The sequence below is a fragment of the Hevea brasiliensis genome, chromosome 4, assembly GCF_030052815.1.
Source record: "Hevea brasiliensis isolate MT/VB/25A 57/8 chromosome 4, ASM3005281v1, whole genome shotgun sequence".
NCBI classification, from domain to species: Eukaryota; Viridiplantae; Streptophyta; class Magnoliopsida; order Malpighiales; family Euphorbiaceae; genus Hevea; species Hevea brasiliensis.
Genome location: NC_079496.1, coordinates 12,207,783 through 12,337,700, shown reverse-complemented (window position 1 = coordinate 12,337,700; position 129,918 = coordinate 12,207,783). Strand labels below are relative to the sequence as shown.

Sequence of the window (129,918 nt, the reverse complement as noted above, 5' to 3'; positions counted from 1 at the left end):
AAATATAATTTAATCCTTAAATTTTATCATTATTTACTTTTAGATTTTTATATTTTAAAATTAAATTATTTAATCTCTCAATTTTATTTTTATCAAAGTCAAGGCCTCTTTGTATAATTTAAAATAAAATTCAGTTAATTAAGAGTAAAAGATTAAAATACATTTATTTACTTAGAATGAATAATTGAAAAAATAAATTCAAAATCTCCATCTCTTTTTTCTAATTTATAACAATAACAAAAGGAATAAAAATAACCAATAACAAACTTAGAATAATCCAAATCTAACAATTATATAAAGAAGAACAAGAACAAATTTCAATAATTATCTAATAAATTTAATAATTATAGCAAATCTAGCAATCTCAATTATAGTTATTCAATCTAAATTGAATTGATCGTTCAATTAAATGAACTAGTAAATTAATTTTTAAATTAATTTGAGTTTATAATTGAATCAGACAATAAATTGACCGATTGATTCATTTATTAAACTGATGTGATCTAATTAGTTTAATAATTTTAATATAATTTTTTTTTAAGTGTTGATATAGAAAATTAAATTAAAATCAAAATCAATTTAACTAGTATGAGTGTTATGTATTTTTTTTAAATATTAATTTTTAATATATATTTAATATTTTATAAATATTTTAAAAAATTATGCATTTATAAAAAAATTTATGCATTATTTTTTTTCTTAAATATCCATATGTGAAACTTTTATGTACAAATTTTTTGTATTTAAAATAATAAATGCATCTCTCTAACTCAGATTTTCATTTTGCCTCTTTTATTTAAAAAAAAAAAAAAAAAAAAAAAAAAAAAAAAAAACCACGATGAAGGAAAACCACAAATGGTTAATGATGTCTTAATGCTGACGAGGTCTTGTCCATGCATGCCCGCCATACCCATTTCAAAACCCTAGTCTTCTCTACCGTCCTCTTCCCTCCCTTATTTTCCCGCCTTCCAAACGCTACTTAATAATGAACACCCTCTCACTCTTCCTCTATCTGCACTTCCACCACACTCCTTCCCTTCTCTTTCCCTCCTTTTCTTCCTCCAGAATTTTCATCACAAATATGAAACCCATTTCAAGATCACTAGCCACCGCGAAAGGAAACGAATGCTTCTATAGATATTTAAAGCCTGGAGCACTTGCCCAACTCAGAAACTCCAAAATTAGTGCCAGATCTCACAAACCCATCTAGGTAACTCATTTCTCTACCCACCCAGTTGATTTTCTCCACACCCACTCTCAGATCTCCATCATTGATCAAGTTCCTTGCCTCCTCAGCAAGATCTATGGTCCCCGATGTCTGAAAAGAAAGAAGCTCATGGCTGCTAGATCTGTGTTCTTTCTTAATCTCGGTCCTTCTAGCCCAGTTCTAGACTCTAATAGTAGTAATAACAATAATAATGATTCTTTAATTACTGTGTTAAATAATGATGCTTTGGTTGCTCATTGAATAAAGCGATAGATAATCAGAACAGGGTTTCAATTTTCTTAATGTAAATTTGCTTCTTTTTGCTGCAATTGCTCATAATTGAGTATTTTGTTCGCATGATAAATGCTGATTAAGGCTTAAAATTACTATAGTATATTTGATCAACTGAGAAATAGAGCAGGGTTTTGTACTGATGATATTAATTAGTGATAGAATTGAGCAAGCAAACAATAATTCTTTGTGTTATTTTTCAAGATTTGTTTCCAATTTGTCTGAATTAAACTATAAAGGATAATAGCGTGATTTGCATTTTGACTTCGTTTGGATAATAATTACCACTTCTGCAGAGCCAGATGGGGAGAAATGACTAGGCTAACAGACTGAACTCCTTTTGGTAACTCAGCGTGTGAAAAATGACTTGTAAATTTCTTATCTTTGTGAATTATGGTGATTGATCTTCATTGGCTATTTTTCCTGCACTAGATTGCAAAAATTTACAAAGGTGGAGTTAGTAATGTATTTTTTGATGTTCAGATTCCAAATTAACTTGTATTTGGTTTGTTTTGATGCAAATATGTTGGGTTAATTATGGCAGGGTTGTGAAACCTTTTGAAGTCATTGGTTTAATTCTCTAATGTCTATATTAAAATGCTTTAATTTCCCCAACCCCACCACCACCCCCCCCCCCCCCCCCCTCCACCTCCTTTTTTAGTACATCAGAAAGTTTTAAATTGGATGAAAGGTTCAAAACTGAATCCTATACTTGTATGAGATGGGTATCTCAGCAGTGCTTAAAATTTTTGTCTTTTTTTTTTTCATCAGTAGTTAAATGGTTGGAATTTATGAAGTATTAGCTTACAATGGATGGGATGAGAGTAATTAGTAGTAGAAACTCACTGGTCTCTGAGTTTCCAATGTAATCTTGAGGATAAAGTTGATAATCTTTCAATGTAAGTTGATCTTGCCATCTGATTCTCTTTCGATTATTGATGTATAGCAAATTTTTTCTGTGTTATTTGCTCTATCCATCTTCTTGAATCGAACTGAATTCAAAATTTGTGGTTAAATTTAGCCCATCGATTATGGCATTTTCTCAAAACAGAACTACAGAAGGCAAAATTTCTCAATCCCCTTGAATAATCCATTGCAATTCTTTGATTAAAAAAAATCATTGCAATTTGCAAACAAGTCATCAACAATCTTATGAATTAAATGAAATTCTCATTTGGAAACAATCTATGAACAATGACACAAAAAATGCAAAAAGAAAAAGAAAAAGGAATTAAAATTAAAATGGAAAGGCAAATCAAAAGCAAACCCAGATAGCATCTATCGGAGCAAAACCCAACACCCATGGAAGCAACAAACACCAGGACATGCAATGCAACACTAGACATAAAGGAATTTGAGAGGTATTGTGAGCATATTGCAAGAACTAATGGAACTTGAGGTGCAAAATTACAGCTACAGTCCTTGTGGATGAGAGGCGTTTGGTTTGAGAAGAAGAAAAATCCAACAACTAATGCTATGTTTGGATATCAAAATTTGAGATCAAGGGACTTTGACTTAATTTTAATATAAATTATTGATAAATTGTATATTTGAAATATACCACTTTATTTGTTAAGAACATTTAAAGTAAATTTGAAATAATACCATTTTATAAATATTTTAAAACCCATACTCAAATAAGTTATTCTCCACATTTGTAAGCTTAATATATATTATGACTCTAATCAATTGAATAAATGTATATTTTTATCAAATTCAAATCTCATATTTTAAATTCTTCCATCCAAAGAAGAAGTTATAAAATTTAAGAGGTACCATGTGTCATTTCAGTTGGACCGATAAGAATAAGGGAACTAAGGCGCAAAAATACTGTTGCAGTACTTGTGGATAAGAGGCGCTTGGTTTGGGAAGAAAAAGAAGAAACTAAGGGTGAGGGACGAAGCTAAAGCATGTTTGATTTCAGAAGAAAAAGAAGAAGGAGAACAAGTGTGTGAAAGAAACTGATGGTGAGAGAGAAGAAAGGAATTGGGCCTTTGCCCTGTGGTGGAATTATAAATTGATTTTAAGGGGTCAAAATTCTGTAAATTTTTTTCCAAGTAATCACAATCGATTAGAGTTAAAATATAATACCTTCTAAACTATGAGAACTCATGCTCATAAAATACTCAAAAAATAATTGATTTTTACTTATAACTCAAAATTTTATCAGTTCGCATTTCAAATATGTACATAATTACAAATAACTTAAAAATTATGAAAAATTTTATAAATTCACAATTTGTACATGCATATAATTACAAAAATAACACAACAATAGTTAAAAAATAATAAAAATTTTCATTAAATTTTCATCCATCTATACTAAACATAAGAACTTAATAAATATCCGATAAAGAGAAATTATCATTTTTAATTATGGCAAAGAATGAAAATAAAAATCAATTTTAATAAGTTGACATGTTTATTTAATTATGAATTTAAATAAAGAAATGAGTCAAAATAAAATTATAAATAACAATTAGATTTAAATATTAAAAATAACCCAATCTAAGTGATAGCCGCTACTGGATCGAGTTAATCACAAAGTTTCTTTATATGAGAAACAAGCATCCATCCACCAAGGAAAATGTCTATTTTTAATTAAATTTAAGATATAATTAATTGTTTTTTAAATAATTGGTGTATTATTTTTTAATGTATCAAATATATCTAATAATTAATGTCATTTTGAGCTTCAATTTTATTTGCAGTCAATTGAACTCTCAATTTTTAATTAAAAAAGATTGAACCCTTACTTTCATTTGCAGCCAAAGGCAATGGTGGATTTAAGGGTCGCAAGCAAGGGCTACTGTCTCACCTAATTCAAAAATATTATCAAAGACTATTGTTTTTCGTGTTGTTCCCCTTAAATGCTGCCCCTAATTGGATTAGTGTTCCCTAACCATAGCCTGAGTCTACATCTGACTTTAACGGGAAATTAATGAGAGAACAAAATGCGTACAATGGGTTATACATTTTGGTTCCTTCTCCTGGTATGGTATCCCCAACCCTCTCCCTCCATCTCTGTGTGTAGAGTTTCAAGAAATGAGCGTTCTACATATGCTTAAAAGTTAAAACCAGTTGCTCTTTGCTCATGGACTCTACAATCAAGGCCAGATTTCACAACTCAACTCACTTATGCATATGGGTTAACTGCAACTTTGATGACTTTGGATGCTGTGTAATCACTTGTTTTTGTTATCAAACATGTTATACAATTAATATATATCATTATGATCTTTGTTTGTCCTTTTCATTCAAATGCTATCTTGATGATTTGTCTGATAACTTCATTGAATATGTTGCTTTTCATCTTTTTTCACCAAAATATAGTATTCCAAACTGAATGATGACTCTTGTTTTGATGGAAAACTGAACTAGGAAATTGCTTGTGTTTATGCCATATTTAGCAAGATATCTTATCATAGAACGTTAGTTTATAACGTTTCGGCTCAAAATTATGAGAATTCATATGGTACAATTGTTGTATATATAATAAAAACACTTTAACTGTTAATTATGATGGAATTCATATAGAATTCATCATAACCAATCATCATATAAAACCATTGTACACATAATATTTAGGGTTGTGCATGGTTTTGGAGGGTCTTGAACTGAATCAAAAAACTGTACTAAACTGAATCGAAATTATTTTGATACTTTAATTTGGTTCTAATTATTCACTAAGAATCATACCAAATAAATAATCAAATTTATATATATGTTTTTATATGTTTTCTTTTAATGTATTTTACACTTTCAATATATATATATATATATATATATATATATATATATATATATATATATATATATATATATATATATATATATATATGTATATAATTATGAATTAAATATAACATAATATTATATTTCATTTTTTTTATATTTTGTTAATAATAAACACATTAAATTACCTTATAATTCTTAATTATAAATACAATATATATATACATATATATATATATATATCTATCTTATAGTTAAATATTACATAATTAATAAATAGTTAAAATATATACTATATGATAAATTTATTATATTATATTATATTATATATTTAATCTTTATATTTTATATAATTTAAAATTAGTTAAAAGATATATTATATGATATATTATGTACTAATAACTCAGTTTAAAACTTAAATACTAATTCAAATATGACTTTTAAGGAAATAATTTATTTCAAGAATCAAGAACTGAACAAAATCGAAATCAAAGAATCTAGAACCGCACTAAATTGGAATTGAAATAATGAAGAATCAAACTGGAACTGTATCAAAATTTCAATTCGGTTTTAGTTTCTGGGCAGACCCAAAATCGAACCGAAACTGTATACTCCTTAATAACAATTGCATTCTAAAATTTTTCTGAAAGTACCGATTCTAATTTAACTTAAATGATAAATCAAAATCACCAATTTCAGCTCAGAACCAAATCAGGACCGGCTCATGCAGCGACTACTTTCTCCTCTTGATTTGGAATGTGTTGATCACTTAAGTAAAGGACAAATGACAGAGTCACATATGAAGACAATTTATCGTTTCATTAGCAAGCTGCTAAATAAGCATGATACATTGCACGGAATCTGTAGCGTTCCTGTGCAAATTGCCACCACCTTAAATGCGTGCGTCGAAGAAAGCTCCATTTACGGTAATTAGACATTAACAGAAAAGCATGTGACTAATATTGCTGCTCCTTCATGATTTTCTATCTCCATCCCTATCTGATTAGACGAAAGAATCATATCATCTCCACCGCCACCTCCATAAAGTATAATATAGATCTGCAAGATGAGGAATCTATTAACTGTTACAAGGTGTCATTTTGAAATTAGGGCATTCTAATTTAATGAAAGATATCTGTTGCTGGGTTATCACGGTGATGCAGCTGGGGCCCTTCGTTCTTTGGGACTTGAAACTCCATATCTTGTCAGGCTTCCTGGTCTCGAGTGAATAATAATACACGGTGATGGTGGCAAACTGGCAATGGCTCATTCTTTTCTTGGGTACCACATGTGCAATGTAATTTCTTTAAGAAAAGGAGGATTATGTGCCTTTTCATACAAGGATTGTTGCTCACATTTCACTTGGACAAGATTTCACGAAGGCATCATGTCTAAGAATTGATTAGGTGCAAGTAAAGCTGAAGTTTGTTGATAGGTTGGCTGCTGAAATTCAATAAATTTGGGGGAGACTCTGATACTATCTTAAGAAAATGAATCGGGATTAAATCACTTTCAATTTCAAGAGGGAAAAGAGTATTGAATGCTATATAAGTGGCACATTATCCTTTCTCAAATTAACATGGGATCTTAAACATTAAGAGAATGATGACTTGAATCTAAATCTACTAAGTGAGTAATATATTTGTAGCTGCTAAATCAAGTTAGACTAACCATTTATAGCAATCAAAATTACTTGTGAGTTGAAATCAAAATTAATTACTTCTAGTTAAAAATGCAAAACGTTTTTCACAACCTAGGAGATGAATATTGGCTGATTTGTCCTCTCACATAATTAGAGAGACCCACTGGTGAGTAGCAGTTGCAGGAATTGAACAAATTCTGAAGAAAGTAGGGCCTTTTTCTATGTCTTATTCAATCATCACAGCAATTAAATCGATAACGATGAATCATCAAATAATGATCACAAAAATTTCCAGAATTTGTCTTTGCCCTAGATATTGCACTTGCTCATTCTCCCTAGTCTTCACTTGACTGCATGTGATCTTTTGCAGGATCAGTATCAATGCAAGTAAACATTCTTAGCATTATAAAACAGTTAGGAAAAAAAATTATTTTAATATTTTAATAGTTTTATAATTAAAATGTATTAAATTTATTTTTAATTAATTATTAATACTCTTTAATTAAAATATATATTTTATGAAGTTGAAAGAGATTATATCCAAAACTCACAATTTTAAGATTAATTTTGCAGCAAATTGCATTGACTATAAATTTTTTTTTTTTGTTATCAATTACTGCTCTAGATGGAAAAAATTTAAAATTTTATAAATTAATTTTGACATTTTGACTATAATTACTTTTAGTTTTAAATTGAGGTATACAATCTAAAATTAAAATGTTTAAATATAATTAACAATTATTATAAACGTTTGCTATTTTATGTCCAATAAATTTTATATAGTAAGTGCTCGAGTAAATCTTTTATAAAAAAATATATATTTATTTAGTTGGCAAGATTTATTATAAAAATTGAAATGTAAAAGCCAAATTATATATAAATATATATCTTATTAATCAAAATATAGTCCGTACAATAATTAGACCCTACATCACATGCTTAATCATACACTTTTTAATTTCCTAAGTTCCATATAATACAAAAAATATACAGCATTATACAATTTACGTGTAAGAATTAAACTATTTTATTAACTAAACTATCAGCCTCGCATAAGCTTATATATAGAGGGAGAGAATAAGAAAGATATTTTATTAATTAATAATAGAGTATATAAAATTAAAATATAAAGTAATATATTATATTACTTTAGGATTAGTGGTAAGGAAGATACAGGTTTTCCAGAAGACAAGAATTTAGGATTAGTGGTCATATGAATACAACATGCAGAGTCAAAAAGTCAATAAAAATTACCCGGAATGGCAGACATGGCAGTAGGAGAATTAGAAGAATATGACCATAACCATTCTTGAATTTAGAATGCCCTCCTTTTAGTCTTGGAGGGCGTGTGGGACAATGTTCAAGAATATGACCGTAACCATGACAATATTTGCATTCTATAGTAGGACAATATGCAAAAGCATGACTAATTTAATTACAATTCTTGCAGAGTTGATTACCAGATTTTTGATGTGAGGATCGAGTAGTTGCAAGAGTAGTTTCAAATTGAGGAGTTTTATCCAAACTGAGACGAGTCTCTTCAAAAATAATCTCTTAAATAGCAGTATCCAATGATGGGAGTGGATTTCGATGTAGCAGGGACGCTCGAATGGTCTCATATTCTGATCGAAGATCCATTAGAACTTGAATGAGATGAAGATGATCTTCACTGATTTTGGCCTGAGATATTTGATTCCAAATGGGTTGGACTTGGGCAAGAAAATCATTCACAGATTGACCTGCTTCTTGTTTCAGATTATGAAGAGTAGTCCACAACTGATAATAGTGGGCAAGTCCAGTAGTCTGATATCGATTAGCAAAAAAATCCCAGATTTCTTTTGCAGAGTCATAATTAGCAAATTGGATGTGGATGGACGAGACAGAAGTATTGCGAAACCAGGTGATGATCTGATAATTTTTACTATCCCAATTCTCAAGACGGTCAGCAAATTTTGCATCAGTTTCATCGTTATCTCTTGTCGGCGTAGTGATATCTCCGGTAACAATACGCCAAAGCTTGCGACCTATAAAAAAAAAACTTCATCCCTTGAACCAAAAAATTATAGTTAGAACCAGTTAGAACTGTTGCAATAGGTTTTGAAATATCAGATTTCTCCATTGATAACAAGATGAGGAGAAAAAAAAATAGTATAATAACAGGAATGAAAGAATGAACCGGAACAGGTTGTAGAGAGAGAAGAGAGACCCCAAAAATTAGAAATAAAAGCTTTGCGGCTCTGATACCATGTTAGAAGTTATAATACAAGTAATAAAGGAAAAGATTGAATATTTGTCTGTGTATTATTTACAGAGATATTACATCTATTTATACATGAGAATATGAGCTAATTTAGACAAGAATAATAATTGCTGTAATTATGCTACACAAATCTCCTATAATCATGCTAATTGTTGTAATTATGCTAACAACTGATTCACATACCACAATCAATCAAATTTTTATGTAGCGCATTAAGTTAAGAAGACATGGTCAATTTGCTTATAATATTAAACCCATCAAGGAACAAGAATTGAAAATTTGTCACAATGTGTTATTCCATTTCTCTGACTTGATTATCATCCATAACTAAAATTCCTTTGCATATTCTAAATTATCAAGCAAGCAGGAGATATAAACACAACTCCATTACCATCAAACCTACCAACATAAAACATAAATTAAATATGGACAACTTAATCTCCTTTCACAACATTTCTAATCAAAGAAGTACTACCTAATGAAGGAGACAAAAAGAGCATGGGAGCACAGTTCAATGATCCATAAAAACTACTAATAACAAATACTCAACTAGAATCCATGATATCATGAAATAAATATTCACAACTGAGCCTGTTTTCCACCATTCCATCAGCAGCCAAATGAAACATGTTATATTAACAACAATCAACTACCATCAAAATCATCATTAAGAAAAAAAAGAGGAAAACTTGATTAAAAAAAAGACACAAAATAATGAACAGAATTTAAATCCATTTTCTACTATTTTCTTGAAACAACAAAAGGGGAAAACGCAGTATCATCACACTAAAACCAACAATTCAATTCAATGCTTTCTTCACAATTTCCTAACTAACCAAACAGTAAGCAAATTAAAAGTGCCTTGTTCTTCTATTTACGAAGATTTATGATATCACCAACCGAAACGTAACAACAACAATAACAATGAACAAAACCGAAATTCAAAGGCATATACCGGTAGTAGAAAGGTTTCGTACGAGGCGCTCGATAACCGGCGCAGTGGCTCTGGTCTGAGCTCGAAGGCTCATCGGGGAGCAGCAATCAACTCCAAGGCTCCAGCGTGAAGCAAAGCACCGCAAAGGCCGTAACGCCGAGGAGAAGCTCAAAGAACGAAACTTGTGATTGCCAAACGTGACTGAAGAAGAAGAATGCGAAGCAAACAAAGCCCGAGGGAAGGGTCTAGAAAGAGAAGGCGAAAGAGAGGAGAGAGAGGAGGAGATTCTAGAAACGAAGCGTGACCTGCTAAGCATTCAAGGAGGAGGAGAAGTGGATATGTACATAGTGAGACTATGGCAGAAAACACAGAAACTGTGGTTTTAGAAGCTGCGAGATAGAGACAGAAAGACACAACGACAGAGAGAGCTTCCGCGCATAGGAAATGGAAGCTTTGCTGGTGCAGTGTTCTACGTGGAGTTTATAAATGGAGAGAGAATGAGTGGGGTTTTATGTTGGCCGTTGGATGTGGTTTTGATTGGCGGATCAGACGGTGTGGCGGAGGGTTTAAGACTTTGTTCCGAATTTTTTTTAGTGCCCTGGTGGAGTATGCAATAATTGCCACAGTCTCAATTGGCGTGGTTAACACTTGCATGAATTGCATCACTGAGGAAGTGGATATACGAGCGCAAGGGAAAAGCCAGAAATGATAGGGACTAGGGATCAGGGAGCTCATGCAAACGCGGCGTGGCATCTCCTTCCAAGTGCAAGCTCCTTTATTCTTCTCGCTTCGAGCGACCTCCGTGTCACTAGTTCAACTCCTACTCTCTAAGATGGAGCGTGTATTGCAGTGGAAAGTAAAAATATTTTTATTTATTAACATTAAAGATATCTTTTTAAGAAATTGGGGAATAAAGTCTCAATTCTAAACCCTATCAAGAAGGTGTTCTTTTCGAGATAAATTATTATTTAGATTTAATTTATTATTAATTTAAAATATAATTTTATTATATTACATAAAATTTATATATTTAATAAATAAATTTTATATTTATAATAAATTAAATCTTAATAAAAATAAAATCTATATCTTCGATTGCTAAGTCAAGTTAGGCAAATAAGTGTGCATGCTCTTACTAATAATATTAAAAATATTAATAAAAAGTTTTTAAGTACATCAATTTTATATTAAAAAATACCAACAAAGTATGCTTTCAAATACACAAATTAACTGAAAAAAATATCTCCAACCGTAAATATTTAATTTTAGGCCAATCATTTAGATCAATTCACATTTATGTTAATAATTTTTAATTTTATATAAAAAAATCACACTTTTAAGATTTATCACAATTGTATTCAATGTAATAAAATTAAATCTAAAAAATTAGCAATAAATTATAATATAGTACTTAAAATTTTATTTAATTAATAAATAAAAATTTTAGTGTAACACCCCAAATTTTATTATTTATGAGTATTTTTGGTATTTTAATTTTATTTGAATTTTAGGAATTTTTTTGAGATTTTTCGGATTTTAAAAATCGGGTTCAATTTTCCGAAAATATAAACTTTGATGATTTTTAAAAATTAATTTAAAGACCACGTGGCAAAACTAAAAATATATTTGGAGTCTACGTATTTTTCTGAGTTTTCGGGAATTTTTTCAGAATTTTTGGACCTCGTTTTCGGTCCCGAGGCAGAGTAAAAATTCAAAATTTTGTATTTCGAATCGAACCGGCCGAATCGAACCGGATCGGATCGGACCGGTCGAATCGAACCGGCTCCCTTTCCTTTTTCTTCTCCCGCGCGCGTCGTCCCTCTCTTTTCTCTTTCTTTTCTCTCTCCTCCCCTCGCGCTGCCGCTCCAGATTTCTCGGCCAATCCGCCGATCCGCCACCGATTGGACCGGTCTTGTGTCTAAAATCATCTACTCGTGAGAGCTTTCCATAGACACCAAGAACGCCAAAATCCATTGAGCGGTTTGTCCGATTTTTGCTCGGGAAGATTTTAGCCCATTTCGACTTTTGGGCTAGATTTCTAAACCGTGAATCCCACGAGGAAACCGAGGCCACCAAAGACGCTCCATTCGCCGAGAGCTTCGCAACGACATAAATTTCGAATTTTTCCGACACCGCTTTTGGTGGGTCCCACGGAACCGCAGGTGTAATTTCGAGCATTAAATGAGCTTAGAAAATTCGAAAAATTTATGTGCTAACCCCGTGTTATGGGCTTCGTGTAGGTATCCTCGATTCGCGGAAATTCGACGATTGACCAGTTCGCAAATTTCGCCGCATGCACTGTGGACCGAAAAGTCTCCGAATTGGGCCGAGGTTTTGGCTAGCCCCATTGTCGACGCCCCGAAGTCGGAATCGGCAAAGGTAAACCCGAACCTAGTTTTTACGTAATTTTCTAGTGCTTAAATAGGATTAAAAATCCATAAAATATTCGTGGTAGCTTAGAAAATTACGATTCTTTTTGCAATAGCTTAGTAATATTGCTAAGGACCGCGGGGCAAAGTTTTATAATTTTTAGAGCTTGTTTGGACAGTTTTTGCAAAAATGATCAATAATAAGGACTAAATTGAAATTTTGCGTATTGTGATGGATGACTGATTTGATGGGCCCAGGAGGGGCTGTGTGATATGATTGTCAGGTGAGCCGGGACAGCCTTCTTCCTCCGCCCAGCCGCCACAGTGATTGTCGTCAAGTCTGTGAGTAGAATATTAATTTTAATTGTAATTTCGATATTATTATATGTTCAGCATGCCCATGCATCACTTATATGCATATATTTATTTAGTTAAACTCTAGGCACGAATTATATTGCATTCATAATCATTAATGTGCCATGAATGTTGTTGTGGTAATTTGGAGCGGTGCGTGCGTTGGCGTGCGTGTGATGTGGTGTGGACTATGGATAGGGCCAGGCGATCACGGCTTGAGTAATTGGGGACCCGATCCTTCGAGGGGTAGTCACGGCTTGAGTAATTCAGGGACCCTCGATTTGGTTATTAAGTGGAAGTCCGAGCTTGAGTAATTCGGCCGCACCAGTTGGATTTAAGAGAGTGTATAGGGATCACCCCATATGTTATGATTGATACTACAGGGTGTGTGAGTGCTCCAAATTACCTTTTTGATGTTATGATGTGAAAATGTTGTGTATGTTGCATTTCACTCTACAAGTTGCATTAGTTTCAGATAGTTATAGAGATTATAGTTAAGATTGATATTTTACTCTGAGTCGAACGCTCACTGTTCAAAAATTTTACAGCCACAGGAGGATATTTTGTTCAGGTTAACTCGCCTTTTTACCTCGCAGGTTGTTTATCAATATTGTGTAATTTTAATTACTCCTAGAATTTCCGCATGTGTTAGCAGTAATTATTTGAAATTGGTCTGTAATATTATATTCATGTTGGACCTGTAAACTTAATATTTTAAGTCTGTTTGATGGATTGGATGAGGGAGCTGAGCTCCCATTTATTATTATGTTGATGAGTATGTGGAGGGTGAGCTGAGCTCCCCAATGGATTGTTTATTGTGTTTACAGGTCGGGTGAGTCGAAAACTCCCCGTCGAAAAGTCCATTTTATGGCCGGACTCTGTCCGTTTGTTTTCTTGATATTGGGCCCAAATGGGCCTTAGAGTTGGGTTAATGAACAGTTAGGCTTACTACGGGCCTCGGGGGCTTTAGGTCGCCTGTGTCCTAGTGCGGTCCGCCCATAGGTTGGGTCGTGACAAATGTGGTATCAGAGCTTAGGCTCCAGATTCTTAGGGAATGTTGTCTAAAGTGTTGGGAAGAGTCTACTAGGAGTCACATGCGAAAATATAGGGTCCATATTCGTCTTGCATTGTCATCTTTGCTTCTAGTTTCTGCTCCATATGTTATGTATAAATATGAGTCTATAGAGTCATGTAATGAGCGCTTTGAATTTTTGTGGGCTAATCTTGCTGAATTTCGTGAAAATGCGTAGAAGGTGAGAGCCGCCATCGCACTGTAACTGCATGTGCCTGACGAGGTGTCAAGACAGATGAGGCGCCCGCCAGGAGGCGGGTAGGAGGCCTAGATCTGCTCAAGAAGAAGAGACGCTACCCACAGTCAACAGTCTTTCATGGCACAGGGTCCCATGGACCCCATGGCAGCTACTCTAGCTGGTCTGCAGAGAACCATCGACATGATGGCGCAGTATATGGTCCACCCTCCACAGCAGCAGCAGTCCACCGCACCAAGAGGGGAACCGTACAAACAGATCATAAATTTTAAGAAGTTGGTGCCTGGTACTTATGATGTGTCAGACGATGCATATCGGTTTCTGGATTCCTGCAGACAGGCAGGAACAGAATTACAGTTGACTGATAGAAGATTGATAGAGTGTATGCAGCATGTCATGGGGCCCATGCCTAGACAATGGATGAATGACTACGTGTTACCCCGGATGGAGGGTTTGACATGGGCTCAGTTTGTGGAACTTTTTATCAATCGGTTTGTGCCAGAAAGCTTCAGAGATCAGAAGCAGTGGGCCTTTGAGGCCTTAAGACAGAATGGCAGGTCTGTAGATGAATATGCTACAGAATTTCTGGAATTGAGCAGATATGCCCCTACAGCAGTATCTACAGAGACTATGAAGGTGAAAAGATTCCTAAAGGGGCTTGACAGGAGGTATGCGAACCTGGCCATGATGTCGGATCGATCTTTTGATGTGGTGGTTGATCGAGCATGATTGAGATTAGCTATGTTGTGGATGACAATGAAGAGCAAAGAAAAACAGAGCAGAGGGTTCCTCAGGTGTCCCTTCCATGGGTACTCCGGACAGTGGTGGCCAGGGTAATTACAGAGGAAAGGGTAGGAGCAAGAGGAGTGGTTTTAGACACCGACCACGAGGATCTGCACTGTGGTACGGATCCAGCAAGGGTAACCTGGGTACAGAGTTCTGGTCCAGTTCAGATCCTCCTTGGCACCTTGTGCTCAGTGTGGAAGAGGACATTCGTGACCTTGTTTGATGGGATCAGAGTATGCTTGTGTGGCCAACCGGTCACTTTGCTAGAGAATGCCCCATGTTGGCCAAGAGCCACGATGGGGTCACGGGGTTCTCATTGCGAATGTTCCTCGACAGCTTGTATCCGGTGCTTCCAACATGGCGGTGCGATTCGATACAACAGGCCGAGGACAAGGGGGACGTGGATTTGGAGGCGGTCGGGAGGTAGAAGTCGATGTCGTGGTTCGCCACTCGGTAGGGGTCAAGCTCGGTTTTCACCCCGACCCACCGGGATGCTCAAGCTTCAAATGCACGGTGGCGTGTATTCTTCCAGTCCATTCTTATGAGGCTCGTGTTTTGATAGATCCGGGTGCTACGCACTCATTTGTCTCCCCTGTGTTTGCCATGAGGTTGGGTAGAAACCCTACAACCTTAGAATGCCCTTTGTCGGTAGCTACCCCACTTAGTGACAACATAGATGTAGACATGGTATTTCCGGGCAGCCCAGTGGTAGTGGATGGAAAGATCCTCCCAGCAGACTTGGTTCCTCAAACAGAACAGGAATTCGATGTAATCCTGGGGATGGACTGGTTGGCAACTCATTATGCCACCTTAGACTGCAGGAACAAAAAGGTATACTTCCACATACCTGGTGTGGAAGAGTTTAGCTTTGATGGTGACAGGAGCGTGGCTCCATATAATTTGGTGTCAGCAATTAGTGCCAGAAAAATGTTGAGGCGTGGATGCCAAGGGTATTTGGCATTGGTGAGAGATACATCTGTAGAAGGTGTCAGCATGGAAAATGTTCCTGTTGTCAGAGAATTCATGGATGTCTTCCCTGAAGAGCTTCCAGGGTTGCCACCAGAAAGGGGAATAGAGTTCTGCATTGATGTTATTCCGGGTACAAACCCCATATCGATGCCACCTTACAGGATGGCACCAGCAGAATTGAAAGAGCTGAAGGAGCAACTACAGGAGCTCTTGGACAAGGGTTTCATACGTCCGAGCACTTCACCCTGGGGTGCTCCTGTTCTATTTGTGAGAAAGAAGGATGGGTCATTGAGGTTGTGTATCGACTACAGACAGCTGAACAAGGTGACTGTGAAGAACAAGTATCCACTTCCTCGGATCGATGATTTGTTTGATCAGCTCCAAGGAGCTAGATTCTTTTCCAAGATAGACCTGCGGTCAGGCTACCATCAATTGAGAATCAGGAATGAGGACGTGTCCAAAACGGCTTTCAGGACAAGATATGGTCATTATGAGTTCTTGGTGATGTCTTTTGGACTCACTAATGCACCAGCAGCCTTCATGGACTTGATGAACAGGGTGTTCAAGCCATTTTTGGACCGTTTTGTCATCGTATTCATAGATGACATTCTGGTATACTCTCGGACCGAGGAAGAACACGTGTGGCACTTGAGGATGGTGTTGCAGACTTTGAGGGAGCACCAGCTATACGCCAAATTTTCAAAATGTGAATTTTGGCTAGAAAGCATCTCATTCTTGGGACACGTGGTTTCAAGTGACGGTATTCAAGTGGATCCCAAGAAAATTGAAGCTGTAACTGATTGGCTTAGGCCTACAACAGTCACTGAGGTGCGAAGTTTTCTGGGTTTAGCTGGCTACTACAGGCGTTTTGTACAAGATTTCTCCAGGATAGCGGCTCCCCTAACTAAGTTGACCAGGAAGAATGTTCCATTCATTTGGACAGATGACTGCGAGGTGAGTTTCCAAAAGCTTAAGGAGTGTCTAACCACTGCCCCTGTGTTGACACTACCTGTGAGTGGTGAAGGATACACCGTGTATTGTGACGCCTCCAGAGTTGGCCTAGGGTGTGTTTTGATGCAGAATGGAAAGGTAGTGGCTTATGCTTCAAGGCAACTGAAGAGGCATGAGCAGAACTACCCCACCCATGATTTGGAAATGGCGGCTGTAGTCTTTGCACTAAAAATCTGGAGACACTACCTGTATGGTGAAGCGTGCGAGATATACACCGACCATAAGAGTTTGAAGTACATCTTCCAACAGAGGGACTTGAACTTGAGACAGAGGAGATGGATGGAGCTTCTGAAAAACTATGATTGCACCATCCAGTACCACCCAGGAAAGGCCAATGTTGTGGCAGATGCTCGAGCGTAAAATCTTCAGCGGTTTGGCACATTTCAAGAGAGAAGAGACCGTTGATTCGGGAGGTACATGAGTTGATGGATCAAGGTTTAATCCTAGATCATCGGATGAGGGGTATTGTTGGCTCACTTTACAGTGAGGCCAGACTTGAGGGACAGAGTTAGAGTTTCCCAGCACAGAGACCAACAATTGATGAAGATCATAGAAAGAGTACAGCAAGGCGAAGGTGGTGAGTTTGGATTTGCCAATGATGGTGCCCTAGTACAAGGTTCTAGGATATGTGTGCCCGATGTGGACAACCTCATGAATGAAATCATGCGAGAGGCACACTACACACTGTACAGTGTCCACCCAGGTTCCACCAAGATGTACCATGATGTGAAAGATAGCTATTGGTGGAATGGCATGAAGAGAGACATAGCAGACTTTGTGTCCAAGTGCTTGACTTGTCAGAAGGTGAAGTTTGAACACCAGAGACCGTCAGGGAAGCTGCAAGAGCTCCTTATCCCAGAATGGAAGTGGGAAATGATCACTATGGATTTTGTGACTGGGTTGCCTCGTACCACGCGAGGATATGATTCGATATGGGTAATTGTAGACCGCTTGACCAAATCAGCTCACTTCTTACCTGTGAAGACTACATATTCTGTGGCACAGTATGCCCGGCTCTATATTCGAGAAATAGTCAGATTGCATGGAGTTCCGGCTTCCATAATATCTGACAGAGGGCCCCAGTTCACTTCTCGATTTTGGAGAAAGTTGCAGGAGGCACTTGGCACACCATTGAACTTCAGATGCCTTTCCACCCTCGCATGCGGACAAATTGAAAGGACAATCCAAACATCGAAGACTTGCTTCGCTTGAGTGTATTGGATTTTGGAGGTCAATGGGATGAGCACTAGCTTTGGTGGAGTTTGCCTACAACAACGATTATCACTCCAAAGATAGGGATGGCACCCTATGAGGCATTATATGGAAGAAAGTGTAGGTCTCTCTGTGTTGGACAGAAATGGGGAAGCAAGGGTGCATGATGTAGACACAGTGCGAGACACTGTAGATGGTTCCCTTTAATCGTGGAACGAGCAAAACAATTTCGATGGCGTAAGAGTTATGCAGACCCCAGACGAAGGGATGTGGAGTTTGCAGTGGGCGACTATGTATTCCTGAAGGTATCTCCAATGAAGGGAGTCATGAGATTCGGAAAGAAGGGCAAGTTGGCACCTCGGTATATCGGACCTTTTGAGGTTACTGATAGAGTTGGAGCAGTTGCCTACCGGTTGGAGCTACCACCCAACCTTTCTCACGTTCATCCCGTGTTTCACATCTCCATGCTCAGGAAATACATTCCCGATCCTTCTCATGTACTGCAGCCGGATGTGATAGAGATAAAAGAGAACTTGACATTTGAGGAGCAACCTGTAGCCATAGTGGACTACCAAGTAAGACAGCTAAGATCCAAACAGATCCCTATGGTTAAGGTTTTGTGGAGGAGTCAGTCAGTGGAAGAGTGCACCTGGGAGTCAGAGCGGGACATGCGTAGCAAGTACCCTTACTTGTTCAATGTATAATCATGTACTTTATTCTGCCTTGTGTAAAAATTCGAGGACGAATTTTCTGTAAGGGGGGAAGAATGTAACACCCCAAATTTTATTATTTATGAGTATTTTTGGTATTTTAATTTTATTTGAATTTTAGGAATTTTTTTGAGATTTTTCGGATTTTAAAAATCGGGTTCGATTTTCCGAAAATATAAACTTTGATGATTTTTAAAAATTAATTTAAAGACCACGTGGCAAAACTAAAAATATATTTGGAGTCTACGTATTTTTCTGAGTTTTCGAAAATTTTTTATGAATTTTTGGACCTCGTTTTCGGTCCCGAGGCAGAGTAAAAATTCAAAATTTTATATTTCGAATCGAATCGACCGAATCGAACCGGACCGGATCGGACCGATCGAATCGAACCGGCTCCCTTTCCTTTTTATTCTCCCACGCGCGTCGTCCCTCTCTTTTCTCTTTCTTTTCTCTCTCCTCCTCCTCTCGCGCTGCCGCTTCCAGCTCGGCCAAATCCGGCCGATCCGGCCACCGATTGGACCGGGTCTTGTGTCTAAAATCATCTACTCGGCGAGAGCTTTCCATAGACACCAAGAACGCCAAAATCCATTGAGCGGTTTGTCCGATTTTTGCTCGGGAAGATTTTAGCCCATTTCGACTTTTGGGCTAGATTTCTCGAAAACCGTGAATCCCACGAGGAAACCGAGGCCACCAGCACGCTCCATTCGTCGAGAGCTTCGCAACGACATAAATTTCGAATTTTTCCGACACCGTTTTTCGGTGGGTCCCACGGAACTTCGCAGTGTAATTTCGAGCATTAAATGAGCTTAGAAAATTCTGAAAAATTTATGTGCTAACCCCCGTGTTATGGGCTTCGTGTAGGTATCCTCGATTCGCGGAAATTCGACAGTTGACCAGGTCTGCAAATTTCGGGCCAGACAAACCCGTGACCGGAAAAGTCTCCAAATTGGGCCGAGGTTTTGGCTAGCCCCCCATTGTCAGACGTCCCGAGCGCGTCCCCAAAGTCGGAATCGGCAAAGATAAACCCGAACCTAGTTTTTACGTAATTTTCTAGTGCTTAAATAGGATTAAAAATCCATAAAATATTCGTGGTAGCTTAGAAAATTACGATTCTTTTTCCAATAGCTTAGTAATATTGCTAAGGACCGCGGGGCAAAGTTTTATAATTTTTAGAGCTTGTTTGGGCAGTTTTTGCAAAAATGATCAATAATAAGGACTAAATTGAAATTTTGCGTATTGTGATGGATGATTGATTTGATGGGCCCAGGAGGGGCTGTGTGATATGATTGTCACTTCCTCCGCCCAGCCGCCACAGTAATTTGTCGTCAAGTCTGTGAGTAAAATATTAATTTTAATTGTAATTTCGATATTATTATATGTTCAGCATGCCCATGCATCACTTATATGCATATATTTATTTAGTTAAACTCTAGGCACGAATTATGTTGCATTCATAACTGTTAATGTGCCATGAATGTTGTTGTGGTAATTTGGAGCAGTTGGCGTGCGTGTGATGTGGTGTGGACTATGGATAGGACCAGGCGATCCACGCTTGAGTAATTTGTCGACCCGATCCTTCGAGGGGTAGTCACGGCTTGAGTAATTCATTTGGGACCTCGATTTGGTTATTAAGTGGAAGTCCAAGCTTGAGTAATTTGGCACCAGTTGGATTTAAGAGAGTCAGATAGGGATCGCTCCCATATGTTATGATTGATACTACAGGTGTGTGAGTGCTCCAAATTACCTTTTGATGTTATGATGTGAAAATGTTGTGTATGTTGCATTTCACTCTACAAAGTTGCATTAGTTTCAGATAGTTATAGAGATTATAGTTAAGATTGATATTTTACTCTCTGAGTCGAACGCTCACTCTGTTCAAAAATTTTTACAGGCCACAGGAGGATATTTTGTTCAGGTTAACTCGCTTTTTACCTCGCAGTTGTTTATCAATATTGTGTAATTTTAATTACTCCTAGAATTTCCGCATGTGTTAGCAGTAATTATTTGAAATTGGTCTGTAATATTATATTCATGTTGGACCTGTAAACTTAATATTTTAAGTCTGTTTGATGGATTGGATGAGGGAGCTGAGCTCCCATTTATTATTATGTTGATGAGTATGTGGAGGGTGAGCTGAGCTCCCCAATGGATTGTTTATTGTGTTTACAGGTCGGGTGAGTCGAAAACTCCCCGTTGGAAAGTCCATTTTATGGCCGGACTCTGTCCGTTTGTTTTCTTGATATTGGGCCCAAATGGGCCTTAGAGTTGGGTTAATGAACAGTTAGGCTTACTACGGGCCTCGGGGGCTTTAGGCTGGCCCAGGTCCTAGTGCCGGTCCGGCCCATAGGTTGGGTCGTGACATTTAGATATAATTGTGATTTAATATAAATGTTTGATATTTTTTACCCATTAATTAAATTTTATATTTAAAAATAAATTTTATTTTATATTTATTTTTAATTAAAACTTTATACTAAAAATATTTTATTAATTTGAATTAATATAATAGTCTTTTAAATCAAGCTAGACAAATCTATGTTAAAAAAAATCTTACATTTTTACAAAATAATTTTGAAAACAATATATAATTTAAAAAATATATCCTATATAAATTATAGCATTCATTAAATAAAATGCATATTTTGTGTATAGTTTATTTTAATTAGCATGTATATTTTATATAATGGGTACTATAATTCATAATAAATCGTTTTAAATATAAATTTATGCACTAATTTGTTTTCCTTTCTTTTTTTTTAATTACTAAAAGAAGTATAAAACTATTAATGTTATTGCATTGAGTTTTTTTCTCTTTAATTAGAATTCGAACTGTGAGTTTTTCAAAAAATTAGTGAGTAATAATTAAAAAAATTATATGTGGACTCAATATATCTTGTGTGTAATAACCTAAATTTTAAAATATGAATTTGATAATTTTTTATAGCATTTAAATATTATTTTAATATTATCTAACTAATTTATAATTTTGTAATACTTTCATTATATATTTTTAATGTTATTTCTAAATATATTTTATAAATTATTTAATAGTCCAATTTTAATTTAAATGATTAGTTTTAAATATTAATATTAAATCAATTAACAAAATATATTATTTAGTTATTGTTAGCCTTGGTTCTAAGATTTGATTTTAGTTGTTATTAATTTGATTATTATTATTATTATTATTATTATTATTATTGTTGTTGTTGTTATTTATTCTATTTTCTTTATTATTTAATTATACATATATTTGTATTTTGGGACCCAATTGAAAATAATTTTAGACTTATTTGAATATATCCAAAAAGTTCAAGGACTAAAAGGGTAATTAAAAGTAAAAAAAAAAAAAAGTAGCTCTCTCTCTCCCTTTCCCTCTTTCCCTCCTCTCTCTCCTGTCACCTTATTTCCCCCTCCCTTCTTTTTCTAGCAGGCGAGCCACCAGCCACTAGTAAAGGCCGGCGAGACGCACCACTACCCAGGCGATGCCGGCGAGGTGTCTGCAGGTCGGAGCAACAGCAGCAACGGCACAAAGGGGCGGGGCGGGGCGCTATTTTCCAGGCTTAATTTTGGCTTCATCTGAAGTCCGATTGGGACATTTTTTGTGGAGTTGGAAAGTTTATTCCATGAGCTTTTTTTTATACTAATTTTTCAGCGTGTGGTGGTCAGATGAGTGAGATCAAGGGAAGAAAAGTTTTAGTTTTTACGACTTTCTGGCTAGATCCCAGCCAACCAACGGCCAGTTTGAATGATTGGACCAAGGGATTATGATCTACACTCCTTAGCTTCGTTTTAACACCTATTACGTCTTGATCAGAGATCGAACGGAAAAGATGTTCATCTAATAGTCTAAACTAAATCAGCTGATATCCGGCGATCGGAGTAGAGTTTTAATAAACCATTAGCGGATTCGTCACCAGTAGCTCATGGGCCTGGATACACACTCGAATCGATGATAGCTCACCGGCACTCGAGACTGAGTTTTCAGTCTGATCCAGCTGTTCGACAGCCTATTCTAAAACATAGTCAATATTATAGTCAATCCCAACATTTTCAAATATCCTGAACGTATTTCAAGTAGCAGAATTTGTAAAGGTAGTCCCTAACTCAAGTTGGGTAATTTGTGCTTTGATTAAATTAGCTTGTTAAATCTATAAAATATTTCTAACTTAGTAAAATTAAGCAAAATGACTTTAATTAACACAAAAATGATGTAAAGGACCTCTATAAATATTTTTATAATTTTTGAAGTGCTAAAAATAATTATTTAGACTGTAGAGGAGTAAGAGACCTAAGCTAGAGTTTGGCTGATTGGACCTAGACTAGGTTTCTTATATTATAGTGGGTCTAAGGCTCTGTATGTTGTTATTACTGAGTTTTCTTGCAGGGAGTTAAGTCTAGTTATAAGGAAGACTCTGTCGAAATTTCAGTACGACTTTAGGAATTATTTTTGCTTATTTAATTAAATTAATTAGTTAATTTTGTTGTTTTTTTATAAAGGTCAGTGTACATGTTTAGGTGATTAGCGCTGGCCGTCTTCTCTTTCCAGTTGAACTAGTTGCAGTCAAGTCGATCAGTTTATAAGGTAGATATTGATTATTTTTGTAATTTCAATATTAATGTCACGACCTAACCTATGGGCCGGACCGGCACTAGGACCTGGGCCAGCCTAAAGCCCCCGAGGCCCATAGTAAGCCTAACTGTTCATTAACCCAACTCTAAGGCCCATTTGGGCCCAATTTCAAGAAATCAACCGGACAGAGTCCGGCTATAAAGTGGACCTTTCAACGAGGAGTTTTTGACTCACCCGACCTGTAAACAAAATATATCATCAATTGGGGAGCTCAGCTCACCCTCCACATACTCAAATCAATATAAAGATAAATGGGAGCTCAGCTCCCTCATCTAGTCCATCAAACATGCATATAATAATTTTACAAGTCCACATAACAATTTATATTACAGACCCAAATCATTTAAATATTTCTAACACATGCGGAAATTCTAGGAGTAAATAAAATTACAAAACTGTCACGACCCAACCTATGGGCCGGACCGGCACTAGGACCTGGGCCAGCCTAAAGCCCCCGAGGCCCGTAGTAAGCCTAACTGTTCATTAACCCAACTCTAAGGCCCATTGGGCCCAAATTCAAGAAAACAAACGGACAGAGTCCAGCCATAAAATGGACTTTCCAACGGGGAGTTTTCGACTCACCCGACCTGTAAACACAATAAACAATCCATTTGGGGAGCTCAGCTCACCCTCCACATACTCATCAATATGATAATAAATGGGAGCTCAGCTCCCTCATCCAATCCATCAAAACAGACTTAAAATATTAAGTTTACAGGTCCAACATGAATATAATATTACAGACCAAATTCAAATAATTACTGCTAACACATGCGAAAATTCTAGGAGTAAATAAAATTACACAAATATTGATAAACAACCTGCGAAGTAGAAAAGCAGGTTAACCCAGAATAAAATATCCTCCTGTGGCCTGTAAAAATTTTTGAACAGGAGTGAGCGTTCGACTCAGAGAGTAAAATATCAATTTTAACCATAATCTCTTTAACTATCTATAACTAATGCACCCTGTAGAGTGAAATGCAACATCAACATCATATTCACATCATAGCATCAAAAAGGTAATTTGGAGCACTCACGCACCCTGTAGCATCAATCATAATATATTGAGAGCTGATCCCCTATACAGCTCTCTTAAATCTAACACAGTGCCAAGAACTCAAGCCGGACTTTCGCTTAATAAACCAAATCGAGGGTCCCAGCGAAGAACTCAAGCCGTGACTACCCCTCGAAGGAACGGGTCCCAGCGAAGAACTCAAGCCGTGACTACCCCGTCCTATCCATAGTCCACACCATATCACACGCACGCCAACGCACGGACACTGCTCGAAATTACCACAACAACACTCATGGCACTTCAACAGTTATCAATGCAACATAAATCGTGCCTAGAGTTTAACTACATAAATATATGCATATAAGTGATGCATGGGCATGCTGAACATATAATAATATCGAAATTACAATTAAAATTAATATTTTACTCACAGACTTGACGATGGTCACTGAGGCGGCTGGGCGGAGGAAGAAGGCTGTCCCGGCTCACCTGACAATTTTATTACAATCATTTAATAAATTTGACTCAATACAAATAAAGAAAAAGATCAAGTACGTCCTAAGTCGTGCCGAAAATCCGGCAGAGTCTCCTCTATACCTAGGACCTACCCAACCTGCAAAAGGGCTAAAAACGCACTTCTATATTCACAATTCATATATCAACAGTTCAATCATATCACACAGCCCCTCCTGGGCCCATCAAATCAATCATCCATCACAATACGTAAAATTTCAATTTAGTCCTTATTATTGATCATTTTTGCAAAAACTGCCCAAACAAGCTCTAAAAATTATAAAACTTTGCCCCGCGGTCCTTAGCAATATTACTAAGCTATTGCAAAAAGAATCGTAATTTTCTAAGCTACCACGAATATTTTATGGATTTTTAATCCTATTTAAGCACTAGAAAATTACGAAAAAGCAAGGTTCGGGTTTACCTTTGCCGATTCCGACTTTGGGAACGCGCCGACGCCCGACAATGGGGCTAGCCAAAACCTCGGTCCAATTCGAGACTTTTCCAGAACGGTCCGTTCGACCAAATTTGCAAACCCGGTCAACTGTCGAATTTCCGCGAATCGAGGATACCTACACGAAGCCCATAACACGGGGGTTAGTACATAAATTTTTCAGAATTTTCTAAGCTCATTTAATGGTCGAAAATACACTGCGAAGTTTCGTGGGACCCACCGAAAAACGGTGTCGGAAAAATTTGAAATTTATGTCGTTGCGAAGCTCTCGACGAATGGAGCGTGCTGGTGGCCTCGGTTTCCTCGTGGGATTCACGGTTTTCGAGAAATCTAGCCCAAAAGTCGAAATGGGCTAAAATCTTCCCGAGCAAAAATCGGACAATCCTCTCGATGGATTTCTGCGTTCTTGGTGTCTATGGAAAGCTCTCGCCGAGTAGATAATTTTGGACACAAGACCCGGTCCAATCGGTGGCCGGATAGGCCGGATTTGGCCGGGGAAGCTGGAGCGGCGCGTGCGCGCGCAGGGGGCGTTTCGCGCCCGTGCTCGTGGCGGCCACTGGTTGGCTGGCGCGACGCCGGTCACTGGCCGGTCTGGCGCTACCGGCCGCTGGGGGTGGGGAGGAGAGAGAAACGAGAGAGAGAAGGCAGAGGGACGACGCGTGCGGGGAAGAAAAAGGGAAGAAGGAAAAGGGCCGGTCCGATTCGACCGGCCCGATCCGGTCCGGTTCGATTTGGCCGGTTCGATTCAGAATACAAAATTTTGAATTTTTACTCTGCCTCGGGACCAAAAACGAGGTCCAAAAATTCCGAAAAAATTCCATAAAACTCAGAAAAATACGTAGACTCCAAATATATTTTTAGTTTTGTCACGTGGTCGTTAAATTAATTTTTAAAAATCATCAAAGTTTATATTTTCGGAAAATCGAACCCGATTTTTAAAATCCGAAAAATCTCAAAAAAATTCCTAAAATTCAAATAAAATTAAAATACCAAAAATACTCATAAATAATAAAATTTTGGGGTGTTACATTCTTCCCCCCTTACAGAAAATTCGTCCTCGAATTTTTACATAAGGCAGAATAAAGCACATGATTATACATTGAACAAATAAGGGTACTTGCTACGCATGTCCCGCTCGACTCAGTGCACTCTTCCACCGACTGACTCCTCCACAAAACCTTAACCATAGGGATCTGTTTTGATCTCAGCTGTCTCACTTGGTAGTCCACTATGGCTACAGGCTGCTCCTCAAATGTCAAATTTTCTTTTAGCTCTATCACATCCGTCATTACATGAGAAGGATCGGGAATGTATTTCCTGAGCATGGAGATGTGAAACACGGGATGAACGTGAGAAAGGTTGGGTGGTAGCTCCAACCGGTAAGCAACTGCTCCAACTCTATCCGTGACCTCAAAAGGTCCAATATACCGATGTGCTAACTTGCCCTTCTTTCCAAATCTCATGACTCCCTTCATTGGAGAAACCTTCAGGAATACATAGTCGCCATCGCAAACTCCACATCCTCCGTCTGGGTCTGTGATAACTTTTCTCGCCATCGAAAGTCAAGCTACTGCTCCTCGATTAAAGGAACTACCTCAAGTGTACCGCACTAGGTCTACATCATGCACCTTCGCTTCCCCATTTCTGTCCAACACAGAGGAGACCTACACTTTCTTCCATATAGTGCCTCATAGGGTGCCATCCTATCTTTGGAGTGATAATCGTTGTTGTAGGCAAACTCCACCAAAGCTAGCCGTCATCCCATTGACCTCCAAAATCCAAGACACTCATGCGAAGCATGTCTTCCGATGTTTGGATTGTCCTTTCGATCGTCCGTCCGTCTCGAGGGTAAAAAGCCGCATCAAGTTCAATCAGGTGCCAAGTGCCTCCTGCAACTTTCTCCAAAACCGAGAAGTGAATCAGCCCTCTGTCGATATTATGGAAGCCGGAACTCCATGCAATCTGACTATTTCTCGAATGTAGAGCCGGGCATACTGTGCCACAGAGCATGTAGTCTTTACAGGTAAGAAGTGAGCTGATTTGGTCAAGCGGTCTACAATTACCCATATGGAATCATATCCTCGCGTGGTACGAGGCAACCCAGTCACAAAATCCATAGTAATCATTTCCCACTTCCATTCTGGGATAGGGAGCTCTTGCAGCTTCCCTGACGGTCTCTGGTGTTCAAACTTCACCTTCTGACAAGTCAAGCACTTGGACACAAAGTCTGCGATGTCTCTCTTCATGCCATTCCACCAATAGCTATCTTTCACATCATGGTACATCTTGGTGGAACCTGGATGGACACTGTAAAGTGTGTAGTGTGCCTCTTGCATGATTTCATTTCTGAGATTGTCCACATCGGGCACACATATCCTAGAACCTTGCACTAGGGCGCCATCATTGGCAAATCCAAACTCACCACCTTCGCCTTGCTGTACTCTTTCTATGATCTTCATCAATTGTTGGTCTCTGTGCTGGGAAACTCTAACTCTGTCCCTCAAGTCTGGCCTCACTGAAAAATGAGCCAACAATACCCCCTCATCTGAAAGATCTAGGATTAAACCTTGATCCATCAACTCATATACCTCCTGAATCAATGGTCTCTTCTCTACTGAAATGTGCGCCAAACTGCCAGAAGATTTCCTGCTCAAAGCATCTGCCACAACATTGGCCTTCCTGTGGTGGTACCGATGGTGCAATCATAGTCTTTCAGAAGCTCCATCCTTCTCCTCTGTCTCAAGTTCAAGTAACTCTGTTGGAAGATCTACTTAGTACTCTTATGTTCGGTGTATATCTCGCACACTTCACCATACAGTAATGTCTCCGCATTTTTAGTGCAAAGATTACACCGCCATTTCCAAATCATGGGTGGGGTAGTTCGCTCATGCCTCTTCACCGCCTTGAAGCATAAGCCACTACCTTTCCATTCTGCATCAAAACACACCCTAGGCCAACTCGAGGCGTCACAATACACGATGTATCCTTCACCACTCACGAGTAGTGTCAACACAGGGCGTGGTTAGACACTCCTTAAGCTCGAAACTTTCCTCACAAATATCCATTCCAAATGAATGGAACATTCTTCCTGGTCAACTTAGTTAGGGAGCCGCTATCCTGGAGAAATCTTGCACAAAACGCCTATAGTAGCTAAACCCGTAAAACTTCGCACCTGCGGATCGTTGTAGGCCTAAGCCAATCAGTTACAGCTTCAATTTTCTTGGGATCCACTTGAATACCGTCACTAGAAACCACGTGTCCCAAGAATGAGATGCTTTCTAGCCAAAATTCACATTTTGAAAATTTGGCATATAGCCCTCAACGTCTGCAACACCATCCTCAAGTGCCACACGTGTTCTTCCTCGGTCCGAGAGTACACCAAAATGTCATCTATGAATACGATGACAAAACGGTCCAAAAATGGCTTAAACACCCTGTTCATCAAGTCCATGAAGGCTGCTGGTGCATTAGTGAGTCCAAAAGACATCACCAAGAACTCATAATGACCATATCTTGTCCTGAAAGCCGTTTTGGACACGTCCTCATTCCTGATTCTCAACTGATGGTAGCCTGATCGCAGGTCTATCTTGGAAAAGAATCTAGCTCCTTGGAGCTGATCAAACAGGTCATCGATCCGAGGAAGTGGATACTTATTCTTCACAGTCACCTTGTTCAGCTGTCTGTAGTCAATGCACAACCTCAATGACCCATCCTTCTTTCTCACAAATAGAACAGGAGCACCCCAGGGTGAAGTGCTCGGACGTATGAAACCCTTGTCCAAAAGCTCCTGTAGTTGCTCCTTCAGCTCTTTCAATTCTGCTGGTGCCATCCTGTAAGGTGGCATGGATATAGGGTTTGTACCCGAAATAACATCAATGCAGAACTCTATTCTCCTTTCTGGTGGCAACCCTAGAAGCTCTTCAGGGAAGACATCCATAAATTCTCTGACAACAGGAACATTTTCCATGCTGACACCTTCTACAGATGTATCTCTCACCAATGCCAAATACCCTTGGCATCCACGCCTCAACATTTTTCTAGCACTAATTGCTGACACCAAATTATATGGAGCCACGCTCCTGTCACCATCAAAGCTAAACTCTTCCACACCAGGTATGTGGAAATACACCTTTTTGTTCCTGCAGTCTAAAGTGGCATAATGAGTTGCCAACCAATCCATCCCCAAAATTACATCAAAATCCATTACTGGTAGAGGAACCAAGTCTGCTGGGAGGATCTTTCCATCCACTACCACTGGGCTACCCGGAAAAACCATATCTACCTCTATGTTGTCACTAAGCGGGGTAGCTACCGACAAAGGGCACTCTAAAGTTGTAGGGTTTCTACCCAACCTCATGGCAAACACAGGGGAGACAAATGAGTGCGTAGCACCCGGATCTATTAAAACACGAGCCTCATATGAACAGGACTGGAAGAATACACGCCTGGCTGTATTTGAATCTTGAGCATGCTGGTGGGTCATTGTGAAAACCGAGCTTGACCCCTACCCGAGTGGCGTAACCACGATCGACTTCTACCACTGATCGCCTCCAAATCCACGTCCCCCTTGTCCTCGGCCCTGTTGGCCACTGAACTGACTGCCTGCCATGTTGGAAGCACCCGGATACAACTGGCGAGGAACATTTGCAATGAACCACGTGACCCCATCGTGGCTCGGCTGAACATGGGGCATTCTCTAGCAAAGTGACCGGTTGGCCACACAGAAGCATACTCTGATCCCATCAAACAAGGTCCTGAATGTCCTCTTCCACACTGTGCACAAGGTGCCAAGGAGGATCTGAGCTGGACCAGGCTGCTGTACCCCGATCGTGACCACCGCTTTGGATCCGTACCTGAGTGCATCCTCGTGGTTTGTGTCTAAAACCACTTTTCTTGTTCCTACTCTTTCCTCTGTAATTACTCGCCATCACTATCCGGAGTACCCATGGAAGGGACACGAGGAACCCTCGCTCTGTTTTTCTTTGCTCTTCCATTGTCATCCACAAAGATAATCGATCTCAATCTGTCTAGCTCGATCAACCACCACATCAAAAGCGATCGGACATCATGGCCGTGTTTGCATATCTCTGTCAAGCCCCTTTAGGAATCTTTTCACCTTCATAGTCTCTGTAGATACTCTTTGTAGGGGCATATCTGCTCAATTCAGAAATTGCAGAGCATATTCATCTCTGCACTGCCATTCTATCTTAAGGCCTCAAAGGCCCACTTTCGATCTCTGAAGCTTTACGCACAAACCGATTGATAAAAAGTTCCACAACCGAGCCCATGTCAAACCCTCCATCCGGTAACACGTAGTCATTCATCCACCGCTAGGCATGGGCCCCATGACGTCTTTGCATACACTCTATCAATCTTCTATCAGTCAATCAGTAATTACATTCTGCACATGCGAGAATCCAAAACCGATATGCATCGTCTGACACATCATAGGTACCAGGCACCAACTTCTTGAAATTTATGATCTGTTTGTAAGATTCCTCTCTTGGTGCGGTGGACTGCTGCTGCTGTGGAGGGTGGACCATATACTGCGCCATCATGTCGATGGTTCTCTGCAGACCAGCTAGAGTAGCTGCCATGGGATCCATGGGACCCTGTGCCATGAAAGACTGTTTCGAAGCGTGGGTAGGCTGCTCTTCTACTTGAGCGACTCTAGGCCTCCTACCCGCCTCCTTCGGCGGCGCCTCATCTGTCTTGACACCTCGTCAGCACATCCGATTACAGTGCGATGGCGGCTCTCACCTTCTACGCATTTTCCTGAAATTCAGCAGCATTAGCCCACAAAATTCAAAACTGCACATTACACAGCTCTATAGACTCATATTTATACATAACATATGGAGCAGAAACTAGAAGCAAAGATGACAATGCAAGAAAACTAAAGCCCCCGAGGCCCGTAGTAAGCCTAACTGTTCATTAACCCAACTCTAAGGCCCATTGGGCCCAAATTCAAGAAAACAAACGGACAGAGTCCGGCCATAAAATGGACTTTCCAACAGGGAGTTTTCGACTCACCCGACCTGTAAACACAATAAACAATCCATTTGGGGAGCTCAGCTCACCCTCCACATACTCATCAACATGATAATAAATGGGAGCTCAGCTCCCTCATCCAATCCATCAAAACAGACTTAAAATATTAAGTTTACAGGTCCAACATGAATATAATATTACAGACCAAATTCAAATAATTACTGCTAACACATGCGAAAATTCTAGGAGTAAATAAAATTACACAAATATTGATAAACAACCTGCGAAGTAGAAAAGCAGGTTAACCCAGAATAAAATATCCTCCTGTGGCCTGTAAAAATTTTTGAACAGGAGTGAGTGTTCGACTCAGAGAGTAAAATATCAATTTTAACCATAATCTCTATAACTATCTATAACTAATGCGCCCTGTAGAGTGAAATGCAACATCAACATCATATTCGCATCATAGCATCAAAAAGGTAATTTGGAGCACTCACGCACCCTGTAGCATCAATCATAATATATTGGGAGCTGATCCCCTATACAGCTCTCTTAAATCCAACCTGGTGCCAGCGAAGAACTCAAGCCGGACTTTCGCTTAATAAACCAAATCGAGGGTCCCAGCGAAGAACTCAAGCCGTGACTACCCCTCGAAGGAACGGGTCCCAGCGAAGAACTCAAGCCGTGACTACCCCGTCCTATCCATAGTCCACACCACATCACACGCACGCCAACGCACGGACACTGCTCCAAATTACCACAACAACACTCATGGCACTTCAACAGTTATCAATGCAACATAAATCGTGCCTAGAGTTTAACTACATAAATATATGCATATAAGTGATGCATGGGCATGCTGAACATATAATAATATCGAAATTACAATTAAAATTAATATTTTACTCACAGACTTGACGATGGTCACTGAGGCGGCTGGGCGGAGGAAGAAGGTCATCGGCTCACCGACAATTTTATTACAATCATTTAATAAATTTGACTCAATACAAACAAAGAAAAGATCAAGTACGTCTAAGTCGTGCCGAAAATCCGGCAGAGTCTCCCCTATACCTAGGACCTACCCAACCTGCAAAAGGGCTAAAAATGCACTTCTATATTCACAATTCATATATCAACAGTTCAATCATATCACACAGCCCCTCCTGGGCCCATCAAATCAATCATCCATCACAATACGCAAAATTTCAATTTAGTCCTTATTATTGATCATTTTTGCAAAAACTGCCCAAACAAGCTCTAAAAATTATAAAACTTTGCCCCGCGGTCCTTAGCAATATTACTAAGCTATTGCAAAAAGAATCATAATTTTCTAAGCTACCACGAATATTTTATGGATTTTTAATCCTATTTAAGCACTAGAAAATTACGAAAAAGCAAGGTTCGGGTTTACCTTTGCCGATTCCGACTTTGGGAACGCTCGGGGACGTCGACAATGGGGCTAGCCAAAACCTCGGTCCAATTCGGAGACTTTTCCGTGCAGTCCGTCGACCAAATTTGCGAACCGGTCAATCGCCGAATTTCTGCGAATCGAGGATACCTACACGAAGCCCATAACACGGGGGTTAGTACATAAATTTTTCAGAATTTTCTAAGCTCATTTAATGGTCGAAAATACACCTGCGGTTCGTAGGACCCACCGAAAACGGTGTCGGAAAAATTCGAAATTTATGTCGTTGCGAAGCTCTCGGCGAATGGAGCGTCTGGTGGCCTCGGTTTCCTCGTGGGATTCACGGTTTGAGAAATCTAGCCCAAAAGTCGAAATGGGCTAAAATCTTCCCGAGCAAAAATCGGACAATCCGCTCGATGGATTTCGGCGTTTTGGTGTCTATGGAAAGCTCTCGAGTAGATGATTTTGGACACAAGACCGGTCCAATCGGTGGTCGGATCGGCCGATTGGCGGGAAGGCTGGAAGCGCGCGCTGCAGCGTTGAGCGCGTTTTCCGGCGTTCGGTGTGGCCGCCCGGCTGGCGGGCGGCCGTCTCTGCTGGTCGGGGCCGGTGGCCGGTGGTGGGGTGGGGAGAGAGAAACGAGAGAGAGAAGGCAGAGGGACGACGCGCGCGGGGAAGAAAAAGGGAAGAAGGAAAAGGGCCGGTCCGATTCGACCGGTCCGATCCGGTCCGGTTCGATTTGGCCGGTTCGATTAAGAATACAAAATTTTGAATTTTTACTCTGCCTCAGGACCAAAAACGAGGTCCAAAAATTTCATAAAACTCAGAAAAATACGTAGACTCCAAATATATTTTTAGTTTTGTCACGTGGTCTTTAAATTAATTTTTAAAAATCATCAAAGTTTATATTTTCGGAAAATCGAACCCAATTTTTAAAATCCGAAAAATCTCAAAAAAATTCCTAAAATTCAAATAAAATTAAAAGCCAATAAAAATTACCCGGAATGGCAGACATGGCAGTAGGAGAATTAGAAGAATATGACCATAACCATTCTTGAATTTAGAATGCCCTCCTTTTAGTCTTGGAGGGCGTGTGGGACAATGTTCAAGAATATGACCGTAACCATGACAATATTTGCATTCTATAGTAAGACAATATGCAAAAGCATGACCAATTTAATTACAATTCTTGCAGAGTTGATTACCAGATTTTTGATGTGAGGATCGAGTAGTTGCAAGAGTAGTTTCAAATTGAGGAGTTTTATCCAAACTGAGACGAGTCTCTTCAAAAATAATCTCTTAAATAGCAGTATGCAATGATGGGAGTGGATTTCGATGTAGCAGGGACGCTCGAATGGTCTCATATTCTGATCAAAGATCCATTAGAACTTGAATGAGATGAAGATGATCTTCACTGATTTTGGCCTGAGATATTTGATTCCAAATGGGTTGGACTTGGGCAAGAAAATCATTCACAGATTGACCTGCTTCTTGTTTCAGATTATGAAGAGTAGTCCACAACTGATAATAGTGGGCAAGTCCAGTAGTCTGATATCGATTAGCCAAAAAATCCCAGATTTCTTTTGCAGAGTCATAATTAGCAAATTGGATGTGGATGGACGAGACAGAGGTATTGCGAAACCAGGTGATGATCTGATAATTTTTACTATCCCAATTCTCAAGACGGTCAGCAAATTTTGCATCAGTTTCATCGTTATCTCTTGTCGGCGTAGTGATATCTCCGGTAACAATACGTCAAAGCTTGCGACCTATAAAAAAAAAACTTCATCCCTTGAACCAAAAAATTATAGTTAGAACCAGTTAGAACTGTTGCAATAGGTTTTGAAATATCAGATTTCTCCATTGATAACAAGATGAGGAGAAAAAAAAATAGTATAATAACAGGAATGAAAGAATGAACCGGAACAGGTTGTAGAGAGAGAAGAGAGACCCCAAAAATTAGAAATAAAAGCTTTACGGCTCTGATACCATGTTAGAAGATATAATACAAGTAATAAAGGAAAAGATTGAATATTTGTCTGTGTATTATTTACAGAGATATTACATCTATTTATAAATGAGAATATGAGCTAATTTAGACAAGAATAATAATTGCTGTAATTATGCTACACAAATCTCCTATAATCATGCTAATTGTTGTAATTATGCTAACAACTGATTCACATACCACAATCAATCAAATTTTTATGTAGCGCATTAAGTTAAGAAGACATGGTCAATTTGCTTATAATATTAAACCCATCAAGGAACAAGAATTGAAAATTTGTCACAATGTGTTATTCCATTTCTCTGACTTGATTATCATCCATAACTAAAATTCCTTTGCATATTCTAAATTATCAAGCAAGCAGGAGATATAAACACAACTCCATTACCATCAAACCTACCAACATAAAACATAAATTAAATATGGACAACTTAATCTCCTTTCACAACATTTCTAATCAAAGAAGTACTACCTAATGAAGGAGACAAAAAGAGCATGGGAGCACAGTTCAATGATCCATAAAAACTACTAATAACAAATACTCAACTAGAATCCATGATATCATGAAATAAATATTCACAACTGAGCCTGTTTTCCACCATTCCATCAGCAGCCAAATGAAACAAGTTATATTAACAACAATCAACTACCATCAAAATCATCATTAAGAAAAAAAAGAGGAAAACTTGATTAAAAAAAAGACACAAAATAATGAACAGAATTTAAATCCATTTTCTACTATTTTCTTGAAACAACAAAAGGGGAAAACGCAGTATCATCACACTAAAACCAACAATTCAATTCAATGCTTTCTTCACAATTTCCTAACTAACCAAACAGTAAGCAAATTAAAAGTGCCTTGTTCTTCTATTTACGAAGATTTATGATATCACCAACCGAAACGTAACAACAACAATAACAATGAACAAAACCGAAATTCAAAGGCATATACCGGTAGTAGAAAGGTTTCGTACGAGGCGCTCGATAACCGGCGCAGTGGCTCTGGTCTGAGCTCGAAGGCTCATCGGGGAGCAGCAATCAACTCCAAGGCTCCAGCGTGAAGCAAAGCACCGCAAAGGCCGTAACGCCGAGGAGAAGCTCAAAGAACGAAACTTGTGATTGCCAAACGTGACTGAAGAAGAAGAATGCGAAGCAAACAAAGCCCGAGGGAAGGGTCTAGAAAGAGAAGGCGAAAGAGAGAGAGAGAGGAGGAGATTCTAGAAACGAAGCGTGACCTGCTAAGCATTCAAGGAGGAGGAGAAGTGGATATGTACATAGTGAGACTATGGCAGAAAACACAGAAACTGTGGTTTTAGAAGCTGCGAGATAGAGACAGAAAGACACAACGACAGAGAGAGCTTCCGCGCATAGGAAATGGAAGCTTTGCTGGTGCAGTGTTCTACGTGGAGTTTATAAATGGAGAGAGAATGAGTGGGGTTTTATGTTGGCCGTTGGATGTGGTTTTGATTGGCGGATCAGACGGTGTGGCGGAGGGTTTAAGACTTTGTTCCGAATTTTTTTTAGTGCCCTGGTGGAGTATGCAATAATTGCCACAGTCTCAATTGGCGTGGTTAACACTTGCATGAATTGCATCACTGAGGAAGTGGATATACGAGCGCAAGGGAAAAGCCAGAAATGATAGGGACTAGGGATCAGGGAGCTCATGCAAACGCGGCGTGGCATCTCCTTCCAAGTGCAAGCTCCTTTATTCTTCTCGCTTCGAGCGACCTCCGTGTCACTAGTTCAACTCCTACTCTCTAAGATGGAGCGTGTATTGCAGTGGAAAGTAAAAATATTTTTATTTATTAACATTAAAGATATCTTTTTAAGAAATTGGGGAATAAAGTCTCAATTCTAAACCCTATCAAGAAGGTGTTCTTTTCGAGATAAATTATTATTTAGATTTAATTTATCATTAATTTAAAATATAATTTTATTATATTACATAAAATTTATATATTTAATAAATAAATTTTATATTTATAATAAATTAAATCTTAATAAAAATAAAATCTATATCTTCGATTGCTAAGTCAAGTTAGGCAAATAAGTGTGCATGCTCTTACTAATAATATTAAAAATATTAATAAAAAGTTTTTAAGTACATCAATTTTATATTAAAAAATACCAACAAAGTATGCTTTCAAATACACAAATTAACTGAAAAAAATATCTCCAACCGTAAATATTTAATTTTAGGCCAATCATTTAGATCAATTCACATTTATGTTAATAATTTTTAATTTTATATAAAAAAATCACACTTTTAAGATTTATCACAATTGTATTCAATGTAATAAAATTAAATCTAAAAAATTAGCAATAAATTATAATATAGTACTTAAAATTTTATTTAATTAATAAATAAAAATTTTAGATATAATTGTGATTTAATATAAATGTTTGATATTTTTTACCCATTAATTAAATTTTGTATTTAAAAATAAATTTTATTTTATATTTATTTTTAATTAAAACTTTATACTAAAAATATTTTATTAATTTGAATTAATATAATAGTCTTTTAAATCAAGCTAGACAAATCTATGTTAAAAAAAATCTTACATTTTTACAAAATAATTTTGAAAAAAATATATAATTTAAAAAATATATCCTATATAAATTATAGCATTCATTAAATAAAATGCATATTTTGTGTATAGTTTATTTTAATTAGCATGTATATTTTATATAATGGGTACTATAATTCATAATAAATCGTTTTAAATATAAATTTATGCACTAATTTGTTTTCCTTTCTTTTTTTTTAATTACTAAAAGAAGTATAAAACTATTAATGTTATTGCATTGAGTTTTTTTCTCTTTAATTAGAAATCGAACTGTGAGTTTTTCAAAAAATTAGTGAGTAATAATTAAAAAAATTATATGTAGACTCAATATATCTTGTGTGTAATAACCTAAATTTTAAAATATGAATTTGATAATTTTTTATAGCATTTAAATATTATTTTAATATTATCTAACTAATTTATAATTTTGTAATACTTTCATTATATATTTTTAATGTTATTTCTAAATATATTTTATAAATTATTTAATAGTCCAATTTTAATTTAAATGATTAGTTTTAAATATTAATATTAAATCAATTAACAAAATATATTATTTAGTTATTGTTAGCCTTGGTTCTAAGATTTGATTTTAGTTGTTATTAATTTGATTATTATTATTATTATTATTATTATTGTTGTTGTTGTTGTTGTTGTTGTTGTTATTTATTCTATTTTCTTTATTATTTAATTATACATATATTTGTATTTTGGGACCCAATTGAAAATAATTTTAGACTTATTTGAATATATCCAAAAAGTTTAAGGACTAAAAGGGTAATTAAAAGTAAAAAAAAAAAAAGTAGCTCTCTCTCTCCCTTTCCCTCTTTCCCTCCTCTCTCTCCTGTCACCTTATTTCCCCCTCCCTTCTTTTTCTAGCAGGCGAGCCACCAGCCACTAGTAAAGGCCGGCGAGACGCACCACTACCCAGGCGATGCCGGCGAGGTGTCTGCAGGTCGGAGCAATAGCAGCAACGGCACAAAGGGGCGGGGCGCTATTGTCCAGGCTTAATTTTGGCTTCATCTGAAGTCCGATTGGGACATTTTTTGTGGAGTTGGAAAGTTTATTCCATGAGCTTTTTTTTATACTAATTTTTCAGCGTGTGGTGGTCAGATGAGTGAGATCAAGGGAAGAAAAGTTTTAGTTTTTATGACTTTCTGGCTAGATCCCAGCCAACCAACGGCCAGTTTGAATGATTGGACCAAGGGATTATGATCTACACTCCTTAAGCTTCGTTTTAACACCTATTACGTCTTGATCAGAGATCGAACGGAAAAGATGTTCATCTAATAGTCTAAACTAAATCAGCTGATATCCGGCGATCGGAGTAGAGTTTTAATAAACCATTAGCGGATCCGTCACCAGTAGCTCATGGGCCTGGATACACACTCGAATCGATGATAGCTCACCGGCACTTGAGACTGAGTTTTCAGTCTGATCCAGCTGTTCGACAGCCTGTTCTAAAACATAGTCAATATTATAGTCAATCCCAACATTTTCAAATATCCTGAACGTATTTCAAGTAGCAGAATTTGTAAAGGTAGTCCCTAACTCAAGTTGGGTAGTTTGTGCTTTGATTAAATTAGCTTGTTAAATCTATAAAATATTTCTAACTTAGTAAAATTAAGCAAAATGACTTTAATTAACACAAAAATGATGTAAAGGACCTCTATAAATATTTTTATAATTTTTGAAGTGCTAAAAATAATTATTTAGACTGTAGAGGAGTAAGAGACCTAAGCTAGAGTTTGGCTGATTGGACCTAGACTAGGTTTCTTATATTATAGTGGGTCTAAGGCTCTGTATGTTGTTATTACTGAGTTTTCTTGCAGGGAGTTAAGTCTAGTTATAAGGAAGACTCTGTCGAAATTTCAGTACGACTTTAGGAATTATTTTTGCTTATTTAATTAAATTAATTAGTTAATTTTGTTGTTTTTTTATAAAGGTCAGTGTACATGTTTAGGTGATTAGCGCTGGCCGTCTTCTCTTTCCAGTTGAACTAGTTGCAGTCAAGTCGATCAGTTTATAAGGTAGATATTGATTATTTTTGTAATTTCAATATTAATGTCACGACCTAACCTATGGGCCGGACCGGCACTAGGACCTGGGCCAGCCTAAAGCCCCCGAGGCCCGTAGTAAGCCTAACTGTTCATTAACCCAACTCTAAGGCCCATTTGGGCCCAATTTCAAGAAATCAACTGGACAGAGTCCGGCTATAAAGTGGACCTTTCAACGGGGAGTTTTTGACTCACCCGACCTGTAAACAAAATATATCATCAATTGGGGAGCTCAGCTCACCCTCCACATACTCAAATCAACATAAAGATAAATGGGAGCTCAGCTCCCTCATCTAGTCCATCAAACATGCATATAATAATTTTACAAGTCCACATAACAATTTATATTACAGACCCGAATCATTTAAATATTTCTAACACATGCGAAAATTCTAGGAGTAAATAAAATTACAAAACTGTCACGACCCAACCTATGGGCGGACTGCACTAGGACTCAGGCCACCTAAAGCCCCCGAGGCCCGTAGTAAGCCTAACTGTTCATTAACCCAACTCTAAGGCCCATTGGGCCCAAATTCAAGAAAACAAACGGACAGAGTCCAGCCATAAAATGGACTTTCCAACGGGGAGTTTTCGACTCACCCGACCTGTAAACACAATAAACAATCCATTTGGGGAGCTCAGCTCACCCTCCACATACTCATCAACATGATAATAAATGGGAGCTCAGCTCCCTCATCCAATCCATCAAAACAGACTTAAAATATTAAGTTTACAGGTCCAACATGAATATAATATTACAGACCAAATTCAAATAATTCAAGTAACAAATTCGAAAATTATAGGAGAAAATAAAATTACAAAAATATTTATAAACAACTGCGAAGTAGAAAAGCGAGTTAACCTGAATAAAATATCCTCCGTGGCTGTAAAAATTTTTGAACAGGAGTGAGCGTTCGACTCAGAGAGTAAAATATCAATTTTAACCATAATCTCTATAACTATCTATAACTAATGCACCCTGTAGAGTGAAATGCAACATCAACATCATATTCACATCATAGCATCAAAAAGGTAATTTGGAGCACTCACGCACCCTGTAGCATCAATCATAATATATTGGGAGCTGATCCCCTATACAGCTCTCTTAAATCCAACCTGGTGCCAAGAACTCAAGCCGAACTTTCGCTTAATAAACCAAATCGAGGGTCCCATAAGAACTCAAGCCGTGACTACCCCTCGAAGGAACGGGTCCCAGCGAAGAACTCAAGCCGTGACTACCCCGTCCTATCCATAGTCCACACCACATCACACGCACGCCAACGCACGCACACTGCTCCAAATTACCACAACAACACTCATGGCACTTCAACAGTTATCAATGCAACATAAATCGTGCCTAGAGTTTAACTACATAAATATATGCATATAAGTGATGCATGGGCATGCTGAACATATAATAATATCGAAATTACAATTAAAATTAATATTTTACTCACAGACTTGACGATGGTCACTGAGGCGGTTGGGCGGAGGAAGAAGGCTGTCCCGGCTCACCTGACAATTTTATTACAATCATTTAATAAATTTGACTCAATACAAACAAAGAAAAAGATCAAGTACGTCCTAAGTCGTGCCGAAAATCCGGCAGAGTCTCCCCTATACCTAGGACCTACCCAACCTGCAAAAGGGCTAAAAACGCACTTCTATATTCACAATTCATATATCAACAGTTCAATCATATCACACAGCCCCTCCTGGGCCCATCAAATCAATCATCCATCACAATACGCAAAATTTCAATTTAGTCCTTATTATTGATCATTTTTGCAAAAACTGCCCAAACAAGCTCTAAAAATTATAAAACTTTGCCCCGCGGTCCTTAGCAATATTACTAAGCTATTGCAAAAAGAATCGTAATTTTCTAAGCTACCACGAATATTTTATGGATTTTTAATCCTATTTAAGCACTAGAAAATTACGAAAAAAGCAAGGTTCGGGTTTACCTTTGCGATTCCGACTTCGAACGCGCTCGGACGTCGACAATGGGGCTAGCCAAAACCTCGGTCAATTCGGAGACTTTTCCTAGAACGGTCCGTTCGGCGAAATTTGCGAACTTGGTCAATCGCCGAATTCTGCGAATCGAGGATACCTACACGAAGCCCATAACACGGGGGTTAGTACATAAATTTTTCAGAATTTTCTAAGCTCATTTAATGGTCGAAAATATACTGCGAAGTTCCGTGGGACCCACTGAAAAACGGTGTCGGAAAAATTCAAAATTTATGTCGTTGCGAAGCTCTCGACGAATGGAGCGTGCTGGTGGCCTCGGTTTCCTCGTGGAATTCACGGTTTTCGAGAAATCTAGCCCAAAAGTCGAAATGGGCTAAAATCTTCCCGAGCAAAAATCGGACAATCCGCTCGATGGATTTCGGCGTTCTTGGTGTCTATGGAAAGCTCTCGCCGAGTAGATGATTTTTGGACACAAGACACAATCGGGCCGGATCGGCCTTGGCCGGAAGCTGATGCGCAGGGGCGCCAGCGCCGGCCGCCGGTCGTGACGGCCGGTCACTGGCGGCGCCACGGTCATTGGCCGATGGGCGGCCGGTGGTCGGGTGGGGAGGAGAGAGAAACGAGAGAGAGAAGGCAGAGGGACGACGCGCCCGGGGAAGAAAAAGGGTAGAAGGAAAAGGGCCGGTCCGATTCGACCGGTCCGATCCGGTCCGGTTCGATTTGACCGGTTCGATTCAGAATACAAAATTTTGAATTTTTACTCTGCCTCGGGACCAAAAACGAGGTCCAAAAATTCCGAAAAAATTTCATAAAACTCAGAAAAATACGTAGACTCCAAATATATTTTTAGTTTTGCCACGTGGTCTTTAAATTAATTTTTAAAAATTATCAAAGTTTATATTTTCGGAAAATCGAACCCGATTTTTAAAATCCGAAAAATCTCAAAAAAATTCCTAAAATTCAAATAAAATTAAAATACCAAAAATACTCATAAATAATAAAATTAAAATACCAAAAATACTCATAAATAATAAAATTTTGGGGTGTTACAAAAACTATTGATAAACAACCTGCGAAGGATAAAAGCAGGTTAACCACAATAAAATCCTCCTGTAGCCTGAAAAAATATTGAACAGGAGTGAGCGTTCGACTCAGAGAGTAAAATATCATTTTTAACCATAATCTCTATAACTATCTAAAACTAATGCACCCTGTGGACTAAAATGCAGCATCAGCGATAAATTCACATCATAACAGCAAAAAGGTAATTTGGAGCACTCACGCACCCAGCAATATCAACCATATATATATATATGGAAGCTGATCTCCTATACAGCTCTCTTAATTCCAACTGTGCCAGCGAAGAACTCAGCTCGGACTTCCACTTAATAACCAAATCGGGGTCCCAGCAAAGAACTCAAGCCGTGTCTACCCCGAAGGACCGGGTCCCAGCGAAGATCTCAAGCCGTGTCTACCCGTCCTATCCATAGTCCACACCACATCACACGCACGCCAACGCACGCACACTGCTCCAAATTACCACAACAACATACATGGCACTTTCACAGTTATGAATGCAACATAAAGCGTGCCTAAAGTTTATCTACATAGATATATGCATATAAGTGATGCATGGGCATGCTTGAACATATAATAATAGTGAAATTACAATTAAAATTAATATTTTACTCACAGACTTGACAATGGTCATCAAGTAAGGCGGAGAAAGAAGGTCATCCCGACTCACCTGACAATTACATTATAATTATTTAATACAAATGACTCAATACAAATCAAGAAAAGACCAAATACGTCCTAAGTCGTGCCGAAAATCCGACAGAGTCTCCCCTATACCTAGGACCTACCCAACCTGCAAAAGGGCTCAAAACACACTTCTATATTTACAACCCATATATCCACAACTCAATCACATCACACAGCCCCTCCTGGGCCCATCAAATCAGTCATCCATCACAATATGTAAAATTTCAATTTAGTCCTTATAATTGATCATTTTTGCAAAAACTGCCCAAACAAGCTCTAAAAATTCTAAAACTTTGTCCCGCGGTCCTTAGCAATATTACTAGGCTATTGCAAAAAGAATCATAATTTTCCAAGCTATCAAGAATATTTTATGAATTTTTAATCCTATTTAAGCACTAGAAAATTACGAAAAAGCAAGGTTCGGGTTTACCTTTGCCGATTCCGACTTCAGGAACGCGCTCGGGATGTCTGACAATGGGGGGGGTAGCCAAAACCTCGGTCCAATTCGGAGACTTTTCCGATAACGGGTCTATCTGGCCAGAAATTCACAGACCCTGTCAACTGTCAAATTTATGCGAATTGAGGATACCTACAAGAAGCCCACAACACGGGGGTTAGAACATAAATTTTTCAGAATTTTCTAAGCTCATTTAATGCTCGGAAAGACACTGCGAAGTTCCGTGGGACCCACCGAAAAACGGTGTCGAAAAAAGTAAAAATTTATGTAGCCGCGAAGCTCTCGACGAGTGGAGCGCTCTGGTACTCTCGGTTTTCTCGTGGGGTTCACGGTTTGCGAGAAATCTAGCCTGAAAGTCAAAATGGGCTAAAACTTCCCGGGCAAAAATTGGACAAACCGCTCGATGGATTTCGGTGTTCTTGGTGTCTATGGAAAGCTCTCGACGAGTAGATGAGTTTAGACACAAGACTCGGTCCGATTGGTGGCCGGATCGGTCGGATTTTGGCCGGGAAGGTGAACGGTCATGCGCGTGCTGCGCGTCGCTTCTGGAGCCGTTTTCCGGCGTTCCAGGCGGCGGCCGGCCGTGGGAGAGGGCTGAAGAGGCGCGCTGGCGAGGTGAGGAGGCAGGGGAGGTGGCGGCGCGGCAAAGGGAGGAGGGAGAAGAGAGAAAAGAGAGAGAGAAGGGGAGGAGGTCAGACGCGGGCGGGGAAGGGAAGAAGAAAAAGAAAATGCCGGTCCGATTCGACCGGTTCGATTCGGCCGTTTCGATTTAGGATACAAAATTTTTGAATTTTTACTCTACCTCGGGACCGAAAACGAGGTCCAAAAATTTCGAAAAAATTCCAGAAAACTCAGAAAAATTCGTAGATTCCAAATATATTTTTAGTTTTTGCCACGTGGTCTTTAAATTAATTTTTAAAAATCATCAAAGTTTATATTTTCAAAAAATCGAACCCGATTTTTAAAATCCAAAAAATCTCAAAAAAATTCCTAAAATTTAAATAAAATTAAAATACCAAAAATGCTCATAAAATAATAAAATTTAAAATTTTTGGGGTGTTACAATTAATTACATATCTGGCATGCTTATGCATTTTATAATATTTAATTATGTATATAAATAGTTAATATATTATGAGTATTATGTTTATTGCATATTTAATTATTATTATTATTTATTTGTGATTGCCGCCCTAAGGATATTTTGAAACTATTGTGTGTGTATGTGTTGGCATAAGTATGGTGTGGATATGAATATGGGTAAAACGGGTAGTTGCGGCTGGAGCTTGACTCGCTGGGACCTGATCCTTATATATGGATAAGTCGGGGTGAGCACGGCTTTAAGTTGATCTTGTTAGCCCCCGCATTAGGATTATTAAGTGAAAGTCCGGCTTGATTTAATCTCGCTGGCAGGTATTGGATTAAGAGAACTGTATAAGGGATTAGCTCCCACACACACACACACACACACACACACACACATATATATATATATGATACACTAAGTATGTGAGTAGCTTCAAACTAACATCTCATGTGAATGTATGGTGAATTATTTATTTTATATGTTGGTTGTATATTTCATGGTAGGATTGCACTCGTTTTAGATAGTTATAGAAATTGTATATATAATCAATATCTAAACTTTCTGAGTAGAATGCTCATTTTTATTCAAATATTTTGTTCAGATTGTAGGAGGAGCGAGTTTATTTTTCGAGTCTAACATACATTTTTCCTCCGCAGGTTATGCTTCATAGTTTAATAGCTTTTATTGTGTTTATTTATCTATTTGTTTAATTATTGGAAATTCGTTGTGACATCAATATATTTATGTATTATATTAATTAATGGATATTAAGTGGTTTGTGCATGATGAGTATTAGAGCTGAGCTGGACTCCCTTAGTTTTGGTTTATCTAATAGTTATCAAGTTGGGTTGGCCCAAATAAATTCATAATATTTTATTTTATTTAGTTAACATATTGAGCCTTGATTGTAGTGTGTTTGGTTTAAGAAGAAGAAGAACAAGTGTGTGAAAGAAATTGATGGTGAGATAGAAGAAGCTAGAAGCCTAAAATTGTGGAGCAAAGAAAGCAATTGGGCCTTTGCCCTATGGTGGAATTATAAATTGATTTTAAGGGGTCAAAATTCTGTAAATTTTTTTCCAAGTAATCACAATCAATTAGAGTTAAAATATAATACCTTCTAAACTATGAGAACTCATCTTCATAAAATACACATCAATAATTGATTTTTACTCAGAACTTAAAATTTTATTAGTTCACAATTCAAATATATACATAATTACAAATAACTATGAAAAATTTTATAAATTCACAATTTGCACATGCATATAATTACAAAAATAACACAACAATAGTTAAAAAATAATAAAAATTTTCATTAAATTTTCATCCATCTATACTAAACATAAGAACTTAATAAATATCCGACAAAGAGAAATTATCATTTTTAATTATGGCAAAGAAAATGAAAATAAAAATCAATTTTAATAAGTTGACATGTTTATTTAATTATGAATTTAAATAAAGAAATGAGTCAAAATAAAATAATAAATAACAATTAGATTTAAATATTAAAAATAACTCAATCTAAGTGATAGCCGCTACTGGATCGAGTTAATCACAAAGTTTCTTTATATGAGAAACAAGCATCCATCAAGGAAAATGTCTATTTTTAATTAAATTTAAGATACAATTAATTGTTTTTTAAATAATTGGTGTATTATTTTTTAATGTATCAAATATATCTAATAATTAATGTCAATTTGAGCTTCAATTTTATTTGCAGTCAATTGAACTCTCAATTTTTAATTAAAAATGATTGAACCCTTGCTTTCATTTGCAGCCAAAGGCAATGGTGGATTTAGGGGTCGCAAGCAAGGGCTACCTAATTCAAAAATATTATCAAAGACTATTGTTTTTCGTGCTGTTCTCCTTAAATGCTGCCCCTAATTGGATTAGTGTTCCCTAACCATAGCCTGAGTCTACATCTGACTTTAAAGGGAAATTAATGAGAGAACAAAATGCGTAAAATGGGTTACATATTTTGGTTCCTTCTCCTAGTACGGTATCCCCAACCCTCTCCCTCCATCTCTGTGTGTAGAGTTTCAAGAAATGAGCGTTCTACATATGCTTAAAAGTTAAAACCAGTTGCTCTTCGCTCATGGACTCTACAATCAAGGCCAGATTTCACAATCCAACTCACTTATGCATATGGGTTAACTGCAACTTTGATGACTTTGGATGCTGTGTAATCACTTGTTTTTGTTATCAAACATGTTATACAATTAATATATATCATTATGATCTTTGTTTGTCCTTTTCATTCAAATGCTATCTTGATGATTTGTCTGATAACTTCATTGAATATGTTGCTTTTCATCTTTTTTCACCAAAATATAGTATTCCAAACTGAATGATGACTCTTGTTTTGGTGGAAAACTGAACTAGGAAATTGCTTGTGTTTATGCCATATTTAGCAAGATATCTTATCATAGAACGTTAGTTTATAACGTTTCGGCTCAAAATTATGAGAATTCATATGGTACAATTGTTGTATATATAATAAAAACACGTTAACTGTTAATTATGATGGAATTCATATAGAATTCATCATAACCAATCATCATATAAAACCATTGTACACATAATATTTAGGGTTGTGCATGATTTTCGAGGGTCTCGAACTGAATCAAAGAACTGTACTAAACTAAATCGAAATTATTTTGATACTTTAATTTGGTTCTAATTATTCACTAAGAATCATACCAAATAAATAATCAAATTTATATATATGTTTTTATATGTTTTCTTTTAATGTATTTTACACTTTCAGTATATATATATATATATATATATATATATATATATATATATATATCTTATAGTTAAATATTACATAATTAATAAATAGTTAAAATATATATTATATGATAAATTTATTATATTATATATTTAATCTTTATATTTTATATAATTTAAAATTAGTTAAAAGATATATTATATGATATATTATGTACTAATAACTCAATTTAAAACTTAAATATTAATTCAAATATGACTTTTAAGGAAATAATTTATTTCAAGAACCAAGAACTGAACAAAATCGGAATCGAAGAATCTAGAACCGCACTAAATTGGAATTGAAATAATAAAGAATCAAACTGAAACTGTATCAAAATTTTGATTCAGTTTTAGTTCCTGGGCAAACCCAAAATCGAACCGAAACTGCATACTCCTTAATAACAATTGCATTCTAAAATTTTTCTGAAAGTACCGATTCTAATTTAACTTAAATGATAAATCAAAATCACCAATTTCAGCTCAGAACCAAATCAGGACCGGTTCATGCAGCGACTACTTTCTCCTCTTGATTTGGAATGTGTTGATCACTTAAGTAAAGGACAAATGACAGAGTCACATATGAAGACAATTTATCGTTTCATTAGCAAGCTGCTAAATAAGCATGATACATTGCACGGAATCTGTAGCGTTCCTGTGCAAATTGCCACCACCTTAAATGCGTGCGTCGAAGAAAGCTCCATTTACGGTAATTAGACATTAACAGAAAAGCATGTGACTAATATTGCTGCTCCTTCATGATTTTCTATCTCCATCCCTATCTGATTAGACGAAAGAATCATATCATCTCCACCGCCACCCTCCATAAAGTATAATACAGATCTGCAAGATGAGGAATCTATTAACTGTTACAAGGTGTCATTTTGAAATTAGGGCATTCTAATTTAATGAAAGATATCTGTTGCTGGGTTATCACGGTGATGCAGCTGGGGCCCTTCGTTCTTTGGGACTTGAAACTCCATATCTTGTCAGGCTTCCTGGTCTCGAGTGAATAATAATACACGGTGATGGTGGCAAACCGGCAATGGCTCATTCTCTTCTTGGGTACCACATGTGCAATGTAATTTCTTTAAGAAAAGGAGGATTATGTGCCTTTTCATACAAGGATTGTTGCTCACATTTCACTTGGACAAGATTTCACAAAGGCATCATGTCTGAGAATTGATTAGGTGCAAGTAAAGCTGAAGTTTGTTGATAGGTTGGCTGCTGAAATTTGGTAAATCTCGGGAAGACTCTGATACTATCTTAAGAAAATGAATCAGAATTAACTCACTTTCAATTTCAAGAGGAGAATGAGTGTTGAATGCTATATAAATGGCACATTACCCTATCTCAAATCATCATGGGATCTTAAACATTAAGAGAATAGTGACTTGAATCTAAATCTACTAAGTGAGTAATATATTTTTAGCTGCTAAATCAAGTCAGACTAACCATTTATAGTAATCAAAATTACTTGTGAGTTGAAATCAAAATTAATTACTTCAGTTAAAAATGCAAAACTTTTTTCACAACCTAGGAGATGAATATTGGCTGATTTGTCCTCTCACATAATTAGAGAGACCCACTGGCGAGTAGCAGTTGCAGGAAGTGAACAAATTCTGAAGAAAGTAGGGCCTTTTTCTTTGTCTTATTCAACCATCACAGCAATTAAATCGATAATGATGTATCATCAAATAATGATCACAAAAATTTCAAGAATTTGTCTTTGCCCTAGATATTACACTTGCTCATTCTCCTTAGTCTTCACTTGACTGCATGTGATCTTTTGCAGGATCAGTATCAATGCAAGTAAACATTCTTAGCATTATAAAACAGTTTGGAAAAAAATTTTATTTTAATATTTTAATATTTTTATAATTAAAATATATTAAATTTATTTTTAATTAAATATTAGTACTCTTTAATTAAAATATATATTTTATGAAGTTGAAAGAGATTGTATCCAAAACTCACAATTTTAGGATTAATTTTGCAGCAAATTGCATTGACTATAATTTTTTTTTTATTTTTGTTATCAATTATTGCTCTAGATGGATAAAATTTAAAATTTTATAAATTAATTTTGACATTTTGACTATAATTACTTTTAGTTTTAAATTGAGGTATATAATCTAAAATTAAAATGTTTAAATATAATTAACAATTATCATAAATGTTTGGTATTTTATGTCCAATAAATTTTATATCGTAAGTGCTCGAGTAAGTCTTTTATAAAAAAAAATATATTTATTTAGTTGGCAAGATTTATTATAAAAATTGAAAATGTTAAAAGCCAAATTATATATAAATATATATCTTATTAATCAAAATATAGTCCGTACAATAATTAGACCCTACATCACATGCTTAATCATACACTTTTTAATTTCCTAAGTTCCATATAATACAAAAAATACACAGCATTATACAATTTACTTGTAAAAGTTAAACTGTTTTATTAACTAAACTATCAGCCTCGCATAAGCTTATACATAGAGGGAGAGAATAAGAAAGATATCTTATTAATTAATAATGGAGTATATTAAAGTAAAATATAAAGTAATATATTATATTTTTATATAAATAAAATTAATTATTTATATAAAAAAATATAAATAATATGAAAGATCCGATAGCATATTGACAAAATATTTATATTAGTTAATAGATATGTTACACATTTTTTAAGATCTTTTTAAAAATCTATCACATAACCTTTAAATTGAGATCAATTATTAAAAAATTTTAAAATATTTATAAAATTGACTTTTTATAAAATAAGAGGAAGGAGACTCACATAATTATTGAAATTTCAGGTATTTTAAAAGTGCTAAATAATATATTATTATAATTATAAATTAATAATGCAATGCACTTTATTAAAGAAAATGTGGGGGGCGAACGTTGGCCCTACAAGCGCACACTTAACGGCCGCCATTAGCTTATGCATTTCCAAGAAAAAGAATCAAAGAATCAAACATAATGTCCAAAAATATTTAATTATTTTATGTATATTTTTTGGGATACTTTGGCCAAAGATTCTCTAAGTTAACTGCGAAAGTCATAGAAGTCTTCGATTGGTTCATATAAATGTAAATGTTTAGATTTCCTCTTGTCCCTTTATATTATTTGATTTTATTGTGGGATTTGATGACCAAATGCGTAGTATGACGGCTACTCAATTGGCAAGTGCAGCATGTGTGCCATACACAGCTTCCTCTAGCTTTGGATTTCACTCTTACTCACCCTTTTTTGTTTTAAGCTTCAATCATTTCCTCCTTCTACACTTTATTTTTATATTCATTTTCGGATATATGATTAGGGATCAGCATATTTTAGTTTAAACAGAAAAATTAAATTTAATTTAATTAATTTAATTTAATTAATTTAATTTTAAAATTTAATCAGTTTGATTCAGTTTGTAAATTTGATAATTTTAATTTATCAATTCGTTTCGATTATTTTCATAATAAATAAAAAAATTGAATCGAACTAAAATTACTAATTAATATATATATATATATATATAAAGAAACTCTAAGATTTTTTAGTTTTAATTTTTAAGTTTTTTTTAATATTTTGTTATTGAGATTTAATGTTAAAAATATAAAATATTATAAAATTCAATTTGATCGGTTTAAAATCGAGCCAAATCAATATTTATCAGTTTAGTTTGATTCGATTATCTCTTAGTGATCGGTTTAATTTGGTTTTCAAAATTCTTGATTTTCGATGTTGATTTGTTTTGGTTCTAAACTGAACCAATAGTTTACATACCCTTAAATTATGATGTAAATTTTCATATTAATTCGGAGTTAATTAAGAGGGTTGAAATAATAATAATAATAATAATAATAATAATAATAATAATAATAATTCATTAATAGTATCTTGTGTTATTGTGAAAAAATTAAAATACAAATCTTTACAAGTTTTATTTAATTATTTTTTTATAAAATTTTATAATATAAAATCTCACGTCAATTATGAATCAAAATCAACAATAATACCTCAATATATAAATACAAATCAATTCAATTTAAAATATTAAACACATCTCTTTTTCTAAAGTGTCTTTTTCAAAAATAAAATTAAGAGATTTAAAAGATAATGTAAATAATTACAAATGGGGATGTTACCAATTCAAATTGGACTTGATTCATCAATAATACCAAGCAAAATTCAATAATGGGCACATTATAATAAATTAATGCAAAATTCGATAATTACTAAAAAAAATCAACATAAAATATTTTTTACAAAAAAAATACATATGATAGAAGACAATCAATGCACAGGAAAAGGGTCTTTAAATTATTCATTTTCTCTTATCTTTTGAGTGTTCATTTTCTAAAGTCTTTAGAATTTTTTTTTTTTTCAAGAAATAGTATTCATTTTGATTGATGAAACTTTCCTTTGCTTTCTTTGTTTTCCTTACTGTGTTACTTTTTTTTTCTTTTTTTTTTTTCTACCTCCTTTTTTGACTTTGATATCAAGTAATCTATGTGCAGAAAATGGCGTCCAAGCTTCTCTGGTGTACCATCTGAAAATATATATTATATATAAATATCTGATTAAGGTTTCATTTATTTTATATAAAATAATATATACATAAAATAAAAAAAAAATTTAAAATTATTTTTTATTATTTAGTTATAATATTAAATTAATGATAATATTTTTACATTTTAATAAAATTATTAAATTTTAAAAAATAAAACATAACTTAATTTTTTTTAATTAAAAAATATTTTTTACTAATCTATTTTATTGAATACCTAAATTCTAAAAAATATATTTTTCATGAAACAAATCCAACCTAAACAGAAAGTTAATTTTACAGTAACAACAGGTCCACACCTATCATTTTTCTGTTGTAATGGCAACAAGAAGTCGTTCTTTACATTTTTTTTTTCAAAGATCAAGAAATTCATTTAGAAAAACTTTTTTAATGATGCAAGTGTTGAGTGAAATGTTAAAATATTAATCAATTAAGCTTTAATTAAAATTTAAACTTAATGATTTTAGGAATAATTTTAGTGTGCAAATCACACTGAAAAATAAGTGAGAAAGGACTGAGAAATTTGAGATGTGTTCGGCTCTGGAAAGAGTCTTAAGACCATCAATGCATTGGACCCATTTACAGACAGGTGAGATACCGTCATCAACCCATGGCATTGGCTAGCTGAAGGCGGCTATTCCATCCTCATTCACACTACAGCTTGAAAGCTTTATCTTTATCTCAAGAGTCCAATTTTGACTATTATTGCAGGGCTTAAGCTTTAGATGACAAGTTTTTAATGTGCAAAACTGCATTTGGACACTTGGCCGCCACAAGCAGGAAGAAATCAGCTCAGTAAATTAAAAAAATTAAAATGGAAAGAAAAAAGAGTAGAAATCTAGTGAAAAAAATTGCAAAAATGAGAATTTCTAGGAAACTTGGTTTTTACTTTTTATCTTTTAATCATTATTTTATTGAAGGAACTCATCCTTGGATAAGTTCATTATAAAATGAGATGATTGCACGGCTCTTATGGGTTCCATACTTCCATCTCACATCAATTAATCAAACAGCCTCCAGCTACAAATTCACCTTCTGGTTGTCATCTAGTGATCAATTTTTTTTTACCTCTCTCAGTTCCCACTAGCGCTTGAGATATGTAGGGCTCTTTTGTTTTGGGGGGTGATGGGTGCATAAATGTAGATTTTGAGGCTTTAGATTATGTGAAGGTATAAAGAGAAAGGAGTGTGTCATATCTGATTCATGCTGTGAAAGATCAATGGAAAGACAGTTTTTTAAAAAGGGAAGTTAGTAAAAACACAAAACCAGATCTTATTGTTACTTCAATTTTGCATTTTTCATTGTCAGAAGTCAGGCTTTCAAAATATTAGGGATAAAAGTGAAAGGTTTGTCTTATTCTTGCTTATTTCTCACCCCCCAACTCTCCTTTTCTCTGTTCTTGATGTATTTGGGTTCTTCAAAAAGCCATCCACCACAGCGATTCTCTCAAGCTTTTCCAGGTCAGAAAGTAGGAATTTGAATAGAAAAAGTATCTGGGATTCTCTTAAATCAATCATTTCTTTTCTATTTGTTTTGAAGATTCTGAAACAAGCAAGATAAATCTTACTAGAAATCTTTTTTAATTCAATTTGCTTTCCATGTTGCAGATATCCCCTAAGAATCTAAGGAGAACTGCGACTTTAGGAGGTTCTCAATCCAAGAAAAGGTAGGTTCTTGTTTTCCTCAATTTTGCTTTTGGTTGTTGCAGGATGCCCAATTATCTAATCTTTGGAATTTCTGTTGTTTTGAATCTGTCTCTCTCTCTCTCTTTGAATTTGTGAATTTTGGGGAGTACCCATATGGGAGATTTCAAGTCTATATGTAATGATTTGGAATTTTGGATCCGCAGGCAATCATCAATGGATAACAGCTATAATTTTATGAGGCAGGGCACTGGTGTATGGAGATCCCTGAGGGAAGGAGACTTTGAAGAAGAGGATGTTTGGGATGTTTTAAGAGAGACAAAAGATGCAAATTCCAATTATGGCAAATCCACAGAATCCTCATTTTCTGTTCCAAGAAGCCTCCCTTCTGCTGCAAGAATGATCCCAAGAACTACAAGTAGTGGCAGCAGCAGCAGCAGCAACAATTCCTCTCATGAAACCAAAGTAGTGCCGCAATCGGCACCTGTCAACATTCCTGACTGGTCAAAATTTTGCAAAAGGAAGACCAAGAAAGCCTCCAAGAATGCAAGTTCATTGCATTATGAAGATTATGATGAAGATCATGAATCAGATGGTGATAGTTATAACGGGGTTGTGAATGAGGATAATGATGATGAATATGAAAATAAAGATAGTGATTACTATTTTAAGCTGCCCCCACATGAGCTCATTGCCAGAAGGCTTGCAAGGAGCCAGATTTCCTCATTTTCTGTTTTTGAAGGGGTTGGCAGGACCCTCAAAGGGAGGGACCTTAGTAAAGTTAGGAATGCTGTTTTGACCAGAACTGGGTTTCTTGAATCACCATGACCATAATTTAATTCTAATGCCACAATGAAGCTGGTGGCCATATAGTCATGATGATGATCTTTACTCATCTAGTTAGTAGTATGTATAGGGGTTTGTGTTGGTTCCTTGATGATTTGTCATGGTTTTTGTCTAGGGTATTAGTGGGCATTGGTGAATGGTGATCCATTTTTATGTATAAAGCATGATTTAGTGCATATTAATGCCTATGGGATTTGATTGCTTTTGCTGTTGTTCATGAGCTCTAATTCTGTTTACTTTCCACTAATTTGCAATGGTTTCAATAACCCATCACCAAAAGCAGGATTAAGAATCACTATACTCAGCAGAATTGGAAAAACCAGACAATAAGCAGTTGGTAACAGTGCCTTGCTAATAATGGTCAAGAGCTTCTGTGCAAGAAACCATGGAGAGCAAGAATCTGAGAGCAAGAGGACATCTATTAAATATGATGCAATTATTGAGTCCAAGAAAATGGAGGTTGGCACGTGCAAAATTAAAGTTAGGACAGAGCTGCAAGTGATGAATTTGACAATCATTGTCATTTCCCTTCTCTGTCAGAAGGGAGGAGCTCTGAAAATACCCATCTTGAAGGTGAATTGGAAGTGTCTGACAAGGCAGCAATCATGGACCACCCGTGCTCATTGGACCTGTTCCTCCTCCTGTTTTAGTTACAGTGGCCAATCCATACGGCACCAACCCTTTCTCAAATTCATGCATGCCTATTAATTGACATTTATACCACATTGAATTGATGTGATAAGAACACTTTGATGATAGGCAATCAATTTAGATATCAAAATGGTGTAATTAAAGATGTTAAATTTATCATAATTTGTCATATTACCAAAGATATCTTTTGCCCCTTTTTCATATTATAAACATGTAATTCAAAATTAATGCTTTAAATACGCATGTGTGATTATTATTATTAGGAAATTTTTATATAAACTTAATTCACATATTTAATATATAAATATTATAGATTTATATATTTATTATGTAATATTGTGTAATTTATTATAGAACACAATTCACATGTTTATTTGTCATTTCAAATATTAAAATAAAAGGATTAGACTCTAAACGTTAGTTCGGAGCGATTTAAAATTAGAATCGTATTTATTTAAATTGAAATTGAATTAAAAAGTATCAAAATCAAATTAATTAAAATTAATCCTGAATTGGACTAATCAGATTGAAACCGGCTAGTTTGATTTCAGATCAATTTTAATTTTTATTTTTTAAAAATAAAAATTAAAAATAAATTTCAATCTTTATATTTAATTAAAACAGGAACCAGAATCAGGTTAATCCTTTAAAGGACCAGTTCAAGTGTCTAAATCTCCATTTGAACAGGATCAAAATTGACATTTAGAATTAAGATTGGGAGGTTGAAATAATATTTCTTATTATTTTAAATATTAAAAATAATTAATTTAATTATTTTAAAATACTTATAATTAAAACATATTAAATTTAATTTTAAATTCATTTTTAATATCATTTAATTATTATATTTACTAATATATTTTTCTCAATAACAATAATATAAAAAACAAAATAAAAAAGTAGAGTAAATGTTATCCCTCAATTTTGCCCCTTCTTGTTAAGAGTTCCAAAAGTTCACCCACTACCAAATGCAAAGTAAGATAAAAAAGAAGTGGGCCTAGGCCCATACTCTACACTATGGCAGGACAATCCATCATAAAGTGGGCTAAGATGGTCTAGTGGGCTGGATAAGTGAAGCCCATATGGAAGAGACATGTTAAGCCAACATGGGAATTGAAATTGAAAAAGACATTCCACCTTCATATTTTTTTTAATGCTCCATTTCATATTGTCTCTTTCACTCCTTATTATTCCTGGTAGAAAAATATATGACTGAGACCCTACACATGTTCATTTATTTTTTTTAATAATAAATTTTATTACTTTAGACCTTGGACATCTTCAAAGGGTAATGTCTCTGGTTATATTTTATGTTAGAATTTTCATTGGATCTTTCCATGCTTTGTAATTATCCTTGCTCTTTAAATTATTCACCAAATAAAATTGTCCCCCACCAATTTTAGAGAAATTATATAGTCCAACGGTTGATATCTTATCAGCACTTTATACAGAATAGTAAAATAATAAAAAATAGATAAATATATAAATATAATTACTAAAATTAAAAAAAAAACTAATTAATAGTTATAATTTTTTATGACTCATTTTATATATATATATATTTATTTATTATTAATTTATCATTTCATGTAAATTATTTTATATAAGTTATTTTTAACAAAATAAATGGAGTCTAAATAATTAATTAATAAATTGATTAATTAATATTTTTTTATAAATTCATATTTTTAATATTACTCATCATGGGATAATATAATTTATTTACCTTTACTTTTTTTTCTATAACTATATAAAAGCCACTAAATATACTATTCAATTTTCAGATATATATATATATACACACTAGTTTTTAAATGAATTATACACATATTTATACCCGTTATTCGTAATTTAATTTATTTTCATATAATTTTTATTAAATTTTCATATATGATTATAAAATAAAAGATTATTAATTCAGTATAAATACTAATAAAATCAAATAAATAAAATATAAATAAGTAAAAATTGAATTTAAATAATAAAAATAAAAACATTAGAATAATAATTACATTTTGATAACAATTAAGATTTTTTATTTATTTTTATCTTTAGTTTTATATGTTAGTTTGATACAAATTGTTTTTAGTAAGCAATAGAAATTAAAATAAATTGATAGTCAAAATTATAGCTAGAAAAGAAATCAACAATCAAAGTTACATTACCTTAACTGATTTAACTCAATTTTAACTATAAATTAAAAAAAAAAAAAAAACTTTTAAGACCATGCTGAAAATGTTAAAAAAAATAGCTATAATTATAAAAAATTTTTAAAAAATTATTTTTTAATATTAAGCTTTTAAATTACATATTACCATTTACTATTAATAAATTTGTTTATGAGTTCATATTTTATCTTTATAAGTATTTTTTAAAATAAGAATTATAATAAGACTAATATTTCAATATGTTAATATTATTTATTGTAAATTAAAAAATTATAAAATAATTTGATTATTTCGTAAATTCTTCCATTCATAATTTTGTATTTGTTAATTATAATTAATTATTAAAAAAAAATACAACACTACAAATAAATAAAGCTAGATTAATAATTAAATAAATTTTTATTATATATATATATATATAATTCTTAAAATTGAAGTATTTAAAAAAAGTATATATGGTAAATATATTGGAAAAAAGTTAAATTATATAATTTAAAAATATATTGTTATAATTATATATCATATATTAATTTTATTCTTTAATATAACTCTAAATACTATTAAACAAGCTTAAAAGATAAAAAAAAAATCAAAATTTTTTTTTGTCAATTATCAATTTTAGTAAAAAAAAAATTCAATTATATCAACTCAATTATAAACATTTTCAAATGTTTTCAATTCTAATAATAAATTTAATTAAAAACAATTAACTGATCAATTTTGTAACAACTCAAAAATTTTAAAAAAATTAATAATAATAAATAAATAAATTAATTAATTAAAAATTAAATTAAACATTTAAAATTTAAAATTTTTCCAGAAATGAATCTGGACAACATGTCTATCTAGATTCATTCCCAGAATTTCAAAAAAAAAAAAAAACCAAACAGCCAGCAGAACACCCCCCCTCCCTCACGCATCTCTCTTTCCCCCATCTCTTCTCTCCCTTTTCTCTATACTTTTCGACCGGTGAGGGGTCAACCACCACTGACTGGCGACCAAGCAGCTTCAGGCAACGTCGGCGAGCCATCAGCAGGCCAGTAGCACCGCTAGATGCGGCGGTAAAAGAGGGAGAAGAGAGAGAAATGCGCACAGTGGGCGGTGGCTTTCCGTCGCAATTCCGGCTTCATCCGACGTCCGATCGAGGCGATTCAAGTGGCGTTGGAAAGCTTGCTCCGAGAGCTTTCTTTTGATATCCATTTTGCAACATTTGGTGGTCGGATGAGCGAGATATAGAGGAGAGAAATTTCGGATTTTTTAAGTTTTTGGGTCAGATTTAGGATGATCCGGTTGTTGGATTGACGATCCGAAACCACCTATGGATTGAGGGAGAGGAGAGGAACATGATGGTATGATCAGATCCGGCAGATGCCACCGGCGACAGGCTGCCTGCTGCTGTGCTCGATGGTTCCGGCGGTGGCTCTGGTGAGCTTTGGAGATTATTCAACTTCCAGAGGCTTCTTCATAAATTTTTGAAATTTTTGAGACATAAATAAGTTTCGGGTAAGATTTTTTTCATTATTTCTTTGTCTGTGAAGCATAAATGCAGTGTTTCTTAAACAGGAAAAATTGTAGAAAAATTCTAAGAAAAATATATGATGAAAGTAAAATTATTTGGAGATATTCTATAGTGTTTGTTGAATTTTTGAGTGATTGTAGAATAATTTTGAAAAATATAGATGAATTTTAGTTAGATTTTTAGCATATGGGCATATAAGATTATTTGAAATTATGATATTTAAATTTTATATGATTGGTTAAAGCTTGAGGATGGAGGTTTAAATATGTGAATATTGAATTGGGTTGAATTAAAAATATGTTAGCTATTGGAAACTTATAGAATTGAGTAATATTCTTGAATAAAATATTCATGGGTGATTAGAAAATTAAACTTACTTTTGCGATAGCTTTATAACTTTATTAAGGACCGCGGGGCGAAATTTTAGAATTTTTAGAGCTTGTTTGAGTGGATTTTTACAAAATGTCAATTATAGGGACTAAAATGTAATTTTTAAGATTCTAAGTATTGCTTGGTTTGGAGGGCCCTGAAGGGGCCATATAATAATGATGAGATATGGTTTGAGTTTAGAAGTGCTATTTGAACCATTTTTTGTGGGTTGGATAGGTCCCAGGTATAGGAGAAACTCTGCCGAATTTCCAGCATGAATTAGGCTGTCTGTTGTCTCTTTAGAGTTTTATTTTGACTTAGTACTAATAAATTTATAATATAATTATTTAGGTGATCAATGTCAGCTATTTTCCTCCATCCAGCGGCCACAATAGTCATCGGTGTACTGTGAGTAAAATACTAATTTTAATTATAATTTCGATATTATTATAGGTTTAAGCATGTCCATGCATCACTTATAAATATGTATCTATGTAGTTAAACACTAGGCACGTTTTATATTACATTCATAATTATTGAAATGCCATGGATGTTGTTTGTGGTAATTTGGAGCAGTGTGTGTGCGTTGGCGTGCGTATGGTATGGTAATAGATATGGACAAGCCGGGTAGACACGGCTTGAGAGACATTCACTGGGACCCCGCATTTGGTTTATTAAGCGAAAGTCCTGCTTGAGAGACACTCGCTAGCAGAGGTTGGATTAAGAGGGCTGTATAGGGGATCAACTCCCATATATGTACTGTTTGAACAGTGTTGGGTGTGTGAGTGCTCCAAATTGTCTTTTTACTATTATGATGTGATTTATATGAAAAATTTGATGATGTTGCATTCAACTCCTTATGATGCATTAACTTTAAATAGCTATAGAAATTATGGTTAAAATTTGTATTTTACTCTCTGAGTCGAACGCTCACTCCTGTTTACCTTATTTTTCCATGTTACAAGAGGAGATCTTTTTCACAATAACTTGCTTTTTTTCTCGTAGGTTATCAATAATTACTTAATTGTACTATTATTCTCTAAATTTGTAATTTAGAATTTCATATGCATTAACAGTAGTATAGACCCTATTAAGAATTGTGTTAATTTAAATTATTGAGGTTAATAAATAAAGATTTGAATGATATTTAAACAATTTGTAAATGATGTAATCGGCTTGAGCTGGGCTTCCATAATTTAAGTTTCTGATAATTATTGGGTTAAGTTGGCCTGGAATAAAATTATAATATTTTAATTTAAATTATTTTTATATGCATGTTGGGCCTAAATTATTGGTCTGGTTATGAATTTAAGAACAGTAAAGCTTACTATGAGCCTCGGAGGCTTTATGCAGGCCTAAATTCTAGTGCCGGTCCGGCCCATAGATTGGGTCGTGACAAATTTTATTAATATATTCAATAATTCCGATATATTTATCAATTTTAACAAACTTCGTGTTGATAAAAAATAATAAATGAGTAATATATATATATATTATTATTACTGAATTTTTAATTTTTTATCCTCTTTCTTTTTACTTATATTTTTAATTCACATCTTTTTTTGTTATTTTATTTTAAATTTAAAGTCAAAGAAAAAGAAAAAGTTTTAAAAATAAAATACAAATAAATAATAAAACCAAAATAAATGTAATTATAATTTTCAAAATGATAGATAAATTAATTAAGATAATATTTTATATTAATTTAAGAATAATTGTTAAAATTGATGTAAAAATAAAAAATTAGCTAATATTAATGTATATAAATATTTAATAGCTTTTATCAAATGAGTAACCCAATTGGGTTAATTGTTAAAATTAAAATTAATGTCAAAGTTTGAAATTAGATTAATAAAATTAAAAGATTTGACTAAAATTGAAGAACTTTATAAAGGTTTTAATATTTTTAGTCATTTAATCATTAAATAATAATATAAAATTTACATAAATAGATAAAAATTTAAAATGAATAAGCATTAAATTTTGATATTATAAATTTTTATTATATTTTAATATAAAATTAAAATTTATTATTATTTTAAACAATTAATTATTTAAATAAAAACTAAATAATTTGTATGAATAGTATTTTTTTGAAAATTTTAATATATTTATAAATTATAATATTTTATTGATGTAAAGAATAAAATTAATTTGAAAATAAAACTAACTAATTAAAAAAATTCTAAGCACTTTTTTAGTTTCATTTAAATTTTAGTTAATTTTATTAAAATTATAAAATTAGTGTTAGTTTTATTTTATTTATCTAAATTAGTTTAGTTTTATTCTATTTACTTAAATTAGTAAAAATGAAATGTAATTATAATAATTTCATTAAAGTTTTTAATATAAATTATTTTTTAATTTATTATATTAAACAATAATTTGAGAATATAAAATTATTTATTTTTATTCTTATTGAAAATGAAATAAATAAAATTTGTCTATATATGAAAATAATTTTTAAATTTAATTAAAGTTATATTTTTATCAATATAAGTAATTAAAAAATGCTATAAATTTATGACTAATTATGCGATTTATCTATTTGAATTCGATTAAAAATTTAAATTCTTAATTCTAATATGTAGTTAACGTTAAATTTTTATCCAATTATATATATTAATTTTATTAAAATAAATTAAATAATTTTTAATAAATTAATAATACTTATAGAATTATAATTATAGAATTACTATATTACGAATTATAACATATTTTTTAATATAAGTAGGATTATTATTAATATAATATTAAAATTTTAATTTATATTAATTATTATAATATTAAAAAAATAAAATTATTAAGTATTTAATGACAAATATTTTATCGCTAAAAGTTATTAGAAGCTATATAAAATATTATAGAATTAACATTTAAATGATTTAACGATCAATTTTTCGTCGTGAAAAGATTAGTGACGATAATATTTAGAAGATACTAATTATTAAAATTATATGAACATTAAAATTAAGAATTTTAAATTTATATAAATTTTAAAATTAATTTCAATAATATATATATAATTATAATTAATTTTAAAAATAAATGAAAATTTGGACAAAATAATATCCCCCTCCATGTGTTTACATATAAAATAAATATATATAGCAAGAGTAAAATTATTAAATACATTTAAAATAAATATTATTTTATTTTTATAAAAATAATATTTATCTTGTAAAACTCATAAATTACAAAACCTGGTCTCAACAAGGATAGAAATTGTTTTAACCTTTGCTTGGTTGAAATCTTTCAATTCTTTAAGAGCCAAATCTCTTAGCTTATTCACCTCTTTCGCTGGCCACTCCTTCCTTTCATCAACCTTGCTCAATATTCCTTGTACCATTCCTACATACAAGCCATACCTTCTCAATTTTTCTATCTCGTCTTCGCTTCCACCTCCTAATATTGCGCCACACGCACCCGCACACGCGTGTAAGGTACCTTCTTTTTTTCTACATACATTTTGAAGCCATCCCACGTGGAATATTTCCTCCCCCTCCGATTCCTCGTATTGTGATTCATTATATTGCCCTTCGATCACCCCTTGTGAACCCATGGCACGTGAGATCTCAATGATAGCACGCAAAACCCGATTCGAATTATTTTCGGCCGGGTCATCGTCCCGTGCCAGTAACTCAAACCCGAATGGTATCATTCCATCTGCTATGAGAAGCTCGATGTTAGGGCCATATAAAGTGGGCCTGGTTCTGCGCCTCGGCCTGGGCCTGTCTGTCAAAGGCAGGTTCTCATGAGTGGAAGTAGAAGCATGCATGAGACGTAAAGCGGATGCTGCGGCCATGGCTTGGTTCCGGTGGCCACCAACGAGTTCACAAGCGGCGATACACAAGGCCGGTGCGGAAGTTTGTGGGGCGGATAAGATGAGATGGCGCATGGGCTCAAAGACCGCGAGTGGTTGCCTTATGGGAATGGCTTGCTTGAGATGGGTGTCAAGGTCAGCATTTACAGAGCTCCAATATGACTGGTCAGTGGACATGGCAACTACCATGGGTCTATGAGAGAATAATGGGTGTTTAGGATTGGAACTGGAGACAGCACGAGCTATGAGATTTCCATGTATGGTGGAAGAGAGAGCTCCGGCCATGGGTGGTGTTGTATAGGAGGAGAAGGAGGAGGAAAACGTGGCTGTGGTTGAGATTGGGAAGCTATATCTTGGGGAAGAAAAATGAAAAATTGGAGAACAATAATTGTGATATGTCTCGTTTTTAACGTTGTCATTACATGTTATGGAATATAAAACTTTTTTTTTTTTTTTGTTTAAATTTTAAAATATCAAGTTTGCCACTTTCAATTCAACAGGATCCACAGATCCAATGGTCGTGATTCGAAGATTAGTATGTATGATGCTGATGTGAAGAATACTAAAGATCCACCACTTATATTGAATAAAGAATAATGGAATTTTGATTATTTTGGCAGCCACGAGGCATCGAATTTAATTCTTAATCAAAGTGAAATTAGCCTAAAATTAATGTAAAAGATTATTTATTTATAATCTACGGACTAAAATTTAAATTTTTTTTAATAATTCAAAATTTCAAAAGAAATTGCAATTAAATATAAAGTGTTTGTTTATTTGATAGTTAAAATTATATTATTTTATAAAATAATAAAAAAGACAGGATTTTTATAAATATTTGTATAAAATAATATTTCTACATATGCAATTTAATTTTATTATAGTTTTATTTTTAAAATAAATTAAGCAAATATGGAAATTCTACATAAATGAATATATATATATATATATATAAATTATCATTTTATAGTTAAAATTTATATTTTATTTTAAATTAATGAGATACATTTTCCTCAACGAAAAAGTGGGCCGAGGCCAAGGAGTTGTGGGCCAAAATTTGAAGACAAAGGCACGTGTTCCTAGTCATAGGAGTGCGTGGGCAAAAAAAGGTCTGGACTTTTATCTAATTTCCACATTACATCAAATCTTAATCAAATTAATTTGGTTAATTTTAATTCAAATATAGTCACAATCAGGACCTTCTGGCACTCCTCTGAATTTAAAAAACGTGGCTTGTTCTAAGATGAAACGCAAAATCGAATTGTAGATATCTGTCCTTTTTATAAATTATTTAAAATATTTTTCAATAATTAATGTACTACACAGAAATTTTCCACAAATTTAAACTTTGATTAATTAGAGGAGGATGACACTTTCGTCGTTATGTATTGGACTCATAAGTTGAGGAGTGAATGTCTTCTCCATAAGTCTGGCTCATTTCACGTAGTAAATTTAAATAAGAATTTCTTATGATATGCCATCATGCATGAAATTATAATTATTAAATTTAAATTGAATCAATTAATTAAATTAATAAATTAATAAATTAAAATTTAAATTAATTTAAATTTATAATTAAATCAGATAAAAAAATAATATCAGGTCAGTGATTGAATCCATGTGTTAGTGTGATTCGATTAACCTCATCGATCAAATTATTTAGTATAATTTCTTTTTTTTTTTTTAATTTTTAATATATAAAATTAAACTCAAAACTTTATAAAAAAATCTTTAAAATTAAAATTATTTGAGCTAACTTCATTGTTATGTATTTTTATTTTAATATATTTACTTTTTAATATACACTTCATATTTCATAAATATTAAAAAGAGAATTTTACATTTATATATTATATTATTTGAGTACTTTTATATAAAATAAAAAAATATTAAAATTTATTAAATATAATTTAATAAACATTAAAATTTTATTTTAAATAATTAAAATTTAATTAATTATATTTATTTATATTAAAAAGCATTATATTTAACTAATTTTAATAAAATTATATATTTAATTAATTTTTAATTATTCACTAATTAAATCATTAATTAATCTATTGATTAAATTATTGACCCATTAACTTGATTTCTTCGTTGAATTAACTTTCAAACTGAGTTTAATAACATTGCATGAAATGATTTGTTGTGGGTTTGATTTGGCGTGGATCATGTGGTTAACATTTTCTTTTCTTTCGTTTTCCAGCTGGGCAAATCACAGAGTCTTCTAGGACGACACTTTCATGGTTGGTACTTGGTGGTGGGTTTCTATCTTCGTTTCACGGTTTCACGAGAGATTCCTTTCTTGTCAAAGCAGTAGCTAAAGCATGTTTCTACAACCCCACAAGTTTCTTGGATCTTAGATTTTTTCTTCGTACAGATTGGTTTATTTAGTTGAAAATGTTTTTTTATAAATATATTTTGTTCAATTTTCTAACGTTTTAAACATTTAAAAAAAAAAAGAGTAAACGGTAATTATGCTATCCCATAAAACATGACTTATTTATATGTTTAATTATTTTTTTACAATTTTTTTATTTTTTATATAATTAATCTTAAATGATACTTGATTGATATTAAATTTATGCCGAAAAATGACATCCAACTTAGATATTAGCCTCACTCTATATAGTGCTTGACTGAAGAGTTAAAACTGTTTTTATAAAAAAAAGTGTATTGAAAAAAATAATTTAAAAAAAATAATTTATTATTTTAATATTTTTATAATTAAAATTTATTAAATTTAATTTTAAATTATTTTTAAATACTTTCTAAATAATATATTTTTAAAAAAAATTCTTAACAACAACTCTAATAGAAAGGCTCATAGAATAAAAGCTTTCAATTGGGTCACTCCATGCCAATGTTCTCCAGTTGCAGGTGGTGTTGGCACATTGACCTATAAGTTAAAATTTTAAAGATCATTTTCCAGCATAACGTAAAGAAAGGTAATTAATCACGTTGGCATAATGGCCCCAGAAGAAACTTATATGATCATTACATAGTAGAAAAGGCTCTTCTTTTAATCCAAAGCACAAGCTCAAAATAAGTATGCACTTGCAGGTTGCAGCTTCAAAAGCAGTGATATCTTTTATAAAGTCAAAAATAGAAGGGAAAACAATTTCCTTACAACCAAAAAATTGCAGGCCTAACCCTTTTTTTTATAAAGGTTATTTTATTAAAAAATATCTTAAAAAACTTAGCGTGGATGCTTTCGATTAAATCATGGTCAATAGACCTCCCAGATGCACTCAAATGCAGCCCAACCCTTTATTTGCATAAAAATACAACTATGATGATTAGAACTTTAAAAATTGGAATTGAAAATGAAAATACATGTACATGTGAAACCCATTATTTGAGTCATGTTGTTTGCACGTGCTGCATGTGTAAAAGCCATGCTTTATCACTGTTGCTGTGTGGGATTTTTGGGACAATGGGTATGATCCAATCATGGAGGATAGAGGTTTTATATGTAGGATTTGTTCAGGAGTGTAAAGTCTGCACTTAGTTAAATTTAATTATTTATTTGCCAGAAGCCAAGTGCCAAAACAAGGCAAGTGGTACAACAAAGATGACATGTGGAATTACCTAATGAGTAATAATTTTTTCTTATCCAAAAGCTTAATCATCTCTAATTATTGCTTTTTTTTAATATAGGCCTTTTGGAGTAATGATTTTGGAAAGAATTTGTGTTCTAGATCTAACAACTTAAGGATTAGAGACTTTTTTCAATTATTTTGCTTATTCTTTGGGGAAAGTTAAAAAAAAATTATTATTATTTTACATTTTGATACAAGACGGATTATAATTTAATTTTTATTAATTTAATACTTTGCGTTTTTCTTCATTAATCAATTTAGTTTAATTCGTTAATAACCATTAAATAATGTTGACGAAATAAACATATGGTACTGATATGATGGCATATAATAGGCATGGTGCTTATGCGGCGTCAATATAATATTTATGTGGCGAATATGTGGCATTGACGTGTCACTCAGATGTTGCTATGTCAGTACCCTTTAAGGACAACTAACAATTTGGACCATATATGTTAAAAACACAAGGTATTAAATTGATAAAAAATTAAACTAGAGTCTCTCCTATGTCAAAGTCTTAAATTACAAGATTTTTTTAATTTTCCCTATTTTTTATTTTTTAATTATATTTTTTTATTCTTTTAATTTAATTCATGAATTATATAAAAATTTATTAATTTCAATTATATTCAGTGAATTTATAAATATAATTATGATAAGAAATAAAAAATATATTTTTTATTATGTAATTATCAATTATTATCAATTTATTAAATTTTATTAAAATAAAAAAAATTACTTATTTGCACATGTGTGTGTGTTTTGTAAGTAAATGATATCATTGATTATTCTTTCTTACTAATGTTTATAGTTTTTAATTTTGATAAACGTCCCATGTTTATTAATTGATAAAAATACATGACAAAAAAAAATAAAAATTCAATATATATCATTAATAGCAAATGTAAAAGAATTTTTTTTAGTTAATATATAAATAAATTATATAATATATTCATTGCGTAAAAAATAATGTTTTGAATATTCATATAAAAGCAAGTAAGAAACATTATCATTGTCACGATCTAAATTCTGAGCTGGACTGGCACTAGGATCTGAGTAGACATAAAGTCCCTGAGACCCGTAGTAAGCCTTACTATTTTCAAATCCATAATCAGGGCCAAAAACTGAGGTCCAACATATAAATAAAATAAAATATTATATTTTTATTCGAGCTAACCAACTCAATAACCATAAAAAACTAAAGTTAGGGGAGTCCAGCTCAACCTTATTACCATAATTTACAAACTATTTAAATATCATAAAATTTTTTATTTATTAATAACAAAAACTTAAATTAACACAGTCCCTGACAAAACCAATGCTACTACTAGCGTATGCGGAATTTTAAATTACAAACTAAGGAAATAATAATACAAATAAGTAGCCACTGATAAACTTGCAAGAAATGAAGCAAGTTATTTTTCCAGGTTACAAAAGGAGATCTTTTTCACAATAACCTGCTTCTTTTCTCGCAGGTTATCAATAATTACTTAATTGTACTATTATTCTCTAAATTTGTAATTTAGAATTCCGTATGTGTTAACAGTAGTATAGACCCTATTAAAAATTGTGTTAATTTAAATTCTTCAGGTGAATAAATAAAGATTTATATGATACTTAAATAATTTGTAAATGATGTAACCGGGTTGAGCTGGGCTCTCCTAATTTAAGTTTCTGATAATTATTGGGTTAAGTTGGCTTGGAATAAAATTATAATATTTTAATTTAAATTATTTTTATATGCATGTTGGGCCTAAATTATGGGTCTGGTTATGAATTTGAGAACAGTAAGGCTTACTATGAGGCTCGGGGGCTTTATGCAGGCCCAAATTCTAGTGCCGGTCCAGTTCATAAGTTGGGTCGTGATAAATTTTATTAATATATTTAATAATTATGATATGTTTTTCAATTTTAACAAATTTCGTGTTGATAAAAAAATAATAAATGAATAATATATATATTATTATTACTGAATTTTTAATTTTTTACCCTCTTTCTTTTTATTTATATTTTTAATTCACATCTTTTTTTATTATTTTATTTTAAATTTAAAGTAAAAGAAAAAGAAAAAATTTTAAAAATAAAATACAAATAAATAATAAAACCAAAATAAATGTAATTATAATTTTTAAAATGACAGATAAATTAATTAAAATAATATTTTATATTAATTTAAGAATAATTGTTAAAATTGATGTAAAATAAAAAATTAGCTAATATTAATGTATATAAATATTTAATAGCTTTTATCAAATAAGTAACCCAATTGGGTTAATTGTTAAAATTAAGATTAATGTCAAAGTTTGAAATTAGATTAATGAAATTAAAAGATTTGACTAAAATTGAAGAACTTTATAAAGGTTTTAATTTTTTTAGTCATTTAATCATTAAATAATAATATAAAATTTACATAAATAGATAAAAATTTAAAATGAATAAGCATTAAAATTTGATATTATAAATTTTTATTATATTTTAATATAAAATTAAATTTATTATTATTTTAAACAATTAATTATTTAAATAAAAACTAAATAATTTGTATGAATAGTATTTTTCTGAAAATTTTAATATATTTATAAATTATAATATTTTATTGATGTAAAGAATAAAATTAATTTGAAAATAAAACTAACTAATTAAAAAAATTCTAAGCACTTTTTTTTGTTTCATTTAAATTTTAGTTAATTTTATTAAAATTATAAAATTAGTGTTAGTTTTATTTTATTTATCTAAATTAGTTTAGTTTTATTCTATTTACTTAAATTAGTAAAAATGAAATGTAATTATAATAATTTCATTAAAGTTTTTAATATAAATTATTTTTTAATTTATTATATTAAACAATAATTTGAGAATATAAAATTATTTATTTTTATTCTTATTGAAAATGAAATAAATAAAATTTGTCTATATATGAAAATAATTTTTAAATTTAATTAAAGTTATATTTTTATCAATATAAATAATTTAAAAATGCTATAAATTTATGATTAATTATGCGATTTATCTATTTGAATTCGATTAAAAATTTAAATTTTTAATTCTAATATGTAGTTAACGTTAAATTTTTATCCAATTATATATATTAATTTTATTAAAATAAGTTAAATAATTTTTAATAAATTAATAATACTTATGGAATTATAATTATAAAATTACTATATTACGAATTATAACATAATTTTTTAATATAAGTAGGATTATTATTAATATAATATTAAAATTTTAATTTATATTAATTATTATAATATTAAAAAAATAAAATTAATAAGTATTTAATGATAAATATTTTATCGCTAAAAGTTATTAGAAGCGATATAAAATATTATATAATTAACATTTAAAGGATTTAACGATAAATTTTTCGTCGTGAAAAGATTAGTGACGATAATATTTAGAAGACACTAATTATTAAAATTATATGAATATTAAAATTAAGAATTTTAAATTTTTATAAATATTAAAATTAATTTCAATAATATATATATAATTATAATTAATTTTAAAAATAAATGACAATTTGGACAAAATAATATCCCCTCCGTGTGTTTACATATAAAATAAATATATATAGCAAGAGTAAAATCATTAAATACATTTAAAATAAATATTATTTTATTTTTATAAAAATAATATTTATCTTGTAAAACTCATAAATTACAAAACCTGGTCTCAACAAGGATAGAAATTGTTTTAACCTTTGCTTGGTTGAAATCTTTCAATTCTTTAAGAGCCAAATCTCTTAGCTTATTCACCTCTTTCACTGACCACTCCTTCCTTTCATCAACCTTGCTCAATATTCCTTGTACCATTCCTACATACAAGCCATACCTTCTCAATTTTTCTATCTCGCCTTCTCTTCCACCTCCTAATATTGCGCCACACGCACCCGCACACGCGTGTAAGGTACCTTCTTTTTTTCTACATACATTTTGAAGCCATCCCACGTGGAATATTTCCTCCCCCTCCGATTCCTCGTATTGTGATTCATTATATTGCCCTTCGATCACTCCTTGTGAACCCATGGCACGTGAGATCTCAATGATAGCACGCAAAACCCGATTCGAATTATTTTCGGCAGGGTCGTCGTCCCGTGCCAGTAACTCAAACCCGAATGGTATTATTCCATCTGCTATGAGAAGCTCGATGTTAGGGCCATATAAAGTGGGCCTGGTTCTGGGCGTCGGCCTGGGCCTGTCTGTCAAAGGCAGGTTCTCATGAGTGGAAGCAGAAGCATGCACGAGACGTAAAGCGGATGCTGCAGCCATGGCTTGGTTCCGGTGGCCACCAACGAGTTCACAAGCGGCGATACACAAGGCGGGTGCGGAAGTTTGTGGGGCGGATAAGATGAGATGGCGCATGGGCTCAAAGACCGCGAGCGGTTGCCTTATGGGAATGGCTTGCTTGAGATGTGTGTCAAGGTCAGCATTTACAGAGCTCCAATAAGACTGGTCAGTGGACATGGCAACTACCATGGGTCTATGAGAGAATAATGGGTGTTTAGGATTGGAACTGGAGACAGCACGAGCTATGAGATTTCCATGTATGGTAGAAGAGAGAGCTCCGGCCATGGGTGGTGTTGTACAGGAGGAGAAGGAGGAGAAAAACGTGGCTGTTGTTGAGATTGGGAAGGTATATCTTGGGGAAGAAAAATGAAAAATTGGAGGACAATAATTGTGATATGTCCTTACATGTTATGGAATATAAAACTTTTTTTTTTTTTTGTTTAAATTTTAAAATATCAAGTTTGCCACTTTCAATTCAATAGGATCCACAGATCCAATGGTCGTGATTCGAAGATTAGTATGTATGATGCTGATGTGAAGTATACTAACGATCCACCACTTATATTGAATAGAGAATAATGGAATTTTGATTTGGCATTGAGATCATTTTGGCAGCCACGAGGCATTGAATTTAATTCTTAATCAAAGTGAAATTAGCCTAAAATTAATGTAAAAGATTATTTATTTATAATATACGGACTAAAATTTAAATTTTTTTTAATAATTCGGAATTTCAAAAGAAATTGCAATTAAATATAAAGTGTTTGTTAATTTGATAGTTAAAATTATATTATTTTATAAAATAATAAAAAAGACAAGATTTTTATAAATATTTGTATAAAATAATATTTCTACATATGCAATTTAATTTTATTGTAGTTTTATTTTTAAAATAAATTTAGCAAATATGGAAATTCTACATAAATGAATATATATATATATATATATATGTAAATTATCATTTTATAGTTAAAATTTATATTTTATTTTAAATTAATGAGATATATTTTCCTTAACGAAAAAGTGGGCCAAGGCTAAGGAGTTCTGGGCCAAAATTTGAAGACAAAGGCACGTGTTCCTAGTCATAGGATTGCGTTGGCAAAGCAAAGTCTGGACTTTTATCTAATTTCCACATTACATCAATCTTAATCAAATTAATCTGGTTAATTATAATTCAAATATAGTCACAATCAGGACCTTCTGGCACTCCTCTCAATTTAAAAAACGTGGCTCGTTCTAAGATGAAACGCATTGCCCAATTGTAAATATCTGTCCTTTTTATAAATTATTTAAAATATTTTTCAATAATTAATGTACTACACAGAAATTTTCCACAAATTTAAACTTTGATTAATTGGAGAATGGCACTTTCGTCGTTATGGATTGGACTGATAAGTTGAGGAGCGAACGTCTTGTTCATAAGTCTGGTTCATTTGATGTAGCAAATTTAAATAAGAATTTCTTATGATTTGTCGCCATATATGAAATTATAGTCGTTAAATTTAGATTAAATTAATTAATTAAATAAATAAATTAATGAATTAATTTTTAAATTAATCTTAATTTATAATTAAATCATATAAAAAAGTGATCGAATAACTTAATTAACTCAATAATTAAATCAATATATTAATGTAATTCGATTAATTTGACTAATCTAATTATTTAATATAATCTCTTTTTTTTTATTTTTGATATATAAAATTAAATTCAAAACTTCATAAAAATTTTTAAAATCAAAATTAATTGAATTAACTTCATAGTTATGTATTTTTTATTTCAATATATTTACTTTTTAATATATACTTCATATTTTATAAATATTAAAAAAGAAAATTATATATTATATTACTTGAATATATTTATATAAAATAAAAAAATTATTGAATATAATTTAATAAATATCAAAATTTTATTTTAAATAATTAAAATTTAATTAATTATATTTATTTATATTAACACATATTATATTTAATTAATTTTAATTAAATTATATATTTAATTAATTTTTAATTATTTATTTATTAAATCATTAATTTACTGATTCAACTATTTATCCATTCACTTGATTACTTTACCGGATTAACTTTCAGGCTGAATTTAATAATACTGTATGAAATGATTTGATGTGGGTTTGATTTGGCGTGGATCATGTGGTTAACATTTTCTTTTCTTTCGTTTTGCAGCTGGGCAAATCACAGAGTCTTCTACGTATTAGCTACGACACTTTCATGGTTGGCGGTGGGTTTCTATCTTCGTTTCACGAGAGATTCCTTTCTTGTCAAAGCAGTAGCTAAAGCACGTTTCTACAACCCACAAGTTTCTTGGATCTTAGATATTTTCTTCGTACAGGTTGGTTTATTTAGTTGAAAATTGTTTTTTATAAATATTTTTTTTTCCATTTTCTAACGTTTTAAACATTTAAAAAAAATGAGTAAATGGTAATTATGCTATCCCATAAAACATGACTTATTTATATGTTTAATTATTTTTTTACAATTTTTTTATTTTTTATATAATTAATTTTAAATGAAGCTTGATTGATATTAAATTTATGCCGAAGAATGACGTCCAACTTAGATATTAGCCTCACTCCATATAGTGCTTGTTTGATGTTATGGCTGAAGAGTTAAAATTTCTTAACAACAACTCTAATAGAAAGGCTCGTAGAATAAAAGCTTTCAATTGGGTCACTCCATGCCAATGTTTTCTCAAGCTCCAGTTGCAGGTGGTGTTGGCACATTGACCTATAAGTTTAAATTTTAAAGATCATTTTCCAGCATAAAGTAAAGAAAGGTAACTAATCACGTTGGCATAATGGCCCCAGAAGAAACTTACATGATCATTACATAGTAGAAGGGAAAACAATTTCCTTACAACCAAAAAATTGCAGGCCTAACCCTTTTTTTTTTATAAAGGTTATTTTATTAAAAAATATCTTAAAAAACTTAGCATGAATGCTTTCGATTAAATCACGGTCAATAGACCTCCCAGATGCGCTCAAATGCAGCCCAACCCTTTATTTGCATAACAATACAACTATGATGATTAGAACTTTAAAAATTGGAATTGAAAATGAAAATACATGTACATGTGAAACCCATTATTTGAGTCATGTTGTTTGCACGTGCTGCATGTGTAAAGCCATGCTTTATCACTGTTGCTGTGTGGGATTTTTGGGACAATGGTTATGATCCAATCATGGAGGATTGGGGTTTTATATGTAGGATTTGTTCAGGAGTGTTAAGTCTTTACTTAGTTGAATTTAATTATTTATTTGCCAGAAGCCAAGTGCCAAAACAAGGCAAGTGGTACAACAAAGATTACATGTGGAATTACCTAATGAGTAATAATTTTTTCTTATCCAAAAGCTTAATCATCTCTGATTATTGCTTTTTTTTTTTTTAATGTAGGCCTTTGAAGTAATGATTTTGGAAAGAATTTTTGTTCTAGATCTAACAACTCGAGGATTAGAGACTTTTATCAATTATTTTGCTTATTCTTTGGGGAAAGTTAAAAAAAAAAATTATAATTTTACATTTTAACACAAGAGGAATAATAGTTTAATTTTTGTTAATTTGATAATAATTATCATTAAATAACGTTGACGCAATAAATATATGGTACTGACATGACGATATATGATAGACATGATGTTTATGTAACGTCAATATGACGCTTATGTGGCGAATATGTAGTATTGACGTGTCATCTATGTATTGCCATGTCAGCGCTATTTAATAATAATTAATAGTTTGGACCATATTTGTTAATGAAGAAAAATACAAAGTATTAAATTGATAAAAATTAAACTAGTATCTCTCATATGTCAAAGGGTTAAATTATAAGATTTTTTTTATTTTTCCCTATTTTTTATTTTTTAATTATATAATTTTATTTTTTTAATTTAATTCATAAATTATATAAAATTTATTAATTTCAATTATATTCAGTGAATTTATAAATATAAATATGATAAGAAATAAAAAAAGTATATATTCTTTTATTATGTAATTATCAATTATTATCAATTTATTAAATAAAAAAATTACTTATTTTGCACATATGTGTGTGTTTTGTAAGTAAATGATATCATTGATTATTTTCAATTTGTAAATGATTGCATTTATTACATAAAATTGATCTTGCATATATTATGCTCTCTTAAAAGTAAATGATAGCATCTCTTAAAAATTGAATAACATACTATCATTAGTGGCCTTTAGAAATTGAGAGAGGTAATTTCTTTCTTACTAAATGTTTATAGTTATTAATTTGGATATATGTCCCATGTTTATTAATTGATAAAAATATATGATACGATGAAAAAAATAAAAATTCAATATATATCATTAATAGCAAATGTAAAAGAATTTTTTTTAGTTAATATATAAATAAATTATATAATATTTTCATTATGTAAAAAATAATGTATCGAATATTTATATAAAAGCAATTAAGAAACATTATCATAATAAACATTTCCTTTAAAAAAATATCAGATTGAATGATAATATTGAAAATTATATTTCAAAAAAAAGTGTTGTCTCAACTTAAACTAAAATATTCGATTGTAATTATTTTTTTATAGGTTAAATGTTATATATAATCCATTGGGTAATGGGTCAATCCATGAGTTTGTCAACTTTCTTAATCATTCTCCCAGAGCCAGAATGTACATCATAATTAGTTGCTTGGTGTTTGATCCATTGATAATTTTTAGAATTATAATCCAAAATCCTAATAAGATGTGAAGAGATTTTTTCCTAATTTGAGTAGGGTAAATATTTCTCAATAGAATAGAGGAATATTTCATATATAAAGTATAACTCTTATTTTAATGTTATTCTTAAATTGAGTAGGACTCCTAATCAAATTAGGATTGAGTAAATTAACATTATAAATAGGTGAATGGTGGAAAGGGTTATTTAGCTTTCAGCTCATGGAGTGAGACTGTTGTCCATTATAGAGAGGGGTCTTATCAATTACTAAAGATTTGGCTCTGCTCATTGATAAGGGGCACTTGCCCATTGTAGTGGAGAGAGGCTTCGACCTAAGGTGGAGTAAGGATATAGAATTCAAGACGAATGGATTATTGTCCATTGATAAGAGGGCTCTTACCCATATAATTGAAGACACCTTGTTGTGTAGTGTTGTAATAGTAAACATATTGGGTTATGTCTAGAGGAGACTGAGGGGGACTAATTAATATATTTACTATGAGCAGTTTGATGTTATATGGGTTTTCTTAGGTGTAATTGGGTTGATGGGTAGTATAGCTATGAGCTTATAATGATAATTGATTTATTGTTGATAATGGAAGATGGCATGCCCGTGGATGTAGCCCTATGTTGAGAGGGTGAACTATGTAGATATTAGTGTTTTGTGTGTTTACTTTATTTATTTGCATTTTACACGCTTTCGCAGTGCACAACAAATTGATATCAGAGCATGGGAATGATATTGGTGAGTTTGGTTAAATGTGGAGCTGTGATGACATATAAAAGTCGCACATGCAATAATAGTGATGATGGAGAGTTGAAATTGAAGTGGAACTCTTGATGCAAAATTAAGAAAATTGATTACGTGAAAATTTTTGAAAGAAAGAAGCAAGTTACACCCAAGATGAAGATTGCAGAGATTGATGATTTGAAAAGTTCAAGCTCAAGCATAGAGATGTGATGATTGAAGGCACCCAATAATTTGAGGTATGCAATAGTTAATGGATTTTGAGTCAAGGTGGAGATTATTAGAATTATGACTCAAAATTCTAGTAAGATTTGAAGAGACCTTTTCCTAATTTGAGTATGAGAAATATTCCTCAATAGGATAGAAGAATATTTCCTATTGTCGACACCATATTTTGGCCGATCTTCGAAATCAATAAACTCTGAAACTGATCCCCAGCACTGAGTCTCCCTTTGCCAACCAATCACATTTCCGATCCCTCCTCAAAAGGAATCGAATCAATACTAAGTCCCCATATCATTTAAAGCCTCACCGATCTCTCAAACCAGTTGTCAAGTCCCCTGATCAGTCAATTATATTTCCGATCTCTCTTGTCAAACGAGATTGAACCAACATTAGGCCTTCGTGCCACCAGTCTTATTGCCGATCTCCCTTTTAAAAGTTTGAGAATAATCAAGTTAAGGTTCCAATTCGGTTTAATGATGATTCCGATCTTAAGTGTTCAAATCAAATTTTTAATTTTAATCAAGTCCCGTTTAGCGTTTGTTCTCAGCCGATCTCATGCTTATAGTGTTTTCCGACCCCTTACACTTAGATTAATAATCACTTTTAGTTGTTGTGATATGTTCAGACAATCAAGTGCTTATGCAATTCAGATACTTTCCGATCCCATCCATTCATTAAACAAAAAGGGAATTTCATTTCATTTCAAATTAAAATTTATACAAGTCATTTGGCTGGAGGATCACCCCCAGCCTATTCTACATTTTGTTCGCTTCCTCTCTGACCTTCAGCCTCCTCCTCACTATCCTCACCTTCATCCTGGGGAGCCAGATCCACTATCCAAGAGAAGTCCTCCTCGGGATATCGCTTCCTGAGCTCGGCCAAGAGATCCCTATGAGCGTTCACATAAGCATCGGCCTCCCTCGTCACTGCCTCTTCTTCTTTTGCTTTAAGCTCCTCAGTGAGGCGAGCGACTTCAGCAGCTCGGTGCGCCTGAACATCTTCAAGAACATGAGCCTGCTCGGCCAGCTTATCCTGGTAAAATTTCATCCGCCCCTCAATTTCAGATATGTAGTTTTGGGCGGACGAAAGTTGAGATTGGAGGGAAGCAGCTTCCTGACCCACCTTCTCGACATTCTGCCTCAAGCGGTGAGCCTTCTCCCGGATAATATGTTAGTTCACCAGACTCTCCACGCTCAGGCTCATAGTTTACGTCAGGATATCGTCGAGGTTGTTCGGGGTTAGCCTATCTCGATCCTCCCAAAGGCAGATGGAGGACCCCAAGACCTTAGCAAAACCCGGGTTCTCTCGAACCGTGCGGTTCTTCTCCAGGGAGTGGATCAAGATTTGGGCGCCACGGGAAAGGGTCCTCACAGGTGGTTGGGAAGGACCCCCTTCCGCACTCGAAGCAACTGGAGGGGGTGGTGGCGGCTCTTCTTGACGAGGAGGAGATCGAACCACTTCTATGTCGGGGATCGGCTGTCCCAAGGGTTGAGACGAACCTCCTTGCATTTCCCCAGGATCATGCCTGGGTGTCTGAAGCAGCTCGGCCCGCTTCATCTTCCGCACTTTCCGGGAGACCTCTCTTTTCTGCTTCCGGCTCTCTTTAAAAGCCTCACCGCTTGCCATACCTGCACAGAGAAAAAGGTCAGTGAGATTACTAAGGTCCAAAGATCAGAGATATAGAAAGTACTGAAGCCGAGGTCAGAGAGCTAAAGCCCGCGTTCTTGGCCAGTGACCAACTGCATAGTCCAATGATGCAGTTCGGCTGTTACTGCATCTAAACAAGAGAATTTTTGTCTGGCCTCCTGATATTTCAGTTTCATTACCATTAGGCCCTCTTCCCTATTCAGGGTGATGCGCTTCGGAAGTAAGGGGCTCTGGTGTAGCCAGTTGCGTGGGAAACCCTCAAAGCCGTTCAGAATTTTTCTCTTTAGAATAAAGAAGCGATTCTTTCAATTCTTCAGGGAGGAGGGCAGATCAGTAAAGAGCCCACAATGTGGCTTCGCCTGAAAGAACTAGTACTCGTCTTCCTTTCGATGAGTTAGCCTATGTAGCTCGGCGAATACCTTCGCCGTTGGACTGAGTCCTTTGGCTCGGCAAAGACCTCTGAAGGCCACTAGGATCCGCCATGAGTTCGGGTGAACTTGGGCTATGCACACTTGGTGAAATTTTAAAACTTCCTTGAAGAAGTCGTCAAGAGGGAACCGCAGCCCGGCTTTTAGTTGCTCTTCATATACCATGATCATATCATTCTCTTCAAATAAGTGATCGACTCGAAGATCGCTGTGACACTTAATGAGTTCGTATGAATCAGGCTGAATGTTATACTCATGGCTGAACGACTGCAGGTCAGTTTCTTAAAGGATTGATGGCAGCTCGTCCATGGGAAGGTTTTCTCTCCCTGAAGAATGTGTTTGCCTCGAGGATGCTGCTTGACCGCGGGCTGGAATGGAGGTCCTAGGGGGATCAGATCGCCCGCTTGTTCCAACTACCTCTACCTCATCTGACGACCACGAGACCTGAATGGAAAGGGGGCTTGCCGCTCTCTGACCCTCGGCGCCACTCATTTTCAAAGAAAAGAGGAAATTCAAATTAAAAGAAAGATCAAAACCCTTACCGAAGCGTGATCGGTGTCGGAAGAACTTGAAAAAACGAGAGGATTTTGGAATCGCTCGTGAAAGGCTGAAAATGACATAAGGAAACAACTGGCGGACTCATCCCCTATTTATACTAGTCTGAGCATTTAATGCTCACGGTGTCCCAAGCGGCGCATCGGTTAGCGGGATTCGCCAGCTTTTTCTGACACGTCTCACGAATATTCCAGAAATTCCATAATAAGGAGAGATCGGCTAGTTAGAGATCGGTGAATTAAGGCGAATGTTTGGAAGTGCGGATCGGTCAAGGGCTGTTCAGTTAGGAACCGGATCGGATAAACACATTAGAGATCAGAAAATAATCAATGCAATAATAATAAAAATGATAGTTGTCAAAATAAAACTTTATTTCCGAAAGGTCAGATTACATCATTTGGGCGATCTCTAGAGCTTGGATTACATTAAAAGTCGGATTACATCATTTGGGCAATCTCTAGAGATCGGATTACATTAAAGGTCTGATTACATCATAGGGGCGATCTTAAGAGATCAGTGGAACATCCTATCTAATAAAGGCCTATGTCAAAGCCAAGTCTCGTGGCTGAATCAAAAGATTTGTCCGGTCATAGACAGCGGATAGACGTACAGCTCAGATGGGGTGATTATGACTCTCATGAGGATGGAGAGTCATCTCCTTTGTCATCGACCAGAACCGAGCTGTAGTTGGGACGCCCAATGTGGTGAGGAGCCAAATGAACTTCAAAGTCATCGATGTTAAGGGGAATATTAGCAGTCTTCTCGCTCGAAACCAGTTTGCCGATTATATCGGTCGAACGATTCGAGATTGACACGATCGAAGTCCTCGATCCAGGTCGGCAAATTAGTTCGATTCTCTCACTGTCATCAAATGAAGTTATCATAATTCTCCGATCACCGGGATTGTAAATTTTCAGTCGAGGAATAAAGAGGACAATCGGAAAAAGATCAAAAACAACTATCATGGCCGGGATTATTGCCGGAGCAGTTAGAACAGGAAATGTGGGATGGAAAGAAGGGAAAATCAAATGCAGAGGGGTTTCCTGTTGAAGGTATATATATAAGGAAAATTTGAGCATTTATTGCGAGCAGAAAACGAAGCAGATGCCTCGGAAATCGAAGGAATAAATGCTTTGACTGAACCGGAGCGGATAAAGGAAAAGACCAGAGTAGGAGAGGTCGGAAGAGGGGAGCCCAGCATGAGAGATCGGAAAAGGATCATGTTAGAAAGATCAGAAGGGTGGAGAGGTCAGAAAACAAAGAGAATAAGACAACTGCCGCTAACTGTCGTCATAATCAGAGCCGAGGTAGTTAAAGCATCGCAGACGAAATCCCCACCGCACGCCTCAGAATTGCCCACATTACTGACAGGTGCCAGAGTATGTCATGACAGTGCTGTACATCCTAATCTCCACCGTTGATCTTACTTGTAAGGACAAGTCCGGAGCCCTTGGATCAAAGAAGAAGACGACAAGACCGGCGCCTTTTATTCCCAGCCCTTGGATCGCCCTGAACAAGAAAATTTGGAATCATCAGATTAGAAGGGAAAAAAAATAAAATTTCTGAAAAGGATCTCAGCCGTTCATTATGATTCTCTTTAATTCCTAAGCGTCAGATCATGTCCTTCAAAATCCAAACCTTCCATCTCCCTCAAAATAAATCCTGACCTTTCATGAGGAGCACCCGGTCCCTATAAATACTTGCATGAAAACTGTTCAAGGAGGATGAAAAAAAGGGTGGTAATTATAGTGGAAAGGCTCTGAAAATTGATTCAGTCTCACTACTCTGCTATTTTTAAGCTAGAAAGACCTTAGAAACCAGTTTTCTAAAGTATTTTCTTTGAAGAAATATTGGACACTGGAATTCCTGATTTTCAGTTTGTTTATTGTTCTGTGATACCCTTTCTTAAGTTTCAGTTCTGTTTTCATCACCTTTATATTCACTTTTATTTTATGAGTTCAATCTTATTCATTATCATTCCGGTTCGATTATATGCTAACTAGCATTCGTCATTACAAGGCAAGCATTAGTCCCCAGACTGTTAGCCCGAAACTCTGCAATATTCGTGACTCCATAGTTGGTTCAATAGGTTCAACTTCCTACAGGTGAGTGTTTGAACCATTGCCTTATCCAATGTTCGTCTTTATTTTCTTTTTATTTATGCACGTGATTTTCGTTAAAGTTTGTCTTGTGTCAGAAGGCCCCACGTAGGTGTTTATTCTCATGAGTTTATCTTTTGATGTAACAGTTCGTGTCATTTATTTATTCTTGGTCTTTTATTATCTCTTAATGTAGGTGTTCTATTTACGGGTAGCGTACAGGTAGTTTGATAAAACGTTGGTAACAGTGTCTTAACATAAGAGTTTTTTTTTAAAATAAACGTTCGGATAATAAATCAGAGAGTTATGAAGTCGAACCACTAGACTAGCTCGAGAATATGACTGGGTAAAAGTGGGGGAGGTCGGAGTAAAATTGAGTTTCGGGATAGCAAATGAAATAGAGCAAATATTGCCAGCCGAAAGGTATTGGTAAGGCGATCACATAGGAGGTCGGTAAAAGTCAGTATGATGTCCCCTATCTTGTCATGAGGTACCAATGAGTTAAAAAAAGCCTCATTCGGGTCCCTGGCATCGTCAGATGCCAGAACCCTTAGTCTTAGGCTCTTATGATGTGTAGCTGTAATCAAATTTTAAAAGGTCAGAAAAATCCTTATCCGACTCCCATTCAAGTAAAAGAGATCGGAGGAGAGTTCTTATCCGATTCTCAACCAAAATTTTAACAAATATTTAAAAGAGATCGGAGGAGAGTTCTTATCCGATTCTCAATCCAAAATTTTAATAAATATTTAAAAGATATCGGAAGAGAGTTCTTATCCGATTCTCAATCCAAAATTTTAATAAATATTTAAAAGAGATCGGAGGAGAGTTCTTATCCGATTTTCAATCCAAAATAAATTCTAATAAATATCTAAAAGAGATCGGAGGAGAGTTCTTATCCGATCTTCAATTGAAATTTTAATCTAAAAGGGATTGGAGGAGAGTTCTTATCCGATTCTCAAATCGAATTCTAACAAATATGCAAAATAACCCCGTAAACAAAACTGATACGCAACAGTAACTCACTAAGGGTCGTCTCATTTATTTATATATCTGGGTAATCCGAATTGGTGAAAAATCAAATATTCTCTTTTACCAAGAGGATTAACATCTTCGTTCGAACCTCCTAACTATTGATTTTAATTTATAAAGAGCTTAAAATTAAATCTGCTTACCCTCATTGAAGGACGAGGTGGGGTGCCTAACACCTCCCCACCCGTTTACGGACCCCGAACCTAGAATCTCTGTTTTTGAAGTGGTTTCATTTTAATTTATTTTCACAAATGGTTTTCTTTAATTTCTCTCAAAATTAAAGTGGCGACTCCTCACTCTTTCCCACTTCGGTGAGTGTTCGTCCAGGCGATCACAAAACACCTTGCGACACCTATATAAACTAAAACTCTTATTTTAGTATTATTCCTAAATTGAGTAGGATTCCTAATTAGATTATGATTGAGGGAATTAATACTACAAATAGGTGAATGGTGGAAAGAGTTATTTGACTTTCAGATCATGAAGTGAGACTATTGCTCATTGTAGAGAGGGGCCTTATCAATTATTGAGGATTTGGCTCTGCCCATTGATAAGGGGCACTTGCCCATTGATAAGGGGCACTTGCCCATTGTGGTGGAGAGATGTTTCGACCTAAAGTGGAGTAAGCACATATAATTAAAGAGGAAGTGATTTTTGTCCATTGGTAAAAGGGCTCTTGCCCATATAGTTGAAGGCACCCTTATAGTGTAATGTTGTAATAGTAAATATATTGGGTTATATCTAGAGGAGACTGAGAGAGACTAACTAATATATTTACTATGAGCAGTGTAAAGTTATATGGGTTTCGTTGGGTGTAATTGGGTTGATGGGTAGTATAGCTATGAGCTTACAATGATAATTGATTTATTGTTGATAGTGGAAGATGGCATGCCCGTGGATGTAGCCATATATTGAGAGGGTGAACCACGTAAATATTAGTATTTTGTGTGTTTACTTTATTTCTTTGTAGTTTATACGCTTTCGTAGTGCACAACAAATTGATATAAGAACATGAGAATGATATTAGTGAGTTTGGTTAAAGGTGGAGCTGTGATGACATATAAAAGTCGCACATGTAATAATGGTGATGATTGAGAGTTGAAATTGAAGTGGAACTCTTGATGCAAAATTAAGAAAATTGATTACGTGAAAATTTTTGAAAGAAAGAAGTAAGTTATACTCAAGATGAAGATTGCAGAGATTGATGATTTGAATAGTTCAAGCTCAAGCATAGAGATGTGATGATTGAAGGCACCCAATAATTTAAAGTATACAATGGTTAATGAATTTTGAGTCAAGGTGGAGATTATTAGAATTATGACTCAAAATTCTAGTAAGATTTGAAGAGACCTTTTCCTAATTTGAGTAGGATAAATATTCCTCAATAGAATAGAGGAATATTTTATGTATAAAGTATAACTCTTATTTTAGTGTTATTTTTAAATTGAGTAGGACTCCTATTCAGATTATGATTGAGCAAATTAATATTATAAATAGATGAATGGTGGAAAGGGTTATTTAGCTTTCAGCTCATGGAGTGAGACTGTTGTCTATTATAGAGAGGGGTCTTATCAATTGCTGAGGATTTGACTCTGCTCATTGATAAGGGGCACTTGCCCATTGTAGTGGAGAGAGGCTTTGACCTAAGGTAGAGTAAGGACATAGAATTTAAGAGGAAGTGATTTTTGTTCATTGGTAAGAGGGCTCTTGTCCATATAGTTGAAGGCACCCTTATAGTGTAGTGTTGTAATAGTAAATATATTGGGTTATGTTTAGAAGAGACTGATAGAGACTAACTAATATATTTACTATGAGCAGTTTAAAGTTATATGGATTCTCTTGGATGCAATTAGGTTGATGGGTAGTATAACTATGAGCTTGTAATGATAATTTATTTATTGTTGATAGTGGAAGATGCATGCCTGCGGATGTTACCCTATGTTAAGAGGGTGAAATAAGTAAATATTGGTGTTTTGTGTGTTTGCTTTATCTCTTTACAGTTTACACGCTTCCGTAGTGCACAACAATAATAAATGTTGATACTAATAAAATCTAAATTTTATTTAAATTAAATAATATATATATATAAATTGATATATAAATTGATGAGTTGTTTTTAGAAAAATAAAAATTTTCATTAAAAGAAAAAATAATAAAAATCAATAATATAAAAGGTTCAATACATATCAATGATATAAAACTTTATGATAATATTAAATTTTATATTAGATAAATTCAACATAAATTTTAGAAATAAATAATATGAATGATTATTCTAATTTTAAAATGCATAAAACAATAACAATATGTAATCACGTGTCAAAGGAAAAGGGTAAATAACTTGAGAACATTAGAGAAAGAATACAATGAAGTAAAGGAGAAAAATTTATATAGAAAATAAGGTAATTATTATATGTGATCACTCAGTTTAATGAGTATTTTTATAGAAATTATTAAAATTTAATTTTTTTTTATAAAAATCATTAAATTTTATTTTATTTTTATAAAATTTACTATAACTGAAAATTAAAGATTTTTCAAATTAATCTGTTGATTTATCAATTATTTTATAAATAAAATTATCTAATTAGTGGTTATCTATGGAGAATAAATAGAGAAAATAGAGAGGTTTGATGACAAGAAAATAGAGGGATGTATTTTATGTTTTTTTTTTAAGAAATTAATAAAAAAATATAATTTTATTTATAAAATAGTTGATAAGTTAATAGGTTAATTTGAAAAATTTTAATTTTCAATAACAGTGACTTTTATGAAATACAATTAAAGTTTGATAAGTTTTATAAAAGAAATTAAATTTTAATAATTTTTATAAAAATACTCATAAATTAAGGGATTATGTGTGATATTTACCCAATAAGAGTTTTTATATAAAAAATTGATAAGAGGATTGTGGTTGCTCTCAATTTACTAATTAAATATTATATGATATATTTATATATTTGAAAATTACTTAAAATTATAGAAAGTAAATTACACATAAATAAAAATATAATGTATCAAGAATATCTAATAATCTTTCATGATAAGAAAGAGTTGAACATTATGTCAGATTATGTCAGTTTAGATGAGATTTTGTTATTTTTTAAAGTATAAGGTAAATGATTTAGATCTCACCTAAAAATAAAAATTTTTTTACTTCATTTGAGATAAGATGAAATAAGATTTTATAAAGTAAAATTTTTTAAAAGGTAAGGTTTTTAAAATTTCATAACTTTTTAATATTTAGGAGAAAGGGAAAATTTTTTTTAAGTTATTTGAAGATTTTAAAAAGAAAAGCTTATTAACCCACTAATTTAATAAATTAAAAAAATAAAAATTTTTAAAAATTGTTAAAAATATTCAAAAACAGTATTTAAAGAAACCTTTTACCTTTTCAAACATATGTTGAAAGTTTTTAAATCTTGAACAACTTTATGTTACTTTAAAAAATTTCCTTCCAAACAAAGGATTAATAGATAGTTTATATAAATTTAATTTTTTTATTTACTTTTTATAATGTGATTCTCTCTAGTTTCATATTGATTGATATTAAATTCATCCACCTCAAAATTGCCAAAAAATTTAAAATATAATCATGATAAATTTTATTATAATTAATAGTTAAAATCTATAAGTGTGTTTTACATGATACGCTGATAATCAACATTATAATTTGGGAAGACAATTCTATATGGAGGGGTTATCTATTGGCAATTAAGGTGTGCATCTTTGAGCATTAACTCATAACATCAATAAATATTGAAATTATATTATTTTTGGGAGGACCAAGTAGTTAACATGTAATCAAGAGAAACTCGTAGCCCTACAAACCTTAAATAAATAAGAGTTGTTATGGTGGTTAAGCGACATTTTTGCATTCAATTAACATCTAAACATTTTATTTCTATTTGCTTCCTCTTGTTGCACCTTATTTTCCACAGCTCCACGGTCTCTGCAACTCTTTAAACTTGGACTTTGGAACACGCAGAGACCACAGACACAAAATCCAAGTGGCAAAGCCTTCGCTTTCTTGTGAGAGACAGATGTTTTAGATACAAAGCATTAGTCTTTACATACATCTGGATATGCGTGTTTGCTTGTCTCTTTGCCTGTGTAGCGTGTGTGAATTTAGCAGTTGTTGATTCTTGCTCTTTTTATATTTCTCTTTTCTATCTTCTCTTGCTTTAAATTTGTGCACATAGAGGTTTCTGGGGACTAAGTTGGCGTTGATTTTGAAGTAAAGAAGGGTTCTTTTGGATCTGGGTCGGAGTCAATTCAGTGCATTGACTTGGGATTGAGATGGGTTTTGTTTCGTTTTAGCTTGTGATTTGTCTCAAAGTGCAAGTTACCATGATGACTTGGAGGAATAGAGCAGTAGATACATCTGCAAAGAGTGTGATTTCAAAGAAATGGAGTCTTCTGCTTTGTATTGGTTGCTTCTGTGCTGGGATGTTATTCTCGGACAGGTGATTTCCGTCATTTGCAGCTTTTGATTAGATACTTATAATTTCATTCGCAGGCCCTTTTTATTTTCTTTGAAATTTGCTTTAGATGGGTTAGCTCAGAAGATTTGAAATAAGCTGTTTTCTCGGAGAAATTAATTCATGTCCTTTTGCTTTCCAACTTTACCACCATATATTTTAGGTTTCTCGATATCAGGTTTGGTAGTTTGTTAGTTATGTGTGCAAAAAACAGTATTCAAAAGATGTATAGAAAGAATTTTTCTTTGAGATAGTGATGGAAATTTGGGAATGTGAGTTTGAATTGGTGTTGTAATCAATATGTCGATATAACTTTAATCGTCATAGATTTTGTACTTCTATACAAGTATATTAGGACTTGCTTTATCTTTGATTGGATCATGGTTGGTCATACCATCTTCTTTTCTGTTGTAATTATTACGGTGGTACCTTTTCAATTTTGTGGCTAAACTAAGATGAGTTTCATGCTTATAGATTCAATTCTGATGAAATTGGATGTTGCACCCCTTTTATGTATATTCCCACTACGGTGCTATTAGCGTTTCAAGGAGTGATGCCATTGCCTCCTTTGCTTTTCAAAACAAGCTGCCTGCATGTTTGGTATAATCAGTTCTTCAGTGTCTGGATTGGAGTGTGGGATGTTGTTTTTCAGTCATTGATACTTTTCTAATCGATTACATTTATAACTAAAATGATTCACTGAGATTTTTTGTGGTATTTTATTGATAATCAATCAATTACTAATCCATTTACTTGTAGTTGGCTTTCTTCTAGAAGCTACTTCTTTTGGCCTTCTATTTTCTCACATTATTTCTCGGGACTTTCTATCTCTCGGATACTCTCTGAAAATACCAAATTTATAGAGTGTTATCACAAGTTAAGCAGAAGCACATTTTGTTCATCCCTAACAACTGGCTCTTTTGATCATGCCTAGTTGGTTCAGTTCTCTAGTTAACGCCCTTCTGAAGAATGTCAAAGTTCTTGCATTAATGATTTTAACAAATCAATGAATTACCAACTAGAGAGGGAGTCATTGTGTGTTAGCCATCTCTAGAAAAGCTGGCAGTGTGCAGAAATGAAGGAATGACTTTAAGCAAAGCAAAGAAAACCATAATGTACCCTCTAGTGCTGGGCACAACGAAATGCTGTTAGTGGTGGCGTTTATTTGTTACATTTACTCTGGCATAGGTCTGGTTTCTTTCTTTGGCAGTTTATTTGATCTAAAAAACTTCCTTCCCTGGCACTCACCATAAGTCAGAAATTAAATATTTTGCAGCATGTAACCATATATAAAACTCAAGAAATTGCTATGGTAGCCCTAAAGATTTTTAAAAATTGCATATATGTTTGAAAACTTAAGTTGCAAAATATAGATCACGTATCTGAGATCTTTTATTGGAAAGTTTTGTGTGTTGTTTTCATGTGTTTCCTTATATAGTTATTAGCTATATTTGCTTCCAGAGTGCAATACACTCTTGCTTTTATTTCTTCATTTATATGCTTCATATCTTATTTAATAAGTTTCATTCCATGGATTTTATTTTGATTGTGGTAATTTATAATTTTTATTAACATGTTTATTAACAGCCATAATTCATCTGCTAGCACTTCAAATCATAATCACTGCATGCTTTCGGTCCGAAAATGCGTGCAAAGGACATGTTATCATTGGACTCTTACTGGCTGAAACAATGTTAACTTTTTTGATAGTAGATCCTTTGCCCATGCGTCTTTCACACTAATTTGGATATTTTGGTAATAGAATGTGGGCTGTGCCTGAAGTTAAAGGTATATCAAGGACAACAAGGGTTGAAGATGAAAAGTTAAAGCTAGTTTCAGAGGGATGTGCTACAGAAACTGTGAGTACCGATCCAAATGATCTGAAATATTTTCCTCACTTTTGTTGGGTGATGGTATCATGTGCTGACATCCTACTTGCTTATGAACACGCTTTTGAACTTCTTTTCTTGTCACAAGGATGTAAAGCATGAATCCAAGGACATCATGGGAGAAGTTTCAAAGACACATCATGCTATACAGTAAGCTATTATTGGGCTTTGTGTCTCAATTTTTCTGAAAGTAGTAGTAGCATTAATCTTTGATTGCTTGCAGCAGAACTCTAGATAAAACAATATCGAATTTGGAAATGGAGTTAGCTGCTGCAAGGGCTGCACAGGAATCAATACTGAATGGTTCACCAGTGTCAGACAATTTTAGAATCGCTCAGTCAAGTGGAAAAAGAAAGTATTTAATGGTTGTAGGCATAAATACTGCTTTTAGCAGCCGAAAGCGAAGAGATTCAGTTCGTGCTACTTGGATGCCCCAAGGTTTGTGAATGATAATGATTGGTTTGAATTAAGTGATTGTGTGATGACTTGTTTAATGAATGTTCTTGTAACTGGCCATTCATCCTTTTTTTTTTCCTCCCTGTATGAAAAATAGGTGATAAAAGAAAGAAGCTTGAGGAAGAGAAGGGAATCATAATTCGCTTTGTAATAGGTCACAGGTGGGCACCTTATCTAAGTCCACACTTGATTTGGGTTGAATATAACTCATGTCTTGACTTTTGTAGAAATGTATCACCATATAACACCTGGAAATATAAGGGGTTTCTTTACAAGAAAGATATCTTGTTAATTGCTAATGGTTGGGGATAACCTACATATGTTGCTAACTCATATTCAAGAGTGGAGTATTGCAATCTAGAAAACAAGCATATAGTTCAACTTGGGTTGGAATGGAGAAAAAAACTAATTTGGTGGGGTAGTGCAGTGACCATCCTTTAATGTAAGCATGCACGCAGAGAAAGAGATAGAAGAAGGGAGAGTAACAGAATACTGGTAAAAGAAGAAGGAAAAATGAACCATGAAACAAAGAGCAAGGACCACAAAGTATTGTCCAAGTTAAACTGCAATTCAGTGGAGGATATTTTCTTTTTCCAAAACATGAGTGTTCTATTACCCATAAAGAAACAACTCATTAAGTACTAAACTGGCTTTTTAATAAAAGTATGCCATGAATCCCCTCAATAACAGTAGTGAAATGTGGAGGAAGTTCACAAAGTATAAGAAAAGTCTAGGGGTCATGTTTGAAACCATTCCTGAAACTAACTGCAAGAGGAAGCTCTCTTGTGTGTTGGACATGAATAAGCAAAATGAGTTGCCAGAAGAGAGAATATTTTTATTTCTTGTTCATCAATATAGGCGGGATAATCCCAGCCTATTTTTTGTGGTATGTGTAAGGTTGAAAGAGTTATAAAAGTGGACTGGAATATTGGCCTTGTGTGTGTTAAATTAAGCAAAATTCACAAGTGGAGATCTGCTGTCAGATGGAGTCTCTTGGTGTCTAAACTAATATAATACTTTATTGGAAAAGTCATTATTGCATTGGACATTCTACATGTAGATTCTGCAAAATTCACAAGTGGAAGCCAATATGTGAACAATTACACCTCATACCGTTTCTTTTTTCACCAATTGCGAGTTAGCCTAATGTCTATGTTTTTGGACATGTTTCTGGCTCTTCATCTGATTGGCTTAGGTGTTTATTCACATTTCTGACAGTACAAGGGAAACAATAAACATTAATGAAGTTCTCATACATAATTCATTCACAGCTACTCTGTGTTAGACAAAAACTTTATCTTATATGAGGACATCTACTCATGAAGCCTCTATTTACTTATGATGATTTATACACGGTTGTCTTCATGTTTGACATCCAACACGATCATGAAAGATGGAATCTTAATTATTTGTTTCCCTGCCCTTGGCTGTTGGATCACCAGTGCTACGGCAGGTGGTATCCTTGACAGAGCTATTGAAGCAGAAGATAAGAAGCATGGTGACTTCTTGAGGCTGGTAATGATCTTGTTTCTTCTCATCCATTTCTGTTTGACCGAAAACATGTCTATAGAAAGACCTTCATTTTGTTGACTTTAGAAAAACAGCTCACTCATGGTATGTAACTTTTTAACTTCTGTATGTGCAGGAGCATGTTGAGGGATACCTTGAATTGTCTGCAAAGACAAAGACATATTTTGCTACTGCTGTTGCTTTGTGGGATGCAGATTTTTATGTCAAAGTTGATGACGATGTGCATGTAAATATAGGTAAATATTTATTCAGTTACTTATTTAAATATAATATAAAAGTTTGCATACATCTAAATATCTATATATAACATGTAAATGTATGTTCAAACCTTTCTAAGGCACACACTCAATCGCGCAAACACAATGTAGGAAAAAATAGAAGACACAAGATTATACGTGGTTCAAACTATAAAGTTTATGTCCACGAGCAATACATGAGAGAAAATTCCACTATGATGAAAAATAATAAGTTACAATAGTTCATAACTCTCCAAATCCTAATCCTAATAGATTTACCCAAAATCTCTCAATATGCTAAAATAGGCAAAATTTACAATATTTATACTGACCCCTTCTCTATGGGGGGTGTTGCTTCCAATATATATATATATATATATATATATATATATATATATATATATATATATATAGGACGCAACGGAATCGAGAGGGCGATAAACTAACAGGGAAGAAACTACTCTCTAAATCTCAAAAAATATATAAACAATTAAAGAAATAAACAAAATATGCAAGAAAAAACCGAAATCTTTAGAAATGAAATTTATATATATATATATATATATATATATATATATATATATTCAATAGGCGGCAGAGCCAGTCCGTTATGAATATATATACATATATTTATGCAAGATAGGCGGTTAAACCAGCCATATGCAAGCAAAAGAAATTTGAAATTTTGTAAAGAGAATTGAAGAACTTACTTCAAAACTTTATAAATTTTGTACAGAGGTTTTGGAGATGTAATTGTAGGTAGGACTTACAAAGGTTGCTCAACACATGAGCTTCCTAGGATCTACTACAAGGAAGTTACAAGGTTTTGTAAGTGAGGTAGAGGTAGTGCAGGATGGAAAGTGAATCGACCTTTTTGCTCTTTGCTTGCCTCGAGGTAATCTTCCCTCCAAGACCTTCTTTGGATTCTCTTGGTTTCTTGGATGCCGGAGAGAGATAGAATTGGAAGGATGAATTTGGAAAATGGAATTTGCTTTGAATGGGTGCCTCCTTATATAGAAGTGACCAGAGGCAGGTTTGTAATTTTTTAAATTTTGAACAGTGTCTTGAACAGTGTCTTGAACAGTTCTTCCTGTCGGGTGAACAGTGCTCGAACAGTTCTTCCTGTTGTTTTAACACATGAACAGTAAAAAGTGAATAGTGACAGGTGAACAATGTCCTATTGGGTTTTGAAAGAAAGAAAAGTAAAAGTGCAAAAATAATTACAAGAGTAGAATATAAAAGTTAAGGGAAATGAAGAGTAAAATGGATAATTTTGCCGCTATAAACTTCTTTTGTCGGTCTCTTTTTTTTTTTTTTTATATTTTATGATTGGAGTGGAGCTGGGACCACTCCTGTCAGCCTTCCATCATATTTTGTAAATTATGGCATGTTTTTTCATCCTCACTCATTTCTTTATTGGACGAGACTGATGGCAAGTCATCCTTCTTTTCATATTGAATCATATATTCTTCATGTTGTGTTTCAATAAAAAAGGGTTATGGGTCTGGCAAGTGTTCATAATGCACAAATATCCATGAATATGTACCCGTATAAACTGGTATATAGTCTGGATATCTATACCTATGCCAGTTGTTAACAGCCGTTTTTGCTCTCCATTTGTTGAGTTGAGTAAGATGGTCTTCATGATTACATGGTCAGTTTGAAAGAGGTAAAAATGGAGGAATTTTTATATCCAGGTAAAACCAATGAATTGCTTGTTGAAGCTCTCCATTTGTTAATACTTTTGGGGGTGTTGAAATGATGTGTACATTGACTTGTTTTTGAGAAAGTAGAAATTTTCTGACTTCTCGATGAACTCTATTTTCCAAAAACTTAGCCACTTCACAATCAGATTTTGTAATCCTGACTCCAGCTAACATTCCCTACTTAAATAGCTTTCTCGGATCTAGAAATCGAATTCTAAATATCCAAGCTGCTGTGGAACGAGGAATACTGAAATTTAGGCTGCGTTTACAATTTGGATAGCAAAGAGGAGTCCTTTGAGAGTGCTGCAAGGTGCGATAGAAATGGGGTTTTGAATGAAATTGCTATTCCCATGACCATCCATTGTAATTTTGCTGATTGTTCTTTGTGAAATGGAGACAGGTTTTGAATAAATCCAGTTGCTCTTGTGCTCTAGATTGAGTGATATTTTGTATGATCTTCTCGCAGATTTCTTAGGGAAGACCGTTGTGAACCTGTTGTTTGAATTTCTTAAAAAGACAACGGGCTTTAAATTTTTCTAAGGACCTATTGGCACCAAGTAAAGTAAAAAGGACATCACCATGGTGATAATTTTTCACATTGACCAGTGGGGCCAATGATAATTTTACACTAGAACCCAGTGGGGATCTTAGGCCTTCAGTCCTTATCTTTTTTACACTAGCATCTAGTGGGGATCCTAGGCATTTGAATTCCTGTTTTTGTAAGTCAAATTGAAAATTTTTGTTAGAAATGTATGGTTCTGATGAACTAATTCTGGGTGCATGAGACTTTTGTAAAACTTAGTTTTGTAAAAACTCAATAAATAATTGAGCTACAGTGATATGATTCTTATGAATTTTAATTCTGCTAAGGAGGTCAGCCACATATTCATTGGTTTCTTCAAACTCAATACAAAGCGCATTGAGAGCTGTTACTCCCAACCTTTTATTTTGTATTAGAGTTCAAAGATTGTCCAATAAACATTGGTGCCTTTCTGTGGGAACATATGCAGTTCTGGCTACATTAATTCTGAGTTTCTGAGCAGGAGTTTTTGAAAGGACAATTGGTCCAAAGTGGATTAAATCACCGTTGTTTGATGATTCTGCCATCTGCACAAACTCACAGTGGTTAGTTTGTAACAAATGATAGTCAAGAAACTGTTTTTTGAAAAAAAATGGTTTTGTAAAGAAATTGGGTTTTGTAAATACTGTCTTGTTTCCTGTGCCAAAACATTTATTTGATTATAAAAAATGGAATAAGTTTTGATAATATTCAAATTCTTTATTTTGGATTTCTCAACAAAGGGAAAAATAAGATTTTGATTTCTTGTTCTAAAAGAAATGCTATCATAGTTTATTTTGTAGGGAGTTATCAGATTGATGAATGGTGTCCCTAGGATAACATTATGACTTATATCTTTTATTAGAACAAATGAATTTTTCAGAAGAATATTTGAATTGGCTATTGAGGCCTCTGTTTTGTAATTAATTTTGATTTTAAAATTGTTTACAGCTGAAAGTTTTTCAGTAGTTTTTTATTGAAATTTCTTTGGAACAATACATTCTTTAATACAATTCAAATCTGTACCTATATCAAATAAGACAATTGTATCGATTCTGAAATCTCTTGAAAAAACTATCTAAATCATAATAAAATATTTTCTGGAAGAAATCTCATTGAGAATGAAGAGAAAATCTTTTGTAGGTTTTTCATGATTTTGAATTTCCAAATTATCCTCTTCATCTTCTTTGAGTTCTTCATTGGTTTGTTTTGAAAGTAAGTTTTGAATTATTTCTGAGTCCTGTGCCTGTCTTTCTTTAAGGTGTTCAAGCTCATTTTTGATGGCTTTTACCTCTTCTTGGAGGCTTTGGACTGAAACAGTTGATTGCTTTGAAGTCTTCTATCTAAAATGGCTGTGAGATCATATGGATTTTTTTCGCACAAAAGGTAGAATAGAAGGGTTTTGTATTGGTTTTTCATCAAAAGATTTTAAAAGTTTTCCTAAAAATTTTTGTTGTAATTGAGGATCTTCAACTTGGGTAAGAATTTCTAAGAGCAACTTTTTATCTTTTGAAAGGACATTGATTTTTAATTTGGGTTCTGTAAACATTTCATTTTCTATTTCAGAATCTGAACTGGATGATGAACTTGTAATTAATTCATCAATTTGTAATCCTTCTTCGTTCTCTAGGAATTCAGAATAACTGGACTCACTTTCAGTTTCAATTAAAATAGCAGTTACCTTATTAATAACTTCTTCCTCTAATTGTAACTCATGAAGTTCTGTATTTAATTTGCAATAATTTGCGGTATGACCTTTTTTACCACATTTATAGCAAGTCAAATTTTTTAATTTTATTTTGGAATTGACACTAGGTTTACTAGTCTTTTTTGAATTTTTTTTGTAGTAAGGGTTTTTTTTCTGGTTTTGAAGATGTTTTGTATTTTTGGGAAGATTTTTTGTTAGATTTTCTACTACAATTTCGTCCACAATCTGGATTAGGATTTTTTGTTCCTATTTCAAATTGTTTGCAGAAAGATCCTAACTCTTGGTGAGTTTTCTTCATTTCCCATTTCAAATGTTTTTGTAATTTTAAATCCTGACAAATCTTTAATCCTTCTTTTTTGGTGAGACTAACTAGTTCACCATAGGTTAATTGATTATACGGGATTTGATTCCGAAAGGCTTTCTTGATTTTATTTCTAACCTTTTCTCCTAAAAGGGTTGGAAGTCCTGCAAGGAATTTTTCTTTTTAAAAAGGTTGATTAGAGTTTTCTCTAAGCATTACCCTAGTAAGGGAATTATTTTTGTAGTATTGAAAATCATTCAGTTTTTTTGCATCTAAGGTTTGAAAGGAGTTTGGCATTCTTGTCCTTAAAATGAGATGGATCACCTACGGAATGTAAAGAAATTGTCACAATCAAGGTGGCTACTGCATTTGGGATTGGCTGGCCTAATTCATCAAGAATCTCAGATTTTTGTAGTTTTGTGAAATGATAATCTCACCATCCTTTGAGCTGTCCTGAGAATCCTGCAATGAGGAGTTCAGCAATAGCTCTGTCTGGGGTTTCAGTTTGAGTTTTGTAAGCATGTGCTGCCATGGTCATTTGTTGGAGCAAATTTAAAATGTTATACTCAGACATACCATCTATATTCTATTCATAGATAGTAGAGGCATTGAATTTAGACTGGGTTAAAATTTTAGGTCTATTTTCTATGCCTAAATCTGGAGCTGTTATTGGAAGGGGCATTGCTATCTTCGGCCAATAAAGTCTATTGATTTGTAAGGTTTTTGAAGACTGAATTTCTTCACTTTGCACCGACTGAGTATCTAAATCTTCCTCAATTATATTGACATTTCTTTGAGAAGTTTGAGGTGTTTCAGGTGCTACTGGAATAGAAGTCAAAGCTTCTAGTCTAGCTTTCATGTCTCTTAAAGCTTGAATGAATTGAGAATTGCTGTTGTTTTATAAATCTTTCTGGCCTTTTTTTGGAAACTTGAAATGGTTTGAAGATTGGGTTTTTTAGTTTTGTATCAGGCTTAGTTTCAACCTGAGAAACTATAGCCTGTTGGGTTTGTTCTATTTTTTGTAATTGCTTACCGATGGTATGCAAATGAGCATTTGTAAAGTTATTCTGTAGAACAATATTTTTTATATTTACAGAATTGTTTTCGTTTGGAATTTTGTAATGGGATGCTTCTACTGTTTGGTCTAAATGGGGAATTTTTATCTTCCTAAGAGGAGAATGCTCAGATTGTATTTTTCTACCATCTAAAATTTTCCATTCGGGAGTTTTATTTCTAACAGTGACAGGGTTTACAGACAATTTTTCTTCTGTTTTCTTCAAAAGAGTTCTTAGAGCCGTAATAAACTCTGATTGGTTGTCTTCTAACTCCTGTTGTTTAGGTTTTAAAATTTGAGAAGGTTTTGAAACTGGATTTGATTTTTTGAAAGTTTTTGGAGTTTTGGAAAACGGATATGAAATGTTATGTTATTTAAAATACATCTTAAACCAATCAAAGAAAAGAATATAAACTTTATGTTGGTATATAAAGTCATAATATTCTTTTTGAATTTCTTTTTTTTTATCATTGAAATTTTTGAAAAATCATATTTGCTTTTTATGATTTTTAACAGAGTAAAAATCATCATGCAAATATTGTTTGTCTACATCAAATTTTTTTTTCAAACACATTAAGTTCATGGTTTACATTTTCTGTGATGGCTGAAAAAATAGGTGAAGTAGGTTCTGACTCTGTCTGGATTTCAACCTAAACAAACTTATTTTGTAAATTTGTATAAACTGAATGGGGAACATTTCTACATTAATTTACGTTTTGTAAGGTGGAACTAGGTATTTTTGAGGTAGAAAACCTAAAAGAGCTAGGTAAATCTAAGATAGAATACCTAGGCTGGATATTTTGTATTTCAATTAGTTTTGTAACAGGCAAACTTATGACAGAAGGTATATGAAATACTCTTCCTATATCTACCGTACTGAATGTTGAAGAATCATCTGAGAACCTAAGGCTTCTGTTAAAGCTAAGGCTGACTCTTCCATCTTCATACTAGGTTATTTGCCTTAATTGAACGTTTAATTTAACTATTTTTGAAGATTCTGGTTCTACTGCATCTTCTAAGATCCATTCTTCCGGTAAGTTTATGTCTTTCCATTGGATAGATCTAGGAATTACAATGTTGGATTTTGTAAGATCAGTTTGTAAAAGCAATGTTTCTCCTCTTTTACTCTGAAACTTATGTTTTGTGGCAAAAGCATAAACCATAGCTTTGTAATGAATTTTGTAAATTAGTGCAAGAGGAATAGATCCATCAAGCATTTTGTAATTGTGGGTTTTGATTTGTAAAACAAGAGATTTTGTAATGTTACTGTCGTTTAACGAAACAGTAAAGTTTGGATAGCAATCGAAAGAGATTGGTCCTCTACACAAACTAGATTCTACTGAACTGAGTAATGAGTCCTGGAAATTTATGAACTTAGTATTTCTAAGAACTGCTAAGATTGAGGTGTTCAATCTTTTTTTTTTGTAAAAGGTTTAATTCCAACTTGAACTAAACCCATGTGGATATATTTGTGTTTTTTTTCACGGTATTTTTGTAAAGATTTTTGAGACAGAAGAGAAACAATCTCAAAAGATTTCGCTCTTTAGTTTTGATTGTGAAATCAGTTTTGAAAAAGTTAAGTTTTGTAGTATGATAGATTTGATCTTTTTGTACTTTTGGAATTTTCCAATTATCTATATTTTTTTCGAATTTTTCGATTATAATTTCTTCACTATTAACTATCTTTCTCGACTTAGAGGATGAGGTAGAAGAATTTGAAGAATAAACAGTCCTACAGAAAATAAGATTCATACTTAAAGAATTTTTCTAGGTTGATCTTTTGAGTTAAGTGAGGTAATCGCCAAAGGAATCACTGTTCTAAACACGCCTTCACTCGGCTTTCAAAGACGGGACTTACAACTCAGGCCTGTTTACACCTCTCAAGAAACTGTCTTATCACCTTAAGATCATTTTACTAACCTCTCAAAAATGTTTAAATGTGAATCCAAATCTTAAATAGAACCTTTCCCCCTTAGGCTTTGATACCAAGGACGCACCGGGTATGTGTGTGTGTCTATATATATATACACACACACACACACACATACACACTGATGACACTTCTGTCCATAAAGCCAGAGTAAATTCTTATTTTTTAGATTAGAGCCTATTACTCAAATTTTTTATGATTTCTGAGTTACCTGTGAGATAATGTAGTACTAGTTCGCAAGGCCATTTTAAACTAAATATCAATGCTTCTGTCTTATTCTACTTCTCTATAATTTCTATTTTTAATATCATGTTTCTGCTTTGAGCTTTTCCAACATATTTTTGCAGCCACACTTGGAGCAACTTTAGCTAGGCATCGGTCAAAACCCAGAGTTTATATAGGATGTATGAAGTCCGGTCCAGTCCTTGCCCAAAAGTAAGCCAAACATGCTTTAAATTGATTGTATAATTAGATATTTAAGAAAATGGAATTTGGTTTCAATTTCTTGTTTATTTCATTAATAGGGGAGTCAAATACCATGAACCTGAATATTGGAAATTTGGGGAGGAGGGAAACAAATATTTTCGTCATGCTACAGGACAGTTGTATGCTATTTCAAATGATTTGGCTACTTACATATCAATCAACCAGTAAGTTCCCGTGTCTTCTAAAGGATAAATGATAAATTTTGGTGCCAAAAGTTAATGCCAATCTGCCTAACTTATTCTACTGAAATTATAATCACTCAGGCATGTGCTACATAAATTTGCTAATGAGGATGTTTCATTGGGGTCATGGTTTATTGGATTGGATGTGGAGCATATTGATGACCGAAGACTCTGTTGCGGTACCCCACCTGGTAATCTCATACATTATAACCTTTGTGTGAGTGGTTTATTTGACTTATCAAAAGTTTTGCCCTACTAGGCCAGTAGGCCACCCAGTTTTACTGTGGATCATCTATCTGTCACAAAAAAATACTCTTACATTGATATAGTCTCTAGGTCTGAATCTGTCAATATTATTAATGTTTACTTGCCTGCAAGAAATTGTTACTGAAATTTTTATAATGACAAAATTTACCACAGATTGTGAGTGGAAGGCTCAAGCGGGCAACATCTGTGTTGCATCATTTGATTGGAGCTGTAGTGGGATTTGCAAGTCTGTGGAGAGAATCAAGGAGGTTCACCGGCGTTGTGGGGAAGGCGAGAATGCCTTATGGAGTGCAGAATTCTGATAAATACCTATTCTTCCAAACTCAGGAGGAGGCAAATAGATGGCTTGAGACAGTTTTAGAGATTTGGATGTAGAGGAATGAGTGTATGCCAAAATGTAAAATGAGACAGATGGGTAGGAGGGGTTCTTGCTATTGGGATTCTGCTCCATTTTAGGCCAGGAATGGGAACCAATAGCAATTTTAAGAGGAGATTCTAATTATTTATTCTTTTTATGCTTGGAGGGTTCATTTTGTAAGTTTGTCATGGCTAATGGAACCCCTGAATAAGTGCCAAAATTTGAGCTAGCGTCTGCTACCATTTGCTTAATAAATTAGAAGAATTTGAGTTAAATTTTTAGGGAGTCCTATTCTTTATCTTTCTTTTTAATGATAGTTCACATCTGATCTGTCTAAATAATGTGTCTATCTTTGTAGCTACGAATTGCATATCTCATGCTGACACGCTAGAGTGTGAATAAAACTCTCCATAAAATGTGATGATGTAAAGCGACCTCATATTTGGAAATGATAATAAATGAGACTATCAATTTTTTGCCCAATTGGTGTGTATCCCAGATGGCTTCACATTACTTGTTTAAGGGAGTTGGTCAGGTTCGTGTCAAACTCGGTGTTCAATGTAAAATGTGAACCGATTGGTTCAAAAAAGTATGAATATAATGGAATTTAAGCCAGCGATCTCCTTTTTATTTTAGATATGTTGAAAAGTGGAATGAAGTAGATAAAAAATCAACAAAACCGTGTGGAATCATTGAAGCCAAGTCTAGCAGATAATACCAAACAAATAATACCATGATTCCTACACTGACAAAAAGCAAAGCCCCAGCCCCATCCCACTGCTTCTCACTCTTTCCACTACTCCAACCACACCCTTTTCTTCAGGCCAGAAGAAGAGTATATATCTATGATCTGTCCCCTCATACCAATTTCAGTTCAACTGAACTCTTCCTCTTTTCTCCTTCTCTTTCGGTTCTTTTATTCGCCTATAGCTTAAGTGGGCTTTGCCTTTTATTTACAGAGATGGCTCCAATGCTCAAGCTCATAGATTGTTCTCTCAGGCTCTCTGTGATTCCTCTCAGTGTTGCAACCATTTGGTTAACTGTGACCAACCATCAGGACAACAGCAGCTATGGAAATTTACACTACAGCAATCTCATGGGCCTCAAGTAAGATGGATTCTTTATTTTTTATGTCCTAATTCTTTGTTTTTTGGGTCTTTTTAGGAGTAAATGAATGAATTGTTTTGCAGGTACATGGTTTGTATGAGTGCCATTTGTGCTGTTTATGCTTTTGTTGCTGCTGTGTCTCTATGGATCAGATTCTTAGTTAATAAAGTTTGGTGGCTCTTTGTCTCTGATCAGGTTTTACTTCTAATTAAATCCCTATATTAATTGCTAATATTTAAGGTTTTTTTTATCTGTCCTTCATTTTCTTCTCTTTTGATTCTGCACTGACACCTTTTTCTCCAAAAAAGGAATGGATAGTATTAAAATTTCTAATATTTTATTTATTTAGCACTTGAAAGTTCTCAACTTCATAATTTCAATTGAAATTTCACTTTCTTTCTTTAATTTCTTCCCTAGATTGATATTAGATTCTTGGGTGGTTTTATTTAGCAGATTATTACTTACTTAATGGTCACATCTGTGGCTGCAATCATGGAGCTGCTGTACTTAGCTTATAATGGTGATCAGAAAGTCACATGGAGTGAAGCCTGCCGTTCTTATGGAAAGTTCTGCACTAGAATGAAGCTAGCATTGATTCTCCATGCCGTGGCTCTTTTCTGCTTCATTGTTTTAGCTGTAATATCTTCTTATAGAGCTTTCAGCACGTTTGAGACTCCAGTTTCTTCTAAAGAAGTTGAAGAAGATACAAGTTAGATACTGATATCCATCACTTTGATGCATGTTGCTTTGTAATGCTATTTAGATTTAGATTTTATTCAATTAATGTCAGCATATGATTGAATGAAAATTGATGATATTTATACGTAGATTTCAAAACTCAAATAATGTTAAGCAGATAGTGCCATGGTTGATCATTTACCATTTTTCTTCAAGTTATAATCTATTTTTGTTTGTGATCAATTGAAATTTGGAGGAAAAGAAAATGAATAATGCACCTGACGCAAATCACTAATCAGATGTTGCTTAAGAAAGAGGTAATGATGATTTCTTCTGTGGCCCATTAACACCTACCATGAAAGACGCTTTCTAATTCTCTTCTTTTTCCCCATGCCTTGAAGCTAAAAGACATCTGTCTTAGAAAGAGTGTGGTGGGGGCTTTGAAGCAAAAACAATACTGCAATGCTTAATGCTTTTTGGGATTTTTTTTTTAACATGATATCTTACATTAGAAGCTCATTAAAAAGCAAGAAGTATAAATTAGACAAGATACTATGGTCACCTACTCAACTTTTAAAGACCCAATCGAATTCAAACAAATCAAATCAATTCACCCTTAATCAAATTATATCAACCCACCACAACAATCCTATCCAGCCTCGATACCCTGGGAAAACATAGCAGAAGATACCATTGTAAATGCTGTCGACTACCACCGATTCTCGTCATAGCTAGAGAAGCTGAACTGAGATTGAACCCAGCTATCCTTGCCAGCATCCCAAGGAGCACCAAACTGCTCATCTCAGATTAACAACCAAGCTAAGAACTCTATTTTTCAACCAATCAGGCTGCACAACTCTATACGTTGAAGGACAATTGCTGTCGTAAAGTTCATTGACCTTCAAAGGCCAACGTGAGGACCTCCCCAGCCATAATGTAGGAGCAGCAGATCGTGAAGATACCGAACAACCTAAGCAAGTAAAAGCCTTCTTTCTACATAGAGCACCCATCTTGACCTAAACACTAAACATTAAAATGCTTCATAGGCGCATGTAGAACTAGCCATACCCATGAAGTCGAAACCAACAAACCCAAGAAGCACAGCAACCCAAACCCATGAAAGCCAGCTTCCTCTGTGCAGATTATCGCCTGAGAAGCCTTTAAAAACAAAACTCTACACAGCCAAACCAAGGTGAGGAGGGGACCCAACCCAGCTGGTGAAAACACTCTCCTTCCCCTGTCTCAAAGATCAGAGGAGGGCACCAAAGCAACCACTCAGCGAGTCCAAGAGAAAGACTTGGAAAAAACCTCGAGAGAAATTCTTTCTCTAAGAGTTCTAGAGAGAGTCTTGCTTTCTTTTATTGATGTTGTTTGGGTTGTTTTGGGCCCTTGATCTCCCGCTTACAATAACAACTAAGCTTAATGTTGGTTGAGAATATTATTATTAATTACAAGTTAATTAACAGTATCAAATATAAAACAATTACTATTATAAGATAATTTATTTTTATAATAAAAAAGAAATAAATTATTATTCATTTCATTTGGGCTTTTACTGAATAAAAAAATAAATTAATTATGATTAACGATTTTTTTTTTGGGGTTTCAAAGATAAGGTTTCATGATATGCAGAAAATTACAAAGTCCAAGGCATACATTGCAAGTATCGCAACAAAATATCAAAACTATACACTCTAACCCAACCAAACAGAGCCCATAAGGCCAGTTAGCAAACCCTAGGCTGAGGAGACCTAGACACTTGCTTCAATGCAGCAAACTTCGCTGCACCCTTTTAGTATTAACAATGACATATAGTATTAGCAATGATAAGTCAGAGTCCCGGATAAGCAAAGACAAAGGCACCATCATCTAAGAACTATACTTCAAGAAGAGAGCGTTTTGAAGCATAGTTGAAGCTCCATAAACTAGGATCTTGAGCGGCCCGAAATAGAGCAAACATCAGCAATTTTGGGAAGGAAGCATGGCAGAGCTCGTCGTCCCCTCAATGTCTTATAGCCACAAGCAAGGGAACAATTGACACCTTAGGAGATATTATCCTGTTGCCGTAAACCCAATAGAAACAAGAGAGTTGCAAATAAATACACATAAAACCAAAAGAGCTATAACCCAGCTCAACAGAAATCTCTATCCAGTTCCTTCCCATAAGTCAGACAGTGAAGGATTTACAATGAAAAATAGGGGTCAATTGACCTCTCTTTTGTCTTAAATTCTCTTGAATATTTATATATTTATTTAAATTGATTCATTATAAATTTAAATCTTAAATTTTTTTTAATAAAAATGAATTTTTTACTAATAGAAAATCAATTCACTCTTTTATATTGAATAAATTATTGTGTGCTCAATAATTAATACTAATTATAATATACTCATGACATACATGTATATGTACATTAATATTAATTTTTATACTCATGACATACATGTATATGTAAATTAATATTAAATCCTTAGCTTTTACATATGCTAGTCAAGTGTCCCCGGTTTGCATGTAGCTATAATTAATTTTTATTTAATATTATTTTATTTTTAATTTTTAAATACTAATAAAAAAATAATTTATATAATATTAAATTATTGAAATTAATAATAATAATAACTAAAGTCAACAATAAATGTATCAAATTTCAAACATATAATAAAGAAGTATAAAACTAACAATATTCGATAATAATGCATAGGTTGCTTTTCAAACAATATAAAAGTAGTCTAATATGTTTAATATTAATCAAAGTAATATTAATACTAATTATATAATAAAAACTATCAAGAAAAAAAATAATAAGAAAAATTGAATATTAATTCAAAATTTCTTGTTTACCATAATTAAGTAAATAAAAATTTTATTTTATTTTTTTATAATTCATTAATTCAATAAATAATTAAATTACATGACATGCAATCTTTTTTATAGCAATAATTTGAATTTATTTTTTATGAATATTTTGACAAATATTGTATAAAAATGATAAGTACTCTTAATATATATATATATAACATTAAAATAAATTAAATTGTAAGAGCAAAAAAATGCTTAGTTTACATTTAAAGGTGCACAATAAATAAATGAAAACGCTGCCGTTTTAGAGAAAGAATCATCCAAAATAAAAGTAAAAGAAAAAAAAAAAATCCCTTGTTACACTCATCGAATTCTTGAACAAGCGATCCAAAACCTTATTTAAGAAAAGGGAAGGAAAAAAAAATCTTTGGAACAAGCGATCCAAAGCCTTGTTAACCGACGCATATATTTGATAGCACGACAGAATTCGAAGCGATGGCCAGGAGCTCCTTCAAGTTGGAACACCCCTTGGGTTGTCTCTCTATCTTTACCCATCTTTGTATTTATCGATTTCTTTCTTTTGATTTGATTTGCGGGTCTTTTATATGTAATTTTGGATTTTTTGATCTGGGTTTATGTTGGTTTTGACTAAAATTTTCTTTTGAGGTTAATAACATGTCATGGTTGTTCATGGATTTTGGATTTACTTGCGGTTTCAACTTTCAATATCGATCATATATTGATCTGCTGAATACCATAGTTGACCTTTTAGTTCGGGCCCTCTTACATCATGAAATAAGGGTTTTCGAAGCTTATTTCAGATTCATCTCTCGACTGTGTTTTGATCTCGAGATCGATGTAATTTCGTGTTTAATTATATATGTAACATTAAAAGCAGAGAGGAATTGATCAAATTATATGCTTAATCTCTAGGATAAGAGTTGAATGTTATGTTCAATTTGATCGAATAGGTTTTACTGAGGTTTTGAAATGCATTATTTTTTTCTTCTCACTAATTCCTGTGCTCCATTTGGGTTGGGGTGCATTTGAAATGAATGAAAATTTGGATTTGTGTCTCAAGTGAAAAATTATAAAATTTCAACATAATGTCAAGTTCAATGCCTCATCATTTGAAATTCACACCTATCCAAATGAAGCCTTAGTGAATTTCAGTTTTACTGTGAAATTTCCGGTGTGATAGGCTTGATGAAAGGGAAAATACATTGTGCATTAGTTCTGAGGATTGGTGTTCAATCTGCTGAGTGGACTGGATTCACTGGAATTTTGGATGTTTTGTAATGGTGACATCTTATATATTGGCCAAGAGATAAGTGGGGTATTGAGAAATAGATAGAAAAACTTGTCAGTCAGAGAGAGGGACTGTTATGAATTATGAGTTAATATTTATTTTTAGTTGCATTAACATCTTAGAATCTGGCTACGAACCTTTAAATCATCCCTAAATTAGGGTATGTCTGCACTTTTGTATTCTGATTTGTGAGATTTCAATGTGTATTGGTAGCAATTTGGAACGCAGAATTTAATCTGATCAAACATGTGGGATAGTGATATATCATTTCCATTTATTCAAGTGTCTAAAGTATAACATTGAATATTTGAATTGTGGACTAATGAGCCAATCAAGTAGGATATAGAATTGGAAGTATTAAACTTCTTCATTTCTTGGATTTTTTGGGTTTCTCTAGGACAACATGGTATTATAGGTGCCTTTTTATTGCATTTCATAATGGATATAATCTCGTAAATTTCGATACTAAAAGAAGCCTTTCCTCAGCAGTGTGCTCCATGCTAGATTTCTTTATATTTTCTAGTTATCTTGCCATTCCACGTGGCATAGCAATTCTTGTCTCAAGTAACTTTGATTAAGATTTAACAACCATAACTACCATAACTCTGAAAGAGTTAGAACAATGAGTTTTAACTAATTTTGTTGCCTCACTTGTTTATTTGTTTGTTTATGTGGACAACAATATCTGTTTCAATTAAAAAATCTATGGAATCATTCCATCACTAAAGCAAAAGCCTTTTACCCACTCATACATGTTATCTAGCATACTGCAGAACTTTTCTGTAATTATGAGAAGCAATCTAATATCTTCCACCGTATTGCTTTATCTATAAATACCAGTTTACCATTTCCTTATATTTTCAATTAATGGCTATATGTTTTTGTTTCCTCTTAATTACATTGCAGAAAGGAGGCAGGCAGAATCAGCCCGTATTAGGGAGAAGTATCCTGATAGAATACCAGTATGAAAGTCATCTTTTGTTCATCAATAATGTAGTCTATTTTTTGGACACGTCACTTGAAATTTTTTGTTTTTTAATTTTTATTTTGCCATTATTTTTAATGTTACACAGGTTATTGTGGAGAGGGCTGAAAGAAGCGACATACCTGATATTGACAAAAAGAAGTTAGTAATATCTAAATCTTTTGCTTCTTATATATCTATTGTATTTTAGTTGGAACATTGTTTAATCATTACATGGTTTTCCACTTTAGTGAATTAGGTGTCTTCTTATGAATTATGGTTTGCTTCTTGAAATAGCCTTAGTTTTTGATGATGCATTATGCACGGGCACAAATTTTGGAAGTGTGTTATACTTTAAGGAAAGCTGTCAAGAAAGATGAATGTAATTATGATAGTTACTGCTTGCTTTCTTCTTCAGTCTTCATTATATTTGTGGTGTCTAGCTGATTTCTTTTGGCCAATTCTGGTTCACGCATCATTTTGGATGCAGATACCTGGTTCCAGCTGATCTGACTGTTGGCCAGTTTGTCTATGTGGTTCGGAAGAGAATAAAGCTCAGTGCTGAGAAGGCTATATTCATCTTTGTCAAGAATGTTTTGCCACCCACGGGTGAGGAGAATCTAAATTTATTAATAATTTTTATCCTATTTAGTTGTTATTATTATTATTATCATTCAGTTGACTGATATTATATATGCTTTTTGTTACCACAGCTGCCATGATGTCAGCAATTTACGAGGAAAACAAAGATGAGGACGGATTCTTGTACATGACCTATAGCGGTGAGAACACATTTGGGGGATCAGTGAAGGGGCACTCGAGCTGAAATCATGCAGCCAAAAGTTTGAGATGACAATGAACAGATATATGTAAATTCTTTGGCCTTTAATACTTATCATGGACAAACCATGTTTAAACTCTAGGATATTGGTCCTTGATGTGTGGATGAATGACTGCTATTTAACTTAATTACGTGTGATTTCTGTGAATCTAGACGAGCAAATTAAATTATGTTGGATCTTGCTAGTCCGATGTTAGGTTTCACTATGGCACCTTCTTCGCAGATAAAAGTATAATGGGGCTTTTTCTGATAATATTATTTAAAATTTTTTATTTATTAAAAAATGAAAATAATGAAAATTAATAAAAAATTAAGAAAATTATTATTTAGTGTATTTTAATAAAATCAGTTATTTTATCTTTTAATTTGAAAAAGACATTAGTTTTTTTTTTTTTTTTTCATGTACTATTTAGTTTCTTCGTATAGATTAAATCATGTTTTTGGGTAGTTAATATATTCAAAGGAGAAAAATTATTATTATAAAAGTAAACGGCTTTAGGCTTAGAAATTAGAGTGATTATATAAGTTGTGATTTTTAAATTATAAGGATCGGATGAAATTTATATTTTAATTTTTTTTTTAATAATTGAAATTGAGAGGTAAAGTATTTATTTAACTGCAGGTTTTGTTTGTAATTTTTTTAATTATTTTATAATAATTTAAGAGTTATAAAAGGACATTTTGCCCTGGAATTAAAATTAAAGCTTGGGACTCAAAAAGGTTGATCTGAGTCGAGCACAAACTTAACATTGCACTGGCTCAACTCTCGATTACATCCCAAAGCAAACTAAGGTTCATAAATCTAATTGAATACCTCTTCTACAGATTTCTCCATTTTAAAGTTTGGTTGCTTCCACTTTGCTAGAGTAGATTTCACAGAACATACTATTTTTAACCTTTTATATAGCCTCACAATTTAGCAAATGCAATTAGATCCACTGCGAAAATTCAGCAGCAACACTGACCACAACATTGCTGCTAATATACTAAGTTTCCCAGCAATAAACACGAGCGAAACAGAAGATTTGGTTCAACAATAAAAGATAAACGAACAACTTAAGTGTAGCTATTGTTATGTACCGTTATAGTTGGATGTATCAAGTTTGAAAACTTAATAGAAAGAGAAATAGCAGATATTTGAAAGCATCATTGCTAGAGCAAACCCCATTTAATTCTGATACAAATAATAATAATAATAATAACAATTATTATAAAAATAAATCAAATGAAAATACACCATTAACTCAAAAGCCTTTTGTGTTTTCCTCTCTCAAGGTAGCATGCATCTGAACTCACTCTCAGCAAATCCCCGGTAAGTTATCCCAAGAGCAAGAGCCAAGAGTCCTGCCGTTGTCTGCTAGGGGAAACAGTGAAGCAATCTGCTGCATCTCAAACCCAATATTATCATCTGTTATGACTGAAGATGGCCCATTGGATATATCCGCACTATCACTATACAACTCAGGCTGCATTGGAGAAGGGAGGGCGTTCAAAACCTTGGAAAAGTCTTCATGTATGGCATTGAGTTGGCCTGCAACATCAACCCTCGGCTCCAATCCTGTAGGCATCAAGGGTCAGAAAAGCACTGCTGTAAATTATCCTATCTAATCAAATAAGGTAAATGATCATCAGCTTCAAAGGTAAGTTACAGGAGGGATTAGTGGCAAGAATGGCAAGAAACAAAATAAAAACATTATGCCACTGTATAATCTTTGTTTAGAATAAGATTCAACTTTCAATTGAAAATTGAGATCTTTGTATAACAACTAAAAGTTGCATGGTATTGCCTTGGTTTCAACTTCAAGACATCTTTCTGTCTCGTGTTGTCATACACTTAATCTGAGAGCAATAAGCCCTGGTCTGCATTCAAAAGTAATACATTAATAGATCAGAAAAGAAAAGACCATGTCAGATTAGAGACCATCTCGTCCATCTAGAACTGCATTCTTATGGATAAATCTCAAATAACACTAACATTTACCAGGTTACAGAACTCATGCGTGGATAGACTAAGACTATGAAGCTTGTATAAAATTTGATTAGGCGCTCCAAGTATTTTCATCAAAGAATTGGTCACAAACAACTTCCAGTTGATATAGAAATTTTTATGACCAGCATAGTGAAATTAATATTGTTGATTATGCATGAGAATAGAACAATTCCAAAGAATAAAAGGCATCAATTGCACAAGAACCTAATATAGAACTTTGTTCCTAGCCTTATATCTATCCATCCATCCAAACATTTGCTTGTTCATCAATCCTTTTGGTTTAGGCCAATATTTGGAAATATTAAGGAGATGAGAAAAGCTGGAGTAGGATACAGCAATGACAGATAAATTTGGGGATAAAGGAAGCTATATCTGAAAGGCAATACTTTCCTTTCCATTCCATTTCAGGTGTATTTGACACGCACAGAAGCAATGCTTTAGTCAATTATTGAACAAAAACCATTCATATCTAACCCAAGAAATCAAAACAAATTTTGTGCATCTGATTCATTTGCCAGAATTCACAGTAGTTTATGCCATCATTTCAAGTGCACAACACAAACATTTAACTCAGAGCATTAAATTGAAAGAGAACTAATAACAATCTGAAGGAAACATTAAGACCAAAGAAACAGCAAGCAACAAGTGCGGAACTTTCAATCACTCGTAGCAATAATAATATATACTAAAAAAAAAAAAATATTAAACCACAAAACAAAAATACACACAGATACACATGCATGGCAAACAACAGACCTGAAGACAAAGCATGAGAACTGGATTGATCCCAATGTAAGCCAAATCCATCAGAGTCGAGCAGATTAGGCTTCTGTTCCTGCAAAACCAAACTACTATGCTCTGTGGCAGTCTGTTCAAATTCTGCCAATGCCTTAGCCTCTTGCAAAAGATCCTCCAACGCCAATCCCAGGTTGCCATTAACCTTGTCTTTAATAAGATTACCGATTTTCTTCTTAGTCGCTCTTCTGCCAAACTTACCAACAGTGGTAGCAATACCAATCCCCAAATTCCTATTCTGGTTTGTTGCTGATAAAAATTGGTTTGAAGGGAGCTCCGGCTGTGTCACAGCAGCCAAAAGCGAACACATTTCCTGATTCTCTCTCTGCAGTTCATCATGGAACTCGCTGCTAGTAAAGCAGGAAGGTATCTGGTGACCCAGAGGACCTGTATTGGATGGTGAAGCATGGGGCAACGGTGACAAGGGCAGCGAGAAGTGAGAATTAGGACTAATACTGGATGCAGAGGAAGGGTTGTTGGTGGTGGTGAGGGTGGCCATGTTAGGGGAGGAGGATAAGCGTTTGAAGCGTATAGGTGTCTGAAGGATTGGAGGGGTTCTGGGTATAGAGAAGTCAAAAAGTGGCAGAGTAGGAAAATTCGTCGGTACATTAGTGGAGGGAGAGGACAGAGGAGATACAGGGGGTGGGGTAGATGCAGAATTGTGTGTGTGTGCATGGGTTGGGGAGGGAAGTTGGGTTTGGAAAGAAAAAGAAGAGGTTGGGGTGGTGGGTGTAGAGTGGGATCTATGGTGGTGGTGGTGGTGGTGGTGGTGGGGTTGAGAGAAGTCAAAAAGTGGAAGAGTAGGAAAACTAGTAGAAGTGGTGGAAGGTGAGAGAGGGGGAGGGGTAGCAGAAGTTGGAGTGAGCGTGTGAGTGGCGGTGTTTGGTGTTGGGAAAGTGAAAGAGGAGGATCTGTGGTGGTGGAAGTGTGGGCTTGGCTGGTGTTGAGGTTGAATATCAGGAGGATAAAGAGGAAGGCCTTGGCGTTGGTGTCTCTTCACTCTTGTGTTCCAGTAGTTCTTGATTTCGTTGTCTGTTCTTCCAGGGAGCTGCAGATACGGAAACAGGAGAAAGAATTGGAGAAATGGAAATGGTTCTTTGTTTGCAGTAGAATAATAAAAAAGAAAAAGCTGATTTCTTCTTTACAGCAGAGAAAAACAAACAGGACGCAAGTTGTTTTCAAAGCAAAAACACAGGCGAACAATCCAAAATCTAGTTTTGTAAACAAAGAAAAAACAAACAAGAAAACCTGGAAATTGTGCTCCTAAACCAGAAGAAACGTTTAAAAATCATGGAACAAAAGCAAAAAAGAATTGATGAAAGGATAGAGATTACACACAGATTCAAGGGACAAGCTCAGAAATTGTTTTCAAAGCAGAAACAATGTAAATTTGAAGCGATCAATATATACCAGACTAGCCATACGAGCCCATTTGTTGCCAAATTTAGCGTGCAACTCAACGATGAGCCTCTCCTCTTCAGGCGAGAAGGCACCTTTCTTGAGATTGGGCCGCAGGTGGTTGGCCCAACGGAGCCTGCAACTCTTGCCACAGCGAGCCAATCCAGAATGTCTCTGCACTGCATTCCAATTTCCTTCGCCATGTTTCCTCACGTACTCCACAAGTATCGCGTCCTCCTCCGCCGTCCACGGTCCCTTCTTCAAATGGGTCTCACCATTGCCATCACCACCGCCTCCTTTAGCACTTCCCCCAGGATGAATATTAGCATGCATATCACCACCACCACCACCCTGATGAGTGGCAGCAGCAGGTACATCACCATCACCACCTTCGCTACCACCATTGTTGGTAGACATCAGCATCCCAAAACTAAAAAAAGAATAAATAAAATAAAAAAAAAGTCAAACAGAAACACAGATTATTTGGTTTATTTATGTATTTAAGTGAGATATAGTCTCTCCCCCCTCCCTTTTCTCTCTCTCTCTCTCTGCCTGCAGACGCCCCTACAATAGAAACAAGGATTCGGGTTGCTGGGGTTTTGTTATGTTCTATGCTTGGTGGGACCCAAGGATAAAAATCAGAAAAATTTATTATTTAAAGAAAAAAAATAAAGTAATTTTGCTAAGGAGGGGGTTGACGATGAACCCGTCTCTTTTTTTCTAGTTCTTTTTCTGAAAGAAGAGACTGGGAGAAAGAAACAAAGTTTTTATTTAGGCTGGAGATGATTGTTCAGAAAAAACAAAGCAAAAGGGACAACTAATAGAACTCCATAGTCTGGTTTCTTGCCCTGAGAATGAGACTTTTCTGAGCTTGAAAAGAAAGACAATGCCATTACTTTGCTGTTTTCTTTCTTGATGGAATCTTTCTTTTCTGGGTTTTCTTGGTTTTTCCTTATGGTTTTCTGCAGGGACACACACAAAGAGATAACAGAAGAGGGGGAAAGGAAGGAAGGGAGGATGAGTGAGAGAGAGAGAGAGAGAGGCTTAGTTTGGCTTCTGGGAGATGATGTTGCTGATGGGGTTTGGTTCGTATGGGAAAGTGATGACCCACAAAGGGGGTTAGGGGTTAGAGAGAAGAAAGCCTTTTAGAGGGAGGAAAAATGGGAGGACAATGACACAGCTCTTCTTCTCTCCTCCTCCTGCTTCTCCTCCGGGTACTTCTCAACACTTCAATGGTGGAGCCTATTAGGCGGTTTGCTTCTGTTTTTAATATTTCTTTTTAACAACCTCTTTCTTGTTGTGTTTTCCCCCTTTGGATCATCATTCTCTCAAAAAAAAAAAAAAAAAAATTGCCTGCATGCTTTATTGTTACAGCCTTTGATCTAAACTTTGACCATCGTGAAAATAGGGAAATAGCCAGGTTGGTTCTTCAAGATATATATATATATATATATATATATATATATTGTCTGTCTGGGACTTTGTCTTATCTTGCCAAAGTGGATGTCTATGTACTTGTGTCAAAGAGAGTGCTAAAAGATTGCAACGCCTTGCCATAATGTCACCAGGATAACAATAATGTAAGAAATAAAGGGTACCTCTTTTTGGAATTAAGGACACAAAGTTAAAATAATAATAACAATAATAATTTTTAAATTTTCAAAAATTTAAATTATATGCAAAAGATTAATTGATGCCGTTGCAAGTTAATATATCGAAAACACTAAATTTTAGTGATCCCTCATGTATAAATTCTCATTCTCTTCATGTTAATAAGGGTGAGGTTTATAATTTTATATAAAAAAGCAAATATTTTAGGAGAATATAATAATTCCTTGTGGCTGTGGTCGGAGGAGATGCGCATAGATTTTGTTGATTCTAAGTGTGTTGCCTCTAGTTCAATTTCTTGGTTCTTTATTGTATTTAAATTGAAGTTTTGACTTCTCCTGATAGAGAATTCCGATTTTAATTTGTGAATTTTGCTGATTTAGCTCTTTATTTATTGATTTGTTATGACTTTGTGGATTTATTGGATGAATTTGTTAGTTGGGTTTATGAATGGAGTGGTAAAGACATAAGAGAGAAAAAAAAATGGAAAGACGTGGATTAATTAGGGTGGTTAAACCCAAGAATTAACTTATAAAATTATTGTATTTTAAATGTGGTTTTAAAAAATTTAAAAAATATATTTATTTATTTTAAATTTTTTATAATTAAAATATGTTAAATTTAATTTTAAATAAAGTTTTAATATACTCTAATTAACATATTTAAGGAGGTATTCTCTTAATTTACAACAATAATAAATATTTTTAAAAAATATATATTTTTATATATTATATGATTTTAAAATTTGATTATAATTAAGAATTCGATTAAAATTGTCATAATTTTTATTTTCATCAATGAACATGTGTTCTCTCTCTAAAAAAAATAATAAATTATAAACAAATTCACATATCAACTAAATTAAAATAAATAGATACTGGTTAAATTTTAACTCTTTTAGGATAGGAATTCACATATTTGTGAAGGAAGAATACCTTTACAGGTTCAATAAATTGAGTTGCATAAGGATTCTATATAAAAGTTTATGGAAAGACTTGTGTAATGATTACATAAGTGATCATTTGACTTGAGATTACTAAATTATATTATACAGGAATTATTATATTTTGATACTAATTACACATCATTTTAATTAAAGATAGTAAATGGGATATATATTAGACATAATATAAATTATATTAAGATATTTAGCTATCAAGAGAGAATTTATCACTCCAGTTAAATTAGAAATAATGTTTTAAGTGTTTGTGTTGATCATTAAATCCTTACCTAAGATGAAATAATATTTGTAAATGTGATTTGAGGCAAATTATTGTATATACTGAGTGTGATATTCTTCTCACTTATAAAAAATGGTCCATAAATTAAAAATAAATAAATCTCATATAAATATAAGTGAAAGTGCATATGCACTTGAAATCTTATTCAATCTAGTCATACTAAAAGACATAGTTAATTGATGGTAATATCATTTTCTTTTCTTTTATAAATAAAGAAGGAATTTATTTAAATCGAAAGAATATAATTTTTTTTGGGTCAAAAATAGAACACATATTTAAATTAGTGATGAAAATTGATCATTATTAAAATCATAGTAATTTTAACAGTCCTTATTCTTATATAACTTATACTCATACACACTCAACAATCGATGTGAAATCTTGAAAGATCAATATGATAATTTTTGCTGAATGTCTCTCCAATAGAGAGTCCTTTCATTTAAATAGAAATCATATTAATTTACATTCTTAAAAATCAACTATAATATCAGCCTAATTATGGAAAGTTATTTACTCCTTAATTACACATATTCATACAGCTAGCTATAATCCTAAGTATAAAAAGCTATTTATATCATATTTACAAAGATATGTACAACTATATGGAAACTAGTAATTCATATGAGCTGGTCACCATACTAACATCCCCCCTCAAATTGATGCTGGGCGATCAAGAAGCATCAATTTGCCAATTAGAAATTGATGACGTTGTTGAGTCATAGATTTCGTAAACACATTAGCAATTTGAAGAGCAGTGGAAACATGGGGAAGAGAAATGACACCTGTATCAACGGCTTCCCGAATAGAATGACAATCTACCTCGATATGTTTGATACACTCATGAAAAACTGGATTTGTGGCAATCTGAATGGCACTAGTGTTGTCAGCATAGAGAGGAGTGGGAGTAGACTGAGGAAATCCAATTTCTGTAAGTAGTCCTCGAAGCCAAACAATCTCTGAGCAAGCAGCTGACATGGCCCGATATTCGGACTCTGTGGAAGATTTTGAAACACGGTCTTGTTTCTTACTCTTCCAAGATATCAAGGAATCTCCAAGAAACATACACCAACCTGTGACAGAGCGACGAGTATCTGGACATCCATCCCAATCAACATCACTAAAAGCAACAAGGCGAATAAGAGAGCCAACAAGAAAGAATAAACCACGGCTAGGAGAGCCTAAGAGATATCTAATGATGCAACGAACAACCACCAAATGTAGATGACGTGGAGCATGTATGAATTGACTGACTTGTTGAACTGCAAAAGAGATATCAGGCCTTGTAATAGTAAGATAATTCAGACTGCTAATTAATTGCCGAAATAAAGTTGGATCAGGAAGAAGATCTCCCTCCTCACGACGATACTTAACATTTAATTCCAGTGGAGTATCAACTAGGGACGAATCTTGAAGGCTTGCCAAAGTAATCAAATCCTTCGTATATTTGTGCTGATGTAAAAATATGCCAGAAGAATTAGAATGAACCTCCAATCCCAAGAAATATGTAAGAGAACCGAGATCCTTAATATGAAAAGAATCCTGAAGATATTGTTGAATGTTTTTTTATCAATGATGAATTGGTTTCGATGATAACTATGTCATCTACATAAACAAGAAGTAGAACAAAACCAGCAGATGTTTTGCAAAGAAACAAAGAGGAGTCATATTTGCTTTGCACAAAAGAGAAATGAAGCAAGGTGGACCGAAACTTTTCAAACCATGCGCGTTGAGCTTGTTTCAAGCCATACAAAGATCTTTTTAACTTACACACATTTGATGTAGATGAGGAAAACAAACCAGGTGGAGGTACCATATAAATGTCCTCTTTAAGATCTCCATGGAGAAAAGCATTTTTTACGTCCATTTGATGAAGAGGCCAATCTTGATAAGCAGCAATGGCAATAACAGTGCGCACTACAGTCATTTTTGCTACGGGAGCAAAAGTCTCCTCGTAGTCCACCCAATACTCTTGCTTGTTACCAGGAGCAACCAATCGAGCTTTATATCTATCTAGAGTGCCATCAGAACGAAGCTTAACCGAGTAAACCCATTTACATCCAATGGGCTTAATAGTTGGAGGACAAGAAACAATTTCCCATGTGTGATTCTCTTGGAGAGCCTGAAGTTCCTCCTGCATGGCTTTCTGCCAACACTCATGCTTGAAAGCTTGTGAGTAGCATGATGGAACAGAAATATCAGACAAAGTAGCAGAAAAACCATACCAATTAGGAGGACGAAATACTTTGGTACATCGGTGAAGGATAGGCTCGGGAAGAGCAAGCTCAGAAGAAATCTTAGTGGTAGGCTCAGAAGCAGGCGCAGGTGGCGGATCAATCTCAGGAAGGAGCAAAGTTGGTTGACATCTTTCATACACAAATCCAGGTTTAAACCAATTAGGAAGAGATGGTAAATCCTCAAAAGTAGGAAGAATAGTAATAACAGAAGAGGGCTCAACATAAGTAGAAAAAAAATATTGATTCTTAAAGAAAATAACATTTATAGAAACACGAAATTTGTTAGAACTTGGATCATAGCAAACAAAACCCTTTTGAGAAGAACTATAACCCATAAAGGCACATTTAGCAGATTGAGCATAAAGTTTATAACATTCATGAGAAGGTAAATGTACAAAACAAGCACAACCAAATGTATGTAAATCATGATAGCTAGGATATTGATGATAAAGACGATAATATGGAGAGTCAAGATTTAACACTAGAGATGGCAGTCTATTAATTAAGTAAACTGCAGTAGACAAGGCTTCCACCCAAAATTTGGATGGAATAGAAGACTCAATCAATAAAGTTCGAGTGACATCCAAAAGATGACGGTTTTTGCGTTCAGCAACCCCATTTTGTTTCGGTGTATATGGGCATGACCGTTGTGAGACAATGCCTTTCTCACACAAAAAATCATGAAATGCATGAGACATATATTCCCCACTAGAATCAGATCACAATACTTTAATACAAGTAGAAAATTGAGTCTCAATATAAGCCAAGAAGGTCTTGAAAACAAAAAATACATCAGATTTGGAATGTAGGAAATATACCCATGTATATCGACTGTAATCATTAATGAATGTCTCAAAGTACTTGTAGTGAGCATGAGAAATAATTGGGGTGATGCCCCAAACATCACTATGAATTATATCAAAACATTTTACAGCACGACTACCACTAGAAGGAAAAGGAAGAGTTTTACTTTTGCCTAGTTTACATGTGGAACAATCAAAAGAAACATTAGAGAAATGGTCTTTATTCCCCAATAAACTAGAATTTGATAAATGAGACAAAATAATAGAATTTGGATGACCAAAACGTTTATGCCATACTTCACTCTTACTAGCAATAGTGGTACAAGCAAAAGAAGTGACATTAGGAGTGGAAAAAAATAAGGGAAACAATCTTCCAACTTTAGGCCCCTTCGCGATTACTGTCCCCGACACCTGATCCTGCATGAGACAACCATTACGAGAAAAATGTACATCACAATTGTTATCCACCAATTGACCAACTGAAATTAGCTTAGTATAGAGCTTTGGAGATACAAAAATGTTTTTGAAAGATGGAGTAAGATCCCCAACCTTAGTAATAGGTATATTACTTCCATTAGCAATCTGAATTTCTGTTGAACCATGATACTTACGAACATTTTTAAGTATACTAGATGAGTTGGTCATATGGTTTGAAGCAGCAGAATTAACAAGCCAAAATTGAGAAGATGCAATATCATTACCTTGTAGCCCTAAGGCAGAAAAGGCTGAAACAATCATTTGCTGTACCATTTCAGGAGTAAGAACAACAGGTTTGGCAGCTGTAGAAGAAGTTGTAGATATTGCTGGAGTAGTAAAGTGATTAGAACTATTCATTGCAGCTAAGGAAGCATTGGCTCTACGGTTTTGAGGACGTGTAGGACACTCCTTTATGATGTGTCCGAGCTGTTAACAGTAGTTGCAGAACTTCTTTCCACAATTGGCAGTAATATTTCCATATTCTTTACAGCTATAACACTATATGTTGTTCATATCCCTACCCTTCCCTTTTCCTTGAGCAGCAAATGCAACCGTGACAGTATTCTCTTGCTTGAAAGTGCTTTGTGTGAGAAGACGCTGCTCTTCACGAAGTAATTCCCCAAAACAAACATCTAAGGAGGGTGAAGGATCACAACTCATTAAAATTGAGCGAATCGTCTCAAAGTCAGATCTCAATTTCATTAGAAATTGATCTCTCTTGCTTTGCTTATGAATTTCCTGAATTACAGAAAGAGATTCTGCAGGTATCTTAGCATAAACAATGTCAGTAAATTCTGCCCATAAGTTCTGAAAACCAGAAAATATTCCTGGATGGAGAGATTTCCCTGAGAATAATTAGCAATGTCATTCTCCAATTGAAAACGTCTTGCAGTATTGCCTTGATTGTAAACCTTTTTTAAGTAATCCCACATGGCTTTTGCAGTCTTATATGGCCTTAGATTAGGAACAATAAGAGGGTCAACAGACCCTAAAATCCAGGTCATTAACCAAGCATCTTTAACGTTCCATTGAAGCAACTCATTCGAATCTGTAGGAGCTGGATCACTACCATCAACATGACCCCATAATTCTTTCCCTGTGACAAGTAATTGAAACTGAAATTCCGAGGCAGAATAATTTTTTCCAGTGAATCGAACATTGAAAGTCTCAAAATGGTTTGAAGTTGTCATCTTGAACAGCCCAAAGAAAACTAGAAAAGAAAATCAGAAATTTCTGTGACCAAAAGCACGAATATAACCAGAAAACCAAGACCCAAGAGCCTGAGATATTAGGACTGATCACCAAATAAAATCAAGAGAAAAAAAAAAACCAAAGAACTCAAAGAAGACAAGGAAACACAGATTTAGAGAGAAGGCTCTGATACCATGACAATTTTTGCTGAATGTCTCTCTAATAGAGAGTCCTTTTATTTAAATAGAAATCATCTTGATTTACATTCTTAAAAATTAGCTATAATATCAGCCTAATTGTCACGACCCAACCTATGGGCCGGACCGGCACTAGGACCTGGGCCAGCCTAAAGCCCCCGAGGCCCGTAGTAAGCCTAACTGTTCATTAACCCAACTCTAAGGCCCATTTGGGCCCAGTATCAAGAAAACAAACGGACAGAGTCCGGCCATAAAATGGACTTTCCAACGGGGAGTTTTCGACTCACCCGACCTGTAAACACAATAAATACTCAATTGGGGAGCTCAGCTCACCCTCCACATACTCATATCCTCATAATAATAAATGGGAGCTCAGCTCCCTCATCCAATCCATCAAACATGCATATCATTATACGTTTACAGGTCCAACATGATAATAATATTACAGACCATAATCAATAAATACTTCTAACACATGCGGAAATTCTAGGAGTAAATAAAATTACACAAATATTGATAAACAACCTGCGAAGTAGAAAAGCAGGTTAACCCAGAATAAAATATCCTCCTGTGGCCTGTAAAAATTTTTGAACAGGAGTGAGCGTTCGACTCAGAGAGTAAAATATCAATTTTAACCATAATCTCTATAACTATCTAGAACTAATGCACCCTGTAGAGTGAAATGCAACATCAACATCATTTTCACATCATAACATCAAAAAGGTAATTTGGAGCACTCACGCACCCTGTAGCATCAATCATAACATATGGGAGCTGATCCCCTATACAGCTCTCTTAAATCCAACCTGGTGCCAGCGAAGAACTCAGCTCGGACTTCCACTTAATAACCAAATCGAGGGTCCCAGCGAAGAACTCAAGCCGTGACTACCCCTCGAAGGATCGGGTCCCAGCGAAGAACTCAAGCCGTGACTACCCGTCCTATCCATAGTCCACACCACATCACACGCACGCCAACGCACGCACACTGCTCCAAATTACCACAACAACATCATGGCACTTTAACAGTTATCAATGCATCATAAATCGTGCCTAGAGTTTAACTACATAAATATATGCATATAAGTGATGCATGGGCATGCTGAACATATAATAATATCGAAATTACAATTAAAATTAATATTTTACTCACAAACTTGACGGCAATCACTGTGGGCGGGCGGAGGAAGAAGGTCATTCCGCTCACCGACAATTATATTACAATTATTTAATACAAATGACTCAATACAAATCAAGAAAAGACCCAATACGTCCTAAGTCGTGCCGAAAATCCGGCAGAGTCTCCCTTATACCTAGGACCTACCCAACCTGCAAAAGGGCTCAAAACACACTTCTATATCCACAATCCATATATCCACAACTCAATTACATCACACAGCCCCTCCTGGGCCCATCAAATCAATCATTCATCACAATATGTAAAATTTCAATTTAGTCCTTATAATTGATCATTTTTGCAAAATCGCTCAAATAAGCTCTAAAATTTATAAAACTCGCTTGGTCCTTAGAAATATTACTAAGCTATTGCAAAAAGAATCGTAATTTTCTAAGCTACCACGAATATTTTATGGATTTTTAATCCTATTTAAGCACTAAAAAATTACGAAAAAGCAAGGTTCGGGTTTACCTTTGCCGATTCCGACTTCGGGAACGCGCTCGGGATGCCTGACAATGGTGGGGTAGCCAAAACCTCGATCCAATTCGGAGACTTTTCCAGAGTGCATCGCCGGAAATTCACAGATCCGGACAACTGTCGAATTTTCGCGAATTGAGGATACCTACACGAAGCCCAATAATAATATATAAAAAATCAGGAGTGTTACACTAATTATGAAAACTTATTTACTCCTTAATTACACAGATTCATACAACTAACTATAATCCTAAGTATAGAAAGCTATTTATACCATATTTACAAAGATATGTACAACTATATGAAAACTAGTAATTCATATGAGCTGATCACCGTACTAACACAATATCATTTGTGAACTATTCATGAATTCATTTGGAAAAGGTTTTGAAATTGTGTATTTATTTATAATATGGATGAATGATGAGGTACGGACACACTTTTCTCAAGTTTTAATTTTTAAAAGCTCATTTAATTAATAAAAATTTATGAAAGTGAGTTTCTTGATTAATGGATGCAATTAATTAATATGATATTAGGAATATTATTGTAATAATAATAAATGAGTAAAATGTGAAAGAACAGAAAAATAGAAAGCTAGCTTCTAGTTCTAGGCCTTTTGTTTTCAAACGTAGACTACCCAAAGACGTTACACACTAGGGGCGATGAGTCATGCATGGAGAGAAGATAGTTGAAATGAAGAATAAATAAATAGAGCAAAAGATTGGCAATATAGAAAATGAGAAGAAAAATATGAAAAAAGAGAAGAATTTTAGAGGTAAATGATAATTAAAATGAATGTAAATATGTTAATTTTTTTACAAATATTAATTTAAAATTATTAAATTTATTTTTATATAAATTCAAATTTATAATAGTCATACTCAACCCTATGTTATATATTTTTTCATAAAGTTTTAAAAAAAATATTATAACAATAATAATAATAATGATAATAATTAATTAATTAATTAAATTATTAGTCGTTGCCCACTAACCTTGACCTTATGCTTCGGTTGTGTTATTAATTCAATTAAATTAAATTAATGATAATAAAAAATTAATTAAATTAAAATTTTCTATTTAATTACTAAGCTTTTATAAGAATTAATGAAAAAGAGCAATGCATGATGAATTTTATTATCATTTCTCGTAGCTAAGAAATGAGATACAACAATTAAACTGAATTACTCATTCATTTGATTGGCAGTTCGCTCCATTTATTAAAAAAATATATTTTTCATATTTTTTAATATTTAAATACTAAATAATTAATTAATTAATATTATTTTAATATTTCGTTATCTCATCCTTCACTGATGCATTTCTATCATTAGTCCACATTTATCAATTCTCATCAAGTTTAAATCTAGAAATAACTCCAGCAATTTAACTAATAATTCGCTGATAAAGTGTTTAAAATCGGAGATTCAAATCTTTATAGATATCTTTTCTTTTAAATATTTTTAACTATGGAAGCTCGAAATATTCATTATCGATCACAACGACAGAAATAATAAAGGAAGATAGAGAGAAACCAACAAAACATTATTCCTTCTGAGATGAGAGTGAATTAGCTGCTATAAAAAGAAGGGAAATTATAAATGCATTCATATTGAAGGAATCAAGGATGACTAGAATCTAAGCAACTACTTCTCAATTCTCATCCGCCAGAATCTAATGTACAAGGGAATAGCTGCAACTGAAACTTAACGAATGATTCATTTGATTTATGATCCATAGCTGATATTCCTAGGGATCAAGAATCCTTGTACTTCCAACTCTTTCCATGCTATATAAACTAATCACTGTTTTAGGCCAGTAAGTAATCTTCAATGGAAGAAGACCAAACATCTACAGCTCTATTAAAAATTTATCTTCCCACGAATCTCCAGTTGTCATTTCACCTTATTGCAACTGCAAAAATCCCTTCTTTGTACAGACAGACAGAACCCAGCCAATCACTAAATCCAGGATTTCCATCTTCCGAATTCAAGACCCGTGTTAAAATCCTCACACCATATCAGGTAGGCCAGACCTCTCTATCACATCAAGAAACTAGCAGCGTTCTGACATTTTATACAGCTGTGTGACAGGTAGAAAAATTTTAAGTTCTCGAGTACGTAACCAATATCACCTCAGCATAAGCAATCTTTGGGATTCACCAAATCCTCTAAAAAGCCCATCCATGCTCAGAGTTGCAATGCCAAGTCCGGCTGCTGCGAGTCAACCATGACACCTGAAGACTGTTTCACTGGAGATCCTGGAGACTGGAAACCAATATTCAAGTCAGGAGGAAGTGTCTCTTGTTTTTGCTTCGGATGAGAATGTGGACTTAACCCTCGCCATGGGGATTGCATCTGAAGCCTAGACAAGTCAGCTGCTACAAATTGGGGGAAGACCATAGGTCTGTTTTGAAACTGTCCAGTTCCTACATGAACAGGTGGCTGCATAAATGCCTGAAATGGAACGTTATTCTTCTCAGCCTGAAATTGCATCGCTGCAGGAAGAGGAAACTGCCCCTGAACTCGAGGAAGTTGGGGATGCATTTGCCGAGTTGGGTTGTATAGTGACTCCGCAGAGATCTGATTTTTGGGAGCGGTGGAATTTTCAATCGGCACTTTAAGACCCCCAGAACCTATGGACATCCATGCACGGGCTGCAACAGCAGCAGCATTGCTAGAATCGTTTCTTATAGGTGGAAGTGATGGTATAACAGGTGATATATTATCAACTGAGGATTGACTTGAAGGTTTCTGCGGTTTTTGAGCCCTTTCAGCTGATATTCTCATCGCTTCAACTGGATCATTAAAAGCATGTTCCTGTCCTGGTGCAAAGAATGTTGGTGCTCTGGCCATTTGATTGGGAACAGCATCAGAAGATCTATTATTCAAGGAACTAACAACTTTTCCATTAGTTAGCCCACCAGAACCAAATCCATTATTATCTGGCGGCTTAGAACGCACTGACTGCACAAGACCCACTGTCCTTGGCATCTCCCTTGGCTTTGGACTTGCCATTTCTGAATTATCAGGAAGATGCTTTTCTGCAACATCAGCATCACCTTGATAGTTTGATGGGGGCAAGTTGAGTTCAACTGGTTTTGAAGCCTTATTCTGAGCCTCAGAAAAAGTCCTGTGTGGAAGGTTTTGCTGCTGATAAGCGGGATTAACAGTGAAAGGGGCACTAGGTTTCGATTCAGCAGCAGAAAACATGGTTGGCCTTCCTTCTGAAACAGGCCCACAAGTTGGACGAAGCAAACATTGTTTTCCTTCTGGTGTCGGTGCTCTAGCATGATTTTCCTTAGAAGGAATTGGGGGCCTTGAAGTTGAATCACTCTTTACTGCATCAGCAGCACCTTGTAACTTTGTAAACAAAGTAGATTGTTTCTGTGCACGTGTTTCAAGCATTAATACTGGTGTTGGCAGTGGCTCATATTCTCCAACCCACCCACGACCGAACTTACACCCTGGGGGTAGTGCTTGCTCAATCCTCCGAGAGGCAACTTCCCATGCTACAGGTCCAAGCATCGCAGAGAAAAAAGCCAAGCTCCTAGCGTAGGAATAATCTGCATGAAGCCCAACCTGATTCAGGAAAATTAAACGGTGAGTAAAGAACAAAGCATTCAAGAGGAGTGAAAAGTTCCTTTGTGACTCACAGCAACCAGCTGTTTGATTTCACCCTCAAATGTTGTAAAAATAGATTCTGATCTGGCCACAGGTTGATTTGATATGTTATAAGTAGCACGGCGGTTTTCATCAAGCATGGATGACTTCCTCCCAAATTTGGATAGGATACCCTTCCCTAAAAGAGTACATCAGTCAAACAATTAAAAGCAATACCACAACCACAGTAAATATACAGTACTTTCACTATTCTTGGGAACGATAATGACAGAAAGACCAAATATTGCATCATCAGCAATTTAGATTTTTAAATAGCAGTATTTTGAGATAATTCAATATGCTTACAAAGGCACTTTACACTGAAAAGCTACTATTAATCACGATTCCCCACCAAAGTGGGATTAAGGAAGTGAGAATTTAAATATTAATTTTACATGAAATTGCTGCTTTCACAATTCCAACTTGGATTCTCGTGATTAATACCACAAAACTTTACCATTGCAGCAAAATACAGCACACTAACATTTTATTTTACATTTACACTTGAATAGAATGGATAGAAACTTTTGAAACCTGATTCTAGGCTTAGTAAAAACCAGCAATAAAATCCTAGAAGCGCTCTTCACGATATACATATATAGAAAAATCACTAAGATACCTGATGATAGTTCTTCTGCTTTCTCCAGAGTATTATCAACCAGGGAAGAGGTACCCTCTATAGGCACATCAATATTACTAGGTCTGTCACAGCCACTAGCTTGGGCAGGAATTAAACCATTCTGGAGATCACCAGTAGTGGCAAGAGTGGCACCTGAGGAAAAATCAGAGCCTACAGGTTCCTGCACAGTCCGGTTCAAAGGTTTCTTCATTTGCTTTTTTGCCGAGAGGTTGGCTTTTGCTTTCTGTTCTGACTTAAGCACCTTCTCAGAGCATTCTAAGTCGATCCTTACCTTCTGGAACTTCTTCCTTGCCAGCTCTTGAATGGATCGTGCCTTTCCAAAATAATCAGATAATAAGATTAGCCAGTAAGGTGGAAGATAAACTACAGAGTTAAGAAGAAATAATAAGACCAAAAGCAGTACACCTGCTTATGATATATGGTCTCTGGTGAATTGTATTGCATTGCATTTGAGCAAATTAAAAACACATCACTCTGCAATCAAAGAAAATCAGCATTACAAAACATCATCAGATAAAGTAAATTGGCTAGTGAAAAAATGTTGCAAGAACTTTAATTTGAGAAATTTAACAAAGAAAACTATCGCTGCAGTGTCAACATTAACGAATGTGAGCATCTTGATAACAGCAAATAAGCAACAAGAGAATGTGCTGCGTTTGGCAACAGTGAAGATTAGTGAAATTGTGGTCTTATCCTCCAGGTCAACAAGGAATATAGTGACAACAAAAATACAGAAATACAGATGAATAAAAATACTATACTTCAATCATCATCAGTATGAAAGAATCTGACTGAAAATGTCGTCTGCCAATTTATGTGGATTTCTCCACCAAAATAACAGTCATGTCATAGAGATTAATGTTCTCAGGCCAAACAAAAATATAAAGAAGTCAAATGCAAAAGTTAGGCATAAAGAAAGTTTTTTGCTTATTAAAAGTTGTCCCAGAAAGATATCCACTAATCAGTAGCTTGTGAATTCCATAACAACCACCCATTGTATAAGACCAAAACAGCCAAACCAGCATTAGAATCACGCTCTCTACATATCCACTAATGCCTTTTTGACTTGGAATCCAATGAAGTATTAACAACCATATTCCATCTCAATTTACATTCTAGTCGTGCTTACCCAATTAACTCTAGTTCAATTCCAGCAAATTCTTAAATCTTCTCATGAGAATTCTTAGAATTCTCATTTCTAAACCACCTACTGAGTTAAACTTGTTTATGTCCTCAACCATAATTATGAAGCATAAGTTTGCACAACTAAATGCTGTTTGAACGTTAGATTAAGAAAAGTAGGGAGTATATAGTAAAGGTGAAAGCCCAGCATCTGATTAGTGCTATCTGAAAGTGTCAGGAAATCCTGGTTTTAACCTGGAGTAAAGAGAATCGTTCACAGGAGAGAAGACAAGGCGTTCCATCATAAAATTGCAACATGAATCATATCCCAAACTGCAATCCAATATCATTTACGTCCAATCTCCATAATTTCCTCCATAAATCAAAGACAACTTCCAGTTGACCTTGCCTAGCTACCGACAAATGAAGGAAAAAAAAGGACTCTCAAAACGCTGACACTTGAATCAAAAGAAGGAATGCTAAAATTGTGGGCAGCTGCAAGGAGAATGGACTCCAATACAACAGAGGCTCAATTGCATAAACAAATGACAGCCGGTACTGGACTTCAGCAACATTCCGCTAAGTGCTTAGGGTGAGATGGCCCATATACCAGGCGACAAACTAACAAGTATAGCAAAAGTAAAGGTGTGATGGTGGTTTCTCACCTCAAATTGTTCAAAGGTCCAATATGACCCATTCGCCAGTTTCTTCCTCACTGTGGCAAAGTCCATTGGATGCTCAATTACATCAAGATAATCAGGAAGCTAAAAAAACAGAAGGGGGGAAGAAGAAGAAGAAGAAGAATTAGAGCTTCAAGATCCCACAAAAACAGTGCCCTCCAAAAACATGCTAAGAATTAACCACTTCATTATCCGTTTCACTCACCTCTTCAAGATCCACCGGTTCTGCATAAACGCCATATGTGTCCTTCCTACCACAATTTAGAGCCGAAACAACAATTAACATCAAAAAGGTCCCCCAGACTAACTACATTAATAATTTAACGCATGACACAGAGGGAGATAACGCGTAACCCACTTTTGAAGCTTGTCTAGAATCAACTCGAGCGACCTCTTATCTGGTATAGGCAACCCATTTGGATGACCAGTCGGTGTTCCTGATCAAAAGAAAACACAAAATTCAGCATACCCAATTCAAATTCCCATGCCATAGAGGTAAATTAAGCAATCCATAAATCAAAATCCAGAGCAATCAAAACAAAGCTAATCAAAATCCATCAATCAACACAAACCTGGTACAGATTCCTGCCCTTTGGCATCAGCTTTTCTTTCCCTTTCCTGTCAAAATCAAAAAGGTTCAAACCTTAAACACGAATAAACATATTCATGAAGCAAGCAAATGTAGGATGGGGGAGAAACATGACGCTGACAGAGACAGAGACATAGACATAGACATATAAATAAAGCAGACAACAAACGTAAAAGAGAGAGTAAAAGATAATAGGTATAGAAAGAGAAAGAGAGAGGTAGGTAGTGAGAGAAAGGTGGGGAGAGTGTGATCAGATTCTGTTGGAGAGAAGGTAGTTTTGACGGTTGACCCAACCGTTATTATCTTAAAATCTCCCGACACAGAGACACACACACATAGAAAGAGAAAACCAAACAGATATATAGATTTAGAGAGAGAAAGGAAGAGAGGAGTGAAGTGATATTGAAGTCTGGACCAATTAGAAATTCCTCAGTGATTTCCGCTGACCTGGACACTGCCCTTCCCTACTCTAAACCTCTCTCTCTTTCCCACGCTTCACATTTTCCCTCATCTTCGAATCCCTCTACTTTATCAGATCCGTACAATTTAAACGTTTGATGATCCATTTTTTAATACCTCCTGATCGTTATCATCTTCATTTCCATGATCATTTTCACTATCGTCCTCTGCTTCACTATCATTTCCAACGTTGATTTTCCTCTCCTTTAATGGCTTCTTTTCGCTCTCGTCTTCCTCCTCCTCCGATGAAGACGCCGCAGCATCACCGCGCGCGTGATCTCCGCATGCGTGATTTGCACGCGCCGCTTTGTTGCGGCTCTGTTCCTGGTTGTTGAGCTTGAGTACTAGCTTGAGCTTCTTCTCTTTCCTCCTCTCTTCTTCTTCTTCCTCTTCTTCTTCTTCTTCTTCTTCTTCTTCAATCTCCTCATACTCCTCGAACTCGTCCAGATAATCATCGTAGTCGACAAAATTGTTATACCTCACATTCCGGCGCCGTAGACTTCGCCGCCGATGAGGTTCAGTAGGCTCTGGGTTCTGCCCCGACGACCGCCGAGCTAGATCTGCCTTGGATGGTCTTCCTTTCTTCTTCCTCTTCACGATCTGTCCCATCTCTAATGTCTCTCTCTAAAAACCTCGCTGTTTCTGCGTCTCTTTCTCCCTCTAGAAACGGAGTCTCTTTTTTTACTCTCTCTCTGTCTAGCTCATTATTTCCTTTGGTGGCTTGGCTTTTTTCGAGGGACGGTTGATTTTGATTTCCGAACCTGACTCCGAAGCTAGTTTTTTAGGCGTGCGAGGCTGAGGTTCGGTGGTTGATTGGGTAATTAAATGGTCGATTTTTGCTGTGTATCACCGGCGTGTGAAAGACGGCGTCTGGCGCTGCCCGAACTCGAGTTTGCATTAAACATGGGAAAAGTCTGAGTTGGGCCGGGTGAAATTGAAATTGAAATTGAAATTGAAATCGAAATCAATCAACTATTCGTTCATCTTAATTTACTGAAATCATTATTAAAAGAGTCGGCTGTAGGATCTATATTGGAGTTGGATATTGCTAATGGTTCATTGAATGTGCTATATTTTAAGCGGTTAATAAAATAATAACTAACCATTATTATTAATATGTAAGAAATTAATAAATGTATATGTAATTTATTTTATTATTAAAAATAGACTTGTAATTATGACTTTATTATACATTATATATAAAAATTAAAAAATATATATATATTTTTAAAAATAATTATTTAATATAATGCATTTTTAATAATATTTTTGTAATTATTACTTATAATATTTTTGTAATTATAAATTTTATATTTATTTATTATTTTTTAATTATAAATAATATATTAATATAAAAATTAATAAATTTTAAAATCATAATATAATTTAAATAAAATATAAATTCAAATCAACTAACCATTGATGAGTAAAAGCTAAAAAATAAAATTAAGCTGGTTGAATATTAATCAACCTAAATTCATTAAACAAGTTGTTTCAATTGTTTTAATGCTATAATTATTAGTTAAATTAAACAGTTAAACTAAATACTTATTTGAATTAAAATCAATAGACTTGTTTAATTTTAATCATTATTAAAAAATTAAAAAAAATTAATTATTAAATTGAACGAAGCAAATCGAAATTTTATTCGTAATTAAAATTGAAAGTAGGGAACCAACTCAATCTTAATTTTATTAAAAAATAAAATTTACATGTAATAACATATTTTCAAATTAAAAGGGATAATAGTATCTTTTATCCTTTTTTATTTTTTTTCTTTTTCTTATTTTATAGTCAAATTAATTAATAATTATTATCAATAAAACTATTTTATTTTAACTAAAATTATTAATTCTATATATGTTATTTATTATTAATAAAAATTTAATTTGGAACATCAAAAACTATAATAATAATACATTTTAAATCTTAAAATAATATTTTATTAATGCATGACAT

General features: G+C 34.1%; 9 protein-coding genes across 15 annotated transcripts; 4 read left to right on the top strand and 5 right to left on the bottom strand.

The window, feature by feature from the left end:
* The first annotated feature begins 52,939 nt into the window (after window positions 1-52,939).
* LOC110657589 (protein S40-7) lies at window positions 52,940-54,719 on the top strand. 3 transcript variants are annotated; one of them, XM_021814835.2, is made up of 3 exons: window positions 52,940-53,475; window positions 53,623-53,681; window positions 53,865-54,719. In XM_021814835.2, exon 3 carries the CDS (start codon window positions 53,875-53,877, stop codon window positions 54,484-54,486), a length of 612 nt encoding a protein of 203 aa, XP_021670527.2. In that variant the 5' UTR covers window positions 52,940-53,475; window positions 53,623-53,681; window positions 53,865-53,874; the 3' UTR covers window positions 54,487-54,719. The 3 variants fall into 3 exon arrangements, with proteins under 3 accessions (XP_021670527.2, XP_021670528.2, XP_058001337.1); XM_021814836.2 differs by having other exon boundaries at window positions 52,942-53,504; XM_058145354.1 differs by lacking the exon at window positions 52,940-53,475 and having other exon boundaries at window positions 53,511-53,681.
* Window positions 54,720-62,341: 7,622 nt separating this feature from the next.
* Window positions 62,342-63,435, bottom strand: LOC131179216 (heterodimeric geranylgeranyl pyrophosphate synthase small subunit, chloroplastic-like). Its single transcript, XM_058145353.1, has one exon. It carries the CDS (start codon window positions 63,317-63,319, stop codon window positions 62,399-62,401), a length of 921 nt encoding a protein of 306 aa, XP_058001336.1. The 5' UTR covers window positions 63,320-63,435; the 3' UTR covers window positions 62,342-62,398.
* A 6,797-nt stretch (window positions 63,436-70,232) lies between these two features.
* LOC131179215 (heterodimeric geranylgeranyl pyrophosphate synthase small subunit, chloroplastic-like) lies at window positions 70,233-71,319 on the bottom strand. The gene has a single exon (XM_058145351.1). The coding sequence runs from the start codon at window positions 71,208-71,210 to the stop codon at window positions 70,290-70,292; it is 921 nt and encodes a 306-aa protein (XP_058001334.1). The 5' UTR covers window positions 71,211-71,319; the 3' UTR covers window positions 70,233-70,289.
* Window positions 71,320-86,237: 14,918 nt separating this feature from the next.
* LOC110640735 (probable beta-1,3-galactosyltransferase 2) lies at window positions 86,238-99,795 on the top strand. Of its 4 annotated transcripts, none has more exons than XM_021792187.2 (11): window positions 86,238-86,843; window positions 88,621-88,717; window positions 88,836-88,897; window positions 88,971-89,185; window positions 89,301-89,364; window positions 90,646-90,718; window positions 90,849-90,969; window positions 98,575-98,662; window positions 98,752-98,877; window positions 98,977-99,086; window positions 99,316-99,795. In XM_021792187.2, exons 1-11 carry the CDS (start codon window positions 86,728-86,730, stop codon window positions 99,462-99,464), a joined length of 1,221 nt encoding a protein of 406 aa, XP_021647879.2. In that variant the 5' UTR covers window positions 86,238-86,727; the 3' UTR covers window positions 99,465-99,795. The 4 variants fall into 4 exon arrangements, with proteins under 4 accessions (XP_021647879.2, XP_021647877.2, XP_021647880.2 ...); XM_021792185.2 differs by having other exon boundaries at window positions 88,833-88,897; XM_021792188.2 differs by having other exon boundaries at window positions 86,239-86,843; window positions 88,974-89,185.
* A 135-nt stretch (window positions 99,796-99,930) lies between these two features.
* Window positions 99,931-101,520, top strand: LOC110640736 (CASP-like protein 2D1). Of its 2 annotated transcripts, none has more exons than XM_021792192.2 (3): window positions 99,931-100,627; window positions 100,711-100,822; window positions 101,081-101,520. In XM_021792192.2, exons 1-3 carry the CDS (start codon window positions 100,254-100,256, stop codon window positions 101,339-101,341), a joined length of 747 nt encoding a protein of 248 aa, XP_021647884.2. In that variant the 5' UTR covers window positions 99,931-100,253; the 3' UTR covers window positions 101,342-101,520. The 2 variants fall into 2 exon arrangements, with proteins under 2 accessions (XP_021647884.2, XP_021647881.2); XM_021792189.2 differs by having other exon boundaries at window positions 101,078-101,520.
* Window positions 101,521-104,466: 2,946 nt separating this feature from the next.
* Window positions 104,467-107,367, top strand: LOC110640739 (autophagy-related protein 8C-like). The gene is made up of 5 exons (XM_021792194.2): window positions 104,467-104,637; window positions 106,321-106,376; window positions 106,488-106,540; window positions 106,869-106,987; window positions 107,092-107,367. The coding sequence occupies exons 1-5, from the start codon at window positions 104,601-104,603 to the stop codon at window positions 107,202-107,204; spliced, it is 378 nt and encodes a 125-aa protein (XP_021647886.2). The 5' UTR covers window positions 104,467-104,600; the 3' UTR covers window positions 107,205-107,367.
* A 970-nt stretch (window positions 107,368-108,337) lies between these two features.
* Window positions 108,338-112,695, bottom strand: LOC110640725 (transcription factor MYB120-like). Its single transcript, XM_021792164.2, has 3 exons — window positions 111,415-112,695; window positions 109,966-111,052; window positions 108,338-108,777 (listed from the first exon to the last, which is right to left on the bottom strand). Exons 1-3 carry the CDS (start codon window positions 111,823-111,825, stop codon window positions 108,518-108,520), a joined length of 1,758 nt encoding a protein of 585 aa, XP_021647856.2. The 5' UTR covers window positions 111,826-112,695; the 3' UTR covers window positions 108,338-108,517.
* A 5,568-nt stretch (window positions 112,696-118,263) lies between these two features.
* LOC131179387 (uncharacterized) lies at window positions 118,264-118,955 on the bottom strand. Its single transcript, XM_058146217.1, has 2 exons — window positions 118,664-118,955; window positions 118,264-118,610 (listed from the first exon to the last, which is right to left on the bottom strand). The coding sequence occupies exons 1-2, from the start codon at window positions 118,953-118,955 to the stop codon at window positions 118,264-118,266; spliced, it is 639 nt and encodes a 212-aa protein (XP_058002200.1).
* Window positions 118,956-122,387: 3,432 nt separating this feature from the next.
* Window positions 122,388-128,731, bottom strand: LOC110640726 (uncharacterized). The gene is made up of 9 exons (XM_021792165.2): window positions 128,077-128,731; window positions 127,484-127,529; window positions 127,270-127,348; window positions 127,117-127,162; window positions 126,897-126,995; window positions 125,515-125,583; window positions 125,089-125,422; window positions 124,463-124,608; window positions 122,388-124,388 (listed from the first exon to the last, which is right to left on the bottom strand). Exons 1-9 carry the CDS (start codon window positions 128,566-128,568, stop codon window positions 122,997-122,999), a joined length of 2,703 nt encoding a protein of 900 aa, XP_021647857.2. The 5' UTR covers window positions 128,569-128,731; the 3' UTR covers window positions 122,388-122,996.
* Window positions 128,732-129,918: the final 1,187 nt, after the last annotated feature.

Excerpts from the sequence above, each read along its gene's own strand:
- LOC110657589 (XM_058145354.1), top strand. The coding sequence starts at position 53,614 with ATGTTGCAGATATCCCCTAAGAATCTAAGGAGAACTGCGACTTTAGGA. Across the intron at positions 53,682-53,864 it reads GGTTCTCAATCCAAGAAAAG|GCAATCATCAATGGATAACA; the intron begins GTAGGTTCTTGT and ends TTGGATCCGCAG.
- LOC131179216 (XM_058145353.1), bottom strand. The coding sequence starts at position 63,319 with ATGGCCGGAGCTCTCTCTTCCACCATACATGGAAATCTCATAGCTCGT.
- LOC131179215 (XM_058145351.1), bottom strand. The coding sequence starts at position 71,210 with ATGGCCGGAGCTCTCTCTTCTACCATACATGGAAATCTCATAGCTCGT.
- LOC110640735 (XM_021792185.2), top strand. The coding sequence starts at position 86,728 with ATGATGACTTGGAGGAATAGAGCAGTAGATACATCTGCAAAGAGTGTG. Across the intron at positions 88,718-88,832 it reads AGGGATGTGCTACAGAAACT|AAGGATGTAAAGCATGAATC; the intron begins GTGAGTACCGAT and ends TTTTCTTGTCAC. Across the intron at positions 88,898-88,970 it reads AAGACACATCATGCTATACA|CAGAACTCTAGATAAAACAA; the intron begins GTAAGCTATTAT and ends GATTGCTTGCAG.
- LOC110640736 (XM_021792189.2), top strand. The coding sequence starts at position 100,254 with ATGATTCCTACACTGACAAAAAGCAAAGCCCCAGCCCCATCCCACTGC. Across the intron at positions 100,628-100,710 it reads AGCAATCTCATGGGCCTCAA|GTACATGGTTTGTATGAGTG; the intron begins GTAAGATGGATT and ends ATTGTTTTGCAG. Across the intron at positions 100,823-101,077 it reads GGCTCTTTGTCTCTGATCAG|CAGATTATTACTTACTTAAT; the intron begins GTTTTACTTCTA and ends GGTTTTATTTAG.
- LOC110640739 (XM_021792194.2), top strand. The coding sequence starts at position 104,601 with ATGGCCAGGAGCTCCTTCAAGTTGGAACACCCCTTGG. Across the intron at positions 104,638-106,320 it reads CAAGTTGGAACACCCCTTGG|AAAGGAGGCAGGCAGAATCA; the intron begins GTTGTCTCTCTA and ends ATTACATTGCAG. Across the intron at positions 106,377-106,487 it reads AGTATCCTGATAGAATACCA|GTTATTGTGGAGAGGGCTGA; the intron begins GTATGAAAGTCA and ends AATGTTACACAG.
- LOC110640725 (XM_021792164.2), bottom strand. The coding sequence starts at position 111,825 with ATGCTGATGTCTACCAACAATGGTGGTAGCGAAGGTGGTGATGGTGAT. Across the intron at positions 111,053-111,414 it reads GGGCTCGTATGGCTAGTCTG|CTCCCTGGAAGAACAGACAA; the intron begins GTATATATTGAT and ends CCGTATCTGCAG. Across the intron at positions 108,778-109,965 it reads TTCTCATGCTTTGTCTTCAG|GATTGGAGCCGAGGGTTGAT; the intron begins GTCTGTTGTTTG and ends TGATGCCTACAG.
- LOC131179387 (XM_058146217.1), bottom strand. The coding sequence starts at position 118,955 with ATGACAACTTCAAACCATTTTGAGACTTTCAATGTTCGATTCACTGGA. Across the intron at positions 118,611-118,663 it reads AAAAAAGGTTTACAATCAAG|GGAAATCTCTCCATCCAGGA; the intron begins GCAATACTGCAA and ends AATTATTCTCAG.
- LOC110640726 (XM_021792165.2), bottom strand. The coding sequence starts at position 128,568 with ATGGGACAGATCGTGAAGAGGAAGAAGAAAGGAAGACCATCCAAGGCA. Across the intron at positions 127,530-128,076 it reads AAGATGATAACGATCAGGAG|GAAAGGGAAAGAAAAGCTGA; the intron begins GTATTAAAAAAT and ends TGATTTTGACAG. Across the intron at positions 126,996-127,116 it reads AACCGGTGGATCTTGAAGAG|CTTCCTGATTATCTTGATGT; the intron begins GTGAGTGAAACG and ends CTGTTTTTTTAG.